At 37.2% G+C, this 144,179-nt stretch overlaps 10 protein-coding genes and 1 long non-coding RNA gene across 14 annotated transcripts; 7 read left to right on the forward strand and 4 right to left on the reverse strand.

Moving 5' to 3' along the window:
- The first annotated feature begins 9,716 nt into the window (after nucleotides 1-9,716).
- On the forward strand, nucleotides 9,717-34,345 carry LOC100889477. 2 transcript variants are annotated; one of them, XM_030977813.1, is made up of 5 exons: nucleotides 9,717-9,908; nucleotides 26,173-26,324; nucleotides 31,399-31,486; nucleotides 32,989-33,056; nucleotides 33,959-34,345. In XM_030977813.1, the coding sequence occupies exons 1-5, from the start codon at nucleotides 9,736-9,738 to the stop codon at nucleotides 34,303-34,305; spliced, it is 828 nt and encodes a 275-aa protein (XP_030833673.1). In that variant the 5' UTR covers nucleotides 9,717-9,735; the 3' UTR covers nucleotides 34,306-34,345. The 2 variants fall into 2 exon arrangements, with proteins under 2 accessions (XP_030833673.1, XP_030833672.1); XM_030977812.1 differs by lacking the exons at nucleotides 26,173-26,324; nucleotides 31,399-31,486; nucleotides 32,989-33,056; nucleotides 33,959-34,345 and adding exons at nucleotides 10,597-10,714; nucleotides 12,351-12,418; nucleotides 13,347-14,743 and having other exon boundaries at nucleotides 9,717-10,060.
- An 8,706-nt stretch (nucleotides 34,346-43,051) lies between these two features.
- LOC115921281 lies at nucleotides 43,052-45,636 on the forward strand. Its single transcript, XM_030978611.1, has 2 exons — nucleotides 43,052-43,389; nucleotides 45,482-45,636. Exons 1-2 carry the CDS (start codon nucleotides 43,071-43,073, stop codon nucleotides 45,634-45,636), a joined length of 474 nt encoding a protein of 157 aa, XP_030834471.1. The 5' UTR covers nucleotides 43,052-43,070.
- An 864-nt stretch (nucleotides 45,637-46,500) lies between these two features.
- LOC115918420 lies at nucleotides 46,501-49,537 on the forward strand. The gene is made up of 2 exons (XM_030977814.1): nucleotides 46,501-46,612; nucleotides 47,362-49,537. The coding sequence occupies exons 1-2, from the start codon at nucleotides 46,576-46,578 to the stop codon at nucleotides 47,997-47,999; spliced, it is 675 nt and encodes a 224-aa protein (XP_030833674.1). The 5' UTR covers nucleotides 46,501-46,575; the 3' UTR covers nucleotides 48,000-49,537.
- Nucleotides 49,538-53,440: 3,903 nt separating this feature from the next.
- LOC105446341 lies at nucleotides 53,441-66,833 on the forward strand. The gene is made up of 3 exons (XR_004062890.1): nucleotides 53,441-53,521; nucleotides 55,583-55,974; nucleotides 66,545-66,833. It is a non-coding gene; the product is annotated as an uncharacterized LOC105446341 (long non-coding RNA).
- An 11,322-nt stretch (nucleotides 66,834-78,155) lies between these two features.
- LOC575705 lies at nucleotides 78,156-82,592 on the forward strand. Its single transcript, XM_003725843.3, has 2 exons — nucleotides 78,156-78,574; nucleotides 81,720-82,592. Exon 2 carries the CDS (start codon nucleotides 82,133-82,135, stop codon nucleotides 82,400-82,402), a length of 270 nt encoding a protein of 89 aa, XP_003725891.2. The 5' UTR covers nucleotides 78,156-78,574; nucleotides 81,720-82,132; the 3' UTR covers nucleotides 82,403-82,592.
- An 11,363-nt stretch (nucleotides 82,593-93,955) lies between these two features.
- LOC100892146 (zinc finger protein 629) lies at nucleotides 93,956-99,842 on the forward strand. 2 transcript variants are annotated; one of them, XM_003725844.3, is made up of 4 exons: nucleotides 93,956-94,114; nucleotides 95,740-96,281; nucleotides 96,943-97,066; nucleotides 97,589-99,842. In XM_003725844.3, exons 1-4 carry the CDS (start codon nucleotides 94,099-94,101, stop codon nucleotides 98,881-98,883), a joined length of 1,977 nt encoding a protein of 658 aa, XP_003725892.2. In that variant the 5' UTR covers nucleotides 93,956-94,098; the 3' UTR covers nucleotides 98,884-99,842. The 2 variants fall into 2 exon arrangements, with proteins under 2 accessions (XP_003725892.2, XP_030833675.1); XM_030977815.1 differs by lacking the exon at nucleotides 93,956-94,114 and adding an exon at nucleotides 94,238-94,421.
- A 443-nt stretch (nucleotides 99,843-100,285) lies between these two features.
- On the reverse strand, nucleotides 100,286-132,380 carry LOC100892368 (coiled-coil domain-containing protein 153). 2 transcript variants are annotated; one of them, XM_030977819.1, is made up of 7 exons: nucleotides 132,215-132,380; nucleotides 130,617-130,688; nucleotides 129,712-129,831; nucleotides 128,688-128,780; nucleotides 128,041-128,171; nucleotides 126,231-126,368; nucleotides 100,286-100,333 (listed from the first exon to the last, which is right to left on the reverse strand). In XM_030977819.1, exons 1-6 carry the CDS (start codon nucleotides 132,273-132,275, stop codon nucleotides 126,240-126,242), a joined length of 606 nt encoding a protein of 201 aa, XP_030833679.1. In that variant the 5' UTR covers nucleotides 132,276-132,380; the 3' UTR covers nucleotides 100,286-100,333; nucleotides 126,231-126,239. The 2 variants fall into 2 exon arrangements, with proteins under 2 accessions (XP_030833679.1, XP_030833678.1); XM_030977818.1 differs by lacking the exon at nucleotides 100,286-100,333 and having other exon boundaries at nucleotides 126,115-126,368.
- On the reverse strand, nucleotides 107,524-109,990 carry LOC115918421 (zinc finger protein 624-like). The gene has a single exon (XM_030977816.1). The coding sequence runs from the start codon at nucleotides 109,871-109,873 to the stop codon at nucleotides 107,837-107,839; it is 2,037 nt and encodes a 678-aa protein (XP_030833676.1). The 5' UTR covers nucleotides 109,874-109,990; the 3' UTR covers nucleotides 107,524-107,836.
- On the reverse strand, nucleotides 109,863-111,945 carry LOC100892220 (zinc finger protein 84). The gene is made up of 2 exons (XM_003725845.3): nucleotides 111,416-111,945; nucleotides 109,863-110,606 (listed from the first exon to the last, which is right to left on the reverse strand). Exons 1-2 carry the CDS (start codon nucleotides 111,423-111,425, stop codon nucleotides 109,882-109,884), a joined length of 735 nt encoding a protein of 244 aa, XP_003725893.3. The 5' UTR covers nucleotides 111,426-111,945; the 3' UTR covers nucleotides 109,863-109,881.
- Nucleotides 114,085-122,576, forward strand: LOC587806 (BUD13 homolog). Its single transcript, XM_787514.5, has 7 exons — nucleotides 114,085-114,264; nucleotides 115,890-116,080; nucleotides 117,056-117,775; nucleotides 118,734-118,850; nucleotides 120,207-120,327; nucleotides 121,575-121,765; nucleotides 122,178-122,576. The coding sequence occupies exons 1-7, from the start codon at nucleotides 114,137-114,139 to the stop codon at nucleotides 122,351-122,353; spliced, it is 1,644 nt and encodes a 547-aa protein (XP_792607.3). The 5' UTR covers nucleotides 114,085-114,136; the 3' UTR covers nucleotides 122,354-122,576.
- An 866-nt stretch (nucleotides 132,381-133,246) lies between the features above and the next one.
- LOC580475 (electron transfer flavoprotein subunit beta) lies at nucleotides 133,247-143,727 on the reverse strand. Its single transcript, XM_003725847.3, has 6 exons — nucleotides 143,603-143,727; nucleotides 142,655-142,813; nucleotides 141,363-141,521; nucleotides 140,283-140,504; nucleotides 135,700-135,875; nucleotides 133,247-134,141 (listed from the first exon to the last, which is right to left on the reverse strand). Exons 1-5 carry the CDS (start codon nucleotides 143,654-143,656, stop codon nucleotides 135,705-135,707), a joined length of 765 nt encoding a protein of 254 aa, XP_003725895.1. The 5' UTR covers nucleotides 143,657-143,727; the 3' UTR covers nucleotides 133,247-134,141; nucleotides 135,700-135,704.
- Nucleotides 143,728-144,179: the final 452 nt, after the last annotated feature.

The raw sequence follows: 144,179 nt of genomic DNA on the forward strand, positions 1-144,179 counted from the left end.
AATTACATTTAGTTATCTTTGTTCATTACATTTTTTTTTAAATACCGGATTAAAAGTGTATTTGAGCTACAATTTAGCCTCATTGATATGGTATATATGCATTTACTAGCTCCGTATCCTAGTTACGTGGTTTTTCTTTAGTGTTATACAATTTTGATTATCAGCATATGTGTTCCAGAAGCGTATCTTGTGCCACTACATTTTGCTAAGCTACCTCGGTACCATCTTCTTGAATTGAAAGTCTTGACAAAAAGTTGCAGAGTCGCATTGTATTAATGTATACAAAACCATATTTAAATTACCATCACTAAATAGTGAACAAAATTATCATTACAGTTATGTATCCAAAAACGCTCGTTTTCAAATTAAGATGTCTTTTTTTTACAGTAAAATAACAGTTTAGTTTAATTCACACAAATTTACAAAGAGTATAACAGACATAAGATTCGACAACAATAATCGGCTTAAATTTAAAACAATTGGAAACAAGACGAATGTTATGGCTAGCACTATTTCGTTTTTATTTTATTGCATAGAGGTTAATTGACATATATACAGTGTAAATGTTATATTCATTGATTTTACAGCGTTTTTTTGTGTACACTATGTAAAGTTAAGAACGTGGCATATTAACAGTATCTATTTGCTTCATTTATTAACTCATTTTGCAAACATCCATTGATTGTTAATAAGACGAACTTTGTCATGACATCTTAGTTCTGGTGCCTGTGAATCTTTCATTCTAGAGAGGGTTAATGCAGTATATTTTATAGCTGATGGGTCTACTGGATTCTTCGCCAGACTGTTGAACATATTGTTCGGGCTTCGAGTCCCGCCGTGAAACAAATGTCCTTTTGCAAGGCATGTACCTAATTTTGCCACTCTCGACTCAGGCGAGGTGAGTGCGTTCCTGGCATGAATTTATTCATTGCAATGCTAAAGCGCCATAATGGCGGCTACGCTTAAGTGGAGGTAATAACTATGGGGCACCAGGAGTGTCAAGTTTGATAGACATGAGCGCTATACAAGAACCCACTATTTTAATTATAATTATTATGTTCATAAAAGTGTCGAGGTTAACACACAAGGAGTGGAAATCATTTATTGTCATCATTTCTCGTTACATCTCAGTTCATGCTTTTACCATTCTTTTTCCAAGAGGTATATTTAATCCATATATTGATGAAATAAATACCACCAATCTAAATTACCTTTATTCGTACATGTGCATTGTGTTTTCATTAAAATGCAGCATTTAGTCGTAGTTGAAATCTGTTTATATTTCATGCAACACAAATGCAAGAAGAGTGCAGATTTGTCCTAGGCAAAATGCAGCTAATACACAGACAATTTTAATTAAATTTCGTTTATAGACAGTTTATGAGTTAGGAAGTATTCCATGGCAACGCTATAGCATTGAAAGGGTAAGGTCATGTCTTTGTCGCCTAAAGTCTTGTACGCATCTTTTGATACCAAATTTATAAAATGTTGACCAACACGTACCGCGCAGCATCGCCACAAATCGTAAAATACACGGATATTTATGTGAATATAGTGACTATTAGTCAGCAATAAGCAAACAAAACTTTTTGATATACATATATACGATCTCATAGGCTTATTCTTGGTGAGATTCTTGATGAGATTCTCTATCTGTATGCCAAGTTTAGAAATTTTTCGTCACCCCATGGTAGAGATTATGGGTTTAGGGGAGGGGAGGTGGAATCCACACCTACACCCTTGGCTGAAAAAGCACCCCAAAAAACCCCAGACTTTTAAGGGTTAAACAGAACATTCATGTAATACCAGAATGCTTGTGATTATTTGCTGTTTTACTGTCAACCGGAGCTACAATGGCAAAAAATATGAATATATAGAGAGAAAGAAAGAAGGTTCAAAGTCAGAATTATGGCCTGCTCTGATTTGAATTGATTTGATTTGATGTGATATGGTTTTGGAGTATTAAAAAAAAAAATCATAAATACCTGAATTAATTGAGAATATGATGACTTAATTACATCATTGCATGGCAGTTGTCATGCAGCTAACATTATGGAAACAGGTAAAAGTAATTATTAAGGGACAAACCTCTTAAAGAAAGCAGAACACAAGAGAGAGGGAAGCAGAACGGTGGGATTTTTAATGAAATCGGACGAAAAAGAAAAAAAAATATTTGAATGGATTTATAATCACTAAAAATGTCAATACACAAAGGTGCTATATTATTGTATTCATATTATTACTCATAGGGGTCTTTTCTATTTAGAGGACCTATGATAACACGATATCCATAATATTTTTCGAGTAGTACCCCAAGGGAGAACGTTTTTATGATTTAAAAAACTGAATTTATTACAGTAGTATACATAACAAATGGCAAAGATGTACTCATACGTTACAATCAAATAACAAATTTGAGATTCGTATATGTTTTAGTATTGTTATAATTCAAGCATTCTGGACTCTTTTATTATATTAGTCCGATTCATTTCAAACATTACTCATTTTGTTTCTCTTATTTTTTGCTTTTTCTACAAATGAACTTTACACACAGGTTGAATCACCCGTTCATTTATAAATGTCACAATAATAAACTGAGTGATAAAAAAAAAATAAAGTCAAATCGATCAATAAAGACAACAAAGCCACTTCCTGCGATTTTCTTCATCGCTATCGTCCCTCATATTCGAATCTGGCGTTGGTTCATCTATTACCATTGTAAAATCCTTGTCTTTTGCGGCAGCCGAAGGTTCATATGATGCTATATATTCTTGGGCTGGGCAGATAGCAGTATCATTCTCCAAATGATCTGTTTGATCCATTGTTAGGATCGAAGCCGAAGGTGAATCTGATGCTATATACTCCTGAGGTGGGTAAAAAGCAGTGACGTCCTTCTCCCAATTATCTATTTGATCCATTGTTAGGTCGGTCTGCGTTTGTATATGATGATGATCTAAGGATTTGGTTTTGAGATACTTACGCAAGTTTTCTAGCTTTTCCTCCTCACCCTTTACATTTGATGTAAGTATTTGGTATTGAGATCTCAACATATCACATTTCTGACCAATATTGTTCTTCTCTTCTTCCAGTTGTTTGCATTCAGTAGTGTATGTTTCTCTAATTTCAGAGACTTGTGCCTTTTGAATAGCTATCGTTTCAGCAAGGTTTTCACTCTCTGCTTTCTTTTTGTCTAGACGTTTTTGGGATGCTTTTTCCCGCTCTTCATAATGCCCCGTTGCTTCATTTACTTTCTTCTCGATTTCCTGCAAAGTTGTTTGTTTATTCTGTATGTCTGAATTGAGTTGGGACCTTTCCAGTTCAAGTTGCGTAACAATGACCTTCGACACGTTGATTTTACAACCCCATTCAGAAATTTCCTCTTCTAATTCTCTTATTCCTGATCTAAGCTGACCCTTCAAAGCAACCTCTCGTTTGAATTCCCCTTCCATCTTATCTTTCAATGAAAGCATTTCAGTTTTGGGGTGATCTCTTTCGGAAGACTGTCCTTGGACTCTGGGTTGAATGCACACTATGTGAACGCCCTCGTCTGTGCAGGACACGGATATATCCAGTATTTCGTTCAGGCAAACATCATCTACCGCCCCTTGAATGGCAACCAAAACTGGCTCCATTTGAGTTTTGTCTGATAAAAAAGAAAAAAACAAGAAAGAGTCATACTCTTGAAAATGTATGAAAACAGTACCCTTTTACCAAAAAAAAAATGTCCTTTGAACCCAATTTAAAGGGGTAGTATTAGTAGTAAAGTAGTAGTAGTAGGTGTTAGAAGAAGAAGTAGTAGTAGTAGAAGTAGTAGTAGTAGTAGTAGTAGTAGTAGTAGTAGTAGTAGTAGTAGTAATAGTAGCCGTCGTCTAAAACTAATAATAACAATGACAATGATAACATTGATGATTATAACATAAACAATAATAACGACAACAAGAATAAATATAATGATGAAAATAATGATGATAATATTACCAATAAAAATGCTTGTAACAGCAACAATTTAAAAAAGGTGATGAAAATAACAATTAAAATGGTAATATTAATAATACATTACTGATAATAATACTAATGATAATGAGTGGTGTGTTGGCGCAGTCAGTAGAGCGTCCGCCTCACAACCGGCAGGTCGTGGGTTCGAACCCCGGCCGCGTCATACCAAAAGACGTTAAAAGACGGGAGTTGCTGCTACCTTGTTTGGCGTTCAACAATAAGGGGATAGAGCAACGTCGATCTGGCGCTGCTCAGTGGCTGCCGGGCTTGCGATCAATTGGGCAAAAAGAATTTCCATTTTCGGTTTAATAAAATTTGGAGTGGACTAAAAGATCATTATTATTGTTATTAAAAGATTATTATTATTATATGACTAATACATACATCTTGATTTTCAACCAGTTAGGAATACATATTTGGGACTTTACTGTTTATCTTTACTGTTTTTAGTTTTATGTTTAGCTATGTTCTCTCAAATTTACAAACATAGTACGTTTAAAATGATAATAGACTTATAATACTGCAAAATACCAAAAGTACATGTACATGTATGTAGGAAGTAATTATAAGTTTTATACTAACCAGTTACGATGTCTTTCAGCTCATCTAAAGTGTCGTCATTAAATTCTGTCGGGATTTTGTCCCTGCGTTACAAATACGACAAATAAAGAGGACAATGAATGAGTTCAAAGTGTTACAATTTATATAGACTTGAAGGAAACAATGCAATTTTATAAATATATTCATACTTGTTGTGAACTAACTTTAAGAACAGCTACGAAATAGTTTTAAAATTACGTAGTTTGATGGTAATAAAGCTGAATCAATTATGTCAAATTTCAATTTCTTTAGAATCTGTTTCGTTTGAATTGCCAATTTGGTAGGTGTATACGGGACGTTTGAAGGAGTTGACCTTCCTAACGGCCGGGTAGTTACAAGGCACGTCTTGTAGGTGGTTATGCATAAGGCGAAGATGGGTCATACGATCTGACCACGATCCAATTTTAAAATAAATTGGAGTGGCATTAGATATGAATATTCAAATATTTAACATGTCAATAATCGGGGAGTTATATAGTCATATGATTTATAAAATGTTAATTTCAAAAGCAATCCATGCTTCTTTTGAGGAAAAGCTAAATCGGCTCAGAATCGTGGTGACGTCAATCCTGCAATGCGACTGTTTACGATGTAAAGCCGACTCGACACTTTGTTAATTAAAATAATAAACACAAAGAAGCAATCCTTGTTGTAAGTATTATTATCATTCTATATAACCTAAATATGATCGCGGAAGGATCACTTAGATTGCGGTAGGCTTAAGATGTCATGAGAATTACTCAATAATTGTCAACAAGTATCATATTGAAGGCACACTAATGAGGCTAACACCAGACCGACAACATTCCATAAATTTACCCCGAAGAAGTCAATTTAGAGAAATAATAAAAACCGTTATTATAATTGTTATAATATTAATAGTAATGTTAACAATAATATCCATAATTTCATGCGCATAATGTTATCACAAACATGTCCTTATGCCTTTTAATGGAGAAAAGGAAGGAAAAACAATATTTTTAAAACATCACATAGTTGGTCAGACTTGCACAACATCAGAGACATAAATGCCCAGGACAAAACCAAATTATTTGCAGAGGAGGGGCTTTAAAAAAGACATTGGATAAAAAAAAAAAAAAAAAACATCATTATAAAGATCACAAACATAAGGAGTGAGATACGCTCAGCGCAATTTCCTATTAGTCAGCAGTTAACATTGTTTCTAACAGGAATTGAGGTATAATTACCTGTAAATGAAGATAGCAGAACGCATGCTAGCTAAAGAATCGTACTCGGGGTCGGTGCTTGAAGGGTCGCTGGTAATATGCTGCCATCCATCTTTAGATTAAAATACAGTGAAATTAATGTTAATTATAGTGGCCGGGTTTCTTGTATTCCCAGATGTTGTGAGTCCGGACACGTTGCGTATCCGGACAGTTTATGGTAAAACAACAATTTGAAGAAGTTTACAGGCAATATTTCACAAATATTCTAAGATTTATGTTGGAAGATGTTATAAAGGACAATATATTGATGATGATTGGTACTATTTGATGAATATTTTTCGTCAAATCCGAATTCAGAACAGAAGGCTTTATGTTTGTTAAGTTCCCTGACATCTCCACCCCCCCCCCCCTCTCATCACACAAAGCGCACACAAAGTCCCCAACTCTTTCCTGGGTATGGGAGGCAAATATCAATTAACTCCTTGTCAAAGGAAATTATTACTGTGTCTGGAATTGAACCCACAACCTTGCATTTTAAGGCAAGCGTTTGAACCACTCGACCACGACACCTCTAGACTTGCATTGAAAGGGGAAATTTAGCCTATTCACCTTGTGTTTGTTCAAAGCATAAACAGTTGATCATATTTTGCAAAGTCTCTGTCCTTAGAGTCTGCAAAAGAGAATCCCGAGTACACGCTTGTGTGCACATGACGAAGTCAATACTAGGTATATCAAGACTCCATCTCTCCCCTCTGTAAGTCACCTTTGTGGCTGTGATGTGTTCAACCTGAGGATGTCTTTGGCTCTCTTGAAGACTTCCTCCGGTCTCGGCTGGGGGTGTTGGCCAACCTGGAGCTGGTTTAGGGCTCTCCTGCACCTTGGACAAGAAGAGGTTCATCATGGATGTCACCTCCTCATCCTGAAGACTCTTGCAGAGTTTTACCCACGAGGAGCATCTCATGGTGGTTGGCTGCTTGTTGACAAAACTCTCCCTTGAAGCTTCAGGATCCGATAGTCCATGCACCAAGACTCCAATTCGAGAAGGACCTACATAAAAAGGGAATTGGCAAGAATATAAATTTAACGAAATATTGTTAATGATTTATATGCACATTTGCGAACAGTAGGGGCAGGGAATACGTGCCCCCCCCCCCCCCCTTTCCATCGAGTGGTAACAGCTATCAAGGGAAAGGAAGAAAAGTCCGAAAGGACCACGTCCTGCATCCTCTTCCTGATCAGTAGCCTCATAAATTCGCATTTCATATCCCAAATCAGACAAGTGGCCCTCCCCCTTTCGTTCCAGCGCCCCCCTAGGATCAGTGGGTATGATTGCGCTTCGCCTCTATTTACGAATACACTATCTTTTTCTTCTTTTTTCTTAATGTATTTAAATCTCACGAACAAATATGATACTACGATGAGATTGTCTCATGTGATAGAAGCAGAGACAAAGAACAGCAGAGGATTTGATGTTCAACAGCCCGCAAGAATATTTAATAAATAGTAACAAAACAACGTATGTACAGTGCGCCATCTATCTATAGAAAAGTAGGACAGAAAAAATAAAAAATTGATAACAAGATAATCAAGAAAGTTGTGTTACATTCAGGTACCTTAAATATTCTTTCGAAAAAGGTTAGACTTAAAGGTAGTCTGTCCCTTTTACAGGCTGAAAATATAAAATTAAAGAAATCCTATGGTAAACATCTTGAGATAATACCAACTAAAAACTCCTTAGAAATGGTAATTGTCTCTATGTGGAATTATCTCGAATGTTGCAAATATATAGGCCTACAAAATTGTGACGTGTAGTCGTACATTTTTGTGCTGAGTAAAGACTTGATAAGTTTAATTTCGGTCGTTATAAGAACCGGGTCATAGATGATAATGTACCCTTTAAATACAGCTAATTTTATCTATGTTATTAACAATTTTTTTTAAAATCGGTAAGTCACTCAAAAGTGTCTGAAAGTGTCTAGAAAGTAAATGGTTTCACTTGCATAACTAGGTCACTGCTAATGTTTACATTTCACATATGGGACATACGTGACATACTCATGATTCCTGAAAAGTTCTACAGAACTCGATGTTGGCTGCTAAAGGGATACACTATACCTTTAGTAGAATAGTTTTACCAAGAAATATTATATTTCTAATGAGGAATCCAAATCTGTCTTTCATTTCTAGAACTCGGATTCTCGGAAACAATATCAATCATCTGATGAGGTATCTTTATTAAACATCTGTTTGACGCGGTAAAACCGTGGTAGTTTTTCATGAAGACATACACTTCAGATCTTTCAACACAGAGCTGAGAATACGTGCAATACCTTTGTTGCGCTTTTGGAATCTATATGTTAAGAACCGCGACGTGCTTTTTTTACGTTGGCCAGTATAATTACGCGCAGTTGGAAATCATGTACACGTAAATAAGCACGACGGGCTTTTTTGCGGCGGTTTATAGAAACATTATTATTATGTGAGTAGCATAATTTTGTCGAAGAAAATCTTACACTACTATGGCATCAATATCATCAAAGAGAAAAATAACTCCGAGTCTAGAAAAACGTATGCTAGTTTTGTAAATGTAGTATCAAACAAAATAGTTCAACTAGTTCTTCAGTTTGTGTGGTATATCGATAGGAGTGAAGTACATTTAGACATGATTTTCTACAAAAATGGGGAAAAAGCCAAAATGTGGCAAAATATTCAAAACATCCACTATTTGGTTCGCCGATTATTTCACTCCACAAAAAAAATCAGAATTGATTGTAAACACGGGATTATTTGACCCTTTAAGCATTTGACAAAAAGTGCATAGCGTTTGGTCCCCCATAATAAAAAATATCATGACCGTTTTACTGCTAGGATAGTTTTCCAGATTATTTGTGTGTAATGTATTCTAGACCAGGCTAACTAGCGCTATACTCTCTTAAAAAAAGAGAGAATTTTCACTCTATTTTCACTTTCTTGGGAGTGACGTCCGTGATCACTTGTTTAGGAGTGAAAATTGATTGATTTTAGAGTGCTCTCTAAGAAGAAAAGAGTGAATGTTTACTCTATTTTCACTACATTTTCACTCTCCAGAGGAGTGACGTCCGTGATCACTCGATTTTCTTTAGAGAGTACTCCTACCTAGATACTCAAAGATGTCGATTTTACATTTGTTTTCAACCTTCAAGGTCGCTTAGTTCTTACTTTTTGATGAGGGATACATATCAAAGATACAATTCACTTTATTCGAGGCAGTAGTAAAAGTACATTTTTACTCTTCAATTTACCAACAATTAACCTATTTCTATGTAATGTGTTTTTATTCTATCGTTTCCTTCCAAATTCCTCGTTCCCCACCCCTTTTTTTGCCGAGGATGTACTTACCGAATTCTTTACTAAGATGAGGAAGGAACTCGTCGTACTGGGCATCCTGCACATCAGTAATAGACAATCTTCCCCTATCGATTGAATGAATCAAGATCACCGCATCATACTGACATAATACACGACGTACCCGTACAAGATCGGTTGCAATACAAACATAGGTTACATTAACATTGTCATGACTTTCCAATTTTGAAATGAATTCTCCATACTCGCTTCGGGATGGAGACATAGAACATACAGCCAAGGAAACCGGGTCGTCCATTTTCGTTTTAACAGTCAAGCTTAATGTAACTGCTCTAGAATCGCTGCCACACGTTTATATATCCCAACAGAGAGGAAGTGAAAAAGAAAGCAGGCGTGGTATATAACTTTCCTAACATGGGCAAGAATATGCAAGCAAGCAGATCACGAGACAGTGATGATGAAATATGTTATTTGTTGAAAGTTCTAGCAGCTTTTATTGCGTAATAATATTCTACATGTTCTACGTATAGAAATACAGTCGCATGATTTATTTAAATACAGCATAGTATACTCGACGAAGATCATTTGTGAACAAGGATTCAAGAAAATGGCAACTCCAATCGATGATGCCTATAGCCGGGTGGATGCTATCTGCGACCAGGAAAGTAAAACCACGGTCATGTTCGTCGGAGCTCCCGGAGCTGGAAAGTCGTCCTTAATCAACTCCTTAATCAACATCATCGACTACGACAAGGATTCTAGGCAGAAGGGTATCAACAGGTACATCCCCACTGCCCCTAAGGATATGATGGGTGGACACACCCTTATGCGGGAGCAGGTGGAATTGACCGAAGCTCTGACCATTGTGGATAACCGTGGGTGGCACGACTGGGGGAATGAAGTTGCTCTGAAAGAGCTAGTCGCTCAAATAAGTAAGGTTACATTAATATTACTTATCGTAGTGATGATAGTGATAGTAAGAACGATGATGATGATAATGATGATTATGATTATCATGATGATGAAAGTAAAAGTAAGAACAAATAGTAGTAGTAGTAATGATAATAGTAGAAATGATAATTATAATGATGATGATAATTATAATGATAATAATAATGATCACGATAATAATTTAATGATAATAATAATAATGATTTGGATAACAATAACATTAATAATAATACTACTTCTACTACTACCACTACCACTACTGTTGCTGCTGCTACTACTACTAGCTACTACTAGGCCTACTAATACTAACAGTAATGATAATAATAGTACATGTAGTAATAACAATAATAATGGTAAAGATAAAGGTATGATATTGCTGAGGAATGGATTAGTAATTATTATAAGAACGGTGATAATGAAGACAGTAATCATGATACCAATACAAATGTTATGATGATGCAATGGTTAAATAATGATTAACATCAGTTTGATATATCTTAATAATTTTTTTTTTCAGATGCTCAACGGGCCTTCGTTGATGATGTCGATTGGGAACATGAAGTAGAGGAAGAAGACATCCTGGAAATTCCTCTAGTTATTGCCGAGAAAATAAGCTGTGTAACCATCGTTATCAAGTGAGTCTCCCCCACAATATTCATCTACTTGTTGGTGTTTGGATGCTGCTTATAAGTATCGGCTTGCATGGCGATGTAGATATACAGTAGGCTTGAGATTGCACCATGTGTGAGAGAGAGGGATGATTGGGGAATCCTGAAAAGGACTCTCGGTAATCTTTCTTTCTTGAGTGTGTGTAGTCCTGAAAAGGACTGTTGGTGTAGTATTGAAAAAGACTGTTGGTTATCTTTATTAGTTTATAGTTCTAAGGAGAACTATAGCGCCGATTGGAGAGGATGGGAGGTAGGTAGGTGGTAGTTTGCTTTTAAAAGGCATCGTTTAACAATACTAAATCTGAGATGCATGGCCCTATGTGTTATCAGTGTCTGTGATATGATGTAATTTGTAGCCCTAAAAAGTTTGCGCTTCAAAATGATCATGAAGTGCTTCAAAAAAGCAAAAATCTTCGAGTGACCGGCTTCACCATCCTCATTTTCCCGTTGGGAAATGGTTTTCGAAATTTCGATTTCCAATCATGAATATCTTGACAATCAGACAGGCGATTTGGCTGTTAAAGTCATGGGATTCCTGACTGACCTGAATGTTTCAAATTATGATTGCAGCATGAGCTAATCCATGATTTTGTTTAAATATCAGGGGCCGATCTATGGAGGTTAGGGGGTTTAACCCCCCCCCCCCTGCGGCTACCAAGTGAAAATGTGATGTGCATAGAAAAATGCCATCATGTGTCCAGACCCACACAGTATCCGCAACGTCATTGGCTCTACCCCCCCCCCCCCCCGATCCGCCCCTGAATCTGATGCAAAGATATCCAATCCCTTTAAGACAATGTATTAAAGCAATGCCGCGCAAAATCCCTTATAGCGCTTTCCCATGTATGCTGTTGCATTGTGATCCCTGGACGTGCTGTTTCCCGAGCTGACCTGCGCTTATGATTTCATGAGTCTTCTGTCTGTGAATTTGGAATAGGTATTGGTTACGCACTGTGGCCAAGTTGACCGTGAGATGGCTCTGTACAATAACTGTATCAGTTCAGTATCGCTTTAATATATACTCAGCTTTTGTTAAGCATATCTTAACTACATACATAACTACATCTTATCTCCTTTTTGTAAGATTTGTTTTAGATTGTAAACGATGTGGGCAAAATTGCCATGTTCCTACCTAGCTCCTTATGAATCCTTATGAATCCAGTTTTCAAGTCGCTATTTCCATAGCTTAAGAATGTTGACTTAACATACTTTATCATGTTCAAGAACCATCTATCTGATTTACAAGCGATGATTAACAGTTACAATCCAGTTCCACGATGTGTTATAATCATACATGTATGAAGCAATATTTTCGACGCTCATTAATTAATTAATAGTAAGTAAAGGTTTTCGTCGCACCATCCCCTTTTCTTTTTTAACTCTCTCCCTTTCTCTTTTCTAATCTCTTCCCCTCCCCTCTCTCCCCTCTCCCTCCCTCCCTCTTTCCCTTTCTCTTTTATAATTTTTTCCCCTCCCCTCTCTCCCCCTCTCCCTCCCTCCCTCCCTCCCTCTTTCCATTTCTCTTTTATAATCTCTTCCCCTCCCCTCTCTCCTCTTTTCCCTTCCTCCCTCTCCCCTTCTTTCTCTAACTCTCTCGCTGAAGTGGGAAAGGTGGTATCGGTGCACTCAAAGGCATGCAGAATCTGGTCAAGACGTGTAATAAAGAGACTGGTAAGACTACATGTATTTTCTGGAATACTTTTGTGAGAAAAAGATGTGAACAGTCTGAGAATAAATCAGTAATTACATTTTCAGTTTGTCTTTTCAACAAATAATTTGAATTTAGATGTTCTACGGGAAGGTTGGGAAGGCTAGTACTCGATGTTACCCCCCCCCCCCCCACTAGATATTTTTTTGTAAAATGCTCTACATTACCAGTGACTTTATTTGTGTTAATTTTAACCATTTAAATTATTTAACTCAGATTAAGGAGTTTTTCTTTTGTTGTGTTGTATCATATATGTACATTTTGGGGTTCGTGTTTGGTTTCATTTGATGCCGTTGTTATTATCATCTACAAGTAATTTGTTTGTAATAATTTGTTTAAAGCCGACTCTTAGTGGGACTGCCCTGCTCACTCAATAAAGAAACATATAAAAGAACTAATAAAGAAAATATTTAAAAGTTAACAATAATATTTGATAGCATAGATAGATAGATAATATGGATAGATATTTGAGATAACAATGAAGGAATGACTAAATAAAGTATTAAATGAATGACCGGGGTAATAATATATCTGTAAAGCGCTTAGGCACATCGTTGGATCGATGTATTGAGCGCTTTATAAACACGGAATATTATTATTATTATTAATAGATAATTCAATAAATGAATAAATAGATAATTGAGAAAGAAAAAAATAGGTGTAACCGACTGGCTGCCCCCCCCCCCCCCCAGAAGAAAACTTGTGATATGAACTTATCTGTCCTATCGCTATGTAACCATTGTAACCACATTCCTTACAGCGAGGTAGAAACGAAATATTTAAAAGAAATTAAAATTTGTTCATTAATATTAAAGAAACCTACTTATTTGTTTCAAACTGACATTTAGTTTAGTTTATGTTCTATTGTTGTGTGTTTATTTTATTAATCAGGTCGCAAGCCATCGGTCGTTGTCACTCATAAAGATCATATGACTAAGGATCAGATTGAGAAGGTAAAATCTTTGCTGGAGAAAGAGCATGGGATCGGCAGAGAAAGAGTGTTCGTCATCCAAAACAAAATTGATATTGATACCTGTCTTGAAGCTGGCTCAAAATCACGTCTTCTCGATTTCCTTGAACGCTGTATTGCTGATGGTAAAGCCGGGGGTAGCTTCCATAGCCAGAAAGAAAAGAGACACGAGATCCGAGTAGAGTATAAGAAAAAGGTCGATGCGCATAAGGCCGCAGAAAGAAAGAAGCGGAATGGCGAAGCGATTGAAATCTCTGCTCAAGAATTAGAGCTTGTGCGATCCGTACAAGAGAAACTGAGGCTTGAAATAGTGACAAATAAAGAGAAAGCGTTGGTCGATATTGATGAAGCTATAAAGAATGATGAGCGAAAGCATTTGCAGAATATGCAAAAGGAGGAAGAAAAAAATTATGCGGCGTTACAAAAGCTTGAAAAAGAAAATGAGCTCAAGGCCATGAAATATGCTGCCGAAATGGCAATGAAGGAAGGTTCCAAAGTGTGTGAGAGATTAGCTAAAGAGGGCCGTTTCTTCAAATGAAAAGAAAATGAGAACATGGAATATGAGTAAACGAAATCTGTTTTATATTGTTCTAAATGATGGACCTATATTTGCTTCTTCGAAATGAATTCATATCATTCAAATTAATTTCAGTCAAATCAGGAATTTTCGGCTACACCTTATGCTTTGCTCATACCAACTAAAGTCAGTATGATACAATTATTAAAGTGTTAAAATTGAACTGTTATGACGATGGTGTACATAATTAATATCGAGTTTTTATTTTTTTATCATAACTACAGGAAAAAAGTATTAGATTATGATATCTGTATTTTAGATTGGCAGCAGTTTAAAGTAGATACAAATATCCTGTTTTGGGCAATACAATGTATTTAACGTTATGTGTGTGTACTGCGAAATATTACAGACTCATTAAGGCGGGATACATTTAAATTAATCTTGATGATGTTTTTTGTAAAGACATACGTAATATTATGCTAGCGAAGGATCCTTAGCCCTAATTGTCGTCTTATAAAGATAAGATTATATTATTAAACACTGTCAACAGCCCTATGTTTTCGTTATACCGGTATCAAGAAACTATAACTATGAGTTTAAATGTTTATTGTAATCAATTTTTATTCTCGAATAACTGAAAATGTTTGATAATGCGGGTTGCAGAAACTGATCTAACTATAATGGAAGCCCCTTTCCCCCTTCCAACCTCCCACCGAAAAAAGAAGAAGAGGTAAATTGATTTTCTAGATAGAGATGACCCGACATGGGTGTGCGTGTGTGTGTGTCCGTGTGTGTCCGTGTGTGTGTTTGTGTGTGTATTCGCCGTTTTCAAGGTTATAATAAAGGGGGTTATGAATGACTAATTTTGACTCGTTTGTAAAAAAAAAAAAAAAAAAAAAAGGGTAATGTGGATGAAAAGAGAATTGTACGGAGAAAAATCAATAAGAATGAAGCTATACTTTGATTTCTGCTTCAAGATGGTAGGACGTAGATTTATTTTGTTGTGTAACTATGATTCCAAGTTATCAAGTTTCAAAGTATCTATTTAGAAATGATAAAAGCATTGGAAGAGTTACAAGGTTGTAGGAATCTTGAAGAAAAGAATAATCTAAATATTTTTAACAATAAGAGACTCTTATCATGCCACAGGGCTTATCCCCATTGTGCCAAGCACCAAATCTCCCCGTGCCAGATAATCTGATTTAACGCGATGGTTCTATGAATAGCGCGTGCAAAACACGCAGTACACTACAATGAGCATGAACATTAACTTCTATTACGAATGCGTGCAAGCATGCAGAAAGCAGAGAAGCAGTGGCTTGCTCGCATGTACAAAGCACTATAACGGTAGCGTGCATGCAGCCTTATGGCAGGCTATGAGTTAAAAAAGAACATTATTTTTGATGAGAAGTTGTTTACACGCAATACAATTTCAGTTCAAGATATTTTGCTAAAAATGGCATGCGGTCAATATTTAATTTTCAACATTTGCGGTTAAAACTTAAAAGGAAGCGAAATTGTTAATGTATGGAATATTGAGGAAGCTGTTTTGAGAAGCGGAAAAGATAACTGGAGTTTAGTGGATGTAAAAGAGTACGATATTTTAATGCAGTGTAAAAGTACTGTGAAGTTCCTCAGAGATATATTATCGCGGATGGTTTATGAATATTTCATAGAGAAGTTGCAAAATGTATTTGTTTTGAACATTCACGATTGACGGGGATTTTCAGGTTTTTTAAATGAGGTATATTGGGAGATATTTAGTAGGTCTAGGAAAGTTACTCTCGTTAACAAACTAAGAGAAATTCAATATAAACTGCCTCGTGTAGCGATATATACTAGAGAACACTTATTGAGATTCGGCTTTGTTGAAGATAACTTGTGCTCATTCAGTAAGCAAAAGTTTGAAACATATTAGCACTTGTTTTGGGATTGTGTACAAGTTCAGAGGTGTATACAGAATGTAATAGCTTAGTTTGAGCTAATGTAATCAAGGTTTGTCGACTGTGTGGATATTCATTTAGGGTTGTCCGGTAAATTCCACGAATAAAGATATTTAGTACAATTAGTTTTGCAATGAAATATTGGATATATATATATATGCAGGGGAAAGTCCGTAATATTGCCTTTGGGTGATTTTCAAAAGGAACTGTTGGAATTTAGGGGAAATTAAAAGAATACTGCATGGAGGGCAGATAAATTAGCCTTACATTTACAGAAGTGAGAACAAGTGAAGTTTTCATGAACTTTTAATACTTGGTAATTGTAGCTTCGTTTTAATTATTTGTTTTAATATATTTTTTTTAATAGATATTTTCTGTTATACTGTCGCTCCAATTTTGGGCATTCTGAGGAGGCTAAGAACAGTGTGTGATACAAGTGTGGAGGTGTGGTCGTGTGTCGAATGGTGGGTGGTAGTAGTGTGTTTTTCATATTCTTGATCATCGTGAAAATGTTTTCTAAACAGTTTATTTTATTATTGCAATTTATGTTAAATCAAAAATATCAATGTACAATGTATCCAGTTTCGTTGATAATTATTTGTACAGTATGTATTTGATTTGAGAGAAAATCATTAAAAAAATATCTTTAAAAAAAATTAATGTGCATTCATATGTGGATTTGTATTAGCCTGCCAACAGCAAGGCAAATTAAATAACAGTGATCAAATATGTTTGAAAAATCTCGAAAATGCGAAACCAAAAATCTTTGCCCCGCTTATTGTTCAGTGCAGCTGTATTGCGCAATTTTGTTTTGTGTAATGATACATTTAGCACTCCTGCCTGAAAGTGCAATGTCTGTCCAAAAATTAGGAATAATAAAGAACAAAAGATCACTAAATATGATAAACTAAAATTTATTCATTGTTAACAAAACAAAACGCAGGGCCCTATTTCATATTCAAGAACATCAACTTCATGAAAAGTAATGCTCATGCATACAGCCATGCAGCAATTTCAGAAACTAAATTTGTTCCTCCTATTATGATTCTGATTATGATTCGCTCATAACATCCCCTCCCAAAGTTGGCATACCGATACACTATATGAATCATTTTTTACAATGGTGTATTTAATTTATTGTGAGATGTTATTCTTTCATCATATCTAAAGGGAGACAAAAACTGTTAAAAAATAATATCTGTATTTTAGATCGGCAGCGTTCAAGTTGTAGTGGAGGTTTTGTGGAGTCATTTTAGCTTGCACCTTGATCATAAGAACACGGAGCTCCGTTGAAACTGACTGAACTCCATAATCTGGAAATTGAAACTTAAATTAACAACATTAGATATTAGTATGAAATGCAAACGAAATTAATTAGTGACAGTTTGCACCATTGGCTACTGAGCTAAGTTAAGTTTTATAATTGATTGAAATGAGTGTTTATGCTCGAATAACTGAAATTTTGGCTGATTCGGGTGGCAGAAACTGTTCCAACTGTAATAATGCCCCCCCCCCCCCCCCACCCACCCACTTCCCACCCCACCCAAGATTTTTTAGATAGAGATGACCCGACGTGTGTGTGTGTGTGTGTTTTCGCCGCTTTTACGTGCATGAATATGTGGAGGTGAATTTTGCCTGTCAACAGCAAGGCAATTGAAATAACAGTGATCAAACAAGTTTTAAGAACAGGAAATTGCGAAAAAAAATCTTTGCCCACCCTATTGTTCAGTGCAGCTGTATTGTGCAATGTATAATTGCGCAATGATGTATTTGGCGCTCTTGCCTTATAGTGCAATGTCTGTTAATTAAACTAGGAATAATAGAGAACAAAAGATTACCGAATTTGATAAACTAAAAATTAATTCATTGTTAACAATAGAATACGCAGAATACGAAGAACATCTACATAATATAAGTAAAATTAATGTTCATACACACATGCATGCAGCAATTTCAGAAGCTAATGTAAACTATTATAATGTTGGAATTGATTCTAAATGTTATGAAACATGGCCCGGTAAATTAGGGCAGTCTCACATCCTAACTGCTGTAAAGCGCTATGTTTTTATTCCGCACTCTAATTAAGCAAGAGCACGGAGGTCGCATTAAATCGTTCCCTATCCATTTTTACCTCTCTTCATCTATATCTGGGCGTTTGTTTTTCAATAAAAACTTGTCGTCAATTACATAACACAATAAAACAAAATTATAAGCTAATGAAATCCTTACATGTGATTGGCTATAAACAAATTTCGCATAGGTCTGTATGAGTTGTTATTGGTGACAAGTTTAATTAAACAGGGCCCTTGTCGTTTGTGGCCCATTCCAGTCGACTCAGAACAACGTCCGATTATCAATGTTCTCTACACTTGAGAATTGAAAAGGATAATTTTCTTTTGATTTATAATGATGCTGATAATGTTTGGGTATACAGTATGTATATACACCGAGAACCATACATACAAACTTATAGCAATTGAACTGATGTCAATATGTGTGTCAGCAATCAGGGCATAGAGAGAGAAAAATCTTATCAAAATTTCCAACTATTTATGTGAAATGCTTTTTGTTCATTATCAGTTATGAGTCGAATGTGTTGCACAATGCGTATTCCTTTACATTGAATAATTTTATAAGTTTGTTTAGCGAAATCCAAATGATTTCAAAGATGTGTAGATTAGATCAAGCATATTTTTCATGAGCATTTTGAATGACACTGAAAAAACCCACTTGTTAGAAATGAGTCGAGGCTTGTTTTTGAGGAAGGAAGTTGCGGTATAACGATCATGTGCCGAAGAACATTGAACAATATCCTGAAAGTGTGATTTGTGTGATCCAAAATTAACATAAATTGTTATTTCTCCTATACAGGATGCTAAATTATCAAAACCTTGTAAAACATTGGCACGGCCGTTTATTATTTCAAGGGCTATCAAACCTTGGAAAGAAGTTCATCTATCTGAAAGTATAAAATGAGAGAAACAGAATGTTGACAACTTTGGATAAAAACCCAGATCGGCAAAATTAAAGGAATATTTGGAATATGTTATAATTATACGAAATCACTACATCTGAGCGAATGTCAAAATGAATATAATAATTACAACATAATTCGTTTAGAAATGCAGTCTTTACAACATATTTATTCTATCCTACTAAAAACTTAACAGGGTGAGCTGCTTACAAGTTTTCACTTCCACCCTTTATTTATCTATACCCAAGTACTTTTAGAGCCTATCTGCACTAGTTTGGCCAGGAGGGAGTAGACCTGCCTGCGTATTCACTGCCAGGTGGTTATCTCATCAAATCAGCTCTCAATTGACATAAGAAAAAGGGATCATGCACTATGAACAAAATATACAGTTCCTCAGGTAGACAAAGGAACATCCCTTCACTGCTATTATGTAAAAATGTGTAGAACAGGTGAATAAGCATGTGGCACCTGTTCTACACATTTTTACATAATAGCAGTGAAGGGATGTTCCTTTGTCTACCTGAGGAACTGTATATTTTGTCCGCTTTCTTTGTCAGTCATGTTCATAGTGATGGGAGATCAACGGGTTCCGCTAAAGGGGCTTTCACACCGGGCCTTGCGTAGAGTTGCGTAGAGTTGCGTAGAGTTGCGTAGCGACTACGCCGATCGTACGCAACCCTACGCCGATCGTACGCAACCCTACGCAACTGTACGCGGAGGGACGCGAATGGGTACGCGAGATGAACGCAAAAAATTAAACATGTTTAATTTTTTTCGCGTACCTTCGGCGTAGACTTTACTACGCAACTGTACGCCAAGCCTACGCAACTGTATGCCAAGCCTACGCAACTGTACGCCAAGCCTACGCAAATGTACGCCAAGCCTACGCAAGCCTACGCTACCCTACGCCATTCCGACGAAGCATTAAAAACGTATGGTATGAAGATTTGTTTGGTATATACCTGGATGTAAACTTGGCAGGTATTGATCATTGATAATTCTTTCTTGTAATTCTGTTTGTACTACTACAAGGTATTTCAGACTGACATGTTTTTTTTTGTTATGGTTTATTCAATTTGTGATAATTGACATCTCAGGCTGTTGATATAATAAACAGAGATAAGATTCATAAACTGATGCCTCATGCGAAATGTTATTATGTTTTGTGGAAATCTGTATGTATTTGTGTCGGTTTGTTTGCTTGTGTGTACGTTTGTGGTCCTGTTTGTATGTTTGTAATATAATTTTGTTTAATTGAAATGAGCAAAAAAATAATTTTGTCTCACTCTGTTAGTGAGACTGAGTGAGTGTGTATGTCAGAAGTATTTCTTTAAATCTAATAAATGACTAACATTTATATCATTACATTGTCACACACAAATACGCTACGGACCAAGGACAACAGATATCGTCTTCAAACTTTCAGGAAACTGTTATGGAATGATATTGTACAAATAGTCAACAAATATCAGACTTCTGTCCACATTTATTCACAAATCAAAATAAGCGCTCTCTTTTGTTGGCGTTTTGAGGTATCAAATCACATCACGTGACCTTGCAATGTTCATCAAAAGAAAGTTCATGTATTACCTTTTTGAATGATACATAGTACAATAATGTAGTACATCAACAAAAATGTCTGCATTTTTTGGAAAATAAAATCTTGAACAAATTAACATTACTGCAAAATAACCTCAGCAGTTGCTAAAACCTACTAAAAAAACTGAAAATTTAACGGTCAAAAACGTGTACCAAATGGCACTTTTTACTATTAAAACTTATGGCAGGTTTATAAATGTTATTTTCTACACTCACTATTTTACGCAAATTGGCCTTTCAGCCCTATTTCAAGCATGCAAAAGAGACCCACTGCCCCTTGGATGTCACAGTTTGTCAGAATGTTATTATTATACTAAGATCAAGTTATGTTCACATGTAATAACATGAACAATTATTTGTACACTGCACAGTTCATATTGAACTGTCTTTTTAACATATTTTTTTTATTATATATGTTTATAAAGGGCCAATGGCAATACTCGCAGCTCCTACAAGGCGTCTATTGCATTTTTACATGGCATTTTCGCACATAGTAAGCAACCGTACGCAACCGTAAGCAACCCTACGCCTGGCCTACGCAAGCGTACGTAACCCTACGCCAGGCCTACGCAAGCGTACGTAACCCTACGCCAATTGCCTACGCCGTAGGTACGCGGTGCCTACGCCGATCGTACGCAACCCTACGCCGATCGTACGCAAGCCTACGCAGGGACTACGCCGAAGCATCAATTTATTCATGAGTACGCAGCTTAACTTCGGCGTAGTCGGTACGCAACACTACGCAACTCTACGCAGATCCGGTGTGAAAGGGGCTTAAGGCAGTAGGGACTTTTAGATTCGAACGAAGACAATAGGTCTATGCAACGATCGACGTCCTGTTAATGCACTGCCGTGAATGGACGTCACACGTATTAGTCCACGCAAATCTAAAAGTCCCTATTGTTGGCTGTAGTGCAGTCCCGCTTAAATCACATATTGCCATATAACTTTAATGTTTGATAACACCTACATGTAAGAATAGTCCTGTGTGAAACATGTAAATAAACATATAACCCACATAGGAGAATGCTGGCAAGAATATTTATAGCAGAAGAAGTTACGAAATCGTTTGGTCTTAAAGGGATAGATGAGTTCAGTTTTCAGACCGCAAATGCCTTCAAAGTGCATGGTTATTGGTCTTATTCTAATATCTATGTCATTTCTAGTGCCCTTTTAGAAGTTAAAATTGCTATGAAGGTAATTTTAGACCCCAAAATTTGTGAAATTTAGCCAATGCGATCCTACCTATTCAGCTCCACTTTAACAATAAATACGGTGACCGTCTATTAAATATTTGATTAAAAAATAACAATACATGGGCCTGCTGGTTGAGCGTAATATAACCAACACGAAAATGTTTACATCGGCATTGGCTGAAATACGACGTAAAAGGCGCTATTTCGTTTTCCAACGGCTTTTTCAAATTATCTAATATTTGTGGTGGTACACAGGTATTACAAATCGTTATATTTATGGATATTTTAGCAGTCTCTGAACCGATTTTGATCAAACAAAGATGATTTTTGTATGTTCTTTCAAAGTTGACACTCAGTTTTTCATTATCTCACAAAATTATTATTTTGAGTAGCGCCTTCTCCCACAGAACTCAACTCTCCCTTTAATACCAACTTCGAGGAGAGTCGTGGACTGTTGTAAAGAGTTACGCTAATACCCCCTTCACATACACGGATTTTTCTTACGAGTCCTTACGGATCGCCAACTCGTAGTCAATCGCAAGCATCCGTAAATATCTCGCTGGTATCCGTATCGTCACAACTCGCAACAACTTGAACCACTCGACTACAGCACCTACAGCACCAGTTGAAACCAGTAGATGATTACCAGTTGAAAACCAATAGATAATTACCAGTTGAATTACCAGTTGATATCAATAGATGATTACCAGATGATTTGCCAGTTGAAAACCAATAGATGATTACCAGTTGAATTACCAGTTGAAACCAGTAAATGATTACCAGTTGATTTACCAGTTGAAACCAATAGATGATTACCAGTTGAATTACCAGTTGAAACCAGTAGATGATTGCCAAATGATTTACCAGTTGAAACCAGTAGAATACCAGTTGAAAACCAGTTTATTGTTTCTTGTGCATATTCATGCTTAATTTGCATATTTTCTCTGAAAATATAATTATCATGATCTGTCAAGCAATTGTGACAATGCACATCAATTTTGTGATTTATATTTTCTTAGTCAATTATTAACAAATATATTATTTATATATCTGATCATGTTTTACATCTAATTTAAGACGTACAAATAGATATAAAGATATATGTAATTAATAACCAGTAAAAACATGTATAATTTTATATATACGTATGTACGATCTCTAAATTCTTTAATTAACATTAGACTCAACTGCAATTTACTTCAAATGATCTTTGTGATGGCGCAATTGCAAGAGTCTATTAAAAAAAAAATGGTTTAGTTGGTGGCCAGATGCCATACAATATTGATTATTGATTATCAGTTGATTGATAGTCGCTACTGAAAAGTCAACAGGCAATCAACTGGTACCAGTACCAGTTGATTCCAACTGGTCCCCAACTGTTTTTTGACCTAGGAGGAAGTCAATAGTAGATATTCTAATACGCAATCTGTAAGTCACCTTTGTTGCTGTGATGTGTTCAACCTGAATATGCGTTTGGCTCTCTTGAAGGCTTTCTTTAGTCTTGGCTGGGGGTATTGGCCACTCTGCAGCTGGTTTAGAGCTCTGCCGCACCTTGGCCAAGAAGAGGTTCACCATGGATGTCACATCCTCATCCTGAAGACTCTTGCAGAGCTTTACCCACTGGGAGCATTTCATGGTGGTTGGCTGCTTGTTGACAAAACTCTCCATTGAAGCTTCAGGATCCGATAGTCCATGCACCAAGATTACGTTACGAGAAGGACCTACATAAAACGGGAATGGGCAAGAAGAAAAAAAAAGAATGATTGTTAAAGGTAAAGACCAGTTTTGGAAACGCCCCCTCTCAACAAAATGAAATGGAAACTCTTATTTCCAATTATGTGAAAGAATATGTTCAAAGTTTGATCATCTAGGATATAAGTATCGGCTTGTACTGCAAGGTTTTGGAATCATCAAAATGATAAGAAACTTGGCCCAGTCTTGGTAAAGTTACAAGCACTGTACACAGAAAGATTTATATGGGACTACGCGATATCTATCCAGGCTAAGATAGATATGATGATTTTCCTATTATATCAATTAGTAGGCGGTTTCCCGGCAAAATGTATATCATCACGTATTATTCAAAACATATTCTTTCACATGGTTGGTAATAAGAGCTTCCATTTCAATTTTGAGAGGGGTGCGTTTCCATAACTGGTCTATACCTTCAAATAACCAGAATAACAAAAGTTTCTGAACGTGATGTAATACGCTGGAAATACCCAGGTGTTATTGACAATTATATTGTCGGTTTAAACTACAGTTTTTAACCAATTCATTAACGTAATTTGTAAAATACAAACTAAAACTGAACTTAATATAAACTTGAACTAAAAATTTAAAAAAACACGGGATTATGTGACCATTTAAGGTGAGGAAGGAACTCGTCATACTGGGCATCCTGCACATCAGTAATGGACAATCTTCCCCTATCAATTGAATGAATCAAGATCACCGCATCATACTGACAGAATATACGACGTTCCTTTAGGAGATCAGTTGTAATACAAACATAAGTTACATTAACATCGCCATGGTTTTCCAATTTTGAGATGAATTCTCCATACTCGCTTCGGGATGGGGACATACACAGTTAGAACGGTGTTTAAAATATCACTGTTTAAAAGAATGTTGTTTAAAAACGTAAACAACGTTGTTCAAAATCGAAAAATCAGTGCTCAATTGGCTTAAACAACTATCTATTAAAAAACAAAAAGATTTAATTAAACAGAGTTGTTTAAAAAGTCCCGGGGGAAAAATCACGTGATAGATTTAACCAATCATGATTTCGCGTCGTTCTCGATACGCGACTGCAATTTGTGCGCACACATGCTATATGCACAAAGTACGTACATAGTACATGCATGCAAGCATGCAGTGCTAGTGTGCAGTGCAAGTACAATGCTAGTGCAGTGCAGTGCAAACGAAAATGGCGGAACAAGGGCAAGGCGACGACTTGGTTCTTCTCGGCTTCGCCGATGGGGTTTAGGTGAAGTTATAGAGACAAATAATAATGTTGTCTGTCACTGTTAAATGAATATGATGAACAAATGTTGAAGTACATTGGCAACAAGCTCTACATGTTACAGTGTAATCGTTGTGATTATTGCAGGAGTGGTTCCAGTAGGTCATTTCACAAATTCAAACCCCGGGATTTAAACAACAAGATAATAACCATTAAACAGTTCTGTTTAAAATTTAAGCAACTCCTTTTAAACAACCCAGTTGTGCAGTAATATTGAATAAACAACAGTTGCTTAGTAATTTAAACATTATTGTTTAAAGGTAATACAAAGTTTTGGGAAATTTTGAAAATTGGGTGGATAGTGATTCTTTACAATTTTGATATATTTGGATGCCCCGGTGGATGTGTTAAAAGCACTAAGAAATTTAGCTCCTAAAACACTTTTATTTTCGAGAAAAATTGAATATTAAAATTTACCGGTGCTCCCGGTAAATTTTGATAAATTTCAAAAAGCGCCTACGGCTGTTCAATGGTAGCTACGACCATGAAAATCTCACAATATGTAGTTGTGATATATAATTTTCAAACGGGAATAGCTAATCGGTCGATTTTAGTCAATAAACATTGTTTTATAACTTAATTAACATCTTGTCCTTGAGAGGGCGCTATACAAGTAAAGGGTTTATTATTTACAATTTCATACCTTAAAACTCGATTTCAACCGCGACAACGATCACTGAATATTGTAGGATCGCATAGGCTTCTAATATGTTCATTTGAACCAAATTCATGACCCCTTACCAAAACTTTGTAATACCTTTAACATTTACACAACTTGCTTTAAACAACCGAGTTGTGCAATTTTATTACTAAACAACTGTTGTTTAAAAGTTTTTCTAATTTTTAAACAACTAAGTGTTCAAAACGTAAACAATCTTAAGTTGTTTAATTTTTAAAGAACAGTTGAGTGATTCACCGGTTAACTTGTGGTTGTTTAAAATTGTAAACAACTTGTTTAATTTTTGTCTAACAGTGTAGAACATACAGCCAATGAAACCGAGTCTTCCATTTTCGTGCTCGAAAATCCCTGCCACACTTTTGTATTTTCCATAAGAGAGGAAGTGGATTAGAAGTGGGCGGGTGACTTTCCTAAAAAGGGCAAGAATATGCAATACAGCTGATCACGAGACAGTGATGATGAAATTTGTTATTCGTAGAAAATTCTAGCAGCTGTTATTGCGTAATAATATTCTACATGTTCTACGTATAGACAAACAGTTGCATGATTTATTTAAATACAACATAGTATACTCGACGAAGATCATTTGTGAGCAAGGATTGAAGAAAATGGCAACTCCAATCGAAGATGCCCATAGCCGGATAATTGCTATTTGTGACCAGGAAAGTAAAACCACGTTCATGTTCGTCGGAGCTCCCGGAGCTGGGAAGTCGTCCTTAATCAAGTCCTTGGTTAACATCGTCGAGGAGTCTAGGCAGGAGCGTATCTACAGGTACATCCCCACTGCCCCTTCGGACATGATGGGTGGACACAGGTACATCCCCACTGCCCCTTCGGACATGATGGGTGGACACACCCTTATGCGGGAGCTGGTGGAATTGACCGATGCTCTGACCATTGTGGATAATCGTGGGTGGCACGGCTGGGGGAATAAAGTGGCTCTGAAAGAGCTAGTCGCTCAAATAAGTAAGGTTACATTAATATTACTTATTGTAGTGATGATAGTGACAGTAAGAACGATGTTGATGACGATAATGATGATGATAATGATTTGTTCCCATATTTTTCCCTCCAAAAGGATTTTATTGATTTTCATTTGAAACACATACAAAAATATATTTTCAAGGTAATTTACATTTATAACATAAATGAAATTGGCTTTTCAAAATACAAGTATTGTTGAACTGTTGAGAAAACTAACAAATCAATAATTTATTTCTGACACTCATGGAAAGAAAAACAAATACAGAAAAAATATCATTTTAAGTAAACAAATTCCTGAATTGAAACCATTTTCTTGTGAATTTATTATTTCTACAATTCGAATTTGCAATATACTTTTCGTTTTTGAAGTAATTTATAATCGAAACTCTAATATTATCAAAGTCGGGCAATTGTTTCTTTATTTTGGAAGTAAACACCATCTGTCGCACCACAATCAGTATACAATTCAATGCATAATTATTTACCTTTTAAAACCAAATAATTTATCTTGTAATGAAAACGTTAATTTATTTCCGGTTCTAGTATTAATCCAGTGTTCTAACCTACCCCAAATATTTTTAACATGCGTACAATCACATAGCAGATGTATAACTGTTTCAATCTGTTCATTACAAAATGTACATTCTTTTCTTAGGACTAAATTCATTTTAAACAGTAGATCGTTCGTATATAATATGCGTTGCATGACTTTAAACTGAAACCATCGTAAGCCCACATCAATGGTACAATTAAATCCAATAGAACAATATGTTTCCCAACTCTTATCATTCAGGTCGAAAATGCATTTCCATTTAAGAAAACTTTTACATAGTCCTTTTCTTCTCTTTAATAAAATTGCATAAATATGTGAACATCCTTTAATACGTTTCATAACAAATGCCATTGTATATGGGAAAAGAGGTTGTGGCACCTTGTTAAAAATAGTACAATTGTTAAACCCTTGTCTAATTGCATCGCATAATCCACGATAAAAAAGAAAATTTATTTGAATATTATACTTTTCTTGGAAGTGTTCCAGAGAGAAAAAATCAGAGAGACGACAACCTCGCTCTATTGAAAATCTTGGAGACAGGTGTCCATTGATTAATACACAGGATTCAGCATTTTCATAGAATACATTAACCCATTTTACAATAGACGGACCAAACTTAAAAAAGTGCAATACTTTTCTAATAAAATCATGAGAAATAGAATCAAATGCTATTTCAAAATCTATAAGCAGCAATAAACCAGGAATGTCATTGATATCAGTATACAGTAATAAATCATATAACAAACGGATATTCTCTCCAATGAAGCGCCCTGACATAAAGCCTTTCTGATTTTCATGTATAAGAAAAGGAAGTACGTTCTTTAATCTGTTTGCTATACAAGCGGAACCTAATTTATACACCACGTTCAATAAAGATATGGGTCTCCAATTTTCAAATAATGTCTTTCTTTTTTTCCTTTGGGAATTAAAGAGATGACTCCTAATTTCTGTGTATAGGACATTCCTGATGAATATGCAGAATTCAAATATCTCACTAAAAATATGTGTAATTCTTTCCAAAAATGTTTGAAAAATTCGACGGTGTATCCATCTAAACCAGGTGATTTATTTTTTTTTCATATTTATAAGTGCTTGATGAACTTCATCAATAGAGAGTTCTCCTTCGAGCTTCTGTGACATTGAAGCGGTTAATTTACTTATATCTGGATTATCTAATATTGTATTTAAGTCTACATCAACAACAGGATTATTTGCATACATTTTAGAGTAGAATAATACAATTTCTGATATAATATCATCATGCGATGTTATCTCCTTGTTTTCAGTAGTGACCAATTTGCATATACGTTTATTCACAGCATTTCTTTTTTCTGAATTCAAAAAATATTTCGATGGTTTCTCGCCATATTCCATCGATTAAATTTTAGACCTCATCTTTATTCCTTCTATTTTTTCTTTTCTTAATGATTCTAATTGAACTTTCTTTTCATTTAATATAACTAAAGCTCTATTTTTGTCCGTTTTTTATATCAATGCTTTCTCCAAATCTATAATTTCTTTCTCTAAATCATATTCTAAATTTATCAATCTTGTTTTCTTTCTGGCTGCGTATGAAATTGTTTCACCTCAGATTATGGTCAACAACGTATCAAAAAATAACTGATCATTTACAATAAATTCATATTGTGTATCTTGTCCTTCTACCTCAAATCTACGGACTGAATAGGTCTCAATCGTTTGTTGAATTACACCTTTATTTTTTCTACATAACTATCATCCCTTAAAGGTAAAGACCAGTATTGGTAACGCCCCAATTTCAAAAAATGAAATGGAAGCTCTCATTACCAATCATGTGAAAGAATATGTTTTGACTAATACATGATGATAAAAAATTTGCCGGGAAACCGCCTACTAATTCATATATTTGGTACATTTGTTTCTCTCATGGTCCTGTGAGAGATATAGGGTAGTCCCATATACATCTTTCTGTGTATAGTGCTTGTAACTTTACGAAGAATGGGCCAAATTTCTTATCATTTTGATGATTCCAGAACCTTGCATATGCTAGATGCTAGATGATCAACCTTTTCTGATCGATTCCACAACGTTTCTTTCACAATTCAATCGCATGACCATAACTGGTCTTTACCTTTAACAACGAATTATTGAATTTCCAGTAACCTCGACCTACCCTACAATGATTTAAATTCAAAGATAACTTGACCAGGGAATGATCGGATCTGTACCCAGGTAAAATCTCTATTTTATTAACGAGTGACAGTAGTTCGGTGGAGACCAAAAAATAATCCAATCTAGCCGCCTTAAACGGAGTAGGTTGACGCCATGTAAACATTTTTTCCAGGACACGTAATTCTCTCCATGGGTCTATCAAATCTAAATCATTCTTCATTTGATCGACTTTTTTATTGGCATTAGGATTATTAAGACGAATATAATTATATGTATCTTTATCAAAATCTTGAACCAAGTTCCAATCTCCGCATAAAATTGTTAATGGATTATCAAAATCCAAAGTAAGTCTTTCAATATCTGCATAAAAACTTACACTATCGTCATTAGGACCATACAAGGATATTAATGTTATGTCATAGCTATATATCTGTAGGTCTAACGCAACAAAATTCCCTTCTTTTGATCGCTCAATCTTATTTACATTAAATTGCACCCCTTCCCCAAACAAAATAGCAACACCTCTGGCATTTGACGCTTTATGGCTGAAAAATCTCCCCAAAATCGTTTTATAGAAACTTCTTCTTTAGCTACAAAATGTGTATCTTGCAAGCAACATATTTGGAACTTTTTTAACTCAACAAATTCTAAAACATCATTTCTTTTTTCGCTATTTCCCAAACCTCGACATTTCAAAGAAATGATACTGAAATTAGCCATTGAATATCAAATTTACCGCGGTACTATGAAAATCAAATCCTGTGGAGTTGTTCTTTTGTAACATCAAACAAATAACATTGACTACACTATGCGCTAGTCCACCGAAACAACTTATACTGCAACACCTATGACAATTACAGCGATGTCTAGCACAAACGAAACTACAAAACAAAAACACATATGTCTCTGTTAGCGAGACAAGACGCAATACCAAGAAAGCCACAGGTGACCACATATTTGCTGTGGATCCCCGAAACCCCACCAATCCAAACTATGTATCAAACGTTTCTCCCTTGAAAAGAAGCCACACCGGCTTAAATCACACACAATCCTGCTGTTTGTATGATGTCATGTCCGGGAAATGTATACACTTAATTATTTTACATATTTACAAATGTGCGACCTCCGATGATTCACACGGGTAACCTAAACACACACTCCCCTTTCACAGAAGAGGTCAAATATAATTAAAAGATCGATAGCTTGACCGTAGTACTTTTGCGGAAACGACTAGCCCTTGATCATAGTCTTAATTTGTATCATACATGTATATACATTGCTCCTGGCTTCGGATAATAAGATATAAAAACAAAGATATTCAAATATTAACCTCCATATTCGGATTTATAATGATTATCAACGTATTTAAAATTATACAGTGGAACTGCTTCTTAGAATTAAAGAACAAGAAAACTGTATGATCTCTTTCATTTTATAAGTCTCACATTAATAATCTGATATCCTCAACAAAAAAGAATTAATCTATGTAGAACACGTTGCTTTCATATGATTAAAACTATTGATTAAATAACGTCTTCTCTTTGAAAGAGACAGCAATTTTTTTTTTTTTAAAGAACCAATTTCTCTTCGTACCTTCTTCCCGGAGATAAAAGAAAACAAAACATTCAGCTTCGTTCAAGAAGATTTGTCATATTTCTTATATGCATCCGCAATAACAAGGAAAAAGATCATTAAAACTGCTCTTATATCTATTCTTATTACATGTAAGTCTTTAGCAGATTATGTAATAGACATACACTAGTACTCAACACCAGTTTTTAGGCATCCAGCCAAAAGCAACATCAATAAGTACGAAACACATAAGTTGTATAATATAACACGAGCAAACGATGGGTAATCTTTTATGATCTTGATCTTGATGATGATAATGATGATTATGATTATCATGATTATGAAAGTAAAAGTAATTACAAATAGTAGTAGTACTAGTAGTAGTACATGTAGTAGTAATGATAATTATAATGATGATAATTATAATGATAATAATAATGATCACGATAACAACTTAATGATAATAATAGTAATGATCTGGATAACAATAACATTAATAATAATACTACTTCTACTACTACCACTACCACTACTGCTGCTGCTACTGCTACTAGGCCTACTAATACTAACAATAATGATAATAATAGTACATGTAGTAATAACAATAATAATGGTAAAGATAACGGTATAATATTGCTTAGGAATGGATAAGTAATTTTTATAAGAACGGTGATAATGAAGACAGTAATCATGATACCAATACAAATGTTATGATGATGCAATGGTTAAATAATGATTAACATCAGTTTGATATATCTAAATAATTATTCATTTTTTCAGATGCTGAACGGGCCTTGTATGATGATTTCGATTGGGTAACTGGAAAAAAGGAAGAAGAGATAATAAGCTGTGTTACCATCGTTATCAAGTGAGTCTCCCCAACAAGATTCATCTACTTGTTTGTGTTTGGATGCTGCTTATAAAAGTATCGGCTTACATGGTGATGTAGATATACAGTTGGCTTGCGGTTGCATCATGTGAGAGAGAGGGAGGATTGGGGAATCCTGAAAAGGACTCTCGGTAATCTTTCTTTCTTGAGTGCGTGTAGTCCTGAAAAGGACTGTTGGTGTAGACTTGAAAAAGACTGTTGGTTATCTTTCCTAGCTTATAGTTCTAAGGAGAACTATAGCGCCGGTTGGAGAGGATGGGTGGTAGGTAGGTGGTAGTTTGCTTTTAAAGCCATCGTTTAACCAGGGACTTGCTAGATGCATGGCCCTATGTGTTATCAGTGTCTGTGATATGATGTTATATTGTAGCCCTAAAAAGTTTGCGCTTCAAAATGATCATGAAGTGCTTCAAAAAAGCAAAAAACTTCGAGTGACCGGTTTTACCATCCTCATTTTCCCCAGTAGACTGTAGAGTTATAAAAACCGTTGGGAAAACGGTTTTCGAAATTTCGATTTCCTATCATAAATATCTTGATAATCAGACAGGCGATTTGGCTGTAAAAGTCATGGGATTCCTGACTGACCTGAAGGTTTCAAATTATGATTGCAGCATGAGCTAAATCCAGGATTTTTTTTTAAATATCAGGGGGTTAGGGGGTTTAACCCCCCCCCCCTCCCTGCGGCTACCAAGTGAAAATGTGATGTGCATAGAAAATGCCATCATGTGTCCAGACCCACACAGTATCCGAATCATCATTGGCTTCCCCCCCCCCCCCCCCCGATCCGCCTCTGAATCTGATGCAAAGATATCCAATCCCTTTAAGCCAATACTGTATTCAAAGCAATGCCGCGCAAAATCCCTTGTAGCGCTTTCTCATGTATGCTCTTGCATTATGAGCTGACCTGCGCTCATGATTTCATGAGTATTCTGTCTGCGAAGTTGGAATTAGGTATTGGGTTACGCACAGTGGCCAAGTTGACCATGAGATAGCTCTATACAATAAATGTATCAGTTCAGTATCGCTTTAATATATACTCAGCTTTTGTTAAGCATATCTTAACTACATACATAACTACATCTTATCTCCTTTTTGTCAGATGATTTGTTTTAGTTTGTAAACGATGTGGGCAAAACTGCCATGTTCCTACCTAGCTCCTTATAAATCCTCAGTTTTCAAGTCGCTATTTCCATATCTTAAGAATGTTGACTTCACTTAGTTCATCATGTTCAAGAACCATCTATCTGATTTGCCAGCGGTCATTAAAAGTTACGATCCAGTTTCATGATGTGTAATAATCATACATGTATGAATCAATATTTTCGACGCTCATTAATTAATTAATAGTAAGCAAAGTTTTTCGTCGTACCATCCCCTTTTCTTTTTTTAACTCTCTCCCTTTCTCTTTTCTAATCTCTTTCCCCTGCCCTCTCTCCCTCTCCCTTCCTCCCTCTCCCCCTCTTTCTCTAACTCTTTCACTGAAGTGGGAAAGGTGGTATCGGTGCACTCAAGGGCATGCAGACTCTGGTCAAGACGTGTAATAAAGTGACTGGTGAGACTACATGTAGTTTCTGGAGTACTTTTGTGAGAAAAAGATGTGAACAGTCTGAGAATAAATCAGTAATTACATTTTCAGTTTGTCTTTTCAATAAATTACTTTGAATTTAGTTGTTCTACGGGTAGGTTGGGAAGGCTGATACTCGATGTTACCCCCCCCCCCCCCCCAACTAGATATTTTGTTGTAATATGCTATACATTACCAGTGACTTGATTTATGTTAATTTAAACTATTAAATTATTTAACTCAGATTAAGGAGTTTTTCTTTTGTTGTGTTGTATCATATATGTACATTTTTGGTTTGTGTTTGGTTTCATTTCATGTCGTTGTTATTATCATCTACAAGTTATTTGTTTGTAATAATTTGTTTAAAGCCGACTCTTAGTGGGACTGCCCTGCTCATTTAAGAAACATATAAATGAACGAATAAAGAAAATATTTAAAAGTTAACAATAATAATTGATTGCATAGATAGATAGATAATATAGATATATATTTGAGTTAACATTGAAGGAATGACTAAATAAAGTATTAAATGAATGTCCGGGGTAATAATATATCTGTAAATCGCATGGCACATCGTTGGATCGATGTATTGAGCGCTATATAAACACGGAATAATATTATTATTATTAATAGATAAATAAATAGATAATTGAGAATACAAAAAAAATAGGTGAAGCCGACCAGCTGCCCCCCCCCCCCCCAGAAAAAAAATTGTGATATGAACTCATCTGTCCTATGGCAATGTAACCATTGTAACAACGTTTTTTTACAACGATGTAGAAAAGAAATTTAAATGTTTTCATTAATATTAAAGAAACCTACTTATTTGTGTCAAACTGACATTTAGTTTAGTTTATGTTCTGTTGTTGTGTGTTTGTTTTATTAATCAGGTCGCAAGCCATCGGTCGTTGTCACTCATAAAGATCAGATGACTAAGGATCAGATTGAGAAGGTAAAGTCTTTGCTGGAGAAAGAGCATGGGATTGGCAGAGAAAGAGTGTTCGTCATCCAAAACAAAATTGATATTGATACCTGTCTTGAAGCTGGCTCAAAATCACGTCTTCTCGATTTCCTTGAACGCTGTATTGCTGATGGTAAAGCCGGGGGTAGCTTCCATAACCAGAAAGACAAGAGACACAAGATCCGAGTACAGTATAAGAAAAAGGTCGATGCGCATAAGGCCCCAGAAGGAAAGTATACATTAGCTTTAGGATGGAAATTTTCGGTACAAATCTGATTTTTTTCAGGATAGGTCCAGGAATATGTCTAGATTAACATACTAAAAGTCCTCATAAATCCTCCTTGAGCGTTTTCCGCAATCCAAGATGGCGTCCAAAATGGCCGCCATTTCCTGAATTTCTTATAGCTTTGCAACTAAATTACCCAAATACAAAATGTAAATGTCTAAATATATGTTTTTTAGCATTAGGAACTCAATAAAATACATGTTGATAAATTCTGAAATACACAAGTAGCTATAAACCACTGTAGCCCATCCCGAAATCCAAAATGGCGCCCAAAATTGCTGCCATTTCCTGTATTTCTTATAACTTCGCAACTAGATAACCCAAATACCAAATTTAAATTTCTATATGTATGTTTCTCAGCATAAGAAACTCAACCAAATACTTATTAACGAATTTTGAAACACACAAGCAGCAGTAAAACCACTTGAGCCCTTCCAGAAATCCAAAATGGCACCCGAAATGGCACCCAAAATGGCGCCCAAAATGGCCATTATTTCCAATTTGATCTCATTGTAGAAGCGGAATGCCGAAGCGATTGAAATCTCTGCTCAAGAATTAGAGCTTGTGCGCTCCGTACAAGAGAAACTGAGGCTTGAAATAGTGACAAATAAAGAGAAAGCGTTGGTCGATATTGATGAAGCTATGAAGAATGATGAGCGAAAGCATTTGCATAATATGCAAAAGGAGGAAGAAAAAAATTATGCGGCGTTACAAAAGCTTGAAAAAGAAAATGAGCTCAAGGCTATGAAATATGCTGCCGAAATGGCAATGAAGGAAGGTTCCAAAGTGTGTGAGAGATTAGCTAAAGAGGGCCGTTTCTTTAAGTGAAAAGAAAATGAGAGATTTGGAATATGAGTGAACGAAATCTGTATTTATATTGTTGTAAATGAGGACCTATATTTGATTTTTTCGAAATGAATTCATATCATTCAAATTAATTTCAGTCAAATCAGGAATTTTCGGCTACACCTTATGCTTTGCTCATACCAACTAAAGTCAGTATGATACAATTATTAAAGTGTTAAAATTGAACTGTTATGACGATGGTGTACATAATTAATATCGAGTTTTTATTTTTTTATCATAACTACAGGAAAAAAGTATTAGATTATGATATCTGTATTTTAGATTGGCAGCAGTTTAAAATAGATACAAATATCCTGTTTTGGGCAATACAATGTATTTAAAGTTATGTGTGTGTACTGTGAAATATTACAGACTCATTAAGGCGGGATACATTTAAATTAATCTTGATTATGTTTTTTGTAAAGACATATGTAATATTCTGCTAGCGAAGGGTCCTTAGCCCTAATTGTCGTCTTATAAATATTAGATTATTTTATTAAACACTGTCAACAGCCCTATGTTAATGGTTATACCGGTATCAAGAAACTATAACTATGAGTTTAAATGTTTATTGTAATCAATTTTTATTCTCGAATAACTGAAAATGTTTGATAATGCGGGTGGCAGAAACTGATCTAACTATAATGGAAGCCCCTTTCCCCCCTTCCAACCTCCCACCGAACAAAGAAGAAGAGGTAAATTGATTTTCTAGATAGAGATGACCCGACATGGGTGTGCGTGTGTGTGTGTTTGTGTGTGCATTCGCCGTTTTCAAGGTTATAATAAAGGGAGTTATGAATGACTAATTTTGACTCGTTTGTAAAAAAAAAAAAAACAACGGGTAATGTGGATGAAAAGAGAATTGTACGGAGAAAAATCAATGAGAATGAAGCTATACTTTGATTTCTGCTTCAAGATGGTAGGACGTAGATTTATTTTGTTGTGTAACTATGATTCCAAGTTATCAAGTTTCAAAGTATCTATTTAGAAATGATAAAAGCATTAGAAGAGTTACAAGGTTGTAGGAATCTTGAAGAAAAGAATAATCCAAATAGTTTTAACAATAACAGACTCTTATCATGCCACAGGGCTAATCCTCATTGCGCCAAGCACCAAATCCCCGCCTTGCCACATTTATTTTCAGATAATATGATTTAACGCGATGGTTCTATGAAAAGCGCGTACAAAACACACAGTACACTACAATGAGCATGAACAATAACTGCTATTACGAATGCGTGTTAGCATGCAGAAGGCGGAGAAGCAATGGCTCGCTCGCATGTATAAAGCACTGTAACGGTAGCATGCATGCAGCCTCAAGGTACGCTATGTGTTAAAAAAAAATTATTTTCGATGAGAAGTTGTTTACATGCAATACAATTTCAGTTCAAGATATTTTGCTAAAAATGGCATGCGGTCAATATTAAATTTTCAACATTTGGGGTTAAAACTGTTGATGTATAGAATATTAGGGAAGCTATTTTGAGAAGCGGAAAAAATAACTGGAGTTTAGTGGATGTAAAAGAGTCTGATATTTTAATGCAGTGTAACATTATTGCGAAGCTCCTCAGAGATTTATTATCGCGGAAGGTTTATGAGTATTTCATATAGAAGTTACAAAATGTATTTGTTTTAAAGATTCACGATGGACGGGGATTTCCAGGTTTTTCAAATGAGGTATATTGGGAGATATTTAGTAGGGCTAGGAAAGTTACTCTCGTTAGCAGACTAAGAGAAATTTAATATAAACTGCCTCGTGTAGCGATATATACTAGAGAACACTTAATGAGATTCGGCTTTGTTGAAGATAACTTGTGCTCATTCAGTAAGCAAACGATAGAAACATATTTACACTTGTTCTGGAAGTGTGTACATGTTCGAAAATTATGGCAAAATGTAATAGCTAAGTTTGAGCTAATGTAATTAAGGTCTGTCGACTGGGTGGATATTCTTTTAGGGTTGTCCGGTAAATTCCACGAATAAAGATATTTAGTACAATTAGTTTTGCAATGAAATATTAGATATATAGATGCAGGGGAAAGTCAGTAAGTAAATTAGTAATATTGCCTTTGGGTGATTTTCAAAAGGAACTGTTGGAATTTAGGGAAAATGAAAAGAATACTGCATGGAAGGCAGGTAAATTAGCCTTACATTTACAGAAGTGGGAACAAGTGAAGTTTTCATGAACTTTTAATACCGGGTAATTGTAGCCTCGTTTTAATATATATATTTGTTTGTTTAATAGCGTAGTAGAATATATACTTAATGTTGAATAGTTTCTGCGCTCTATAAATGTACTATTATTATTATTATTATTATAATTTTTATTATACTGTCGCTCAAATTTTGTGTATTCTGAGGAGGCTAGGAACAGTGTGTGATACATGTGTGGAAGTGTGGTCGGGTCGTGCATCGTATGGTCGGGTCGTGTGTCGAATGGTGGGTGGTAGTTGTGTGTGGATGAGAGTGTTAATAGTATGTTTAACGGGGGAGGGAATTGGGGAATAGACAACAAATCTTTCTAAAGTTTACTTTCATATTCTTGATCATCATGAAAATGTTTCCTAAACAGTTTATTTTATTATTGCAATTTATGTTGAATCCAAAATATCAATGTACAATGCATCCAATATAGTTGAGAATTATTTGTACAAATTGTATTTGATTTGAGAGAAAATCATTAAAAAAATATCTTTAAAAAAAATACGTGCATTCATATGTGGATTTGTATTAGCCTGGCGACAAATTAAATAACAGTGATCAAATATATTTGAAAAATGTCGAAAATGCGAAACCAATAATCTTTGCCCCGCTTTTTGTTCAGTGCACCTGTATTGCGCAACTCTGTTTTGTGTAATGATTTATTTGGCACGCCTGCCTAAAAGTGCAATGTCTGTCAAAAAATAAGAATAATAAAGAAGAAAAGATCACAAAATATGATGAACTAAAAATTATTCATTGTTAACAATACAAAACGCAGGGCCCTTTTTCATAATCAAGAACATCAACTTCATGAAAAGTAATGCTCATGCACACAGCCATGCAGCAATTTCAGAAACTAATTTCAGCTATTTTAAAGTTGATATTGATTCGAGATTTTATGAAACATATTATTATATTATTTATTATTATACGCCAATGAAATTCTTATATGTAATTGGCTATGAAAACATTTGTCATAGATTTGTGTAAGTTGTTATAGACGATATTGATGCTTTTGGCACATTCATTAGGTGGCACATCTTCCTACATCTTCCACCCCTTTCCACAGTGTAGGCTATCAACAATAAGACGACTCACAAACATGTCCAATTATTAAATGTTCGCTACACTTGAGGATTGAAAAGGATTAATAACTTTCAATTTATAATTATGAAGATTATGATGATGATCTTTGGGTAAACTATATTTGTATGCACAGATAATCACTCACACAAAATGATGGCAATGGAACTGATGTCAATCTGTATGTCAGCAATCATGGCATAGAGAGAGGAAAAATCTCATAAAAATGTCAAATTATTTATATGAAATGCTTTTTGTTCGTTATCGGTTGTGTGTGTTGCGCAGTGCATGTTCGTTTACAATGAATATTTCATAATCTGGCGAAATCCAAATGATTTCAAAGATGCTTACAGAGAAAGTATATTTGTATTGATGGGTCAAGCCTGTTTTAATGGAGAACGTTGCTGTATAATGATCATTTGCCGAAGAACATTGAGCAATATCCTGAAAGTCAGTTCTGAAATGCGTGATCCCAGGGTAACATTTTGGTGAACTATTATTTCTTCCATTAAAAGAGGAGGCTTGAATATCAAACTATTGCAAAAAATTGGCACGACTGATTATGGTTTAAAAGGCAATCTAACCTTGGTAAGAATTTCATCTATCTGAAAGTAATAAAATAAGGGAAACAGAGTAGTGGAAAGGTTTAAAGAAAAAAAACAGATAGCCAAAATTTAAAAAAACATTCGAAATATTTTATAATTATAAGAAATCAATACTTCTGTGCGGATCTCAAAATGGCTATTTTGGCAGTGGATTGGGACTTAGTAGTGGAAAACTCTCACATTTTTCTAAAATATCATCAACTTGTTTTTCCTCCTGATATGATGCTGATTATTATTCGCTCATAACATGCACTCGCAAAGTTGGCATACCGATACACTGTATAGATCAATTTTTATAATTGTGCATTGAATATATTGTGAAATCTTATGCTTTTATCATAACTAAAAGGAGACAAAAAGTGTTTAAAATAATATCTGTATTTTAGATTGGCAGTGTTTTAAAATGGATGAGAATATCATGTTTGTGTAAGACAGTGTATATTAAGTTATATGTGTGTATTTTGAAATATAACAGAATCATATAGATGGCATACATCTAAATGAATCTGGTCAAGTCAGAAATTTCCTGTATTTTTGTTTGTGGAGACATATGTATTATTGATGGTAGCGAAGAACCTTCATCCCTCATTTGATGTATTATGAAGATAGCATATTAAAAAAATTGTACTGGTATGGAAAACGTTATAATCACATGGAATCCTGTATGTTTTCTTTATATTTAGTTTGTGAAAAACATCCATTCACTTTGAGCTAGTATATTGTGCAAAGCATTGGAAATGTTTCGCAGGTGTTGCAGAGTAGGATCGAGTTCAAGTTGTAGTGGAGGTTTTGTGGAGTCATTTTAGCTTGCACCTTGATCACGAGAACACGGAGCTCCGCTAAAACTGACTGAACTCCATAATCTGGAAATTGAAACTGAAATTAACATTAGATATTAGCATGAAATGCAAACAAAATTAATTAGTGACAGTTTGCACCATTGGCTACTGAGCTAAGTTAAGTTTTATAATTGATTGAAATGAGTGTTTATGCTCGAATAACTGAAATTTTGGCTGATTCGGGTGGCAGAAACTATTCCAACTGTAATAATGCCCCCCCCCCTCCCTCCCACTTCCCACCCCACCCCAGATTTTTTAGATACAGATGACCCGACGTGTGCGTGTGTGTGTTTTCGCCGCTTTTACGTGCATGAGAATGTGGAGGTGTATTTTGCCTGTCAACAGCAAGGCAAATGAAATAACAGTGATCAAACAAGTTTTAAGAACAGGAAATTGCGAAAAACAAATTGTTGCCCACCCTATTGTTCAGTGCAGCTGTATTGTGCAATGTATAATTGCGCAATGATATATTTGGCGCTCTTGCCTTATAGTGCAATGTCTGTTAATGAAACTAGGAATAATAGAGAACAAAAGATTACCGAAATTGATAAACTAAAAATTAATTCATTGTTAACAATAGAATACGCAGGGCCATATTCCATAGCCAAGAACATCTACATAATATAAGTAAAATTAATGTTCATACACACATGCATGCAGCAATTTCAGAAGCTAATGTAAACTATTATAAAGTTGGAATTGATTCTAAATGTTATGAAACGTAAATCAGTGCAGTCTCACATCCTAACTGCTGTAAAGCGCAATGTTTTTATTCCGCACTCTAATTAAGCAAGAGCACGGGGGTCACATTTAATCGATCACTACCCCTTTTCACCCCTCTACATCTATATCTGGGCGTTTGTTTTTCATTAAAAACCTGTTGTCAATTACAATACACAATAATGAAAACAAAACATATAAGCTAATGAAATCCTTACATGTGATTTGCTATGAACAAATTTCGCATAGGTCTGTATGAGTTGTTATTGGTGACAAGTTTTATTAAACAGGGCCTTTATCGTTTGTGGCCCATTCGAGTCGACTCAGAATAACGTCCGATTCTCTACACTTGATAATTGAAAAGGATAATTTAGTTTTGACTAATAATGATGATGATAATGTTTTGGTATACAGTATGTACACGTGTATGCACAGATAACCATACACACACAAATAACAGCAATGGAACTGATGTCAAATATGTGTGTGAGCAATTAGGGCATAGAGAGAGGAAAATCTTATCAAAATTTCCAACTATTTATGTGAAATGCTTTTTATTCATTATCAGTTATGAGTCGAATGTGTTGCACAATGCGTATTCGTTTACATTGAATATTTTATAATTTTTTAGCAAAATCCAAATGATTTCAAAGATGTGTAGATTAGATCAAGCATATTTTTCATGAGCATTTTGAATGACACTGAAAAAACCCACCTGTCAGTAATTAGTCAAGGCTTGTTTTTGTAGGAAGGAGGTTGCGGTATAACGATCATGTGCCGAAGAACATTGAGCAATTTCCTGAAAGTGTGATTTGTGTTATCCAAAATTAACATAAACTGTTATTTCTCCTATATAGGATGCTAAATAATCAAAACATTGGCATGGCCGATTATTTTTTCAAGGGCAATCTAACCTTGGAAAGAAGATCATCTATATGAAAGTATACAAAATAGGAGAAACAGGATGTTGACAAGTTTGGATAAAAACCCAGATCGGCAAAATTAAAAGAATATTTGGAATATTTTATAATTATACGAAATCACTACATCTGTGCGAATGTCAAAATAAATATGATAATTACAACATAATTCGTCTTGAAATGCAGTCTTTGCAACGTATTTATTCTATCCTATGAAACTTAACAGGAAGAGCTGCTTACAAGTTTTCACTTCTACCCTTTATTTATCTATACTCAAGTACACGTATTCTTTATTTAAATGTTTTGCAATTTTGTTTAGGAATTAAAGCCTATCTGCACTAGTTTGGCCAGGAGGGAGTAGACCTGCCTGCGTGTTCACTGGCAGGTGGTTATCTCATCAAATTTCATCAAATCGAAACCAACGTAAAGATTCATTGCTGAAACAGATATGATAATATTTTATAGCACACATTTCCACCCTGCAAGGTGCTCAAGGCGCTCCAATATTATCCCGGCTCTGCTAGGCCACCGATTTCGGTGTTCGATACTAATTACCGTCTCAAACGCCTTCTGAAAACTATTCCCAACGTCATCGGATTCATTCACGCACAATGTGCATCATCTGCACTCCCTGGGAGGTATTCCTAACATATGATAATCGTGAGGTCATTATGGTAGTTACTTACGCAAATTATTTCGTTTTCCTGCCAGGTCCCCATATCTCTCTTGGGTATGGAGTGACAAATGTAGACTAATGCCTTGCCAAAGTACAAAGAATATGGTCAAAGGTTGATCATCTAGGATATAAGTATCGGTGTGTACTGCAAGGTTTGGGAATCATCAAAATGATAAGAAACTTTGCCCAGTCTTCGTAAAGTTAGAAACACTGTACACAGAAAGATTTATATGGGACTACGCGATATCTATCCAGGCCAAGATATATATGATGATTTTCCTATTATATCAATAATTAATAGGCGGTTTCCCGGCAAAATTGGAATCATCACGTATTATCCAAAACACATTCTTTCACATGATTTGTAATAAGAGCTTCCATTTCTTTTTCGAGAGGGGTGCGTTTCCAAAACTGGTCTTTACCTTCAAATAACCAGAATAACAAAAGCTTCTAAACGTGATGTTTGCAATACAAAGAAAGGCTACATTAACATTGGCATGATTTTCCGATTTTAAGATGAATTCTCCATACTCTCTTCGGGATGGAGACATAGAACATACAGCCAATGAAACCAGGTCGTCCATTTTCGTGCTCGAAGATCCCTGCCACACTTTTGCATTTTCCATAAAAGAGGAAGTGGAACATAAAGTAGGCGTGGTGACTTTCCTAAAGTGGGCAGGAATATGCAATAAAGCAGATCACGAGACAGTGATGATGAAATTTGTTATTTGTTAAAAGTTCTAGCTGCTTTTATTGCGTAATAATATTCCATATGTTGTATGCATAGAAATACAGTCGCTTGATTACTTTAAATAGTACACGGTATACTCGACGAAGATCATTTGTGAACGAGGATTGCAGAAAATGGCAACTCCAATCGAAGATGCCCATAGCCGGGTGGATACTATCTGCGACCAGGAAAGTAAAACTACGGTCATGTTCGTCGGAGCTCCCGGAGCTGGGAAGTCGTCCTTAATCAACTCCTTGATAAACATCATCGACAAGGATTCTAGGCAGAAGGGTATCAACAGGTACATCCCCACCGCCCCTTCGGACATGATGGGGGGACACACCCTTATGCGGGAGCAGGTGGAATTGACCGATGCTCTGACCATTGTGGATAATCGTGGGTGGCACGACTGGGAGAAAGAGGTGGCTCTGAAAGAGCTAGTCGCTCAGATAAGTAAGGTTAAAAGCAATATTACTTATCGTAGAGATGATGATAGTGATAATAATAATGATGATAATGATGATGATGACAATGATCATGATTTTTATGATGATGACGGTAAAAGAAAGTATTAGTAGTAGGGGCAGCAGGATTAGAAGTAGTAATGATGATAGTAATGACATGAAAGGGATAGTGGAGTTCAGTTGCAAAGGCCCTACACAAAAAACAAATTGTGAGATAATGAAAAGTTGAGTGTCAAATTTGAAAGAGCATACAATTTAAATGACAAAATCATCTTTATTTCATCACAGTCGGTTTAGAGACGGCTGAAATATCCATAAATATAACCATTGGTAATATTTGTGTACCACCACAGATATTACATAATTTGAACCAGCCGTTAAAGAAACAAAATAGCGCCTTATACGTTTTATTCCAGCCAAAGCCGAGGTTGGTTTTTTTGTGCGGCTTTTTCACTTTGGTTATAATACGGACAACCAGCCGGCCCATGAACTGTCATTATTAATTACTTAATTAATTAACGGCCATCGTATTTTTGCATAAGGTAGAGCTGAATTGGTATAATCGTATTGGCTAAATTTCACACATTTTGTCTAAAATTACCTTCATTTGTTATGTTCTAAAAGGGCAGTAGAATATTCAATGTCGCAAATAAGAATAAGAGCAATAACCATGCACTTTGAAGGCATTTGCGGTCTAAAACAAGAACTAAACTTTCCCTGATGATAATAGTAATGATAACGATATTGATAACGAAAACATGAATGATTACAATAATTATAGGAGTAATGATACTACTTCTACTACTACTACTACTACTTCTACTACTACCACTACTACTACTACTACTACTACTACTACTACTACTACTACTCCAGCTTCTACTACTACTACTACTACTACTACTACTACTATACAAATATACACTGCCTTGAGAGGTTCTGGTTAAAACTATGTGCAAGAGGTGACTCCAATAGTACTATTTGCTGAGGGGTGCAGCCCCGAAGCAAATGGTAGTTTTGGAGTCACCGAGGCCCATAGTTTAACCAGTACCTCGAATAGAAGGCATTATATATTTGTTTTATATCCTGCATCACAAAATTATTATAAAAAAAAAAAAAAAACCTTTTTGGGGAAGAAAAAAATTAGAACAAAAAAATGTCAATTTTTATCTAAAAAGATTTAAAATATTTTGTTTTCATTAAATTAAGATTTGAAAAAAAAAATTGATTCAATTCAAAACAAAAAAAAATCACTTTTTTTTCAACTCCCAAATAGTAAACCAAAATAGTACTCTCATATAGTACTTTCTAAAAATAGGTCAAATATTTCTGGTCATGTGACAAGCTCTCAATCAAAAGCCAACAAATTTTTGATGCAGGATATAATACAAACTAGGCCTACTACTACAAACAATAATTAAAATGATAGTAATAACAATAATAATTGTAAAAATTACGGTATAATATGACTGAGAATTGGATAAGTAATGATAATAAGAACGATGATAATGAAGGCAGTAGGCCTAATCATAATAATAAGAATTGTTATGATGATGCACCATTTGACTGGAATTAACACCAATGAATCGAGAATTGAGAATATATTTCAAAGCCTGGTCGAATGTCATATTTTTCAAACACTACATGTTTAATGGTTAAAGGGATCGCGTAATTTTGTCTCAGATTCTGAAAGAAATTCCTGGATTTATCTCATGCTGCAATAATAATTACAAACCTTCAGATCAATCAGGAACCCCATGTTATTCACAAGCCGATAGCCTGCAGATATTTATGATTGGAAATCAAAACCAAATTTTGCGTTTTCCTAACGGTTGTCATAACACTACAGTCTATTTGGGAAAACGAGTATGGTAAAACCGGTCATTCAAATATTGTTACCTTTTTTGAGGCACGTCTTGATCATTTTAAAGCGCAATTTTGTTAGCGCTTCAACATTACACCATATCACAGACACTGATAACACGTAGGGCCGTGCATCTCAGATTTAATACTGTTAAACGATGCCTTTAAATAATGGTTAAGATCGGTTTGATATACCTGAATAATTATTCTTCTTTCAGATGCTCAACGGGCCTTCGTTGATGATGTCGATTGGGAACATGGAGAAGAGGAAGAAGACATCCTGGAAATTCCTCTAGTTATTGCAGAGAAAATAAGCTGTGTAACCATCGTTTTCCCCCACAAGCTTCATCTATTTGATTGTGTTTGCTTTTAAAGCCATACTGTATACTACAATTACTGTCGCGCCGCGCAAAGTCCCCTCTAGAGCTATCTCATGTCAGCCGTAGCAGTATGGTCCCGGGAGCGTTGTTTTTTACTGCGGCACAGATTGGGGTTAGGTGCGTGTTGAGCCTATGGGAAAGTTTAGGGTTAGGGTTAGGGTTTGGGTTAAATCAAGACCTCTTATTTTTTGTTTAAGCCCCAATCTGTGCCGCAGAAGAAAATAACGCGTCCCGGGACGTGCTGTTTCCCGAGCTGAGCTGCGCTCACGATTCCTTGAGTCCTCTCTCTGCGAAGTGGGAATTACTTGTATTGGGTTACCCACTGTAGCCAAGTTGACCATGGGATGGCGCTGTACAATAGACAGTATACGCTAGGGCAGAAAATTCATCAGTTCAGTATCGCTTTAATATAGACAGAAATTTTTAAAAGCATATCAACTACATCTTATATCCATTTGTCAGATTTGTGTTAGTTTGTAGATAACGTGGGTAAATTACCCTGTTCCTAGGTAGCTCATTATGAATCCTCAGTTTTCAAGTTGTTTTTTCCATATCTTAAAAAATGTTGACTTCTTTCAAAGATTAACAACAAATATATATTGACTTCACTTACTTCATCATGTTCAAGAACCATCTATCTAATTTGCGGGCGGTGATTAAAAGTTACGATCCAGTTACGAGGAGCAGAAAAGAATGACATGATGTATGATAATCCTATATACATGTATGAAGCAATATTTTCAAAGCTCATTAATTGATTAATAGTAAATGATTTTTTTTTTCGTCGTTCCATCCCCTTTTCTTTTTTAACTCTCTCCCTTTCTCTTTTCTAATCTTTTCCCCCTCCCCTCTCACCCTCCCTCTCCCTCCCTCCCCTCTTTCTCTAACTCTCTCGCTGAAGTGGGAAAGGTGGTATCGGTGCACTCAAAGGCATGCAGAATCTGGTCAAGACGTGTAATAAAGAGACTGGTAAGATTACATGTAGTATCTGGAGTACTGTTCTGAGAAAAAGATGTGAACAGTCTGCGAATGAATCAAATTTTCAGTTTGTCTTTTCAACTTAGAATGTTATGGATAAATTTGAATGTAGCCGTTCTAATGGTAGGTTTGGAAGTTTAATACTCGCTGTTACCTCAACTAGAACATTTGTTGTAATATTATATACATTACCAGTGACTTCATTTATGTGACTTGTAACCATTAAAATTATTCAACTCTGTTTTAGGTGTTTTTCTTTGTTTGTCTTGTATCATAATGTACCTGTATCTTTTGAGTGTGTATTTCGTTTCATTTCATGTCGTTGTTATTGTCATCACTAAGTAATGTGTATGTTCTTAATTTGTGTACAGCTCAGTCTAAGAGGGACTGCCCTGCTTAATAAATAGAATATTAATGAACATGTAGTAAAAAAAAAATGAATAGATAACACTAAGTATTGAGTACATAGATAGATAGATAATTGAATTGATAATGAAGGAATGACTTAATAAGTACATACACGAATGAAGTCCATCGGCCACCCCTCCCCCAAAAAAATAATTGATGTGAACTTGTCCTGTCGCAATTTGACCAATGTATAAACAACATTGTTTACAAAAAAATGGTAGAAAATTATTTACAATATAGTTTTGATTTTACAAGAATCCTACTTATTGGTATCAAACTGACATTCAGTTTCTGTTTATGTTCTGTTGTTGTGTGTTTGATTTATTAATCAGGTCGGAAGCCATCGGTCGTTGTCACTCATAAAGATCAGATGACTAAGGATCAGATTGAGAAGATCAAGTCTCAGCTGGAGAAAGAGCATGGGATCGGCAGAGAAAGAGTGTTCGTCATCCGAAACAAAACTGATATTGATACCTGTCTTGAAGCTGGCTCAAAATCACGTCTTCTCGATTTCCTTGAACGCTGTATTGCTGATGGTAAAGCCGGATGTAGCTTCCATAACCAGAAAGAAAAGAGACACGAGATCCGAGTAGAGTATAAGAAGAAGGTCGATGCGCATAAGGCCGCAGCAAAAAAGAAGAGAAATGCCGAAGCGATAGAAGTAGCTGCGCAAGAATTAGAGCTCGTGCGATCCGTACAAGAGAAACTAAACCTTGAAATAGCGACAAATAAAGAAAAAGCGTTGGTCGATATAGAGGAAGCTGTGAAAAATGATGAGCGAAAGCATTTGCAGAATATGCAAAAGGAGGAACAAAAAAATTATGCGGCGTTACAAAAGCTTGAGAAAGAAAATGAGCTCAAGCTCATGAAGCATGCTGCCGAAATGGAAGCGCAAGAAATTGCCAAAGTGGTTGAGAGATTAGCTAAAAAGGGCGGACCGTTCATGCATGTACAAATGAAAAGAAAATGAGAACATTTCCCTAAAATCTGTGGTCTTGCAAAGAACATAAAGTTACCTACAATCTCTTGTTTCATTCTTCTTGTTCTCTTTTCCTCAAAAGGTTTGATGTTTTGGGGAAACGAATTATCGAGGAATGCTATTATTTTATGGTCATTTTTAAGTACTTGCACGAGAAAGTTAGTGCCTATTTTTGCAAATGAATGACAACTTCCCCAATGTATTTTTGTTTTGTTTTTGGAGGAAAAGTGCATTGAAATCAATTGTGTACCTGAAAAACTTATTAGAAAATGGGTCCCATGGATTTCTAAATAAGAAATTGATACCCTTGACAATTTCCTTTTTCCTCCTCTTTATCATATCTGCTTGATTCATGTCATTTTCAATCACCCCTACAGACGCAAAGCTAGATTGGATATAAATCCTTTTCAATGCATTATTATGATGCTTTTGAGTTAATCCATGAAGCTGTGCATATTCGCTTTTTGTTTATTTTCAACTAAGATATTATGGTAATTAGCCTTATGTTTCTTATATGAGGAAAACCATAACAAGTTCGGAAAATATAAAAGTGAGTAATTTTGTTCTGTGTGAAAACACGAGCATGCATTTAAATGATGGACCTATCCTTGCTTCTTCGAAATGAATTCATTTCATTCAATTTAATTTCAGTCAATCCGTATTGGGACGTGACTTTTCGACTCGCCTTCTGCTCTACTTATGCCAATTTAAGCCTGTATGTTACAATTGTGTAAGGGGTACAATAACTGTTTAAGGGTGTATTGCATGTATAGTGAGTTGTTAGTATTTTTTCATAAGTAAAGGAACACAATTGTGAAGAAAAAAAAAATATCTGTATTTAAGATGAGCAACGCTTTAGAATAGATACAAAATATTATTCATGTAAGACAATGAAATTCAAGTTGATTTTGTTTACTTTGAAATATGACAGTAATAGGCCTACATGTCTATGAATCTTGTCAATCAAGAAATTTCCTGTATGTTTTTTGTAAAAACATAGCATGTTTTATTGGTGGTTGCGAAACCGCCTTGATTTAAAAAAGGATTAGCATATTTTGCATGAGAATTTCGATTGACATTCAAAAACCTAAATCTGTAATAGACTGGCGAAGGCCTGTTTTTGACGGAGGAAGTTGCGGTATAATAATCATGTGCCGAAGAACATTGAGCAATATCCTGAAAGTCAGTTCTGAAATGTGTGATCCCAGGGTAACATTCTGGTGAACTTTTATTTCCTCTATAAAGAGGAAGTTAAGATATCAAAACATTGTAAAACAATGGCACGACCGATTATTATTTAAATTTAATACATTTTTTTTTGGAGACATATACATTATTGATGGTAGCGACTAGCGAAGGACCTTCAGCCCTCATCTGTCGTATTATTTAAGAAGAAAGAATTATATTAGTAAACACTGTCAACAGCCGTATATTAAAGTTTGTTTCGGTATCAAGAAATGTTTACTGGTATGAAAAACGTTGTACACGAAATTTCTCGCACAGTTTTGTGAATAAATTTGATTTGTTAAACTTTGATAAACTAATTACTTTTGTGCGACTTTCTTTAATATGCGCTTTGTGTCTAATGAAAACGTGCTTTATAAATGTAAGATTATTAATCTTTTGTTTTTGTGTGAGTTAACGGTGATGCCTACAATATAAGTGAGACATGAATGATAACACCAAGCAGCTTACTGAAATAACTGAAATTATATTTTTCCTGTGTGAAAGGAAACCTCACCCCCAAAGAATAAATGTAGGTATTCTAATATATGAGATGTATTCCTGCCCTTTGATTTACAATACTCCTTACGAAAATGTACGAGGGATATATAAATGAAAATATTCTTGGCATGATGTGATGCCTTTTAGCATGACATTGGCGCAGCCATTTTCTAAAAAATGTGACGTACTAGTTGAGGTTGTACATGAAAGATTTCTTTAATCAATAACAAAATCTTTACTTTTGTATTAGAAAACAGGGGAACAATAAATTGTAACTGGTTCATTTAAAAATACTAAAATAGAGTAGTTGACAAACTTATTTATTCATGAGAAACTTTTACCCCCAGAAGAGCACTAATTTAATTATGATTTGTGTTCTTGAAATTGTAGTACAAAGAGTAATAGCAGGTGAATAAAATGATTCTTCACCTCACACACCTGGGAAGGAAGTATCCATATATTTGAATACATTTACTTGATAAATGACTTCACATAGGTCTTAGCTTAATCAGAAAATGCCCATGCCCATGCCGTGCTGAGAAACTGTACATTATTCTTGCTTTATGCCTCTCTCATACAATCTCATACATCTCATAAAAAAAATGGAATGATTTTCATGCATAAATCCTGCTGTACAGCACAGTACCGGCGAAAGAGAGGGAGAGAGAGAAAGAGACCAAACAGGATTTAAATGAACCTGCATGATATGTTGTGTGTGTTTCGGAATTAATAAGACTATGATCACGATGATCCTCTGAACAAAAGGCCCTCTGTACCCCCATCCCCCCCCCCCCGCCCTCGAAGTACAAAGTTGCTTACAATAATACAAAAGAGTTGTCCAAGTGCAGGTATAATTATGATGAACAATTATCATTTTTTACATGCGAGTGTATGCCAAGAGTATTATCAAGAGCTAGATAGTGGCAGTGAGCCGATGTGATATTTGAGCTCGGCAAATCTTCTGACGTGCTATATTTAGGTCGATCCAATTTTTTACCGGAACATGTGGAGCGCGGAGAGATCCTTTTAGTACCGTTTCATCGTTCATACTCGCTATTGAAAAATAATAAGTATATAGTTTTATTTGATGAGGTAAATCTCATTTACCCGAAATAATAATCACGGCGGCAGGGGGTGGTGGTGTTTTAAAGAGGGGGAGAGGAAAACCATTCTGGAAACTAACATTTTTAATTTACCAATTAAAGGGGGAGGAGTGACCATTTTTCAAATTAGTAGATTAACACTTTAAACATGCTGGATTCAGCACTATAAATAGGTATAGCACACCAAAAATTAGTATAAAAAAACACATGTTATTTGATGATTGCAAATGATCAAGTTTTATGAAAACCTTAAAAAACAAAAAAACAGAATTGAAATAGGTCAACGCGTTGTGATTTTATACCATTTTTTTAAAAATCGCAAAATTACCGAAAAACCTGCCAGAAATGGTCAAATTGGCAAAAAAGGCAAAATTCGACAAAGTTGACAACTTAATTCATCACTTTCTTGGACACAAATAATAAATTAAAGTATCAGACACTAAAATACCATCTCTGGGTAAAAAATACAAAAAAGAAAATTCATATACCTATTACCGTTTTGAAAAAAGAAGCCAACAAAATAAGTAATTTTTGTCATTTTTGCGAATCTGCAGATATGAAAAAGTTGTGAAAATAACCGCCTAATTAATATGCGCATATTTAATTAAATCAAAACCGAACATGATACATCAGTAAAACCTATGTATATCAGACAGGTATGGAAATATATTTAATTTCAAACATAAACAAATCATGAATATTCATAAAATATGCAAATAAGGTCAATTCAGCTAATTATATATATAAACAGGAAAGTCAAACTGTCCATTTTGTTGGCATTTTTTAAATCATATATTTATAGATCATATTTACACCAAATATTAACATTAAATTCCAAATATTTTAGCAATGCCAATAAAATATGGCGATGGAAATTACTTGGATCACCGTCACAGCAATTTCCTTATGTGTTTCACAAATTATTCAGAAAAACCGATCAAATGATAAGAATTTGCAGATTTTCAGCTACATTACAGTGTATTTGGCTTTTAAAAGATGTCAGATTTGAGGGTTTATGACGTTTTTCTGAGAAACCATTGAACAGGCCATAACATTCCACAGAGACTGAATTTCAAAGTAAAACAATATTTGAGGACACCAATTTAACTGTGGCTATCCTGAGTGTAAACAACAAATTGATTCAATGAGTGAAACATATAAGGATATTGCATTTTTTGAAGGGGAGTTTCAAAATGGAAAAAGAGAGACGACATATTTCAATCAAGTAATAGATTACAAGGGGAAAGACTGCTTTTTAGAGATTACAAGTGGATGGAAATATAACTGACAATGAAAAGGGTATCGTACAAGAAATCAGGAAGTTTTATTCTAATTCGCATGCTGTATCAAAAGCTGGATCATGTGAAAATGTTAATCTTTTCCCTACAAACTTACCCAAATAAACAGAATATCAGAGATTGTATTGAAATGTTAAAAAGAAATGCAGTTAATAAATCTCCGGGAGATTTTAGAATTTAAAACTACATTCTGGCAGGTAGTTGGTGATTTATTTTTTAATGTATTCAATGATTTCATGAAATTGAAGAAATTATCTCCTTCTCAAAAACAAGCAATCATTACACTTACACAAAGGGATGGTAAAGATCCCAAATTTGTGCAGAAGGTTCATTTCCTCCTCAGGGTAGGCTTTCTGTCGGCACTGCGACTACGTTTCCATTTGGAAAGAAAGTAAACATTTTAAATATGTAGGGTATATATTTCACATTAGATCCCTACGTTGCTAAAAAGATAAATTATAAAGAGATTTTGAGCAAATTAAAGACATTGTTAAATCATTGGAAACAAAGAGATATTCAATTAATTAGAAGAATCCACTTATTAAAAACATACGCCTTTTCTAAACTAATGTATGCTCTTTAAATCCTGTACCTTAATGTGTTTTAGCAGAAATTGATCAAATTTGCTTTAATTTTCCTTAGCGATGTAAAGAAAAAAGAAAAAGAAGCACGTTGTATTTTGGTTACACGCCAGGAGGATTAAAAATGCTTAATTTTTAACTTTTGTGAATGTGCAACAAGCGAAGTGGATTAAAAGAGTTATACTAGGCTAACTGGAGATCAGAAAAGTCAAATGTAAAAAAAAAAATGTTGTTGTTGTAAATATTTGCCTAACATGATCGATATTCAAATACCAAAATACTATCACTTATTGTTACAAATTTGGCTCGATATGAATCAGTTTATTAAAAACGTTACAACTAATACAAGAAATCTAATCATTTAAATAATAGGCTTATTCATAATAAGAGAGTAAAAAAATATAGATGTAAAAGTATCATTATCATTATCTTGATAAGTTACTAACGGAAGAAGAAATATCACCTCTCAAAGAAATCTACGCTAATACACCTAAATAATGGAAAAAGACCTGTCTGATCTTACCCCCCCCCCCCCCAAAAAAAAAAACTGATCGAAATATCGGTCAGCCCCCCCCCCCCCCCCCCCCGGGGAGTGCCGCCTCATACAGAAGAAGATTTTCGATAACAAACACTTCATATTTCACATCATTGTTTTATACACATTGTGTATGTAGCGGCGTGAAACTTGTATAGCGCCATCTGTAGCGATAAGAAAATTTGTGCAACAGAAAGCCTGGTAAAAGGCGTCAGACTTGATGTTTGTGACCACAGAGTTCTTGATTTTGCTCCGGATGAACATAAAGTTGGTAAGTTATGATACATAATTCCTGTAGATAATTGATTTACCGTCAATTATAGGAAACTAGTTGTTTCATGCGATTTGTTTGTTTACTGTAAATTATGTGCAAATCAGTGAACTGATTTGGATGGTTAAGGTAACGTTTTCTATATGATGCAATCAGTTTACAGTGCACTGTATTACCAGGGTTACAATACAAATGTGTGCTATTAAGCAGAGGGGGTTGAACCAGGAAGCTGTGATAAATGGAGATCCCGTCCAAGAGGCCCCTATATACCAAATTGAACCAATTGATTGGCATTTACTTGCAGGCCCTACTCTGCAAATTTATATTTATTTCACCTTATGAAAATGTTTGTTCTTCTTTTTTCTAAATCACCGATTAAAATGCTCTGAATGCTGCAACTCTAAACACATTATATTTACCAGTAATTTTACCAGGTACATACTCTATAACAAATATATGAACTTTGACCTACATTCAGATCAAAGTAAACCACATGTCCATGCGCAGCTTAAAAAGCCGAACTGTCTTTTACCTCTCTACAGTTTAAAGTTCTACATTATTGACCTTTCTTGCAGGTTTATAACTGACCCTTTGATAGAACATAAATTCACATTCTGATACATCTTGTGCCAAATTGTCTTAAAAACTCATATTTATAGCACCAAAATGTATATTTTGTTTAAAGAGTATTTTCTTATCGGTGAATTTAAAAACACCTTATATTTTTCATTTTGTCTTCAAGGACACCATGAATTTCCTCCAAGTCCTTGTAGCTATGATTTTTTGACGACGACATAAGATATTTAAAGTTGTTGGGACCAAAACTTTCCAAATTTGTCTGATGTTGCAAGTTAATATCTCCCAAAGAGTAAATAATATGAAAATTAGATATTTGAATTCCATGTATATCCGAAAAAGAAGGATTTTTGATAAATTTGTATTAACATGTTGTGAGATAAAAGTTTGGTGTCGAAGTATTCGCTTCACTGTATGAGTTATTGGTGAGTGTTAATTTCATAACAAAATACTTAAACTGCGTATTTGGTTAAATGATATTATCATAAGGAAAGTATAGAAATGCTGGTGCTATAGATCTGAAGTTTTTAAGATAATCTGGCACAAGGTGTAGTACAACGTGAATTTATGTTCTGTCAAAGATTCAGTTTTAAAACTGAAAAGTCAATAATGTAGAACCTTAAACTTTAAAGAGGTTTATCATATAAAAAGTATTTCGGCTATTCAAGCTGTGAATGGATAATGGGTTTACTTTGTTCATTTATTACAGAATATGTACCTGATAAAACTAGTGGTACATGTAATTTTTACGTTTTAGAGCTTTATTATTCAAAGCATTTTAATTTGGGGATTCAGAAAAAGGAAAAACAAACATTTTCATAAGGTTAAAATAATTGTTAATTTAAAGAGATTTCAGGGAATATTGGATTCAAGTTGTACTTTAGGAAGCTTGTATTGAGTAATGGTCAATTTGTTGTCGTGGTTTAAATAGCAAGACAGGAGTGCATCTATTTGAGTTCAGTTATAGTAATTTTATTTAGATATGAATATTCATGAGAAACCATACTCTATTGATTATTCAGAGATATTAATGCAAGATTTGCTTTAAAGAGCTGAATTTGATCAGATGAGCATTAGCACATGGGATTGTTTACTACAAATGAATTTGTTAGGCCTATCTTTGTGACATTAATTTGTCAACTTATGTATTTTTTCTGACATTGGAGGTTACTACTGAACCAAAGGAAGTTGAATGTTAGATTCTTAAACATGTTGATATCTGTGTCATCAGAATAGAGAAGATTTACAATAAATCTGGAGAACTAATAGCAAACTAAGTTTTCCAAGCAAAAGTATTTAAAGTGAATGTAGTACTTTTGCATATTCACTATGGCAGTTGATTATTCAGATAATATATTTTGGCATGATCACTAGTTATGAAAAGAAAACACATCAAACAAATGTCTTTTATTTATAACAGATCATCGTTAATTGTGAAGATCACTTCACTTAACAATGTGTATTTTCTTTCTGTTTCCATTACAGATTAACTAACTTGGAAAGGAGTGTGACATTAAAACTCTAAACCTTTATGCAATAAGCGATGTTGCGATTTTTAAACTTCTGAGTCCGCTATATCTTCACTCATCCAGTCGCCATTTATGTCAGTTCTAGGTACTGTGTAGTTTACCTGTCTGACCAGTTTTTGTTAATCAGTTCACGCGACAGTCTGAATAAGAGAGACATTGAGCGATCGGGACTCGGATACAAGCCCATTCAGTCATATACAATAGTTCTCCACCCACCTAATAAAGAGATGGCCGAGCTAGTGGAAATCCCCCGGTTCTTGAATGTGTAATAGTTTGGATAACAATACACATTTCGCAAAGGGAACATATTGTATGCCTCTTACCAAGAGGCATTGGGCAGTGACGTAGGTAAGTGGCCTAGTTAGCTAGTTATCTTCTAGAAAACATGTTTACAGTCTATACAGGGGCTATTGTGATAAAGTCATGAATTAGGTTTTAAGAATGATCATCATCAAGATCTCAATATTTTTCATATTTTCAACGCTCTCCATTTAACAGGACTTTTAGAGCGTGCTTAAAACTGTTCAAAAATAGGTGACATTTTGACAGGACTTTTAAGTTGGTTCCATACTCTAATTCCAGAAATTAGAGGACTATTTTTTATAAGTGTCCTAAATTTGGGTACACACAATGCATCCCTTACAGCATGTCTTGTGTTGTGATCATGGAGTGAATTAACATGATGTAAACCTTTAATACACAATGTTGTAGGTCTGAGCCTGTTCATCGATCCAGGATTCTTCCATGGTTACTGCTATTTGTGGATGTCCGTTCAACAAAAGTGTGCCAATATTTTGTATAAAATCTAGAGAAAAATAAAATTGAAAACAGCTAAAAATGTGTTAATTAAGGTAACGAAACAATCCACAACCAAACAGAAATCATATTAAGTATGATTATATTAATTTGTCATCACCAAAATGTATCAATATTTTGTATCCTGATTAAGTTCTTTGTAAACCACGTCTGAGCCTTCATTTCACATGTGACCGAACAAAATGTCCATGTTGAACAGTGGACAAGTAAATACACTAAATTTGAATTGAATCAAGGTTCCCAATTACTGTTATTTCTGTTAGAATATTTGCATAGGTTGAAAATGAATCTGGGTCACACATACCTAAACACACGCCCACCCAATTCTCTAATTTATGAAATGCACAGTGTTTGCATGAATGACAAAGTAGGCATATATTTGCAATTATAACAACTTCCCGTATTCGTCCAGTAGTTTTTTTCACCTCGGTGCCAAAATGGCCATCATTTTTAAGCAATAGGTATGATAAAACTATGTGGAAAAGGTGTTCATAATTGTGTAAAAGCTCACACGAATACCCAATCAGGAAATCATGCAAAGTTTAATTGATTGTTAGAAAGGGACGAGGCCTGCATGCCAAGGACAGATTTTAAGGGTGTAGATGGGCCAACTTTTCGTATGAATGGTGGCAAGGGTACCATCACCGAGACAAGCCCAGGGTAAAATATACCCTACACTGAATATTGCTTTATCTGGCCTTACAGAAGACTCTATGCTCTTGATGAATATTGAACTCTTACCCACAGGGAGAGTATGGGATTATGTTGAACATGAATCATGATTCGAGACTTTGTAATTTAGAACTCTGTAGATATTTACTGTAGCCTCTCTATTTTTATATACGGTGTGTAATACACATACTATGCTAGATATAAGATATTGCCTCTACCTTACGGGTTTTGATGCAACTAATCATATAAAAACAGGTCTTAAACTGGGAGAAGTCTTGGAACATATGGATTTTGTGGTGTTTGAGGGCATGTACTCTGTACCAGGAAAGTGAACCTAAACAAATTGATGCAAAGTCTTGAAATGCTACATCTTGACTTCCCTTGTGTATGGAGTCGAAACATGGACCCTATGCATGGAGACAGACCGATGAATGTATGGTAAAGTAAATCTGCGCCTTGTGACAAACGGAAAATTTCAGTCCAATTATTTATACTACCGTTATGCTACGCCAGTTGAACACAAAGCGGGCTACTAAATTACCACCCCCCCCCCCCCCCCAAAAAAAAAAAAAAAAATTATAAACACAATGCTGTTCAGACATGTCTGTACTTTGCCCATGCTGTGTTATTCAGTATATTGAGGAGAAGGACAATAGGTAGGGTTCGAAAGAGGTAAGCTACGCCAGTCAAACACAATGCAATTTTCACACAAAAAAAAGATAATCGGATGATATGATTTTCAAGGACTATCTGTTTACTACTTTATCGCAGTGAGTAGATACCCATAACATGCTCCAATATACTGTATTAGATGTTATACTCACCATTCTAATTCATTTTCCTTGAAACCTGTTACTGAGGAGGACATTTTCGAGATTGTTCGTAGTTTTAAAGCAAATAAAAGTGCCGAACATGATGATATTGAACCGAAGATTGTGAAAAAACTATACATGTTTATACCAAGCACTTTTGTCATATTTTCATAAGTATTTTTTTTTCAGGACAACTTCCAGATCAATTCAAGTTAGCAAAAGAAATACTCCTTCATAAGATTTTTTTTGTAAAGAAATAGTACAAGAGTAGAGACCTATTTCTATGGTGCACCCGCAAGCCTACTGTATATTTCTATCTTGCCAATGCTTGCCAACGTTTTAGAAAAATCGTTCTACAAACGTTTTATTAACTACTTGAATACGAATAATATTTTATGTACTAAATAATTTAGATTTCGTGAAAAACATTCAACATCCATTGCTCTAATTGAATCGTTAAATCTTGTAACTCAGGCATTTGAAAATAAGATTATTCCTGTTGGTATATTCCTTGATTTATCTAAAGCATTTGACTAAATTAACCATTCCATATTGTCACACAAGCTATCTTTTCATGGCATACGGGGTAATCCGCTCGAATGGTTCAAAAATAACCTTTTGAGTAGTTGTTAAATGTAATAGTGTTTGTTGTCAACCTCAGATCCTTACAACATGAGTACCCTAAGGCATTGTTCTTGGCCCTTTATTGCTGTTGTTGTTTATAAATGATTTTCACTTTGTGTCAGACCAGCTAAATGTTATTTTATTTGCTGATAACACCAATATATTATTATCAAGAAAAAATGTGCAATATTTAAATGAGAAATAAAACCAACAACTGAGTAAAGTTTGCAAATGGTTCACTGCTGCTAAACTGTGTACTAATATGAAAAAGACTAATTATATGGTATTCAGTAGAATAAAGGTTAGAGGTGACCTTATTGAATTGGATGTAAAATTTGATAATATGTTTGCACAGCAGAGTTAATTCAACTATGTTTTAGGAGCATATAGATAAGTCCCTTTCTTGGAAAAGTCATGTCAAAATATGAAGACAGACAGATTTTGTTAAATACTCAGTTTCACATTCACATTGTACGGTAGTATATCAGGACAAATATGTTTTGCATATAAAATTGCAATATGGGAGAAATACAAACAAAATGATTTTCTCGGAATGGTCTTAAGTGGCTCTTACCCCTCTTGCAAACGAACTAAAATGAATCTAATCCCTTTTTGAGAAATAAAAAATGTTAACTTTGTGATGTGAATTTCAATTTTTCTTTGGTATCCTTTTATAGAGCTACTAAAAATCAATACATTAAGACAAAAAATATTGATGAAAAAAGGACCTAACCTCTTTTGGAAATGAGCTCTTCATTTATCGTATTTGGTATTATTCGAAAGTGCATTTCCTTGCGGTCAGTTTGACACCATTGTGATATGCGCGCAATGTACACACTAAGAAATAGGAGTACATTTGGGTGCAGACCGCTGCTACAATAGGGAATTTTAGATTGAATGGACGAGAACACGACGAACGCCGACTGATCATACGTGTCAACGTACTCAACTGCCCATGTTGACTACAATTAGAAATCTTTTAGATTTCACCCGAGGATATACATGAATGCAGGAAGTAACACTATGAACATGACGGCCTAAGAAAGAGGACAAAATTTACAGTTCCTCATTCTACCCTCAACAATTGCTGTGGTAGGTAGACAAAAGAACATCCCTTCACTGCTATTATGTAAAAATGTGTAGAACAGGTGAATATGCATGTGACACCTGTTCTACACATTTGTACATAATAGCAGGGAAGGGATGTTCCTTTGTCTAGGTGAGGAACTGTATACATTTTAAGCGCACGCGGCATACTATAGATTAAGGAAAATCAAGGTTGACGCATTCTCGATCGCCGATTGAGACGACGTGACGCGTGCGCAGTGCCTTAAAATGACGTCACACGTTGCAGTCAAAGCTGTCGACGTGCAAATCTAAAAGTCCCTATTAGCAGCCACCTATAGGGTGCAAGTCTGCAATAGGTGGCTGCTATTGTAGCAGCGGTCTGCACATCTAAGGGTGCAAGTCTGCAAAAATTGCACCCTATAGGTGGCTGCTATTGTAGCAGCGGTCTACACCCGATAGGGTGCAAATTTGTACCATTATTTGTTAGTGTGTACTGCAAGGTTTGAACGGGCTTTTCATTACATTTTATTTGTCGATGTATCAACAAGCAGCAATGGCCAACGACTGTCGTTAAAATTGTCAGAAGTTGTTGCTAAGATTGTTTTTCCCTAAAAAAAATATGACCATTATACATCAAGCTACATACAATTATGATCGACAAACATGATATTGTCTTGAAAGCAGTCAGAAAACATTGGAACTATTTATGATTGTATTATCTACTTACTTCTTCTATATATTTTGGTTTAATATAAAATATGCATTATCATGTTTCTTCTATTCTCTTGATAATATTTAGTAACGAATCGACAGTTTAAGTAGACATGTTGGATGTATTAAAGCAATAAATCCTGGGCACATGACGTACTACGAAAGATTATTATAAGAAGAAGAAGCATACACATAGTCATAATAATAATAATAACAATATCACGAATAATAATAATAATGAAAATAAAAACGATATCAACTATCATAGTAACAAAACCATTGGTAATAAATATTACAATGAAAACAGTAATGATTATTATGATACTGATGCTATTACTACTACTACCTGCATTAGAAAAAAGAAGATGAAGAAAAAGGGTAAGGAGAAAAATAATTTTCAGGATATTAGTAATTCTATTCCGTATGATTGAGGCATACACATACACATTACAAACTGGTTAGGAGGAAGTAAGCGAGGTAAAAGGAAGGCAATGACAATAGAGAGAGAGAGAGAATATGGCCCCGTTTCAAATTCAGTTTTCTTTAGATTATTCGACCCAGAACTAATGAATATTTAGTTGCCATGTGATTGCCATGTGACGCTACATAAAAGAGGTGCCATAGTGTCATCTTTTATCATCAAGTGTTTTTCAAATAGCATAGAAACGGCGGACCAATACGAATAATAATACAAGGTTGTTAGTCATGTGAATATTCACTTCTATTTTTCTCTGCTAAATAGTCCAAACAACAGAATCAACAGAACGGAATCAAGTTTTAAACGAATTTTACATGAGTCCTGAAATATCAGTTTGATACCGCTTGAAATCGTAATAATGGAAGGGAACTAGATAGGGTTCGCAAGCACTGCGTGGAAAACAAATGGGATCTTGGTGGATGAAGAACACGTGATGACGCGTGTTGTTGCACTAACAGCCGTCCAAACTAACATATTCATGCAAAGTATAAAATGGCGTCAAAAATGTCTCCCTTGACAAATTTTGTAAATTCGACTTCGGGATGCTCTGTGTTTTGCCCCCAGGATATTATTGCAAAATTTCAAGGAACAAAAAAGACGGAAAGGGGGCGAAAAGCAGTCTGTGAAAATGACGTCATCGCCGATACGTGTTATAATTGGGCGGAAAGTCAGCGGAATTTGTATAGTGACCCTTGTTAAAATGCGATTCATTTAACATTTAATAGTGTTAACATATATCGTATTTGGTAACGTTTGAAAAAGGGCATTTCATTGCGGTCAGTTTAACACCATTGTCATATGCGCGCAAAGTGAAGTAAACTCATCATTTTTGAAGAAAAAAATAATTTCAGAAAAATACTTAATGTACTTTGTATTATTATTAAAAAAAAAACTGTGTACTTACATGAATGCAGAAGAAAAAAAAAAAAAAAATATATGTTTTGCAAAATCGTTTAGCGTTAGTTCATATATTTGTCTATTCGGCATATCTTGAGGTATCTCAATCCTAAAAGGGTACTGGTTTGGTCAGGCACTATGGAGCTACGGCCACAGAAAAAAAAGCCATTTTCAGATCCTTAGAGGGCGCTAATTATATCATGCGTGACCATTGGAGCATGCAATTCGACAGGGATGTGTGCTATGACACAATCAACATACTGTGCAGATTAAAGAAGAATGGAATTCGTATGGAAGGCACTGGAATTTACGTTTTTTAAGGGGTCAATTTTTAAAGAATTTTTGTGATTTTTGACGGAGTCGATTTCGGATTTGAATTTCGAGTATGAAGATATCATTTTTGATGAGCGAATTACCATCGCTGATGAAAGAACATCTTTTAGACTATCTAGAGCAATTTATTAGAAGTCTGTAGCATCAAGGATAGTAGAGATACGAATGAAGAAGGAAAGGCCTTAAAACTGACCAGAAACGGAAAAATTGGCGCATGGACGGTTACTTTTGAGTGATGTCGGAAAACGAAGAGTCAGGTGACCTAGATTGGATGACGGAGATTATGCCAATATATTCAAAAGGAATCGGGCAAAATAAAAGGACCTAGATATGAATAACAATCACTGCATGCAAAACAAATGAGATAGATAGAACGCGAACAAGAACAAGACATCGGCGAAAGTCGTCAAAGTAAAGAACAAAGCAGTGACGAAAGTCGTCAATGCAATAAGAAGGAATAGAAAATGGCTCAGTTCAATGTTTGGGGGTTCAAACAGATCAAGGCCCCGTCTTACAAAGAGTTGATATTAATCGCACCGTATTTGCGATTGATATCGATTGCAAATGTACATAAAAGCTGGGAGACTGCAAATTTGCGATTGATTGGTGGACTTGCGATTGATTTGGATCAATCGCAACTCTTTGTAAGACGGGGCCCTGATCCAAGCAGTTAGTAGCTCCCCATTTATGGTAGACAAATCTGGCTTGCATTCAATTTGTTATCTGTTTAAAGGAAAAAAGAATGCAGCTGTCAGGTTCATGAAGTTTTCCCTTTATTTTCCACCTGTGCACAAGTTGTAAGTGATTAACTTCGGCTTTTTGTTTTGACTCTGCTTTGATCATTACAACTCGCACAAGTAAGCAGCAGACAATGCCTCAAAAAGTAAACTCACTTAGCTTAACTATGGCTGGTTGTGAAGTTTGAGTTGACCAGAATAGTCCGGCAGCCAAATCCAGATTATTGGCCTAACCTTGTTTTAGGGTCTACAAATTATTTTTTCTTTAATGGATTATGATTGCCTAAACCTTATATATGAATAATCCGATTGCTGACACTCTCTATTGATTCATACAAAGCGACCGCCAAAGTACATGAATTTTTTTCTCCAAAAAAAGTGTAAAATAGATAATTATATAGTAATATTTTTTCTACATTTTGGGGCAGCCAAATGTTAGCATCTCTTGAGGACCATCATTGAAAATTGTTTCGGGATATAATTGTATGGCCATAAATGACAAGCAACCTAGCATAATGATGTTGAAATAGCACCCTCTATATATAAACATGTTATTTTGCTCAAAATATTTGTGCCAGCCAAATGCCAATGTCTTAGATCTACGTCGAGTTAAATACAAATGTTATTCTTTGTATGGAACATTTACGATTGTGCTGCATTCATCTTCCATCCTTTTTGGTCGAAATTTAGTTACAGTTATGAAAGAAATAAGAAGTCCTATAAAATAATATATTTTCCCGTCAAATCAGTGTGAAGTGGTTTTACGGCTCACATTAGTGTTCCATTGGTAGGCTTTATCAGCATTGCTCTGTCATCAGTGAATGTGGATATAGCACTTGACATCGGTACCAGACAGATGCATGAGTTTTAACAGAAATTACGTGGTGGATTCTATGATACAATTTCCGAGAAAGTTGAAACCATGAAGAAGTCAATTGATTTTGGGGTTACTTAAGTCTATGACACTGAGTTGATCTACTCCAGAGTAATATGTAAATGATAAAAACCTAGCTTCAATAGCGCTTTTCATCTTCAGAGAAAATATGAATTCGCTTTACAGTAATAACACTACAATATAACAGATATGACTTCTAATTCATGAAGTAAAGAAATATCAAAATAAGGGCAAAATTATTCATAATCAATCATTATCAACATCAATTACAGAGAAATGAAACCAAATTATGACAAGTACAGTAATGTTGTTCCATTTTGATGAAATACAATACTAGTAAGCGGGTCAATAATACAGTTTGAATAAGATTAGAAAGCGTTTTTGAACAAGTAAAGTTTCAGATGAGAATCGGGAGAACCTTCTGGATTCGTATGACTTTGTCCTGTTGTTCGAGGTGTTGAGATACAGAGCGGATGTATCGAATGGGTACGTAAGGTGTAACACGTTCAGATATGTACCTGGGACAGAGTTGATGAAGTGCTCTGAAAGTTAGAATATGACGTTGTACTGGATTCCCTGGGATACGGGCAGTCAATGTAGTTCCTGTAGAGTGGGAATTATGCGCTAGATCTTGATTTGGTAATTTAGAAACTAGTCTGGCAGCTGAATATTGAACTCGCTGAAGGTTGGCGATGTCTTTATTGAATTACAAAATAAAAAATAAATCACACCAAAATGTGGAGCCAGTTTTCACTCATTGTATCCCGTGCATCTGACTAATGGAAAATGCTAATTTTTATGTTAGAAATTATCAGTTGGCCATCCTTTTGAATTATGCAAGTTAACTTGTCTATATAAGGCGCCATTCCAAATTATGCACATTTGCATATCATTTGTGATCATACAACAACGCCTATTTGTATTATGTGATGATCCTAGACGAAAATCAAGATATTTGACTCCGATTTAATGTAGACAAACGTTGCAAGCACTTTTTTCTCACTCTGTCTATCTGTCTAAGTATCTTCTCCCGGCTTGAAGGTTGATTGCAAAATCTCTCCATTATTTTCATTCTATCTTCTGTCATTCTGGTGCATTCTTGCAGTTTTCGTCCACTCCAGCCCTTGACATTCTTCTACCAGTTGATTATGGGTTTCCCTCTCGGTCTAGCTCCTTCTACTCTTCCCTCCAAGATATCTTTTAAGAGGTATTTGGTGCCTTTTAACATGACCGAAGTATTTATATTTTCTCTCCTTAACTTATCCAGTGCAGTTTGTTTACGCCCTGCCATGTGCAATATCTCTCTGTTGGTTTTATTTTGGTTCCTGGATATGTTCATCATTCTTCTGTAAATCCACATTTGAAAATATGTTAATCTATTTTCCATGGCCCTGTTTATTTGCCATGTTTCTGCTCCATACAATAGGATAGACCATACATACCACTTTTGTAGTCTTAACCTAAGCTCAAAGTTCACCTTTCTATCTGTGACTAAGTATTTCATTGCCAGAAATGTATTCCGTGCCATTTATTTTCTTCTTTTTATTTCTGCTTCGCTTCTGTCATATTCTGTAATATTTTTCCTAAGTAGATGTAAGTATTGGCCTGCTCAATGATATGTCCATTTAGTTTCAAACAGTTTCTAGGCTTATTCTCTGTTCCACTAAAAAATAATAGACTGGGTTGTCTTGACATTAATGCATATGCCAAACTCTTCACTTTTGAATTGTACAACATCCAATACATGTTGTAAATCTGCTTCATTCTCTACGCAAATAACAGTGCCATCAGTATAACGTAAATAATTAATATTTACATCCCACTACCAACACCTTTTATATCTGAATTTTCCCCGAATATCAGCCCTGTGCACAAGTTGAACAGAGATGGGGACATTACGCATCCCTGGCCTACTCCTCTTTAGACTGTTGTGTAACCTGTAATTTCTTTGTTTTTAATGGCAGCTGTCTGCTCCCGATACAGTTTAGATATGAGAGGTTTGTTCTAACCATCCAGATTAATTTGTTGTAAGCTTTCAATCTCTTTATCGTGGTAAATGTTGTCGAATGCTTTAGATTAGTCAATAAGGCACACATGTATCTCTTTGTTTACTGCAATATACCTTTATGTCATCATTCCCATACAAAATATGGCTTCTCTAGTTCCACTTTGAGGTCTGAAACCAAACATTTCCTTTCTAACTTCATTATCAATTTGAATTTGTTTTCACTAATTTTGGATAAAAAGGGAATGTTGGCCGTCATTTTGTGTGACGTCACATATCTCAAATTGCTAAATGCTGACAGAGTGTCAGCAATAGGATTCTTCAAATCGTTGCGGTCTGACTGATCAGCTCCTCATGATTATCATTTGGTTTCCATTGATTTCCATGCAGACATAGTAATTCTTTGAGGTTCCCTGTCTCCGATTTAAACGGCTGGTCTAATGTCCTATCATGGTCACCTGTAATGGGAAATATTTATTAAAAAGTATCAAATAAAATCAGCAAATAATTCCACCCCCCCCCCCCTTCACTAGAGGGCGACCAAGAGCAAGAAAGACACCCCCGAAATATATCTAGTCTACAAAGACGGCATATATTCGAAAAAACAACATATGATTTCAAAAAGTTATCTTTTGTTGCGGCAGATTCAAGACAATATCCATGATCGTCCACCTTATATTCTGTCTGAATTTTGTATTAACGGATAAGGTTGATAATCCGTTGATAAATATAAACAAACATATAATATAATTAGGAATTCCAATTTAAGAAGAGCATACACAAAGAACAAAATAATAACCATTGCTAATAATCATATTAAAATCAAGTAAACGTGTTTTGTTAATGTTGTTTTTTTAAATTAATTTACAGCATAATACTATACTCCGATGGCAAAATGAGTTCCAACACCAACGATGTTTTCGAAGGTATTTTGATGAAGATAGCTAAGCAAATATACGGGAAGGAAGTCGTCAATGAGTTAGGAAAGAAACTAGGATTCAATCCTGCAGATATCGCTCGCTTCAATGAAGCAAACGCCCAACAAGGGTGCTCATACATGGGCACTCTGGATATGCTTCGAACTTGGCATCAAGGGCAAACAAGGGCTGAGCGAAGGGAAAATTTGAAAGCTGCATTGGAAGGAGCCGGCTATCGCCTCTTGGCAGACACATACTTTTCTGATGATGATTTAGGTATGTAACACTGTTAAATTGTCAATTGATACAATTTTGTATATGAATACGGATCGATTAATTTACTCACTTTAGTACTGTTAAAGGTACTATGTCCCATTTGTAGGCCAACAAATGAAAAGCTTAAATTCCAACGGCATTTCAAAGATAATACTAATTTAGAACTTCCCTAAAACAAAGGGGGCTTGGAAATGTCTTTAAGTGGGAAAATAACGACTATTAGTTGTCGAATCGACTTAAGAGCTATAGAGCTAGCAAGTAATAGTCTGATTTTCAGACCATTGTACCGAATATTCGTACGTTTTATGCTGCGCAATGATTCAATCAGTATAATTTTGACCATTACAAGAAGTGGGTTATTGATGTAGACAATTACTCATGTACCCTTTACAGCTCACTTTATGTATGTCATTGCGTATGTCATTATGTATGTCATTACCAAAGAAGAATTTAAAAAAGATACTCAGTAACTCAATAGTGTCTGACAGTGAAGTCTAGCAAGTAGAAGGGATTACCCTGCATAATTTGAATATTATGACACTGCTAACGTTTACATTTCACAGGTAGGACATACATGACATATTCATAATTCCTGCAAAGTTCTATATAATTTGATGTTGGCTGCAAAAGGGACATAGTATCTTCAAAGAGTGAGAACAAAAAATCGTATGTACAATTATGAGACTTGCAGGTATGGAGAATTTGCCATTGATAATTATGTTAATTCATCGATTAAATGGCAGCATATAAAGAGGGCGCCCCCTGGAGTCATAATGAAAGTCAATAATGGCCGCCATTTGAGCTACTGGATTAATACAATAAAGAGCTTCCTATGATTGTGGGATTAACAGGTCAGGATAATCATATTGTTACGTTATTCTTTTGAATATAAATCAGGTATAATTACCCCCTCGAAAAACTACCCCCAAAGAAAATTACCCCTCCCCGGAAAATTACCCCCCGAGGACAATTACCCCCCGATGACAACTACCCCCGAGGATAATTACCCCCCGCGCCCCCAGGACAACTAACCCCCGTAGACAATTATGATTCAATAGCAAAAGACGATCCGCTACATTACGAGATGGCTACGAGCTCAAAAGATTCCATCTGCAGGAACCCCTATTTGTTCAAATACTATAGTCCGTTATTTCCCTCATTACTACACATTTCCCTCTAGTTATAAATTATGCAACGCTAGTGCGGTTGCTGATTTCCATGAGGGATGTGAGTTGTAGGTAATTGTCCACCACTTCTCAAAATGCATAGAAATACATTTCTCTGGAGTAGCGTTATTTCAACTTTTTGTAAGTCACGGGACCCTCTAAAGATTGAAACTTTCTCCCAAATCCCAAAGTTTTCATTGACTATTTTTTTTTGCATGACTCTCGCACTCGTCAAGTGCTATGTACACACGTATGGGCACATTTAAAAATAAAAAATAAGAAGATATTTTCAAACTGGTAAAAAAAATTAGTTCGTAATCAACACACTAGAAACATTTTAAAGTACTGTATGCGGGCACCTTGCCGCCGAATGCACATGAATAAAGAGTGATGTATTCGGTCATGACCTACGAATATGAAGATATTCGGGCTTCTCGTTGACCTTGTTTATCATGTTTTTAAATGTAATGAGTGTGGTAACAAAGTAATCTCGAAATAAAAGATTTAATATATATTCGGGCGCGGCCTAGCTGTCAAAATATTGTCAGTGAGCGAGGAAGAAAAACACTTTATTATTTTTAAAATTTTATTTTCTCATATAATTACATACTCTAACCTTTTCTGATATTTAATATTTAAAAAAATCAACGTTTTCCAAGTGAACTAACATTCTCTTGCGACACCCTGTTTGAAAAACGCTCATATGGAAACGTTGCATCATCCGCTCAATCTGACTTGCGTGCATAGAACAAATAAGCATTTTTCCATGAAAAAGTGAAGTTTTCTAAAATGTGCGTTTCTTTCCAGCATTGGGGCGCCCGGAAGTCACTCGGGTAACATTTCATAAAGTATAATATAAAAAGACCATATGCAAATTTCCTGTACTTTTGTCGGAAAAAATACATTTATCCAGCACAATGTCGTCTCTTTTTGCATTGGAGAAGAGCATATAGCGAGCTTCAATCACACTTTGGCCGCTCTCGCCAGCTCTCACTCGTTTCACTGTGGTCAAGAGACTTTGGGGCAAGCGGTTAATGAAAATACTAATCGTTAGCTTTTTTCTGGTATCAAACTTGTTTTGATTGATTGTATAATTTTGTCGGAATAAAGGAAACAAAAAGGCTCGACAAATAACTTATCAGCGTCTGAATTGACGTTTTTACCTTGAATTCCCTGATGCAAGCGCACTAATGACGTCATCTTCGCTAAATCGGTGTCTTTTATCGTAAAATGCGACACTTTCACAATGTTTAAACATCTTTTTTAATTATTAGTAAGATATAACATATTTTTTCTGATATCACTGAAGTTTTGGGTTTTATTTAATGAGTAATTTTAAAATAAGAGCCATTTTACTGTTTTAATTTACTGGATCGTACCATTAAAGTCGCAGGGTAGAAAGATGCATTTTCCAACCTTGCCAAATTTAATTTACGTTCCGACATTCTGTTAAATGGGTACGTGTTGTTAAGAATCCACTGCTTTCTGCTCCAACAAACGTCCACATGCGGAGTCGTTTATCAACTAAATTATTCAAATTTATGGATGCTTCCTAGCTTTCCAGGTGTTTGTGTTGCTGTTGAAGCATTTCATTCACCTGCTATCATTCTTTGTACTGCAATTGTCAGAACGCAAAATGCATTTTGGTTTTATAGTTTCATGCAATAAGTAAGTCAATAAAAGAGTATGTTCTGCACAATAAAAACAATGTGTGTCCCTATTGTACAATGTAATGTGTCCCCTCATTTTGTAATAGTTAATTTACCCATTCACATAATGGAACTACCTGCCCGATGAAGCCAGTGGCCTGTGACCCCTGAGCACTCAACACCGTGTGGGAGTCAGTTCGTGGTCAAATTCTTTTATGAGACAAATACAAGCAAACGTTTCCATATGGCGCAGGAGTTAAAAATCAAAAGAGATGAATTATCAGAGAGCGGATATTTATTTTCTTAGAACACGGCACCGTACATATAACTTGAAAGCAATTTCTATTTCAAAATAATTTACCGTACAATGGCATATTATACTTCAGCATGACAACAGTAATATATAGATAACGTGAAGGAAACCTTAATTTTGGATCATGGATGAGGGCCCATTATACATACGAAGACAAATACACGATCAGCTGATTTAAAAAGTTGCAGAGGATGCATCAATGATATCTTACATCCTAATTTCTTTGTTGTGCAATATATTGTCAAATTTCAAAGAAATGTAATTTCTGTTCTTTACCGGTGGCAAACCTACGGGGGATTTAGGCAACCTTCACCCCCCCCCCCCCCCAAAAAAAAAAAAATATATATATATAATAAATAAAAAAATGAATTGAATAATTTGAAAAGACTGAAATGAACTTCATAAATAACGAAGAAAGTAAAATTTTATGCAATTTTCTGTAAATAGCAATTTGGAAAGAAGCTCGCATTATTTGTCACAGTGTTACAAATTCCTCGGAGTGATTGTCCTGGGAGTTAGTTGTCCTCGGGGGTAGTTATCCTCGGGGTGGTTGTCCTCGGTAGGTAATTGTCCTCGGGAGTAGTTGTCCTCGGGGGGTAATTGTCCTCAGTGTTAGTTGTCCTCGGGGTAGTTTTCCGGGAGGTGATTTTCCGGGGGGGGTGATTGCCCAGGGGGCAATTTTCCTGATAACCTAGAAAAATAACAGTGCTCATAATTGTTGAGTTCTCAGGTAAAGGATTGACGAAAGGCGTCGTTTGTTGCATACTAATTTCTAGAAAGTTAAACAGCCATCATCTCGGAGGCCATCTTAGATTTCTGAATGAGAAATAAAAACTGATTACATTATTCTGACGTTTCTTAGTCAGCAAAACAGTGTGGAAAGAACGTTTCCCTCAAAACGGTGCTTCCTGTCACCATTTTACTTTTATTTCTTTATTTTATTTTTCCGAAATTTGTATTTCCCACATTTATTCGCACAAAGTAGACTCTTTAGCCAGTAAACAAAAAGTAGGAGTTAATATTTCTTAGAAATTATCTCACTGTAATTTCGGATTAGGAAAGTAGTGATTTCGTCAAAATAAAATCCCCGTTGTTTTGCCTTACGCAAATCCCCTTGGTCCCGCGTAAACTGAGATGCCTAGCTGAACCTTAGGTTTTGTCAATGCCCTATACCAGCTAATGATCATTAGGCCTTCACTGCCGATGTTTAAGTATACCAAACGAAAACTGTTAGTGTCCACATTGTACTTATGACCCATTATACTTTACGTTGTATAGTGCATCGTTAAACACACGTTTCACAATAAATTGAATCACGTTTCTGGCCCATATCAAAACGGCGTTTCTAAAGACATATGAAACTGTGTTTGCGTTTATCAACTTGCAAATTTGCCTGAATAAATGATTGAATTTGCTTACGAGCATATACTAATGAAATAGGCTCATAAATTATTTCCCTCTTGAAAAGATTATTAGAGAGACTTTTTTCAAGGTAGTTAACGTCTACTATCATATCATTAACCGATATGGCTGAAACACAAAACTTAAAAATTGTATCATCAAAATCTTTATTTAACACTTTCTAAATTTACGCCAATTTGAAAAGTGTAGAGTTAAAAAGTGTGTGACGTGACATGTGCTGACCTTGGAGATTTCCTTCTTCCTTCTTTCTCAGCCTATGTTGACTATATACTCTGAATCATACTGGAATAGGACACTATAAAGCTTCCACCCCACATTTGAATTACATTATGTTAAAAGTTTACATCTATTTAATCGACTATTTTTTCCCTGCAGGTACCAGTCTGATAATATAATCAATGCAAACTTTATTTTGTGTCCACGTTCAGAACGGACAAACACAACAACCTATCAGCTGCGGCAAAATATTGTCACGGTTTCTCCGGGGGATGACAAAGTTGCAAGCTTTCTCTCACGGAATCCAACGGATGAAAATACACCAAAGGAGGCAGAAAAAGAGAATAACATATGGCAAAAAATTAAAAAATCATTGCTTTGGTTTTTTCGAAGAATCATAACAGTATTAAAGAACTGTTGTTCAAAATCTTGTTTATGTTCTTTTGAAATGTCTGCAAATGTACATGTGTCAGGAGCTTGTGCAGTGCAGTAGAATATATACTTAATGTGGGATTCTTTCTACGCTCTATAAATGTGTCATTATTATTAATATTCTACTTCGTATCAAAACGTTATGGTCATTGTCCTTCCAAACCCTATCGCCCGAATTCACAAAGCAAGGTTTAGCTCAGACCAAGGTTTAAGTTTAAACCTCCTTTTGTTTCGCCAAACCTCCTTTTGTTATTTACAAACCAGGTTTATAAATAACAAAAGGAGGTTTGGCGAAACAAAAGGAGGTTTAAACTTAAACCTTGGTCTGAGCTAAACCTTGCTTTGTGAATTCGGGCCTCGATGACTCGTTTTGCCTGATCAAGGTTACCCCCCGCGTCTCCAAGAGTTAAGACCATCACATCTTTGCCGAGCTAAAGTTTTTGGTGAGATGAATCAGTTTGAGAACTGTGTAGCCTAAAGTCTCTGTCACGGTCGACGCACTTAATACAATGGTAGAACGATACCATGTGCAAAGAGATACGGGATATGTAATCTTTTGAGTGCACAGAGCATGTCTGATGCATTTTCTTCAATTCCAGTAGGGTCCATTTATTTCCAATCTATCATAATGAATTGAGTATCATTGTGACGTGCTCATAGCCTCATACTACATGTTTATATATTTATAATTTCTATTTTATGCAGGATTTTTCGAGGGGGAGGGGGGGATTAACAAATTTGAAAATCGCTCCGATAATTTCGCAACGACTCAGCCACCCGCTGAATAAGCGGGGGGGGGGGGGGGGGGTAAGAGCACTTATTTGTTGGGTCCCTGAAATTTGAAAATTTAGCCTACCGATATTTCGGTCAGTTAGGGGGGGGGGGGTGAGTAGTCGATTAAACATGTAATACCGGACATGTGCTAATAGAATTATCGCAGCAAAACAATTCTTCATCCAGGGCAAAAATATCCTTCAGGAAACCTAAGGACTAGCTAAATGCCAGATACATAATGCCGTCTGTCAGCAAATATCTGACTCTTGGAAAAAGTTCAGACCGTGGATAATCATGATCATCAGGACCGATACTGACCCTTGACCAATGTAATAATCCGATTTTGTAATGACCTCGGGGACGATCCTAGCCTAACTTGATGTGGAAAAGGCAGTGCCTACGTTGTCATGTTGTTGCTCTGACAATGGATTCGTATTTCGGAGAGAAACATGTTTGACGTTCGCGCAAGCTAGTTTTTGTCGAATTATCTAAATCGACCCTTTTGCTGCCAAACGTGAAATATTACTCCATGACTTTTTTATCAAAAGAAATAGAGATACATACTATTCATGTACATATATGAAATACGACCAAATTGAAATCTCACTATTAAAGCAATTATGTGGGGTGGAGTGGACCACACTGTTGAGGGGGGGGGGCACCACGAAGGGATTTGGGGCAAATTGACCTCCAAAGTGTAGCTATGCTTTCTGGTAAACAGCCCCCCCATGAAACAATAACGTTATGCATATACATTGATATTTCGAAAGATGTATATAGAAAGCTCTGCTTATTAGCTGATGGGGTCGAGGTTCTGCTTTCCAAAGAAGGGAAATCATGAATTTAATAGACTGAAATTTAGCGCATTGTAGAATTATAAATAGAATGTCACTGCTTATACAGTGCGACCCAAACGAGAGAATAGGATCTAAGCTTTACAAATATGTGTCATTTATTAATTATAATTGTGATTAAGTTATGATAAAACATCGATAATATTTGGTTTCGTTTTTTTCTGGGTCGCACTGTAGTTTGTGGTAATTAGAAACAAGTTTGGGGACGAAATAATATATTTCAAGGTAAAATTATCGGATAACTTAAATAACTTTACATGAATGTGTCAAGAAATGTATCAATCAATAATGTTTACAACAACCTTCTTTTACTTGTCGTTGTACAACTAGCGTTAACAAGCAGTAATAATATTTGATATATATCTGTATATAGCACAGCTTCAATTTAAATGATAAAATGTACATTGATAATTTCATATCCAAAATTATGTTATGATTCATATGCTTGACTGAACATACAAAATGTATTATTATATTACAAACAAAGAATACTTCCTTTGTTTCACCGCATACTTATTTATGTATTATTTTGATTAACAGAAAATATGAAATTACTTCTATTAATTACAGTTACATGATTATCTGTCTCATACGCCTTCTTACGTTATGGAGTTCATGCAAACACGCTATTTGTAGTATAAGCAAAAGTAGCAGGTAATGGTATCTTTTTAGTAATATTTACTTTACTACGTTGTCAGACTTTTTGTTTATGTTATTTTTTTTGTTTACATCATACTTTGGGGTTATTATTTTTCCTTCTGTATATTATATATTGCTTATAACGGCGACCTTCTGCTTTCTTTCTTTATACACGCAATGGCCCAACGTATAAGTTTACTCTTACTCATGTATTATACATTTGTTTCTATATTTTGTATATTGTTTGCATACCTTATGTTTTATATAATTATCCATATTTGTTGTATAACTGATTTGTTTGATTGCAGAAAATAAAGTCTTTGAAATGAAATGAATGAAAATATATACCTTATTCTCACCTGACATTATATATATATATATATATATATATATATATATATATAATTTTAACAAGAGCATTGATCTTTCTAAATGCAGTATAAATCATTCCTTTCGAATTAAGAAAAACAATTCTCAATCATATGAGTAACAATATCAAACAATAGGAACTCGCGGTTCTCCTTCATTATAATTATAATCAAAATGTGTTCAAGATTTGCTTACTCTTATTAATTCTGAAGTTCTTCATGATGAATTTGTGTGAGTTTTTATCTATGGGTGTATTTTTTTAATGTACAATTTAGCTGTTGTCAAAATCCAAAGAATATATTTTTAAAGTCATCTTATCTATTTTTGGATGGGCAGTGTTGTAAATAAATATCATGTTTTTGCTTGTGGTATGCTATGTAATTCGGTTATTTGTTTCTTCTGTACCACGTGTGCCGTGCATCTTAATAATGATGTCATAATGAATATTTTAGCAGGTTTCTTGCAACAATTATTTTGAGATATGTGTACTATAGATGGTAATGATCATGGTTCTTCGATCAATGTTTGTCTATAATGAACGTAGGTTTATACTTTCAAAAGCTAGATAGCTAAATATAAATGAAATATTACAAGTTAAATCGGTATGTATAATCACCTTTCCGCAAATACCGATGAATTTGAAGGAACTTAGGAACGTGAACATGCTAGACGGAATAAATTTGAATTTCCGATATACGCTAAATTGAACGACCAGAGTATAAAAAGAGCACCTTCTTTTTTGTGTGTGTACCGAAAAAATTGAGAGGTGGGGGTTCCTCCAAAACACACACACAAAACAAATTTGAGGGGTGGTTCGACCCTCAACCCCCCCCCCCCCCTGCGTACGCGCCTGCTGGTATTATACTATTTGTTGACATAATACATGTTCATGTGTTTTATGATTCGATTTAAAGGCATCGTGAGATGCATGGCCTTACTACAGTGTTTGTGATATGGTGAAATATTGGAGCCCTATAAAAATCGCCCTTCAAAATGATCATGAAGTGCCTCCGAAAAAATTTTAATAAATAAATAAATCTTTGAGTGACCGGTTTTTACCATGCTCATTTCCCCAAATAGACTGTAGCGTTATAAAAACCGTTAGGAAAATAGTTTTTGAAATTTCGATTTCCAATCATGAATATCTTGATAATCAGACAGGCGATGGGCTTGTAAAAGTCATGGGATTCCTGACTGACATAAAGGTTTATTATTATGATTGAAGAATGAGCTAAATCCACGATTTTGTTTAGAATCTGAGGCAAATATTCCCAATCCCTTTAAACAGATAGTTCCAATGTAAACATAAACAAAACTATTCGTTACCCCTCCCCCCCCCCCTCCCCTGCATACAATATGCAGGTGCCGTATATTAGGGGGTAGGTATGTGCCCTAGGTGACACTTGCAGTGTGTATGGGGGGCATAAACACGAAAATAGAGAATGAGAAAGGTTGGCGATCTTTAAACTGTGGCTGTGGAAGAAGATGGGAAAGATAAGTTGGATGAATAGACTGACAAAAGACAAAACGATGACGTTTTACAGAGAGTGCGGGAAAGGAGCGGAAGTTAGTAATATCATGGAAGGAGAGACAGAAGAAATAATGGGCTGGGAAGATTCTACGGCATGATGGACTCCTGATAAATATCAGCGAGGGAAGGATGGAAGAAATAGTACAAGGGGAAGGAAAAGAATTATGATGTTGGATGTTATCCAAACAAATGATGCATACTAAGAAGAAGAAAGAAAAGGCTCAAGACAGAAAAAATGGAAAGATTTTCATGCATAAATCCTGCTGTACAGCACACTCCCGGCGAAAGAGAGAGAGAGGAAAGAGAGACCAAACAGGATTTAAATGAACCTGCATGATATGTTTTGTGTGTTTCGGAATTAATATGACTTTGATCACGATGATCCTCTGAACAAAAGGCTCTCTGTACCCCCCCCCCCCCCCTCGAAGTACAAAATGGCTTGCAATGAGACAAAAGAGTTGTCTAAGTGCTGTGAGATGATGAACAATTATCATTATTTACCTGCGAGTGTATGCCAAGAGTATTATCAAGAGCTAGATAGTGGCAGTGAGCCGATGTGATGTTTGAGCTCGGTAAATCTTCTGACGTGCTATATTTAGGTCAATCCAATTTTTTATCGGAACATCTGGAGCGCGAAGAGATGCTTTTAGTACCGTTACATCGTTCATACTCGCTATTGAAAATTAAAAGTAATTTCCTTTACTCGAAATAGTTATCAAGGCGGGTGGGGAGCTAGGGGCGGTGGTGTTTTAAAGAGCGGGAGAGGTAGGATACATTAAAACTTAAATGTTAATTCATCAATTAAAAGGGAGAGGAGTGACCACTTTTTCAAATTGGTAAATTAACACTTTGAACGTACTGGATCCAACACTAATACAGAGGTTATATCTAGCATAACAATTTAGTGTTAAGCTGACATCTTGAAATGTCGGTCACTCCTTGGCAGCAAGGGAGCAACATGTTAAGAATATGACTATGATGAGTAACGTGGTAATGAAAAGAAAGCAGGAAATGCAAAGGAAACGACAATAATTTAGAAATGTTCTTCAATGATAATATATGGTTGATTGATTGATATTGGAGCTTTGATTTTTTTTTTTGTTTAGCGAGCAGATAATGCTTTTGGTGACAATTGGGGAGGAGGGGGGGGGGGGGGTGACGGGAGGCTACAGCAGTATACGTCATTTAGGGGGACCCGGCCACTCAGTGGTTTCGAACCAGGGATGATCCGGTTATGAGACTACTCGCACAACTAAGCCATCACCCCTTCTGCTTTATTTCTCACTCCGTAATTCTATTGGGTTAGCCTGCGCAGAAAATATGAAATAAATGAAAATATGAACATTATATGAAAGATGAGATATAAAGTGCACGTTATAAATTAAAGAAGGTTAGGAGAAGGTGGCATTCACGTGAAAATAAATCGCAAGATGAGTAGAGGATGACGTTTAATAATTATGATGACTGGTTGGATTGTCTGTATTGTCGATTTATATGGCACCGAGAGAGAGAAGAAGAAGAAAAAAGAGAGGGAGATAGAGAAAGAGAGAGGTGAGAATGAGAGAGAAGGAGAGAGAGAGAGAGAGAGAGAGAATGAGGAATAAAGAGAAGGGGGCGAGGAGTGAGGGTGCAACTGGTGAAAGGGATTTATACCTATAGAGACAGACAGAGAGAGAGCGTGAGGGGAGAGAAGAGAGATAGGGAGAGAGAGAGAGAGAGAGAGAAGAGACACGTACAGAAAAACACAATGGGAGAAGGGAAACAGCGAGAGAGGGAGAGAGAGAGAGAGAGAGAGAGGGGGGGGGGGGGGGGGGGGGGAGAGGAGGACTTGAACATAATAGGTAACCCCAAACCTCAGTTTGAGCGTTGTGATAAAAGTATAGCCTTCGAGTCATTGATCGCTGGGGCATAGTTCAGGCTATAGATCGCGTTGCTAGGGATTTAGCTTACCCTGACGACACACGCTACATTGAATAGGACTCGTACCCCTTCTCAATCGCTCCGATGTCTGACAATAGTACTACCGACGCCTATGGGACAGTGCAAGGGGCTGTACAGTGTGATGACTTGGATTATAGAGAATAATAACTGTTGTATTTAATACGCGAGCACTGATACAAACGGAGTAATACAGGACTGGCTCACGGAGAATATTATCGAGTCATGATACATGATTTGGAGGGGAAAAGATAGGAACATGGAGCTGAGCACATTCATCCTCAGTTATGTTTGACTCATCGGACGGACCATAGCAAAAAAAAAAAACTAAACAAATATTCGACTGCAAAAGTTTTGTTACGAAAGGACCTGCATGGCTTATTCTCACCTTGAATTTATCGACGGTAAGTAGTATATTGGTCTATGATTACAACGTAGCATATAATAATAATGTGTATGACAGGTATAGTATGATTCATGATTTGAATGCTACATGCGATTAAAAAAATAATGACAAAAATGATTACATAATAATAACATCAGTAAAAGCATCTATTACAATGTAAGACTAACAATTCAGTGTTTTGTAGAGTCGTAAAAAGATGATAGATAATTGCATTGGTGCTAAAGTTTTGCAGTAGCATTAGTGACATGTCCCTGGTAACACTTTATTCTTGTAAAGTTGCATGAATTATAGAAAGCTAAAACCATCAAATGAATATATTATAAAAGGTATAAGAAGGATAGAGAAGTCTGAGTAGTATCATGAATATGTAACTAGTATGTGAGACTTTTAAATATCCAGCACTTTCATGTACATTCAGCTATATTAAGTACATTCACTGTTGACCATGAAATGGTTGTGACAATTTGATTTATTCTTGACGGGTAAAGTTTCTTTTCATAACCTTATAAATCAATCCCTATGACTCTTTAAATGGATCAATAGAGTTCTAAGATGATTCGATTTGATATCTATTTGTTCCATATACGTCAACATAATTTACATCAAAATACAATCGTACAACTTTTGATGTATGGAATGACAATGTATACAGAAGATGAAGCATGAGCTTGAATTGACGCCCTCTCGAAAACGAAAATAAGAATGCAGACAACAAAAAGCTTTATTGAATGTATGCATCGAAATAAATCATAAGTACTGATAATATCATTTCACAAAATTAGGTAAGAAAGCTATATTCCAGCTTCAAGATTGAAAGTGTATTACATCGAACAAATACATTATATAAATGAAGGGAGGTAAAGGCATTGGATTCCTGTATCAAGTATTGGGGATAGCTACCTGAGATGAGGAGTGATTAGTATGTGGAATTCGAGATTCAGGTGAAAGGTTTAATTTCTGATCTCCTAAAAATAAGCACAGGCTCAAAGTTGCCCACAGGTCATCACCTTCATTGAGTGATGAATGTAGTATCGTATTCTAACCGAAACCGGATACTGTTTATTGATGTCTTGTAAGGATATGATGATGATACGGCGCTAATATTCTCAAATACAGGAGTATTGAATTGGGGTATATGATACAGAATTTATATCATTCTAACAGCAATCAATTCTTTCGCAACACTTCAGGTAATCTCACCTTGCAAAAGCAGGTGAAACTCAACCATTCCTCTGTTGAATGATCACGTTGCGAATTTAATTTAAATTGATAAGCGAAATCTCATTCTGTGTAAGACAAGTTAAATCTTATTTTAATACATTTTTACATTTTCCTGAATTTTTATTTTTATTTCCCGAATGATTTAAATAAAATTAGATATCATGCTCAGTGAACAATCAAATTTCATTCTCCTGCCAATACTTGTGTGTTTTAAGCAAATTGTCTTTTAACAAGTTCTATTAATAACAGTTGCAAATAATAAAATATAAACATTGCTAGAGGTAGCGGTAAAGAAACTGAAAGGAAAGCAACGTTGTTCTTAATAGAAAATATGATTGTATCCCTGAACTATTTCGAATTAAAGTTTTTCTCCACACTCCCTCCATATTTTCTGAAATTAGCCTGTATAAACGTGGTATCAAAAGTATTTGTTTTGATCAATCATGACGTAACAAAAGGCACGAAACAAAAGCCGTGTTGCCTTAGTTTAATGTAATTCTATAGTACTCTCCGTTTAAATTGTCCAAAATGTACAGCCTATAGGCTGTGCATTCTGCAAATATAAAGGCGAGAAGATGTAAGATTCATTTGTCAATGACAGATTATGATGATATTGATTCACTGCAAAATTTGTGTGTTTGCATACAAGAGAATAAATATTTGTTAGTAACCTGCCGTAGCCTTTATCATCGTTAAGACTCGTTTGTGCTACTGATTGTCATTCACTGCAGTTATGATCAGACAATAAGCTGCCAAGTCTAATGGGGGAAGAGGTGGGGACCACAATAAATTCATCCCTTTCTATGGAAAAGACGACGTGGCTTCCATCAGGCGCGGATCCAAGGGCCGATTCCACCGTCCCGCACCCCCCCCCCCCCTCCCATCCCCCCTAAACTGTAAAACAGGATAGTAACGAAAATGTTACCTGTTTTTTAACAAACAAAAAACAAAAGCGGGCCCCCAAAAAGAAGGGAAAAAATGAAAAAAGTTCTCTAATATATATATATATATATATAGGCCTATATTTGAATTTTGGCCCCCTCCCCCCCAAAAAAAAGTATCCTCCTCTCCCGCACCCCCCCCCCCCCCCCACCCCCACCCCCCCCCCCATCCCCGAAAAATAAAAATGTCACAACTCAAAAAAAAAAAAAAAAAAAAAAAAAAAAAAATCGGAATGCTCGTTTCGTCATCAAAATATACCAGACAAAAAGAACTTGTGAATAGACAATCTCACTTCCCACAAATGAAGTGGGATTTATTTTTTATTGTGGGGGAGGGAGAGGGGTGGTGGGAAATGCAGCTCCCTCCGTCATTTTCCTGTGGTTATAGCTATAGCATTGGATTGTCCAACTACTAGCAGCAAACATGAATGTATTTTGTTTAAACAAATAAAATAAACATTCACATCAACGGAGGGGGGGGGGGGAGGGGTGCTCTTCTAGAATGTTAGGAGCCCAAAAGTTTGATGGCAAAATTATACTTTAATTGTATAATAATGGTGTAAAAGGATGTTATTCAAGACTCATATGGATTTTAAAACAAATGTGTTTTAAGTCGAATAATGATGAAAGGATACATTATTTATGTTTCTGCATACAACAGAAAACCCAAATAATGTATTCGTTGATCAGTATTTGCCTTCAGACACAATTGGGGGAAATCTTTGCAGAGTTTAGTCTTAAATGACAAACTTTTTCACGTCTGGTCATTATGATTATTAAGTGAAATTTTGCCATAAAATATTTGGTGAATCTGGGGCTGACGCCTCTGTAATTTGTAATGAATTACTTTGTTACAACGTCATTGTTCATGGGGTTTGTGGAAGATTTAACAGTCAATTATTATTCCTTCTTATGCCCGGTCGTTATGAAAATGTTTTAATTAAATATGTTTCTTTTTCTTCTGTTTTGTTTATACTTCAGATCGTGAGGGTGATGAACATGCCTGTATAATCAAGTGAATCTTTGGTCGTCGCATATGAGTACCACCTGATGCAGCTAGAGCTCCACTGGCCTAATTTTTGTTATTCGAGAACAAATTGATTGATACAACTAAGCAGTCATGTCTCGCATGGAGAGGATCATGGGGATTCCACAGAACACCAACAAGCCTTCTTCGCTGAAGAACCCCCGTGATAAACCAGGGCCTCGATACATCAACAGCAGGGCGCTATCGACATCGCACGCAAGCTCAAGCTGACGACTATCGGGAAGGTTGGGCTGAGGATCACCAACTCGACTAACAGCGATTCTGGGATGATGTCCACGTACAACAATCAAGGACAAACCAAGGAAGTGTCTCAGAAGTCAATCATAGATCGCAGGAAGGCTTGGAGATGGCTAGGAACATCGTAGAGAGTCGTGTTGGGAAGTGCATCATGGAGACGAATGATTACGAGGTGAGACGATTCAATCGCGAGTTTGAGAAGCTCCTGGAAGATGAGGATCAGACGAAGCGACAGATGAAGCAGAAGAAGCGAGAGTTCGTCCATCACAAGCAGAAGGTCGATCAGGCAAAGAACCTGACTAGACGCGATGGCAGTAGATCACCCATGATTCCAACAAGCGATACTGACCGTTCACATCTTCCAACATCTATCCAGTAGGGGCTCTGCATCAACAGACAAGGGATTCCTTCTCGAGAGATGACGCAAGGGCAGAGTCCAGAGGGAAGTCCCCGGGGTATATGCGTCCTTTGAGCTGTACCAGAGACAAGTCGCATGATTCCGCAGTTGGTGAGACTGAACGATTCTTGAACAGTCCTTACATGAGAGCGTGTATCAGCAATATCAACGAGAGGAAGAAACGAATCGTATCCTGGAAGGATCCAGAAGCAAATGAGGTAGCATCGCGAGTAGCTTCGGCAAGGATGAAGGAAAAGGTCAGAAGGGGTCGGGTCAGGTGCCTATGGATAACCCTAATACCCCTGGTGAGAGTAGACGACCAACCAGTCAAAATATGTCTATCAGTAAAAATTTACTGACCAAACAGCTAAATGAAATTAGGCAAACATCTGAGAGCAAACCACCATCTAGACTTAATTCGCCAGATCATGCAGATGCAATGAACGGAACCAATCATGGAGATGCCGAGCAAAAGCCTGCCAGCCGTGGAAAGTTTTTAGTGGAGCTCATCAGATCTGAGTCTTTTCGCAAATCCTGAAAGCCCCGCAATATTGGTCGAGCGCTTTAGAACAGAAGGCGATGGAAGTGCAACTCCCGGTGGCACCAAAAAGATCAACTTTGCCTCTATTGCCAAGAGACTCAACGCTGGAAAAGAGGACGGTGCAGACTCTTCCGATGACGGCAGTAAGAAGTCGAAGAAGCAATCTGACAATTTCGTTGACGGTCGTAGCTCAGATCGCGCTTCTGAGATCACGCACGACCTCGCGAAATAAGAAACGGCGAGCCAAGAAGATTGCAAATAATAATGCTCGCGCCTTGCAGCTATCGGATAGGACAGAGTTGATGGAGGATCCTCGTTTTACACGTCTAGCCAACTCACTCATCCCAGATTCTAGCGGATCGACAGATCTATACCACTCCAAAGGAAAGTTTAGCGTACCAGATCATGTAGCCAAGGGTTTCAAATCGAATGCATCGAGAACAAAAGACAGCCAGTTCAGACAATCGAGAAACTTACAGAATTTGACGAGATTTGAAGAACTGTTAAATTCTATTTGATGGCTTTTCGTCAGATCAGAGCCAGAGGCTTAGTGTGGGCCCTGAGATTAATGGATCATAATAGCGGCACTGGTGTAAAAGCGTATCAGGACAATTACCCCCTGGGCAATCACCCCCCGGAAAATTACCCCCCTGAAACTACCCCCGAAGGACAATTACCCCCTGGAAATTTACCCCCCGGAGAATTACCCCCCGAGGACAATTACCCCCCAAGGACAATTACCCCCCGGAAAATTACCCCCCGGAGAATTACCCCCCGAGGACAATTACCCCCCAAGGACAATTACCCCCCGAAAATTACCCCCCCGGAGAATTACCCCCGAGGACACTACCCCCGAGGACAATTACCCCCCGAGGACATTTACCCCCGAGGACAACTACCCCCAGACAATTACCCCCCGAGGACAACTACCCCAGAGGACAATTACCACCCGAGGACAATTACCCCCCCCCCCCCCCCCCTCGAAACACCATTACCGCGGCCCGAGGACAATCACACCCAGGGAATTTGTAACACTGTGACGTATAATGCGAGCTCCTCTTCAAATTGCTATTTAGAGAAAATGTCATGAACTTTCATTTTCTTAGTTATTTATGACGGAATAGATTTGTTTCGTACAGGGGTTGTGTATAAATTATATTTATATTCGTAGCTCACATTCAAAGCCCTCGTAACCATCTGCCAAATCTTTTGCTTGACGTACATGTATCCTCCTAGGAGGAGATTTCACCCACCCCTCACTCTGTATCCATTCCACCTTTGTGAAGTATGACTTAATATGCCACGTGTATTGAATCAAATTCAATTGCCAGAAGACGCATGTATCAAATCGAATTCAATTGCCATAAGACGCATGTATCAAATCAAAGTATGGGATTTACATTTCTTAGAAATTGAACAATACATTGCGCGCAGATGAGTACGCGTTAATACAGCTATCTCCCCCAAAATGGCCCGACAAAGAAATTAGGATGTAAGATATCATTATTTATGCATCCTCTGTAACTTTTCTAATCAGCTGATCGTATATTTGTCTTTGTATGTATAATGGGCCCTCATCAATGATCTATTCCAAAATTAAGGTTCTCTTCATGTTTATAAATGTAATGTAATATATATATATATATATATATATATCTTTCTGTTGTCATGGTGAACTAAAATATGTTTTCTTGTACTGTAATTTATTTTGAAATAAAAATTGCCTTCAAGTTAAATATATGGTGTACGGTGCCATATTAAAAGAAAATAAGTATCCGCACTTGGGTACATTCATCTCATGATTTTGTAATTCCAGAGCAGCGTTTTTTTCAACTGGGGTGCCGCAAGAGAATGTTAGTTACATGACAATTTTTTTTGGCAAACGTTGATTTTGTGAAAAACAAATATCAGAAACGGGTAGAGTATTTATTTTCATGAGATAATAAAATGTAAACAAATAATAAAATGTCTTTCTTCCTCGCTCGCTGACAATATTTTGCGAATATATATCTTTTATTTCGACATTACATTGTTTACCACACTCATCACAATTATAAAACATGATGAATCAAGGCAACGAGAGGCCCGAATATCCTCATATTAGTGTATCAAGGTCATGACCGAATATTTCACTTTATATTCGTGTACATTCGGCGATGAGGCGCCCGCATACCTTAAATCTGTGCTAGTGTGTTGATTACAACATTATGTTTTACCATTTTGAAAATGTCTTGTCCTTGTTTTTTTCTTGCTCGTTCACTAAATCAAGAAACAAATGTGCCCATACGTGTGTACATAGCACTTGACGAGTGCCAAGTGATGCAAAATAAATAGTTTTGTGAAGAATTTAAGATTGGGCGAAACTTTCATTTCTTAAGAGGGCATCGTGTCGAACAAAAAGTTGAAATAACGGCACAAGAGAAATCCTTCGTAGAAAACAGCAACCACAGTGTTGTTGCATACATTATAGTTAAAGAAAAATGTGAAGTAATGAGGAAGATCACGCGCAAGTATTTGAACGAATGTGGGTTCATGCACCGTTTTATGGCTCGTAGCCTTCACAACATCTCTCAACGTGTCAGATCGTCTTTTGCTATTGAATCCTGATTGTCCCCGGGGGGGGGGGGGGAATTGTCCTCGGGGCGGGTAATTGTCCTCGTGGGGTAATTCCTCAAGGGGTAGTTTTCCGGGGGTAATCGTCCTTGGGGGGTAATTGTCCTCGGGGTAGTTGTCCCTCGGGGGGTAATTGTCCTCGGGGTAGTTGTCCTCGGGGGGTAATTGTCCCTCGGGGGTAGTTGTCCTCGGGGGGTAATTTTCCGGGGTAATTTTCCGGGGGGGTAATTGTCCTTGGGGGTAATTGTCCTCGGGGGTAATTCTCCGGGGGGTAATTTTCCGGGGGGTAATTGTCCTTAGGGGTTATTGTCCTCGGGGGGTAATTCTCCGGGGGGTAATTGTCCTTGGGGGGTAGTTTTCCGGGGGGTAACTTTCCGGGGGTGATTGCCCAGGGGGTAATTGTCCTAGAACCGTGTAAAAGCGTTCTTGAAGCGCAAATTAACAGGGCACCAGGTTTAATGGGTATGAGTGTGGGAGGGGTGCACCTATCGTAATTGTTCATACCCCTTAATTCCCTCTCCCTTCTCCTTTCTCCTCTTTCGGTCAGTTTGATGTGGGCACAAGTCCCCGCCGTTACTCCCCCCCCCCCCCCCCCCCCCCCAAACACATGGAGCCACTGTCACTGATGAAGCTACACATTAGTACGGAGAGCTTTAAGAGTACTGGATGTGTTGGGATTGTACGTTGTAAGTGGGGCGTCGCAAGCACAGTTTGAGTAAGAGAAGGGTGTCTAGCATGATTGGCAACAAGTTTTTTTATTATGATGATAGGAACAACAAAAATTGGCAACCAAAGAACATATATTTTTAAAGTTTTGACATCACGGGCTATTCATGATTTTTTTTTTCAGCTGGCACACAGTGAAAAGATCCTACTTTGGTCTATTTGAAAGGGGTGGGGAGGGGGGGGGGGGTGAAAGTACAACTGAAAGCAGAATACCTCAAATAATGTATTAAACAAATATGTTATTGGTCCGGGTCGGGGAGAGAAAGAGAGAGGGGTGCATGTAGGAAATTCGGAAGGATACTCTGTAATGGCATGTACTATATTGATGATAATGTGGCTTTTGTTTTGGTTGGAATGAAAACAAATGTTTATAACAGACTTTGTGTCCAATAGACCGGTTTTACTAACATATTCAATTTATGTATACATACTGTTTGAAGGAAGGTTGTTCATGACACCCCGTAAGCTTTCTCGAGGCTTGCCCGTCATATCATTCAAGTAATGTTTGTAGACTGGATTCAAAGTATTGTATATGGTTTATTCATTGAAAACAGGATAATGGAATAACTCGTCACTAGGTCCCCAGGAATTAAAAAAACAATAACATCTGTTACATTTTTTCAGCTTTACTTTATAATTTGTACTATATGATAATCATATTAAGGCATGGAGGTTTAACAATGTCTTTGATAATCTGTATCATTTGAGTAATCATGATCTAAGTGTTTGTTTCTCAATAAAGTTTGAAGAGGAGCTGTGAAAAATGGAACCTGTCAATCGCTTTAATATTATGCAGGAAACAGAAAGAAAGTGTACCACTAAAAATGGATGAGAGAGATAGAGAAAGAGAGAAAAAGAGAGAGGGAGAGAGAAAGAGAGAGGCAGGTGGTGGAGAGAGAGATAGAGAGAGAGAGAGAGAGGAGGGGGGGGGAGAGAGAGAGAGGGCGCGTAGTAATACCAATAATACTACATGCAGCTACATTTATGTTGGACACATGAAACGCGCCTACAAACCATAAGTATAACATTACTGTGGCGTTAGCCCAGTTGCCCTCGGGAGCTAAAAGCATCAGATGAATAAATTCCTACCAGGCATCCACTTACTACACCTGAGCGGAGAGTGGCGAATGTAGATGTATGTCTTGCCTATAGAATAATATACCGCGGCGGGATTCGAACCGCGAACCATCAGTCCGGTGAGGCATCCACTAGACCACAACAGAGAACGAGATAAAAAAAAAAGGGGTTTTGAGAGATTCAGACAAACAGGCTAATAGAAAGAGAGAGAGCGAGAGAGAGAGGGGGAGAGGGAGGAGAGAGAGAGAGAGAAGAGAGGAGGAGAGGAGAGAGAGAGAGAGAGAGAGAGAGAGAGAGGAGGTGTGTGGGGGGGGGGGTTGTGGTTGAAGACGAGGATTTTTTTTTTCTATGAAAGAGTGATGGGGCCTTCTTTGATTGAAAATAAATTTAACACTTGTCTTGATGAAATGAAATTAATTTTCTTGTATGAAAGTGATATAATAATTATGTAGGCATAAATTAGGCCTTATTATACTCATGACATAATACATCAGACCAAAAATAACCAACACGCTAAAGAGTTGCGATTAATTCGAGTAAATCGCAAGACCTCCAATCAATCGCTGAAAATGGGCACATTCAATAAAACGAAAACCCAAAAGATATCTTTAGTGCTATTGATTATATAGGAGAATTTGACAAACCCGGTTTGAGTTGATCTCACTCTGAGAATTATTGCCTAATCATGTACATTGGGCAAGCACAACACAAAAGAGCAAACGCATACCGTGTGATCTTCTGAAACCAGATTGACCATACGTTGTAGAGTTGTTGATGTTTTTTCTAGTAGTATTTGGGCGTAATTCATTAAGAATATCATATTTTGTATAACTTGAATACCTTTTCTGTTTAAAACAAATGTATTGACATTGCAAATTGAGATGAAACTAAAATAAATGACTGTTCCGTTTTTTTTTCTCTCTCTGGAAATAAAAAGAAACAGACACAAATATTATATTTACGCTTTTAACTTTGTATAAGTTGTTTGAAACAATAAATTGATGTTCATTCTCTTTGCAATTTTGTTGTTTTGGGCTTTTATACTTTTTGGAATATTTTGGGGGAGAATAAAAAAGGGAGCGATATCTAAGATCGATGGTCAGGGCAGGGCAGGCCAGGGAAGTGTTTCACAAAGACTATGATCGACTTTAAGTTAGACTTAACTATGGCAGGTCGCGCATGTCACATGACTGTTTGCTCTTACCATTATGATCTTTAGATAATATTTTTTTTTACTTCAAAAATGAATTACAAAAAAAGAAATTCTGTAGATTTATGACCATAATTATTGTGTATGTCCCTTCACAGACTATTGCCAGTTAATGGTGAGGAGCCAACAGTGACATGAATAGCCTGCCATAGCCAGGCTCGTAGCCATGGGTGGGGGGGGGGGGGGGGGGGGGGGGGGGGGGGGGGGGGGGGGGGGGGCACGTGCCCCCCCCCCCCCACCCCCCCACCCAAAAAAAAAAAAAAAAAAAATCCAAGATCAGTTGAACTTTTTTAGACCCCTCCTCAGGACGTCGATCAATTTACATTACATGTATGTTCCCCCATCCCCCCCCCCCCAACATCAAACTCTGACTACGGCCCTGGCCATAGCATAGTTAAGTCAACTTAAAGTCAAGATTTAAGTCTTTGTAAAACACTCCCCCGGCCCCCCCCCCCCCCCCCACTCAGTGTTATTTGGGGTACGCATATGCTCGTACCCTCTTTTTGAAAGCACCCCCTATCTGAGGACTGCCAACATTTCCGAACCCCCCTTTCGCGGGCTTTTCGCGGGCTTTTCCTGCCTTGGAGACCCCCTAAATCAGGTAAAATGCTCAATGTACCCCCTTAAATTCGGAATAATTTCTCAGGAATCCAAAGAGATGAGAGAGAAAAAAGGAAAAAACACCCCCTTTTTAAAGAATCTTTAAAAGTCAAATATACCCTTTTATTACAATTCTCGGGCCGGACTTTGTAGCACGAAAAGTACCCCTTTATCGGACATTAATTTTTGGCAACACGCATGCGGTCATTCCGACCTCTGAGTGGGGGGGGGGGGGCCGGGAACACTCCCCAGATCACTGGGAGTCGTACACACTTTCTTGTCAGACCCACGCGTTACGTTGCACAGCCTTGTGCTTGATGGCTCCGGATAACTTATCGTGATAGCGCCCTCTTTACAACAGCCGTTTGAAAGTATAGACCACTTCATAATAGGCATGATTCATAATAATTATGTAGCCTGCAAAATCCAAGTTGGGAAATGCTTTCATAATAAAGGCAGTTGTAAAGAACATGTAATAGAAAACGAAAAAGGTCATACTACATGGTTTGACAGGGGACCCGGAACTAGCTTATATTATAAGGATAACAACTTTTCTAAAGAGAGGGGGTCCGAGCATTGGCACTAGCCTGACAAGAGGGTCACTTATCGACTGCTGCGGCCTCCTAAAGAAAAGGAGAAGAAGAAAAGAAAGAAGAAGAAGAAGAAGAAGAAGAAGAAGAAGAAGAAGAAGAAGAAAAAAAAAAGAAGAAGAAAAGAAAGAAGAAGAAGAAGACAAGACGAAGAAGAAGAAGAAGAAAAGACGAATTAAGAAGAAGAGAAGAAGAAGAAGAAGAGAAGAAAGAAGAAAGAAGAAGAAGAAGAAAAAGAAGAAGAAAAGAAGAAGAAAAGAAGAAAAAGAAGAAGAAAAAGAAGAAAAGAAGAGGAGGAGAAAGAAGAAGAAGAAGAAGAAGAAGAAGAAGTAGAAGAAGAAGGAGAAGAAGTAGAAGAAGGTGAAGAAACTGGAAACCGTGAGGGTATATCACTTCCCTGGAAAGAAGAAATCAATGCCCGGAAAAGTTACGCCCCCCCCCCCCCCAACGACCAGGCACGATCCTTCCCATGATGGTAAGAACAGACTGTGTATATAAAAATGAGCGACAAGGGAGAAAAGTGCCCCCCCCCCCCATTCCCAGTTGAACGATGAAGAGAAAAAAAGGGGGAGAAGTCTAAAGAAGATGGTAGATCCCCGTTTCACTCCCCCCCCCCCCCCCAATCGTTGGTCTTTTGAAATTAATATCAACCATGTAACACCACCGAGTGTCCCCAAAATGATGCCAGTCCATCAATGGGCTGGACACGCGTTATACGCCACTGCGTTTGTCGCGTGACTATGTACTACGTCTGGTTTCCTGAACATATTATTTTAATTAATCAGAAGTTTTTATATAGGTATAATGGCTTGCAATGGCTGATTTTGGGGCTATAGTTTCCTGTCCCCCTTGAAACCCAAATGTTATCCTTATAGTTCACAACCCCCAAAACGGGCCGACCTCTTCCAAATTTGTTTTTAGAAAAAATTAGGACTAAACAATGCGCTTTGGCGCTTTTCATTCTTTTAATATTTCTTTCTTGTCAAAGGATTGTTTCATTCAGAATTGTGCCACCCAGCCCCCCCCCCCCCCCCTCCCCTCATCCAGCCCCGTCCTCTTGAAAATCCTGTAACCACCCCACTGCCTAGTTTATAATAATCATTATGTACTCGTTTTTTTTACTAACGGATATATGAGTCTGCATGGGAAAAGCATGCATGGACTATGACAAATCAATTAGGTCGAACTCTTCAAAAGCTTGTCATATTTGAAAAACTTTTTCAGGGGTTATATAAAGGGCACAAGACAGGGTCATGCCGACGAGTACTTTTTTTTTGCAGTTTGAAGCAGATTCTCAGTACATGGATAATATTACTATATATGTGTGTTCTTTATTTTTATACCAGTTTATTTGTGTAAATATGAATCATAATTTAGAGGCTCTTTATTAAGGGCGCATTTTGCGGAATATCAAACTATTCTTCGCGCACTGCATGTTCATTCAATGACAAGTTGGTAGGCCAAATTATGGGGGGGGGGGGGGGGGGGGCTTTATTGGCCAGTCGATAATCAATGGATATTTTTATTTTCTGCAACAAATTATCATGCAGCCTAGTACGAATGTTCTCTCAACTTTACAAAATTATACTTTCTTTTCTGTAAAGATTCAAAATGGGCAAAAAGAATTGCTTAGTCTGAGCAAATGAAATGACACGGCCATCACATGCATGCTTGGGACGCATAATTGCAATTTAACCCGTTGGCTACTGGATCATCTTATTCCCATGGGCTTAATACAGGGACTAGCAGAGTCCAGCAGGCAATGGGTTAAAGTGACAGCATTAAACAAATCTTAAACATTATTAAGCCTGTGATTACGGACTACACGAATACCTATTGTGGAAGCCACTGCTTATTCTTTTCATGTAAAATCATTGAATCATAGAATATTTCACCAAATTCTTTTAATTTTATAATTTATGGTATATAATTAATTTATAATTTGTCTTTAAGAGCTTAAAATTGCATTTATAAGTGTTTTAATGATGAAATCTCTCAAAATTATTACCTACAAGAATGTCTAAACAATACAACAGCATGAAAACAAAGACTACATGCCAGTTGTCCTCAATATTTAGGTCATAATCGATTATGGATAGTCAAGCGCCGATTGTTGTCTATTTTGTTCACGTGCACATGACATGCGGTAATTTTCCATCACGCACATGTTGATAGTTGTTAATCAAGACTTTTTGTAAACAATAATTTGCATTTGTTATACAAAATTCGATCGCTAAAGCTTCAAAAATCACCTGTAGTATAACATTGAGAGACAATTTTTACAAAAGAAAATACATTTTACGAAATGATACTCGTTACATCTCAAAAACCTAAAAAAAATGTACATAAGTTAAATACAATAATTGTATACGTCTTTGAAATAACTAGTTCGGTTTCCGAGCTGATTAGTGGAGTAAACATTGACTGTTCCCATAGTCTACGTATCAGGCAATAGTTATTACTGATATGAGCGGATTTATGTGGCAATACACGCAGTCGTACCTCTGTGTTGAAAGGTAAAATTGCTTATTCGTCGCATTTTGTCTTGAAGAGCAAATAATACCCAATGTGCTTTCAATAAACAAGACTGACGTAGAATTTGACGAACCAATGAAAATGAAGATTGGCCTGTAGTAAAACTATATAGCAGGATTATCGAGGTCAACTACACGATATAGAACATTTCAGAGACCCCCCCCCCCGAAAGATAGGTGAGTGGCTATAAGTGCACCCCCCCTCCCCCCCCCCCCCACCCCCCCCCCCCCCCCCCCCCCCCCCCCCCCCCCCGCGATAAACCCATTAACCCTGGACATTGCTGACGGCTAAGATAATAATTATGCATGATCCTCAGTCGAAATGGTGACGATATTGAATCATAGGGCTTATTACATGCATTCTTGACAGATTTACTAATTTGATCATATATCCAGGGATGTACTTATAATTGTCACCTCCCTGAAGTATCTAACATAATTTACACAAGGTGTTCTTTCAACTAAGTTTGGTATAACAAGGAGCCCGATGTGAATGAAATAAATGAATTCATGATAATTATGATGAAATGTCATGCCCGTATAATATTATGCCTAGCATAAAACGAAATACTTTAATTATTATACACAGTTAAAACAATATCTAGGGAACAGGGTTTATAAGCGTGAAAAGCCAGGCATACGGGGCTTCTATTAATGACTCATAAGAGCTTTTTTTAAACGTTCAGTGCTAAAACGTGAATGTAATTGTAACATGATCAGACAAAATAATCTATCGGTTAATAATTGCCGAAGGAAAATAGAAATCACAAAATTGATGTGCATATATAGTCATAATTTGCTTAACAAATCATGATAAATTTATTTTTCTGTGACACATGTAAAGTGATAATGAATATTCATGAGATGACTAGATTTGTTGGTTTCTGTTGGTTTCTATTGGGCCTAGTGGTCATATTGTTTTTTAGTTGGTTTCAATTGGTTTCAATTGGATTTTCGTCTTGGGAATTCAAACAATAGTACTGGAAATAAGCTCTCGAGCTTTCGTGGGTTATATCCTGTTCAAGCTGACTTATTTTTGATCTGTTATTATTGTATACTGTTGTATGTTGGAAGCTTGTCGAATAAAAATCAATCAATCAATTTTACGTATATTTGGACAAAATGTTAATACTATAAAAGTAACTATTATTATAATAAACAACAAATAAAAATTTCTCCATTCTTTATTCGTATTTTAAAGTTCCCCTTTCCGCTAATGAATATATAGAAAACATTTTGTTCAACTTTTATACAAGCCTTGTAACAGCGAGATATGTTTAAAACTGGATGACAAAATTCAAGAACCGGTCGCGTCTGGGTTGTGTAAGGCTCACGCCGTTGATCCAGTACTAACCGGTTATGAGCCTGCGCCTGCCAAAAAATTTCCACAGATATATAGTCTCAACTCTCGCTAATAATGTCACATAGTATCTGGACTGCTACTCGTATTTTATTCTTGTAATAGGTAATTTCAATCCTTTTTAGCATATTAGAAGTACTGTAAGTGCGTTTACAAATAATTAATTGCACACAATTTGTAGTTTGGGTTATTTTTTGGGTGAAAATTATAATGCGCTTGTGGCGTAATCGATAGCAACATATTCATTCAAGCGTACAAGCAATAATGACGTAGGGGCCAGCTGAAAAGTTTGGGAAATTTCCGTCAGTCAGCTGTTTACGTGCAAATTCACATAGAGAATGTGATATCATTTGCGTGAAGAGAATTGTTTTCCATGTTTATGGTAATGAAGAATGGATTCCGGTGAATTTGGCCATCTTCTTTTGTTATGGATGTTGAAAATCGTGAGTCACCTATCTTGATATTGTTGGGATTATTTTAGTAAAAGGATTTAATTCGTGATGTTTCTGAATTGCGGGAAAGGAGATCAAAGTGTTCGGTGAGAATTGTGAGTTGAGCGGACGTGAGCGTGACCCCTGCCCGGCCGAGCGGGCTAGGCCTAGGGGCGTTCGGCGAGGGGCGAGCCGCGTTTGTCCCGGATCCGGATTGAGTCTGAGATGTGTTTTATTTTATAGTTATGACAAATCTAGAGATTGGTTTGAGCTGAATCGTGGGAGGGTATGTTAGATAAGTTATATTGCAGAATTACAGGTACATAACATTGTGTATAGCTGCACGAGCAGGCCGAGGCCTAGACCGAATTTTCCGTCTCTTTCGTTCGTTAGCCTCTTATTGGGGTAGGGTCGGCTCTCTCTTTAGAGACGGAAGCCGTTTATACACATGTCCTTGCTAACGCCACGGCCAGTTCTGGTCGTAGCGTTTTGCCCCCAAAATCCCCCAAAATGTCATTTTACCTCGAGCATGTTATAGACTCTATTGTAAATTAGGCCTAGGCTATAATAAATCAGTTCCACTTACCAACTTGACTGAAATAATCAGTTTAATAGTCCCTTTTTAGGAAATTATGGGTCAAAATCGAAATCCATTTTGAAAATCTTTTTCAACATGGATTCCGATTTTGACCCATAATTTCCTAAAAAGGGACTATTAAACTGATTATTTCAGTCAAGTTGGTAAGTGGAACTGATTTATTATAGCCTAGGCCTAATTTACAATATAACATGCTCGAGGTAAAATGACATTTTGGGGGATTTTGGGGGCAAAACGCTACGACCAGAACTGGCCGTGGCGTTAGCAAGGACATGTGTATAAACGGCTTCCGTCTCTAAAGAGAGAGCCGACCCTACCCCAATAAGAGGCTAACGAACGAAAGAGACGGAAAATTCGGTCTAGCCGAGGCCTAGATCTAGGCTAGATTCTATATTTTGGTGATTATTTTATTGTTTGCGATAACGTCAACAGCAACAGTGATCATTCATAATCAAAGTTCATATTCATCATGATCATGCATTTTTTGCTTGACTCGTAGTCGTACAACCTCTACACTTTATTGAAGATTGTATAGGCCTAATGCAAGTAGACTAGCATTCATTCGGTGGTAAAAAGTAAAATTTTACGCTGTTTTGTGCGTCATTGCAGCGCTGAATTTGCATATTTGGTGTGTTCGTTGCTAATTTGTGAAAAATTTAGATGGCTTTCCGAAATTTCATGCAAAGTTTGTGTTGTATTATTAAGCACCGATTCTTGGCCTACCCCTTGCCGACATAGTTCTTGCTTGCGCTTGTTATGGTCATAGTGAATTTTCAGTCAGTGCAGAGTCAGAGACAGAGAGGCACTGGGAAAGAAGCCCTTTTTGCTGGTTGATGTTTCATAATGTCCTTTTGTAACAAATGTAAGCTAGATTCTACTAAATCATCCATAGGTCTATACTGAGAATCTAGGAAACAGTTTTACAAATGGAACATAGTGTAGTCCTATATTGAGTTCTAGAAATCTATGCCTCTGGTTCTACTGTTGATTTGAATGTTTACCGGTACTTTTTACTGTTCTTTTTCTCTTGTTCTTGCAGTAAATGATCACACGCAGTCATCAGAGATTTCATCCTCAAGTAGCTCAAGTGACACCGACTCTAATTCTCCTTGCCCCGTGGAGAACCTCCCCAAGTTAGACCACCCAACAGACAAGACTCCAGAGCTTCAATCCTTGGACGTTGCTAGCACACAAACCGTCCAAGACAAAGGAGCCCTCTGTAAAGGGAGCTCTCTTAGCCCCGACAGAGGGAATTCCCCTACCCCTTGCAGTAACGCAACTAAAGCTTGCGAGTCATCACCCAACGACTCATCGAAAGTTCCAGCGCCAGCTCCATCAGAGTCAGAAACTCCCTCTGCGGAGGAACCCACAGATCCAGTTCCCGAAGCTCGAGAGTCGAAGGATTCACCGTCTGGTGAGAAAATGGTGCAGGGACAGGCCACAGCCCACTTTGGGAGGAGGACCGTTACATCAGAGGATGTGGCAAAGTACTTTGCCATGCCCTCTGTGAATAACATGAAGGTGACTCTCGGCCTTGGTGGCACTTTCAGCCTGGGAGGCTCACCAGTCTTGTCCAAGAAGGTGAGAGAAATTACCGTTGGAAATGTGTGGGATCACCCTGTTTCATAACACTTGATATCAATAACAAGTTACAGGCTACTGTTATAAGCTACTGAAATCAAGGCATCTGATCGGATGAGAGCAAATTTATCATAGAAATCAAGCATTTGTTATAGATAAAAAGTTTTATAAAACAGGCCCCTGATCTGTAAGCAATCTAGTTCTTGGAAGTACTGAAGAAAAGCTGTGGGGAAAATGACCCCCCCCCCCCCCCCAAAAAAAAAAAAAACAAACAACAACAACAACAACAACATATGCTGTGGAACTAGAGACTGAAGTGAATCTTACCCTAAGAATGACAAACTAAAATACCCATAGCGAACTGGGAGTCCTTCTTACACTGGAAGTTACCTTATTTTTTATTTATTTTTAATATAAGAAAAATCGTTTTACAATGGCCTAGAAATGAAATCTCAGAAGTGTTCTTACATGTATATCATGAAAACATTAAATCTCTTTAAAAATATTGAAATGAAATGGTAGTGGAAAACTGGAAACACACGGTATGGATGGAAGTCCATTTCTCAGCTGATTTATTAAAAGATTATGCTTTTCTTGTTCTGAATAAATGCTTTGTTACAACTGAATATTAACAATATCCTTTGTTTTTGTTTTGTAATAGGGGAATGCCTTTGAAAGGGATTATAGCTGCGAGAATCACAATACACCCTCTGACAACTCAGACGATGAAGACGTTGAGATCGTAGATGAATCGGACCAAGCAGACTGGAGCTTCGATGAAGAGGGTAAGAATAAAGAGATTGTTTAGTAATCCAGTAGGTGTATTGTCCAGGGCCCCGTCTTACAAAGATTTGATATCAATCGCAACTTTTTTGTGATTGATATCAATCGCAACTATGTACATAAGAGATAGGAGACTGCAAATTTACGATTGGCCCTGATTGGAGGACTTGCGATTGATTTGATCAATTACAACCCTTTGTAAGATGGGGCCCTGAACTCTTTTGAATGTTGGAACACAGATACAAACTTGATGCATGTTTTTTTAGGAAGACTTGAAACGGCTTGTAATATAGCCTGTACACATGAATGGTTGGCCCAGTAAAGGGGGAAGGATGATCTACAAGTAGGAATATGTAATGTAACAGGATAGGGTTAGAGTGTATTTCATGATTGGGAAAGAATGTAACCTGATAGATTCAGATCAGTTGCCTCAAGGATTGACTTGCATTATAGTTATGTCAGATTATCTACATCCTCATGAGTTAAATTTTTAATTGGCTGTATTCTTTTCAATCTTGCTATAGATGATGGTGTGAAGCCGGGAAAGCAGTGTCCTTGTGTCTTCAAGTCTCCTGCAGGCAGTGAGAACGGTAACAAGACACCCCTTCAGCGCCAGGACAGCAACCTCGATTCTCCCGGCCCTTCCTCACCTCTCCTCTCCAATCCGTTCTTCACCGTGTCGTCCCATGTCCTGCACTGCCCGGACTGTGAACAAACCTTCAATTGCCTGGTGGACCTCAACCGCCACCGCCTGAAACACATCAAGGAGAAATCCTTCAAGTGCTCCCACTGTGACAAGTCATTCGCCTTCAGTTTCAACCTGAAGAGCCACGAAAGACAACACACCGGAGAAAAGCCATACGTCTGCAACAAGTGCGGGCTTTCTTTCGTCCATGCCTTCAACTTTCACGAACACCAGAGGGCGCATGACGGCCGCGGCCACTTTGTGTGCAGCGTTTGCCTGAAGTGGTTTAGCCACGAGTCCAAGTTCTTGCTTCACATCCGAAGACACAGCAGCATTAAGCCTTTCAAGTGTAACATGTGCGGGAAGTCGTTCCACCGAGCCGCTGGGCTACGCGCCCATGAACTCCTGCACTCCGTCCAGAAGGAAGACCAGCAGCTTTTTCCTTGCCAGTTCTGCGAGCGCGCGTTCGTCCGTTTGAGCCATAAACAGATGCATGAAAGAATCCACATTGGAGAGAAAGTGTTCCCCTGCCTGCACTGTGGCAAGACCTTCACAGACTTGCCAACGCTGAAAGGACATGCTTGCACTCAAACAAACGGAAACCAGTTTCAATGCAACACTTGTAAAGAGGAGTTCCCTTCTCTTCCGCTCCTGGCATCCCACACAAAAATCCATGCAGCTCAGAAGGCATTAACATCCAGAAACGTGCAGGTTCTGTCTTCAAAGTTCAACACTTTTAAGCGGAAGGGTCTCCTGGTCGATGCCAAGAAGCGATTTCCTTGCAAAGTCTGCAGCAGGGTCTTTTCCACCAAGCGCCTGGTGGACGACCACGGGAAGATCCATCAGCGAGAGCACACACCCTACATGTGTAAGGAGTGCTGTCTGACCTTTACGCATGCGAACTATCTCAAGCTTCACATGACCATGCATGCTGACCAGGAGTCCAAGAGCGAGGTCCAGTCTGCTGCAGAGAAAGCTCACCTGAACGGGAACCCCTTGCCCTCGTTGGATCTGAAAGCCGGAAATGCTTCTCCCCTCAATGTGCGATCAAGGCAAAGTAGTGGAGAGCAGTCGGCTAGCCCCTCTCCCACTTCCAAATGCTCCCCAATTCGGATCAAAGCAGAACCGCAGTGACTTATGAGCTTCTTGTGCTTGTAAATGTCTCTGAATTTTATAAATTACTGTAATTGGTGCATACAGTACACGTACAGTACGTGTACATTGGAGAAGGTGTGTGCACAGTGCTGTTTTTATTTTTAATTTGTTCATGACATTATTGTCCCAAAAGCGTTGTCATGTGGAGATAACTGAAGTAAGTGTGCAGGTGATGATATTTAGTTATCTCACTTCTTTTGTGAAGGAAGGAAGAAATATTTTCATTCTAATTACGATTATACAAATTACAATAACAGTTAGATTGGGTTTTGAATGAACTTGTAATAGTCATGTGTTGGGGTCTAAAATCAGCCAGTTACATTTATATGTCCATTGTACCGGTGATGTTGTACATGTATGTACATGTACATTGTATGTGTATTTTCGTACTTGATTGTGCGTTGCAAATATGAAAATTGTATTAAAACAGTATTATTCTTACTTTTATTCTGACACCTGCAATGACATGACATTTTCTCCTGGGGGGGGGGGGGGGGGATGAAGTACATTAACCTGTGCAACAGACACTACATAGAATAATTCTGCTCTTGATCCAAGCTTGCATTGCATTGAACTCTTGTGCTAAGGGCCGAGGTGTAGTTCCCATAAATGTACATAAAGTTCTAAACATATGCTTGAAAGTCAAAATATGATGGGAAAAAGCATTATTTTATATATTTTTCAATCCTAATCTATTAATCAATCCTCTTGGTTTATGCCTTCACTATGGCGTAACAAGAGGCAATAATGACTCGTTTTGTTCCATTCATTTTGCATCAACTTTTGACGAGGAATTTCTTAACATTGTACTTGATTTTCTTTGTAATTTTGTATTTCCACTAAATGCATCTAATATTTTATACTGATTAAATACAGTACATGTCTTTTATATTCTGTAACACTTAAAGCAACTCGCAACTAATGACGAGGCTTCATCGAAGATGGCTTTAAGTATTTATGTGCTACTTACAGTTGTATGTATGCTGCCTTTTGCACCTATTTGATACTGCTATGTTACTATTTCATGTTAAATTTGAGAGTCACAGGGTTAAGCTTCATTTACGGAATGTGCATACACTTGTTCATTCATACATTTTGCTGCTTATAAATACTTTTCAGCTTTATATTCTTATATAGATGTATGGCTTTGTATGCTTGTCATTTTATTTAAGCTGCTGGTCAGCTTATATTGTATACTGGACTTAACATGTACAGTGTAACCAGAGGGCGAGTTTCCTGGTATTAAAGCCCCACTGTCCTACTTGTAGCTTCTTGCTCCCTCTATATAGAAAACTTCCCCAATCGGTGCCTGTTGATCCCCCATGATCCTCTTTCTTATGTTAGTTGAGAGCTGAGTTAATGAGATAGCCACCTGTCAGTGACCTCGCTGTGTGGTCTAATCCCTTCTGGCCCAGTAGTATTGACGGTCTTTAAAGGGGAAGAAATAAGTCCTTGATGTTATTCAGATTGATCAAACACAAATTGGCAACTCTGTGATTATTGTTCGAGCTCTCCAGTCATTTTTTAAAAGTAATCATACAGTTTTTAAAAAAATGTTTATTTCTGATTAACATTTCTTTTTCATAATTTGCAATATATACAAAACTTTGTTTAGTAGATGCATGGTTTACTTACTGGTACATGAACATACCCCTCTCTCCTCTCAAAAATTGTAATCTTTTCCATTATTAGGAACCAAGAGGGAAGATATTGTACGATTCTGTAATACCCTGAAAATGTACAACTAATCTAGAGCTGCTACCAAAGTAACCAACGGAAATCATAGAGTTGTCAATGGAGCTGTTTATCACCTTGCCAGATTTCACTCGTGAATCCACTGATCAGTTTCTCATGTGTTTTTGACATCATCATGACACATTTTGCATGTGGACTTCCCTTTGCTAAGGTCATTCAAAAAGAAAATAACTGACTTGGGAAGGCAAATAGGGGAAATGGGAAAGCTTATTTGGTCTTTATGTTCAAAACATACTTCAAATTTCATTTACACATGGAAGTAAAACGTCTGTTGATTTGTGTTACTGCAATATACAGTGCAAGACAAAGAAGATAGAAATGAGAGGCTGATAAAAAAATGAAGCAATGTTTGTCTCAATTATTTAACATTCACGCAATAAACTGTATTGCCAAAGAATGCACAAAAGTAATTTTGTTGGTTGCCTGCAAGAAGGCCTTTTAATACTGATATTGACAATACATGGATTGTACAGCCTTCTGTACATCACTTGGATAATTCAGTGAATAAATGTTTGGCTGTAATATTTGAAAATGTTGGCAAGTTCTGAAGTCTGGTATTATGGCTATTCTGTATCCGTCTCTTGCTTATCAGGACCCCGCTGCAAAGAACTTACCGTTGATGGTTACATCAATGTCAACTGCCATAGCAACATCACTAAACAGCCTATCAAATCGAGGTTTCCATGGCATTTACCATTAATTGCAAAGTTTAACCATCAATTGTAAGTTTAATGCAACCTGGCCCAGTTCTTGAAATATTTTATACTTTTTTAATTTATATAATGTGCAGCATATATATGTTCATTTCAATATGTCTAACCGTTATTACATAACATTTTGTATTACGAAAAGTTCAAAAACTACTTGGGAAAGGACGAGTTTGTGAATAAAAATGAAAAAAAACTAGAAATACTTTAAATGTGATTTTTCTGTCAAAGCTGTGCTGTCCTCGTGTGTGTAAGAGACAGAGAGACAGAGAGAGATTGATTGGGGAGAGAGAGAGAGAGAGAGAGATTGGGAAGGGGAGAGAGAGAGGGAGAGAGAGATATCGGGGAGGGGAGAGAGAGAGATTAGGGGGGGGGAGAGAGAGAGAGATTGATTGGGGAGGGGGAGAGAGAGAGAGATTGGGGAGGGGAGAGAGAGAAATTGGGGAGGGGGAGAGAGAGAATGATTGGGGAGGGGGAGAGAGAGAGAGAGAGAGAGATTGGGGAGGGGAGAGGGGGTAGAAATAAGTTTAGGGATACGCGTAGACAATTGTTATAGGGAAGAAAATGAAGATTAAAAAATAACCTAGTAGAGATGAGCTAGAAAGAAAGGTTGGTAGAATACAGATCCGATGGGAGAGTAGAGATTCAAGGGGAAAAAATTACAAAAAAATATATATCTTGGAAACCGCAGTAACACTGAGTAAAAAATGGTAGATGAAATGTGAAGGAAATATGACGTTTGCAGTGAAAACTACGGACACGTTGGAATCACGCTAGCCCCGATGCTCTTAAAACGGTCTGATTTCACGACTACTGTCCCCATGACGTCATCATTGGCAATACGAACATTGGACCATTGTCAAGTTATACTGAATAGCAGCCCACTTCGTTGTATAGCTATAGTTCAAAAGAGCGAACTTTTAATTTCACCAAAGAGATTACCGAGGAGTTTTTGTATTTTCTTGACCATCTTTTGAAAGGGCTTTCACAAATTTCTACTGAAGATCCTGCCTCTGCTCAGCAATTTTTGATTAGGCCCTCGTAGTTCCTATTGAAAGAGTGGGCACTGTCAAGGTGACAAAGGAGACAGTCTAATCCCTGGATGGATGGCTGCATGGCTTTCAAGTCACTTTCAGACGGTATTTCGCAACCATGGCTCGTTTGCTTTTAACGTTGTTGGATCAAAGCGGTTTCGAAACAACCATTATGAATAAACAAACAAACAAAAGAATGTACATACGAAGAATTAAACAAACGGACAAACAATTATTCCCGGCCCCCCCACTCAGAGGTCGGAATGACCGCATGCGTGTTGCCAAAATGTCCGGTAAAGGGGTACTTTTCGTGCGACAAAGTCCGGCCCGAGAATTTAAAAAAAAGGGGTGTATTTGACTTTTCACCCGGAGATTTCTTTAAAAAGGGGGTGTTTTTCTTTTTTGTTCTCATCTCTTTGGACTCCTGAGAAATTATTCCGAATTTAGGGGGGTACATTGAGCATTTTTCCTGATTTAGGGGGGTCTCCAAGGCAGGAAAAGCCCGCGAAAAGCCCGCGAAAGGGGGGTTCGGAAATGTTGGCAGTCCTCAGATAGGGGGTGCTTTCAAAAAGAGGGTACGAGCATATGCGTACCCTAAATAACACTGAGTGGGGGGGGGCCGGGCAATTATTAAGGCAAACAAACTAGAAACAAACAAAAAAACTTCGACCTCATCCCCGGCTCTATCTATCTCTCTCTCTCTCCCTCCCTCTCTCTCTCTCTCTCTCTCTCTCTATTTTTTCTCTCTCTCTCCCTCTCTCTCTCTCTCCCTCTCTCTCTCTCTCTCTCTCTCTCTCTCTCTCTCCACTGCACTCCAACAGAAAGGGGAAAACAATTTGGGAGAAGTAAAACAAAAAAAGGTGATAAAAACATAGGAAGAAAAGCAAAAAAACAATCTCCTTGAGCAAGCAAGCGAGCAATACCAAAGAAAATTATAATTTGTAACAATAATATTCTTTAGTTCGCTTTTGCCTGAGCCGGGGGGGGGGGGGGGGGAGGGGGAGAGGCTGTTTGGAACAGAATGCTCAAGCTCTACGTTGGGACCACCCCAGACTCCTTCTGCGATATTATACGCCCCTCTAGTATTAGCCCATTATAATAGTTCTCTCTCTCTCTCTCTCTCTCTCTCTCTCTCTCTCTCTCTCTCTCTCTTTCTCTCTTTCTCTCTCTCTCTCTCTCTCTCTCTATTATCCATTATTTGAACTAGATCATCAATTTCAGTGAACAATAAATCTGCTGATGAATGACAAATAAATATGTGAGTGTGAATCGAAGGTGGGCAGAATTAATGAACCTCGGTCGAGGTGACTATCACCATTAGTATCTGTATCCAGTGATGAACTTGAAAAGCAAGGTCACATGTATATGAAAGCTTAGGTGCACGTATATAGGCACTGAATGAACATTCAAAATACGAGGTCGTCAAATTGTTCACACAAGAGAGAGAGAGAGAGAGAGAGAGAGAGAGAGAGAGAGAGAGAGAGAGAGAGAGAGAGGATGGGGTGGTGCTAGCTTTTGCGAGGAACTTGGGCGGGGGCTGCCCCACAGTAAGATTCCTTTTCTATTTCGGATGTTAAAATCGAGATTTTAATGTACTATTTTAAAGATTATAACCACCCCCCCCCCCCCCCTTCGACAATAGGCACGTATTGCAAAAAGCGGATACGGGAAGGGGGGGGGGATACAGAAAAGAGAGAGAGGGGCCGTGGCGGAGGATACAGAAGAGAAAGAGAGGGCCCGTGGCGGAGTGGTAGGGAGGGAGGGAGGGAGAATGAGAGAGAGACATTATATTGAAAAGAAAGAGAAATTAAGTGGGAGAAGGGGGGGGGGGGGTGTAGATGCTCGATGTGCAGCGGACGCAATTAATCAGGATGGACTTTCCCAGTTTGCCACCATATACATCCGCCCTGTGCCAATATTTTCAGCCGTGTAACTCGTTTCCTTTGGCAATCTGTACAGAGAAGTGATGCATTACAAAAGTGCATTTGATTGGCATGTGATGCCACACACATGACACGAGGCCAGCTATAGGAGACAAAACAAACAAGGACCTTGGACGAGGGTCCATCTGGAAAGGGACTAATGCCAAACAAAAATCCAGCTCACAATAAGCAAAAATTACTACGTCATTACAACGTCTAGGAGTGCAGTTCATAAGTCGATCAAAACGGAGAAGGGCAAAGTCGACGGAATATCATGATTGTGTCAAATTATTGTCTTCAAGTGATGAGGGAGCTCTATAGAGCAGGAGAGATGATTGCAGTGGCGTACGCAGAATTTTTTTCAAGGGGGGGGGGGGGGGGGTAAGAGCACTTTTGTTTGTGTGTGTTCCAAAATTTGAAAATTTGGCCGATCGATATTTTGTTTCTTTCGTTGGGGGGGGGGGGGGGTCCTCCAAAACACACACATAACAAAAGTTTAAGGGGGGTTCACCCCCCCCCCCCCCCCCCCCCCCCCCCCCCCTGCGTACGCGCCTAGATGATTGTGACATGAAAGGAAAAAAAAACGTGTTGCAGCCATTGAATCACTGTTGCGCAAACATTACATTATAGTAAATCAATAAATAATTTGTTTCCCCCTTTTTTTTTATAAGCCTTTTTCGTTTGGGACTGGCATATCTTGCCCGATTTCTAGAACCAGTTGCTAAAAATAATGCAGGAAAAAAACTACACACATTTGATATATCAACAAACCCTGAATTATGTATCCCAAAACACATAACAAAAGTCTTGCCTGGTAAAAGTTTGATTAAAATCAAACGAAAGTATAAGAAAATTATGATTTTTCAAAAGCTGCTAAATCACTAAACGTAAATGTATAGGGCCTACATAGGGGGCATATAATGACCCGTGAGATAACTTCAGAAAGATGTAGGCCTAAGGCCTGCCTGGCGAAATAAATACCTGCAAATACATGTAGTTTTACATGTAATGTACGAACTCATCGTCATTTAACAAAATATGTTTGACATCAACGATGACTTAATTATTATGAGTCCACTAGACAAAACAGCCTATAACATCGCACCATTATGTTATGAAACTTGATGAAATCCAATTACTTATACACAGTTCAAGTAGAAACAGTTAGTCTTTATTATGATACGTCATCTAAAATAATGTCAGATGGAAAGTAGTAGTATGAAACAAATACAATACATAATTATCATGGCAACGGTGGAAATGCAGCACAGATTTTATTTCGATGGTTGTTGTGGGAGGGGGCAGCTTGTTTAAGATTCGTTGTCTCCAGATTTTTACGGTGCATATCTATTCGTTTTCTTTTTACTTCCCCCATTTATTTTTTTTGGTGGTATTTTCTAAGGAAAATACAAAAATGGTAAAGCGGACAAGTACCAATAATTTATTGAAGAAGTCGGGAAAAGATCAACTCGGGGTAAAAGAGAGGAACAACAGAAGAAGAAAAGGGGCGACAGTTAAAGACTGGATGAAACTTGAAATGGGCTTTGAGGGATCTGGGGATGGGGCGCGTGAACACTGATGTAAGCCTCATTGCCTTCTTTCCCCATTCCTGGCCGAAATAGTTGTGTAACACAATTATTTTGCTTGTCACAGAGTGAGAGATAATACTGTTTCGGAAAATGCAACAACCCATTTTTCTCTGTCATAAAAAGGCCTAATCCCAGAAAAAGTGCTACCTTTTTAACATACTTCGCCAGTGCATGATTATGCAAAATGACATTCACAATGTTTCATAATTATATGAGAGAGAGAGAGAGAGAGAGAGAGAGAGAGAGTATGTGTGTGTGTGTGGGGGGGGGGGGGTACACAATTCTGGGACCCACGCAGGGGACTGAAGACAACGAGAATTTATACATGGACGGGGAAATATGGGGAGGGGTAGTCGGATCCCACACCATTTCAAGAAGTAATTCATGTTCGAGGGTCGGACAAGTGCGACATAATTAACCCGATGCGCATACTATTCCTCTTTAATAATATAATATTGCTAGACAAACTTTTAGGCCCGACTGCTGATGACTGATATTCTGCAACATCCTTTCAATAGAGGGCGCTATACCAAAACTGGAGTGGACTTAAACTGCAAGAGTGCACCAGATTGGCAGAAGATAGAGTGAAATGGAGAGATGTTGCAATCAACCTCCGAACCGGGAGAAGATACTTAGATAGATACCAAAACACTCGTAGAAGAACAACAATTGCAGGAATTTGCCCTCACAGCCACTACAGCCTTCTAAATGTCACAAATCTCTCACTTCATCTATCTAGATTTCTCAATCTCCATACCAGAAGAAGAAAACAAATCATACAATATATAAATTTAACCAAAAAATCAATAAGCTCATGCCCAATTAGCAGCCGATTACGGCGGACTAGTTTTGATGGGTTAAATTTCTTCCCAAAAATAAGCAATTAGTCTCATATTATGATTATTTTACCTTGAAGCGAGCAACAATACCATCCTTTGTTCCTCTATAACAATTTGTAATGTTTTTGTAACTTGTAATAATTGTCTAGTATTCCATACTTCACTAGATGCTTCAATTCTCTATCATTCTCAGCCTCGTAATTCCTCTTTCTTCTTTCTTCATAACTATCTCTTTCCCTTTGACTCTGTCTCCTTCTTTAACTCACATATACTTATGCTAATGACTTTTTTTTCTACCAGCAGGGCCTTTGCTTACCAGCATCGATTCTGTAAGGATGCTTCCATTTGCAAACTTCCTATTTTGTTGCACAGCAATGTAGCATTCGTAATAGCAGTTATTGTTCATGCTTATTAGACTGTGTAATGTTGTGTATTTTGCACTCGCTATTCATTGAACCATCGCATTAATCAGAATATATCCAAAAGAACCTGGCACGGGGGGATTTGGGGCTTGGCACAATGGGGATTAGCCCTGTGGCATGATAAGAGTTAAGACCTGTCAATGTGTATACAATATTCTGATATGCCTATGTAACGAACATTATGTTAGCTTGTGCAGAAAAACCTAACTGAACTGAAAACTCATTCGGTACAAACATTATAAATATGACTGGGGAAAGTAAGCATATCAATATATAATTTATTATATTCTCCATTATTCTCTTGTAAAATCAGAGCAAAATAAGAAACAAAAACAAAACAAAACAATTTAAAAAAAAGTATAATGACATTGAACCCTAGTCATATAGAGAACAAAATGTTTATTGTTCGTTGATTTGTACATATTCAGGTACCAAAGTAGGGACAAATTAAATCAAAGTCAGAAGCCGAAATCATCAAAACAAACAAAAGTAACATTCTTTTCTTTATCAATTTATTTCCATTCATTTTTAAACATAAGTGGCCAATGATCTCATGTTTACTTTGGTTCCGGACTGTCTCTGAGTTGAGTGAGTTCAGCCTAGAATTTGACAACTTGCCTTGATTAAAAGCCAGCAAATCATTGTCTAAATCTGTAACATTTCCTCAGTGCTCTCTAATATGATTTACAGTTTTTCCCACTCCATTAAAGCTCTTCCCACAATGCCCACAAGCAAATCCTGAGTCAATGATTAGAAACTTATGCTCCTCGAGTTCATGCTGGCGTCTCCTGCATTCATTCACGAGACCAACGCTACACACCCTGCATTTCCTGGCACTCTTCTTGGTGCAAGCCTGATGAAGACTGAAGCTGATCTGACGCTTGAATGTCAACCCACACTGAGAGCATCTTGATTCCTTGGCAGCTCTGTGTAGGATGCTGTGACTCTGTAAGTCTGCTTTCAAAGCAAAGGATTTGGTACAGTGCTGACACTGGTAATTTTTCTCTCCCTGATGCCTGGCTAGGTGACGCTGAAGGGCGGGCTTCTCAGAGAACAACCTCCCACACTGAAGACACTTGTGTGTTCGCAGCCCCTTGTGACTGCGCTCATGACGCCTCAGGTTGCTGGAGTCTGTAAACCCCTTCTGACACACTGCACATTTGAAGGGCTTATCTTGTGTGTGGATACGGACATGCAGATCTAACCTGGTTGCATTTGGGAAAGATTTCTCGCAGAAGGTGCACTGATGAGCCCTGTGCTCCCCACTGTGGGCAAATTGAATGTGCTCTCGTAAGAGTGGTCCTCGGCTGTAAGACTTGTCACAGAAATGGCAGTTGTGCGGTTTGGAGATCAGGTGACTCTGCTTGTGCCGCAGAAGACTTGAATTTGAGCTGTACATTCGTCCACAGAGTTCACAAACAAATGGTTTCACTGCAGGAGAATTTTGTATACCAAGGGATTGCTTTGGTGATTTCTCATTTGCATCTTTCACTAAGTTTCTATTATCAACCTCTGGAGTTGCCTGACCTAAAGGAATATCTTCAATCTGAATCGGACTTTCTTGGACATCTCTTTGGGAAATCTGAGCCAGTTGCATGACATGGTCCAGAACGTTCATGGTGGTGTGGACGCATTCCTCGTTGATCGGCACATCACAAACATCCTGGAATGACACTATCACACCAGTCCCTTCAATGGTCTGTGGACTTGGGTCCTGTGGGGTAGTCAGACTCTCCACCAGTTTACTTTGTTCTCTGTTACTGTCCAATCCCTGCTTCAACGTGAAATCCTCTAACTTACTTGTGTCATCGGTAGAGTTCACTTCACCTTCAGACCGACTATCTTTCGCACCTGTACTACTCGTTACCATGGGATTATCAAATTCTATCTCACTGCCACCAAATGACTCCAATGATAAAACGCTATCAGAATCTTCATTCCATATCTTCTCATTTTGTTTCACTGTAGTCAGGCAACCTGTAGCTCTTGAACTCTCTTTATTACTGCAGCCCTTCTCTCTGTTTTCGTGGTCTAAGTTGGAGTGAGGCTTAGCAATATGCCACTTAAGGTAGGACTTCTTCGTGAATGATCTCCCACAAATATCACAATGATACTTCTTTGTCCCTTTGTGAATCAAAGCATGTCTCTTGTTCGATGCTAAATGTCTGAATTTTTTCCCACACACCTCGCATTCGAATGGCTTTTCACCTGTATGCCTCCTGTAGTGTGTTTGGAGCACTATCTTTTGGGTGAATGCTTCTCCACAGCGATCACATTCAAATCGTCTAGTCTCTGGGGATTCCTTGACAGGATTCCCAGCAAAGTCAACTCTTTGTTGTTGGGTAGCCACCCAATGCTTCTTCTCATGCCTCCTGAGTTCTTTCAATGTGCCAAAGTGTTCCTCACATTTGCTGCATCTGTGAACCTTCTCACGCTTGTGTATCTTCTCGTGCCCCCAGAGTGTGGAACGCTGACGGAAACCTTTTCCACAGTAGCTACACTTATATGCTCTGGTATCCTCATGCAATCTCATGTGCTCAATAAGGGTTAGTTTCTGAGCAAACGCCTTCTCACATTTGCCACAGAAGAACAGCTTCTTGCCGGAATGGGTCTTGATATGTGCTTTAAGGCTATGAACTGTCAAGAACGATTGTTGACACTGGGGACATGTATGGGCCTTTACAGCAGCATGTGAAAGCATGTGTCGTTTTAATCCACTTTTGTAGAGGAAGGTTCGTTGACACTGATCACACTTGTAGGTTTTTTCCAGGGATGCGAACGGAAGTGAATACTTAATCTGAGTTTACCGGGGAAAGTTTTGTGGCAATACTGACATCTGTACCTGCACCCATGATCACTTTTCTTACTCTTTTCGGGCAAATGAATTTTTTCATGTTTCTTCAGGCTCTCTTTATATCTAAAGCCTTTTTTGCAGTGGCTACAGAAATAGAGAACACCTGTGTGGGTGCGACAATGCTTGTTCAAATTTGATGTTGTGGTGTACGTCCTGCCACATATTTCACAACAGAAGTCTTTCTTTCCCTTGCTGACAACAGCATTGGATTCTGAAGGCTTGACAGACTTAGGGATTTCCTTTGAGCTCTCTGGAGCTAGGGTTTGGATGTGTCCTTGATGGGAGATCTCTGAATCTAATTTCTCTTCATACGCACCATGCCTCATGGTACACTCTTCAAAAGAGATGTGCTGGTTGGTAGCAGTTATGCCATCGCTATCCTTGACGACATCACTTACATTGTTGGACATGGACCTGGTTAGGGCAAAGGGTGATGTCTGCAGGAGCTGGTAGATAGGTGCTTCCTGTTCTATGCGGTCTTCCTGGTGCTGGTCTTGCCAGTGTTGGGCCATTTGAATACTGGATGAGAACACCGCTTCGCAGAACTGGCACTGGAAAGGGTGCACTGCCATTGGAGTATCTGCAATGGGAAGAAAACAATTCATTCAGAAGGAACCATAATAATCAATGCAAGTCAGGTTTGCTTTGGACTGGAATGTTTGTTGCAGCCTCCAAAGTCCAAACCCATACTCAGTCACAAGGGTCACCAATTGACTTTGGATGAAAAAGCAAAATGATTTTTGCATGTGGGATTTTTACTTTTCAATAGCAATAATATGGATGAGATATTATTCTGAAAATTTTGCCCATGTTTATGCAGGCAAAGATCTCAAAAGGGAGCCATCTTAAGGGATTTCCAACACAAATATTATAAATCGAAGCCCATGTTTAGTTTTTTGCAAAAAATTGATCTACTAGAGCAGCACAATTAGGGAGGGGTACTCCCAATACTATAGACAAGAACCCCCCCCCCCCCCATCGTCATCATTATCATCATTATTATCAGAGTTAGGGCTAGAGGGTAGGGATACAGTGTAGGGCCACTCCAGCAAAGCATAGAGAGTCAATGCTAATCGGTTAGATTTAGAGTTACACTGTAGGATAAGGTTTAATGTTACCAAGTGTTTCCTTTCCTTTCCTTTCAACTGTTCAATCCTGATATATTATAGGCCCTATGTCCTCAGCCTCCTCAAGTCTGTATTTTTTTTTCTTTTTCATTACTATGAATATGATTGATATGAATTAGATCATCATCTAAATTCTAATTCTAATACTTCTAAGCATGATTATATTTGGACTTGCCATATGTAATCCCTCATCCCAAATGGCTCCACCTAATCATCCTATGCTCTCCCGCTAGAAAAGTGAAGTTGATTTAAATTTACTTACCCGATTCCATAGTCACTAGACAATGACAGTCTGTAACTTCTAAGTCTAACTAGCCGACCCGACTATCGGCAGCAAAATTCCACTCATCAAGACAGCAGCCAGTTAGCCACCGGGCTGGTACGGGGAATCAAAACGACGCTGTCCCGTAGACGTTGATCTAGAAGTAGAAGCCGGTGTTTTTAATAAGAAGGTATGTATGCATATCCAAAGGCACAGCTATATTTGCACAAACATTGAGAAAATACAGGGGTGTAATGTGAAATCAACTCAAAGCTCAGCATTTTCCCACACCGATTCAAGGTGTAAAATAATAGAGTTTGACATTTTGAAAAAAATATTATTTTCAACCTCGGCCCAGTCAACTCACAGCAGTAGACGTAAATGAATGGAAGTTGGAGTGCTACTCAGCTCGCCTGGCATCAACTCAAACAAATAACTTCGCTCCCTAACAAAATACGACACGTCGTGTGGTTGTTTTTTGTTGTAATGGCAATCGGTCAAGAACTGACTATCACCAACGCCTTTCTTTTTAAATTTAATTTCCTTCTTTCTATTTTTTCTCTCTTTTTTCAATATAAATGTATAATATGATCAACAGTATAAATTGAAAAATATAATATAGGCTTCTCTCTATCTTTTTTTGGTCCCCTTAAAATGAAAAGTATAGGATATAGAGAGTTTGAATACATTACGGTTTCTAAAAAAAATTAAAAATGCATCCTCATCTTTAAAGAGTGGACACTGCATGGGACAATAATTAAGTAATATGGAACACGTCCCCCGGCTCGTTCCAAACCTGAGCTAAAGATTGTAATGTTGCCAGATTCTGTGAATCGACAAAAGAAAAAGGCTCCTGTCCTACTTTGCACCACAGTGAGTTAGAATTCACCTTAATATACCCGATCTTCATTATAACATCAAACAACGTCTATGTTATATGATTATCTTGAAATTGATTGGTATATACTCTCTGCTGCTTATATTATCCCAAATATAATTAGTAAAACACAAATTATCGAGAAGCTCTTTTATCTTCAGAATCGGTACAGCATGAATTCCATATAAGTAAATAATGACAAATAGTGATAGGGGTAGAGTGAGCACTAACAACATTTAATATATAAATATATGAAGAGTTTCATTCCAAAAGGATCCACTTTGGGTACTTCTCAGAGTAAATTGCCTTTTTTAAAGTTTCTCCATTTTCCCTTTAGCCATGTACCTTCATGTTGTTATATATGATAAGGTGTCAGGCCCTGGACCAATTATATATGATAAGAAAAATCTACCCTTCTTTTCTGAATTTTACTAAATTGTTTAGATTTTTTATTTTCGTGGATTTAGCTCCTTTTGGAATGAAACATGTTATTGTACCTAAAAAAAAAAAATATTTTCTCAATAAAGTCACTGACATTTTATTCAAATTTAGCAGCAAATTAACCTTTCCTTTTAAATAATAATAGTGATATCACACCTACAAAAAACTTTCAAAAAGAAAGTAAACAACATATCGCAGTTTCATTCCAAAATGAGCTAAATCCATTAAATTCCAAAAGGAGCTAAATCCATGTTTCATTTCAAAAGGAGCTAAATCCACTAAATCTTTAAAAAAATGATTTAAAAAAAATCAGGAATAACTGATAGATTTTTTGTCCTTATCATATGGCGAGACCTTTAACATATATAACAACATGAAGGTACATGGCTAACTGAGGGAAAGAGGATAAATAAAAAAAAGGTCATAGAGTACCGAAGCTGTAACGTCATAAAAATCTAATTTTAGAATTTCTCAATTTTTTCTTCATTTCCGAAAGAGCATCAAAAATAATGTCCAAATGTCGAAAAACAATGAATATGTTAAGTATTGGCTGAGATATGACCATCTGAATAAATATATTTCATATAGGAACTCAGTGTTATATGCTCTGGCTCCTAACCATTCGGATGGTCATATCTCAGCCAATACTTAACATCATTTTGGTTTCGACATTTGGACTTTAATCATTTGATGCTCTTTCGGAAAATGAAGAAAAAAATTGAGAAATTCTAAAATTAGATTTTTGATAACGTCACACTTCACCACTCTATTTACTCAGAAGTACCCAAAGTGGATTCAGCTCCTTTTGGAATGAAACCGATTTGATTTTAGCTCCTTTGGAATGAAACATGATATTGTACCTAATTTTTTTCATACTTCCTGGTAAAATTTTAGAATGTGACATAGTGCATTTTGTCCTCATGTAGGAAATCATTATTTTAAGACAAAAAACTCAATTTGATAAAATATAGATCAAGTTAGCTCTTTTTGGAATCATGCAAGCTCTTCATATATACTCAACACCCCCCCCCCCCCCCCGGCCCCTTGAGGCCCCTTGAGCAAAACCAAAAAAGAGATAAAATTGCGGTGGTTACCGTCTTTTTTTTTTAGCAAGGGTTAGGGGACGGCACCCCCCCCCCCCGCGCCTCCCCTCCCCCACCCTCTGGTTCCGCCACTGTAGGTATATTCTCAAAATTAAGTTATGTTTAGTTTTGATTATTATAAAACTGAATATGGCGTATACAATGCTGAATGAACGCCATTAAACTATTACCAACAACAACTTGGACGAAGGGAGCACCTGAATAATCTAAGGACGAGTTGTAGAGGGATTTCGGAGAATGAGCTGAGAATTAAAACGCAGCGACGTTGAATTTGTGTTCATAAGAAATTGAAAAAAAATCATGTCAGTTATTGATCAAAAAGAATACCTGAAGAGATATCTTTCCGGAGGTGATGCTGAAGAGAAAAATAAGAAAAAGAGAAAGAAGAAACCGGGAGGACATCAGGGTGTAGCTGTGAAAGCTGCAAGGTAAGAACTAAGATCTTGACTTTCAACCGACCAGGCGGAAGGAGCGCATGTTTCCTCGAGTCACTCGCCCGACCGTCCGGCAATACAAGTCGGTACCTGTAGGGTCTGTGCTGTCGGCTCGGCTCCGCATTGTTTAAACCGAAAATTTCTAGCCCACAAATAAGAGGCTAACGAACGAAAGAGACAGAAATGTTCTGTTTAGGCATTGTTTATTCTGCATAACCTGATAACCACATCACTGCATTGTGATTGAATTAACTTACGACTGAATGATTTCTCTTTTCTTCTTCTTCATTTTTGTTGATCAGTGCAGAGCTGCAAACCTTCTACCGCCGGTTTCTGTCGAAATAGTATCTTAAGTTGTTAGTTTTTGGAATTGTACAGATTTTCAGCAATCAGGCGATCAATTTCTTTCATATTTTATTAATCTATCTAGATGTAGGTCTAGTCTAGACAGAAATAACCATCTGATTTGGGTCATTTCTTTAATAAAACTGACATTTGTTGACATTTCCCAATACAGATGGTAACCCAGAGATCTCGTACCGTGGGGGTAGCTAGAGCCAACAATGTACATCTTTTCGTTCAAAACATTTTCTCCCCGATTTTCTTTATTTACATTAGATCTAATTTTCTGATTTCTAAATCAGATGTAAATTAGGTCGGTATGTCATTTGTCCTAATTGCAGTTATCCAAATTTGATAACTTAATATTGAATGTATAATTTACGGACTTACTTATATGAATTATCCAATTTGTATCTCAGAACTGTGAAACGGTACGTTCATGCACGTACTCGAACATAGGGCCAAAATATTTCCGGGTCAACCTACCAAAACATAGCCAAATAGCCAATCAGAGCACTCGTTTCGTGGGAGTTCGTTGGTCAAGCCGGGCTGACTCGTATGTAGCTAAGCTACAGTAGCTATTGGACGTTCAAAAAGAAAAAATGAATATTCATCAACTAAAACCAAGACGGATAATGTTGACGACGAGACTTTCTCGATTTAATCATTAATTTAGGATCTAAATGAGCAAGCTATCGTAAGTCAAATAAGCTATATATATGTTACTTTTAATTTTTATTATAATTGCAGCAGTTATGAGGATATAAAGAGTGAAAATCTTGTTGCATATCTCATTCATCGCGGTCCGGTCGAACTGAACCATTTGTTCCGTACAGTCCCGTACAGTCCCGATAGGCCATACTTCAGTCTCTATAATCGGAGGTCTAGTGGAGCCAGACGTAGTCTCAGTGGAACAACCGACGACTAGAGAGACTGAAGTTTTCGGTCTAGGTCTAGTCTAGATCTAGGCTATAAATGTCTCAGTTTCAGCAATTTTTCATTGAGTGATATTCCACAAAACTTCCACTTCCAACATGACCAGAAGAGTCTACGGTAATTTAGTTATTTAGTTCGAGGTTAAAACTTGGTTAACCATTCTGATGTAAATTCAACTCAGCTTTTTAAGCCTGGGCTGGAGGTAATGAGAGATCATGTTGGTACAATGGTCACTGGAGTCTGGAGTGTAAAATCTGAGTGGCGATGTACAATGTACATGTACAAACACAAGATTTGATCAGCTGATAGAGTTGTTTAATTGGATAATCTTTTTCCCTCAGTGTTCGGGTATTAGATGACGATGTAGACTTCCGGACCCTCGCCCGATCCGATGCTGGAGATGACAAGTCAACCTTACTCGAAGAAGCGGATGAGGCTCCGTTGGTAGCAGATTTTATTGATGAGAGGCCAGAAGATGAAGTGAAGCTAGAGCAGTACAGGAAGAGCGATAAATGGAAGGTCATGACACACGGTAGGTTATACTGCCATTACCATAACATACTCCTTTTTAAATATGACACATGGTTTAGTGGATACATCACTGGACTGTGGATCACAAGCCAGGTCTGCGATTCAAGTCCCGCCATGGCACTAATTTCCTTTGGCAAGATATTAATCTACATTTGCCACACTCTACCCAGGTGACGTAAATGAGTACCTGGCAGGAATTAATTCCTTGAAATGCTAGAGCCCCGTAATTGGAGCCAGGGTAATAATTGTGAATCGCCAGGAGTGTCAAGTCTGACAGACATGAGCGCTATACAAGAACCCATTGTTATGAAAGAAACTACACAAGTGCATACATTTGTCGGATTGTTTAACTTTTCCCCAGTAGATCAACCAGTAGTCAGTAGACCTAGTCACAGGCAAGAGATCTGTTCTGTTTGGTGCAAATGTTCATGAAAATGAACTTGTTCTGAACCTTAATCATATTAATCATTTGAAAAAGGGCCTAAGTTGAAAAGTGACACACCAGACCGTGGACTGTACTTTTCCTGGAAGAAGAAGAAGAAGAAGAAGAAAGTCTTTTCCTAACTTTGTTTTGGGAGGAAGATATGTGCATGACCTGCTTACATGTACTTCACATGGGTAGCATACTGCATACCACAAACTCTCAAAATATTGTATAATTATACTTTAATACATGTACATGTATATCCAGTTATAGAAATGACTCAAAACAGAAACAAAATTCTCTGCATTTATAGTTCCAATAGAGTAATGTGCAGGCCAATCGTCTGCCAATATTTTCACATACTATTTAGTTCATCATTTTATTTTTTATTTTTATTTATTTATTCTCCACTCATAGGATGGATTGCCCTTGTCAGCTATAAGCTGTTTTTCAAAGGGGTCCAAGACAATTATAAGACAATTTTTCTATAGTGTGTCATTTCGTATGAGTTGAACAGCAGCTCTGAACTTTACTTTTACTGTTTGGTTTCAGATGAAGAGGAAGAGGAAGAACTGCCACAGAGTTCATCAATAGGAGGTCAAAGGCCACGCCACGATTCCTCATCAGATGCTTCACCGCCCCGCAGGAGACCTCGTCATGACTCTGGTTCTGACCTCTCCCCTCCAAGAGGCAGACCAGGACCAGGACAGATGTCCAGGACCAGACATGATTCAGACTCTGACGTGTCTCCACCCAGGAGAAGGAACGGCGAGGCCAAGCAGATCCCGAAGGGTCGCCACGATTCGGATCCAGGTTTATCCCCCCCAAGAGCTAAGGTCAAAGGATCAAGGAGGAACCGTCATGATTCTGACTCTGATATTTCGCCTGTGAGGACGAAACGAAAACAGGGAGCAAGACATGACTCGGACTCTGACATTTCCCCGCCGAGGCTAAGAAGACCTAGTCCTAGTGGTGGTAGCAGGAACTCCAACAGTAGAACGAGACACGACTCTGATTCTGATCTATCACCTCCAAGGATATCGAATTCCAAGAGGAGAGACCAAGGTCCGTCCAAATCTGGTAGGTCCAATCGAGACTTGTCTCCAGCCAGAAGGAAAGGGCGTGGCTCGGATGTCGACCTCTCTCCACCCAGGAGAGGGGGAGGAGGGAGCAGGAGGAGGATGGACTCAGATTCAGACCTTTCATCCGATAGAGGGAGACCAAGCAAAGCTGAAGATGGGATGAAGGGGAAACCAAAGAAAACGCTGTCAGGTATAGCCATTTTTTGCCATCACGAATGTCTGAATATTGTAATTCTCGCAGAATTTGTGTTATTCAATATACAACTGTACCACACAAAACTTTGGTGACGTGAAACTTATATGCTATTTCTAAATGAAGACAAATTGCAAATATTTTATTTTGCGGCATGAAACTGTGAATCTGAACTACTCACTTGAATAATTCATGAACATTTGATGTGAACAGAATTGTCTGGTTTACAACTTTACTAGTTACCTTAAAGGTATAGACCAGTTTTGGAAATGCCCCCCTCTCAAAAAATGAAATGGAAGCTCTTATTACCAATCATGTGAAAGAATATGTTTTGACTAATACATGATGATACAAATTTACCAGAGAAACTGCTTACTAATTGATATATTTGGAAAAGATATCGCGCATGTGTCGTGTAGTCCTATAGATGTATACATCTTCCTGTGTACAGTGCTTGTAACTTTACCAAGACAGGGCCAAATTTCTTATCATTTTGATGATTCCAGAACCTTGCAGTACACACCAATACTTATATGTAGTGCTGTAAGTCAGACGCCATGTTCGTTTTCGGTTTGGTTTGGCAGAATTCTGCAATTTTTCACCCAAACTTAGTTTGGTTCGGGGTTCGGTAATATAATAGCAAGCAGCGTTATAGCTACGGTGGTCGGCACTAGGCGGGCTGGCCGGCCTGGCCCAACCAGCACAGAGGACTTCTGCCCACTCATGATGAAAAACAATGCTTCCGATCAGCATGAAATTTACATTAAAAAACTGCTCTAAACGTAACTATTTGTGAAGAAAAGTGCTACATACATTCGTATTTCCGTCTTGAATCGTGTTTTATTTGCAATTTTAAAAGTATCAAGTTTTCAATTTGTCAATAGATGATATTTTTCATATTTCATTGCTCACAACCTCACTGTCTATGTGCTATTTCATTTGTCATCATTGGTAGGAGCTAAGGCTGGTCTATCAGATGCAGCAGCCTTACGGAGAGAAAATGAAGCGACCAGGCGTAGAACCAACGAGGCTTACTCCAGACTTGATGATGACGTCAGTGGCAAAAATGCAGGTCAGTGTAAAATTTGCTAACACTTTTATATGTATTTATTTATTTTCATTTATTTCGGTTTAAAAAGACATATACATGATTCAAAGGTCCAAAGACCAAAACTGATCATGTTTACAAATTATACAATACAGTTATGAATACAGTAAATAAACAATAGTGAGCCAAACAAAAAGGTATGACAAGTACAATATGTTAAAAAAGATGACAAAAATAATACATTTCCATCAATGCAATACCAAAATAAACTAAGAGAAACACTAGTGAAAGACCTGAGATCTTTGCCCTTTTTTGTATAATGACACAATTTTGTTAACCAATTCTCGCTACCACATGTACAGTGTAGCAATATACATTCTCATAATGCATTGCGCCTCTGATACCTCTGCGATTTTGCAGACACATTCACTTTTGATGATTCTAAAACACGTATTCTACTATACCATGATATGCTAATAATTTGTTTTTGCCATTCTAAATCTTGCTCCATAGATATAAATTTGGAAAAAAACACAAGCAGTAACCATATTTACTAATTAAAAGTAATATACCAGCATTGGCAAACGACAGCGCTTGAAGAAAATCTCTCTAAAAAAAATTTGGCACTCTGCAACGCCTTTATACAGAGACTACATGTATTCAGGGATAAGACCAGGGCCGGTATTCAATTCAATACTTAGCATAAGTAAGAAATTTACTAAGTAAATGGCTAAGTTAAGTAATTGACTTACAGGTATCTCGTATTCAAATCGCATTTTAGACTTATACTTACGTAAGACAAAATCTAAGTAAAATACTTACTGATAAGCATTGTGACGTCACACGGTCAATCAAAAGGAATGCGCAACTGATGCATTGCAATAAATGCGCGCTGATATAATTGTGCGCAGGATATAATACTGCGTAAGAAAACCATATGCCTGCCAATCAAGGCCACCAAATAATTGGCTTAAGTCTGGTATGCAGTTGGCTTAGATTTAGAGTAAAATACTTAGCCAAAATTGTGAATTGAATACCATAAATTGCTAAGTATTTTATCCAAGTCAAATACTAAGTAAAAAGCTTAAATTTTGTACTTGAGTATTAAATTGAATACGGGCCCAGGTCCTCACAGTGCTCATGGGTTAGAGAGAGTGGTGATCAGGTTTTCATGTCATTCTATCTTTGCCTTCATACAGAAACAGTGCTTTTTAATATGGAATCGAGAGAGTGGTGATCAGAGTTTCATACATCATTCTATCTTTGCCTTCATACAGAGACTATATTCAGGGATAAGACCGGATCCTCACAGTGCTCATGGGTTAGAGAGAGAGTGGTGATCAGATTTTCATACATCATTCTTTCTTTGCCTTCATACAGATACGATATTCAGGGATAAGACTGGTAGGAGGAGAGACCTGAAGGAGGAGAAACGTCTCAAGAAAGAAGAAGAGGCTAAAAAAGCTGAAGAAGATGAGAAATTCTTGGAGTGGGGTAAAGGGTAAGTTGTGTTTAACCAAGTCGCAACAATTATTCCCTTTTTTTTTAATAGTGGCAGACGATTACACATCTACATGTATGTGTACGTATACCGGTAGTGACACGAGTGCATGTTGCAATTATTGAATTATGATAAACAAATGATAACATAAAGTATGGAATGTATTAGATTGCATCCTATTGGCTGCGAAGCTATCAAGTGAAATTCAACGTTTTGTTGCTTGTGCACAACCCTTTTCTTGCACAATATGTCACAACCAAAGTAAAATAGAATGCGCATCACTCTTCTCTGTGCATACCTATCATTGCATTGTCTAAGCCATGCAGTCACAAAATGTAAGGCTACATGAAACTCACCGAGAAGGCTGTCAACTCAACACAAAAACGTGGCAGGATATCTCACATGCCCTTGAATTTTATTTATCAAATATTGCATGCATATCATTGTTCAATATAACATATGTCCTCTTTTAGATTCATAATTTCCCTCACAAGATGATATTTCAACCTTTGTTAGATATAACACCCCTCAGGGAAATTCTGAAATTGTCGTTTCATACATTTTAATCCATTGAAGTCCAGAGCATTCAATGTTTGTGCGGTCAAACCACCTGTCTATAACGACCAAATGTTTAGTTTCCCTTGGAAATGGTTTCTCATTGAAACATGTACTAAAGGAACCTGTCTACAAAGACCACTTTTTGTGTTTCCTAGGGCGGTGGCTATATACAGGTTTGACTGTATAGTAGGATGGTGGCTATATACAGGTTTGACTGTATAATATATTTTTGTGTAGCAAATATAATTTTTGTTGATACAAATACAATGTCTTTATGAAGTTTGAAGTTTATTTATTCCACATTTTACATAGAAAAACAGTTTATATTCTTTCTTTTTTATACAAGCGTATATTATTATAAGAATAGATTTCACATAAGAAGGAAAAAAAGAAAAAAATAAAGATTTCAAATCAAATATAATGTACGAAAATAAGTACGAAATTTAGAAATATGTATATATAACAGGCTAGGTAGAACAATATAGAATGTGGGGAGAAACGAAAAATAGAAATAAAGAGTAAAGAGAATAATAAAATGGTGATAAGAAGGAGAAGGTGAAGAAGGGAAGAGAGAGGAAGAAGAGGAAGACGAAAAAGAAGTGGAAGAAGAAGAAGCAGAAGAAGAATAAGAGAAAGCAAATTAATGAAATCAATGGCATTGTGGCATTTTGCGTTGTGCTCTTTTGCAGCGTGGCCCAGGTCAAGAATCAGAAGAGCAGTATAGAGGACACAATGAGAGAGATGGCCAAGCCTTTAGCCCGGTACAAAGACGACCAGGACCTGGACCAGATGCTAAAGGAACAGGACCGGGCAGGAGACCCCATGCTGGCGTTCCTAAAGAAGAAGGAATCAAACGCAATGGCAAAAGCTGGTATTAAAGGTACGCATTGCAAGAACTCTTAGTGACCCATGTTTGGCAGGGCTTTGAGGTTCATCAGGGGTCGTTTGGGTCATTCTCAGGGTCAATGGAGGTCACTTAAAGAAGAAGTAATCAACGCCATGCAAAAGCTGGTATTAAAGGTACGCATTACAAGAACTTTTAGTCACCCATGTTTGGCAGGGCTTTGAGGGTCATCAGGGGTCATTCAGGGTCAAAGGAAGGTCACTTCTAGGGCCAGGGCGGGGGGGGGGGGGGGGGGGGGGGGGGGGGGCGTTGTGAACCATCTGTTGGAGTAAGATATACAAGTGATGGTCCTAGTAAGATGGCGTGATCATAATATTTACATTACTAGATTATGCTGAGAAAAATTTGATCGCATAATTTAATTATCTCTTCATTTGTTGTTGTACAGTGAAACCCAAATATCGAGGACCGAAGCCTCCACCAACCCGATTCAACATCCAACCTGGATACCGATGGGATGGGGTCGATAGATCCAGCGGATTTGAGAAGAAATACTTCCAGAGGATGTCGGACAAAAAGGCTACTTCAGAAATTGCTTATAAATGGAGCATTGAAGACATGTGAATAAGCATCACCAAGATTGGCAAAGATATTTCATGCCTAGTTATGTCATTGGGAGTGTCGTGGCCGAGTGGTTTAAGGCGCTGGACTGGAGATGCGAAGGTCGAGGGTTTGAATCCAGACACGGCACTATTATCCTTTGGCAAGATATTAACCTGCACTTGCTACTCTCCACCCAGGTGTTAAATGGGTACCCAGTAGGATGCGACCGTCACTGTTGGTCAAACAGTTTTTTGAGCGTCAAGTAATGCCTGGCTGGAATGCTCCCCAGGGAGTGGAGATTGTGCACACATTGTGTGCGGGCAAGCACTGAATCCAATGACCGGGGTAATAGTATATCTGTAAAGCGCTTCGAGACCTTGTATTAAGCGTTATATAAGAGCTAAATATTATTATTAATACTATTATTGTTTTGTTTGAAGAAGAAAACAAAATTTAGTCACTGAATTTATTTGAGATGCTAATTAAATTCATGTACAAACTGAATCTTTGACGCTCATCAAGTGTTTATGAATTTTTGCTTGTGGTTCACGTTTGCAAAAGCTTCAAGCACCAAGATAATTGAATCACAACTGACGTGATACTGGATTTTTGCAAGTTTTGAGATTTCCCCTGCATAAAAGTCATTTTTCTTTACAAGTCCTATCACAACAGGTCCTTGTTATAGGCCTACAATATAAAAATGACAGTTTTTTGTTTATAAATTACTGTAAAAGAACAGCAATCCATGACCAGAGCTGCCAACATTTGATTTGGGTAATCAGGGAGATTTCTGAGAGAGCAGCATCGAACGACTTCATTGTTGGCGGGAACCAAGAATGGCCTTTTAGTGCCCCTGGTGGGGGGGGGGGGGGGGGGGGGGGGGGGGGGCAGGGGGCAGGCCCCCAAAAGCTCTTGGTTTTAAGCCTCTTTGAAACCCTTTTAGAACACATTTTTTCAATGATTTCTCAAAATGGAAGGCTTTGATATGGCACATTTTATTTGCATACAATTGATAACATATGAACTTCACATCATATTTCAGACTATGAACTCCTGTTACCTCTATTGTGAAATGGGGGATGTACTTGTGGAAGGCAAGGACTGGGGTGTGCTTGAGGGTTTTCCTTGAAGTGACTGGTAGGTTGCTTGCTTGAGTTTGCTAAGGAGGTCCTTGCTATACTCCCTTTGGTAGCATGGGACATCTGACCATTGCATATTGTTTTAAAAGATTCAAAAGTTTCATGAATAATTTGGAATCCTGTAATAACATTCTGTTCATAACAATAAGGATATTATTGCTTTCTTGGTCTTTCATTATCTCACAATCCAATAATGATGTAATTTCCATTGACATCCATTGATGCCAAACTTTTTGCTCTCCATAAATTTTTTGCGGGCTCTTAGAATATATTTTGAATCCAAGATATTGTGCAGCAATAAGCCAGAACATCCCCTAGCACAAAACTGTTGAATGTTTCTCCTCCAATCAAATACAAGCCCTCCAGCTCCAAAGAAGGTTCTGATTGTTTGAATGGATTTTATCTGTAAAATGTTGATAAATCATAATTTCTCTTTTAATGCCAATGGTTGTCAACATTTGTATAGTATCACTTCAAGTTGTTTTATAGTAAATACTATTTCTAAAGAAAAAAAAAAGTATTTTTTTAAGGTATTTATGTATTCGTAGAAGGTCTGTGGAAGAGAACAGGATGCAAGAATTAACGAGAAGGGATGTCGTTAGAGCCAGACAAAAGTTTTGGCAGAGAGAGAGAGAGAGACATAGAGATACAGACAGTTGGAAAGGGCAAGAAAATGTGGGAGAAGTTGAGAATGGAAAGAAGAGGGAGCTAAAGAGAAAAGAAGAATGTGATAGAGAGTATATTAAGAAGTAAATATAAAGTACAACATAGTATAGTAATAATGACTGCTATGAGAGACATAGTTGTTTGTATACACTCAAGCCGAGAGCCTATAAAAACAACTATGCCTCGAATATTAAAGCAGTCATTATAACTTGAATATACCGAAAAGGGTCCTAGAATACATGTGCGACCTACCAATCATTGGTAATCAAGTTTGTTTACGCTATCGAGACCTAGTTTTAATAGGATGTCTGATCACGCACCACTCAAGTTTGTGTGCTAAAATCCTTCCCATTGAAATTACTGTGTTGTCCCTATCAGCATTGTCAAATATATTCATATCACATTTTCTGATAAACTCTTAAGCACTTTGTACGACTACATTAGATTGTGAAAATTTTCATTGGAAATAACTTGAGACAGAATGAACACCAGAAAAGATGAAGATATTTCATGTTTAGATTTTAATATAAATATTTACAATCTACATAAATACAAATCAGTTTGAATATTTTCATCTATAATATATAACAAATGGCCGAAAAAATACCTACTGTACACATCAAAAACATCAATTAAATAACTATACGTTACTTGATTTGTCAAACTGGCATGTTGGTAGTCGGTTGTAAACAATATAACACACTCGTAAGATATTACAATGTAAACGAATCGTGATTCGTGACCCTAAGGTTGCATGTTAAACAGTTTGCTTACAACTTGAGAAAAAGAGCAGAAACCATTGTCCATCTGTCCCACTAAATCCAACTTTTGCTTCACCTTTCATAGTAAACCTAATCCTGAGAAAACAAGGACTGCTAAAAATGACATGATTGAAGAAACCTAATACAAACATTTAGTTGTTCGCGATGTAATGCTGCATACAATTTTGCATATCTTTATTTTATTAGTAATTTGAAAATATATCTTTCATAAAAATAAACTCCATATTTTGAAACTGATTATTCTCATAGAACTGACAATTTATATACACAGCAGAGATTGTTTGCATAATAATGACAATTACTATACATAACAGTGCTTGCTCGCATACTAATGACAATAAATATACATACGAGCCTCTTTTCCAAAGAATAAAATCTGGTATTTGATTCCCTTTTTTGATTGAGTTCAATATTTTGTTTTCTCTGTAAATTGATATAGAATTAGGATGCATGCTAAGAGGGATTTTCTCAGGATATTTAACTCTGTGCATGCACAGGAGCATTTATTCATAAGCAGTGCTGACTGCTGGCTTAAACGGCTTGCACTCATGTAAATTTCACTGTCGAAATATTTCATTGAATGTAAATGTATAATAATAATATCGGCTTTCTTTCGTGTTATATCAGACATATTGCATTCGGCTAGCATGAAATAAAAAATTTTTGAGAAGAATGCAATGTATCTGATATACCACTATAAAGGGCAGCCAATATTATATAATTCAGCTAATCAATATAATGGCACATAAAAACATATTTTTTCCACAAAGGACTACTGTACATCCCGTCTGCAATCCGTTCCCACAATCAAAAACTTTCTACCCAGGTAAATTGGATTTCTTTTGGCGTTTTTTGTAACTGAAGAATAAAATGTGGACTGGTTTATAAATTAGGGCTCTTGTTCAATACTTTTAGATATCTTTCATTTAAGTGTATACATACTTAAACAACAAGGGTAAACATGAATAATTTATTTGTGAACTGTATTAAATAAATCTAATACAATGGCATTCTTTGGGTTACAGGTAAAGGAATGTTAGGAAAATAAAGAATAACATAAGAACGCTGCCCACAGCTAGAACCCAAGTCTGCTTTGGGTTCCGTGCCAGCCTTTTAATACGCGAGCACGTACGGGTGCATCAATTAGTGTAATCCAACGTCTCTTTTTATGTTAGTCGAGAGTGCTTTTTTACCATAGCTTGTAATATCTCTTTATATACAAATAGTATTTGCAGCTCGTTTCTCTTTTTTTGAAGAGCAAAGTGGAACCTGTACCATACAGAGAGAAAAAAATGTTGATGATTGGTACACTTTAAACATCTAAATATCTAGAGGATTTAAACCGAATTCTAATAACTTTTGTTTGTGTTGCATGTGAATGGTCCTGGATTCATCTAGCCATTGTATCTTGGCATTGTTTAACTTGTCAACCATGTTATCCATTGCTTCCTGTATGCAAAAAAACAAACAAAGAAAAAGAAAACAAAATAGATAAACAATGAGATATGAATCAAGTGAAATATGGTCCTATAACATTACTAGGAAGGCAATTTCAGTTGCAGAGGTGTCGGACTGTAGGTAATTTTGGATTCAGCAGCGTTACGCCGCCACGTCATATTCTTGTGTGCGCTCTAATTGCCACATTCCCTGACGGATTTCTTTCAAATTTTGTATAGGGGTGTACCTTGGAATAATGATACACACCTATAATTTTTGTTGATGCTGCCTCTAGTGTTCTGACTTCTATAGGGTAAAAGGCCATATTTTTGTGGATGGTTTGTGTGCGCTCTATATAGGCCACATTTCTCAGCTAGTGGGTCTTGTTCAAATTTTGAACGACGGTGTATCTTGGTTTAGTCTACAAGCCTATACATTTTGGTGATGCTGCCTCCAGTGTTCCGTCTTTTATAGGGTCAAAGCCGTAAAAAACATACTACTTGGCAGCTCTGCAAAGGTCATATTTTGGTGGCTGTCTGTTGTGCGCTGTAACTATCACATTTCTTGACAGATTTTTCTATAGAGATATCTACACACATATTGTTTTTGGCGATGCTGCTCCTAGTCTTAACAATAGTCTGAGTCACTGGTGGCGATCTCTACGTCATCCTTTTGTTTCAGGGAGGGGAAGAGGGGATCTTTGCCCCTCCTTAAAACATAAGGATGACACAAATTCAATGTTGCTGCCACTGCCGGGGATACATTCACATTGCGCGGCAATATAGATTGCAATATTTCCAGTTATTATTATTATTATTATTCATGGCTGAAAGTATGCACTGACATTACTTATCACCTTTTTTGGTAGTCTTGTCAAGGAGAAATTGCCCTGAAACACATTATTTCAGCCCCCCTCCCCCCCCCCCCCCATGATAGGGATTGGATCAAGGGTGTTATGCACTTCATATACAAAAAAGGAAGACACTTTAATAGATGCAAGGGAAAATTCTTGTTGAAATATGAAGGACAAAAATCAAAGACACACATTGGCAGTGCCAAATACCAAAAGTGAATAAATGAGTAATAAATTTAAAATAAATTATTTTTGCCTCTATCCAAAAAAAAAAGAAGAAAAGATCAATTTTCCTCAAATATTAATTACAAAGAAAAAATATGATAATTAATCATAATATTGAATACTTTTATAATAGCATCCATATCCACCATGCAAGGTGCTGAAGGCGCTCATACAGAGATGCCAACCAGTACGATTAAATTTTTTTATTAACCCATAAAAACAGCGGAATCGCTTAAAACATGTACAAGTAAAACCCCACAACCCCAACAAAAACTTTGCTTTACAAATTTTTCATTAAATTTCAATGAAAGAGCAAACCGGGCCAGTGGAAGTGTCGAGTTTTCGTGAAAATCTGATTTTTCTCTCGAAAACTGATTTTTTTTTTTTTAAGATACTCGGTCTGTTTTTTTGTGTCAAGAGGTTGGCATCTCTGCTCATACATGTATATTACTCTGGCTTTGATAAGCTACAAAAAAATACCACCACTAACAACAAAACATCCATGTACGTGTGTATAATGCCCAAAGGGTAATTAGGAACAAACTTTACATGGAAATTGTTATCAACATTTCTTCATTATTGTGATTGCTGTCCATGGGTACTCACCTCCAGCATATTCTCGTACGAATATTCCATCGTCTTTATCTTCTCCTCCAACTCTCCGATCGTCTCGTTTTTCTCCTTTGTTATCTTCTCTTTCTCTGCTGTGGTTGCCTTTAGGTTTTCACTAGTTTTTGCTGTAGGACAAAGTTAACAGAATACAGTAATGAAATTCTTTGAAAAATCTGGCAATTTTGTGTACAACCAAAACCTAATGCAATTATCATAGATACAGAGAGAGACGGACAGATACAATGGAAGAGCGACAGAAAAAGAGAAAGAGAGAGAGAGAGAGAGAGAGAGACAGATACAGAGAGATATTTAAAGGGAGAGAGAAAGATATATAGAGAGAAAGATACCCAGAGAAAGAGAAAAAAAAAGAAAGAGAGAGTGAGAGTGAGAGAACAAGACACAGATACAGAGAGAGAGAGAACAAGTTGTTTCTTCTCAGAGAACATTCATGTACACTGTACAGTACATGCATTTTTAGCCTAATATGTTATCATCACCTTTTAAAACTGACTAAAACAAAACAAGCCGTCGAAAAATATTCTTGTAATTTATAACTGTTTGCCTGAAATAAGTACTTCCCATTGGTATCAACTACGGTCCTTCATACGTACTACCAATTTTTCAATGTCAAAACCACTTACTCAATGCACTTGTGACCTTTTGCAGCTCAACCTCTAGCCTTCTCACATGAGCGTCCATTTCAGTTTGCTTTGTCTTATACTGACGAGTCATATCTGAAGATAAAAGGGTCATAAATATTAAAGTAGTCAGTAACATTACCAAACATTTACAGATACCATTACCAACTTTTCTATCTTTTTAAGTATGTGGATAAATGATTTGTGCTAATCTACATTTCTTGGGAAAGTGACATGATTATATTTACATCTAAAATTATTCATCAAAGGCCCTAATTCAACCAGTCCATCTTTCATTCTTGACTTACAAGAAACACAAACAACTTGAAATTTACAAGGAGTATTATGAATATTCTAGCTGTTAACTGTACATTATACATTTTCTCTCAAATATAAAGAATGTTTTAGAAATTCCACAATAAATTCTACAGGTTTATCTTTTCTTTCCTGCTTTCACAAACATGCTAAAAAGCATGTAAGTCTGCAAAAACTTATTCCATAAATTAAATGTGTTTGTGTTACTCTCTTTAATGTTAGCTTTACAGATCATACTTATTAGTTCCCCTTTTCGTGTAAGGACATTGCTTCACTTAATGGCCGCTGGGACAACAGCACCACTGCCCCTAGAAACAATGTATTAGGCGCGTTATAAATGCGATCTATTATTATTATTATTATCAAAATGGTCAACAGCCAATCCAATGCCACGATTTCAGTAGCTTATAACAATTATCCTATCTGTTATTGATGACAAGTTTTATGAAACAGAGTCCAGGATGGACTTTCTCATTTAGAATCCATTGTGGACCTCCCTGGTCTTATGGTGTAAATGTTTTTGGATTTCATATCAACCTTGCCAACTTCTGGGACCCATTTCACGAAGCCTTTTTTCAATGACAAATGACAAATATCATTTACAAATCTGCTGATAACCAATCATAACCAAGGATTTCTGTAGCTTGTAACAACAACTGTCATTTGTCACTGATGACAAGTTTTGTGAAACACCCCCCTGGATACCACTTACCAGCCATTACATCTTTTTGGTCTGATTTTTGCTGCTCCACATCTCCCTCTGCAGCCTTCATGCGTGTCTTCCATTCTTCAGATTGGGCCTGGGAGCGGCGCGAAATATCCCTCCTGTTATCTACACAGTCACACAGAAAGATGAATATACAACACTTTTGTGAGTGAATTATCTGTGTATCAGTCCTCTACTTCACATGTATTTTAAAGGTTAAGACCAGTTATGGTCATGCGATTGCATTGTGAAAGAAACGTTGTGGAATCGATCAGAAAAGGTTGATCATCTAGCATCTAGCATCTGCAAGGTTCTGGAATCATGAAAATGATAAGAAATTTGGCCCATTCTTCGTAAAGTTACAAGCACTATACACAGAAAGATGTATATGGGACTACCCTATATCTCTCACAGACCATGAGAGAAACAAATTTACCAAATATATGAATTAGTAGGCGGTTTCCCGGCAAATTTTTTATCACCATGTATTAGTCAAAACATATTCTTTCACATGATTGGTAATGAGAGCTTCCATTTAATTTTTTGAAATTGGGGCGTTTCCAATACTGGTCTTTACCTTTAAAACCATTTCGACTAGTAAAAGCACAAAAATCCACAGTTGTTGCTGTCCCCCAAAGAATAAAGAATTTAATACACATTTATCAAGAAAAGATTATCATAACAATAAACTGGTATTGAAGAGTATTTTTTTTTTACAAGGACGTTTCAATACTGTCCCTGTTATATATATCTTTCTATACCTTCAAAAAATATTTTAAAAATATTTAAAAACTCACCTCTTTAGTTAACAACATAATCATAAAGCACATTTGAACATGTACAGGGCGTATATGGAAAATGCGCTAGATATAAATACTTTATTATTATTATATATATTGTCATGTGCTTACCTAAATGGTCTTTCAAAGCATCTATCTCCAGCAATGTCTTCTTGTATTTATCCTCAACGGTCAGCTCACCATCTGCAACAGAGATAAACAAGATTGAAAGAGTGTGAGGACATGTGGAAGCGGAGGTATCATGGTATAGTGGTTCATTCACTTGACTCTCAAGCCAAGGGTTGAGGGTTCAAACACTCCAGCAAAGCATAGAGAGTCAATGCTAATGTGTATTGCACCTCTATAGCACTGCACTACGTGTTAATAGGCAGCATTTGAATACATGTGTAGTCAATACACTCACAACACGCAAATGCACACAATCATGCCAATGCGGCTGCTCGGCAAAGTTGACAGTAGACTCACAATTTGAATTATTAAATTATTCGTTCTAACATCGGAAAGTTGAAAAATTGTATGTTATACTGCTATTTAGGTGTCATCAATTGTCACTAAAGTACCTATTTTGAGTGAAGATAGATCTAGTGGTGTTTGAAATGTTGAGAGTCAAAAGCACAGCTTTTAAATCACAGCCAGGATAGTAATGCACCTATGTGTATGTGTGGGTTCGAACCACAGCCCAGCTGTTTCGTCCTTTAATTGGCAAGCCCTTAACCCGGCCTCCATCAACTTCAGAGAACTATACTGTAGACTAGATCTAGACCTATGTCAAATTAAAGGAAAATCTAACTGTGTTGGACAACTACTCTGAAAGAAAGAAGAAATATCACAGAACCAGACTGGTGAAAGTTTGAGGGAAATCAGAGAAAATTACAGGAAAATTACACCTTCGGAGGTCTAGTGGAGCCAGACGTTGATACCTTCTTTGAACACTCGACTAGCAACACAAGAGGCCACAGTCTAAAGATCGTAAAACAAAGATGCTCAACGAAGATTAGACAGGATGCATTCAACCAACGTGTCATCAATGACTGGAACACACTTCCTGAAGAGGTAGTCACTGCTACCACGGTGAATTTAAAGCCAGACTGGATCGAGTATGGAAGGACAAGCGTTTCTGCTCCCCATATGCATGAGTAGAATACCCGACGCAGAACTGAGCCAGACAAACTACTAAGAAGACACCCAACTACGAGAAGGAAGAAAATGAAATTGAACTGGAAGCCCGACTGCTGAGAACACAGCATTCTCCCAGAATCTCGGGTAAAGGTAAAGGTAATGGAGACTGAAGCTTTCGGTCTAACTTTGAAGTTGCATGATATAGGTCTAGAATCATGTGTGGCACTTCAAATCGGTTGAAAATGTATTGTCACTGTGATGTAGCCCAAGACAACTTTCCTATTTGTTTCAACATGCAACCAAACACAATTCACAATTCACTAACACATTTTCTAGGTATAACCTCGACATCAATTTAAAAAATCACATCAAATGTTATTATCGTCGCTACGCCTACGGAAGCGGAACAAGGACAGCGACTCACGGAGGAGCGGCGGGGCACAAACCCACTGCAAGACGCAATTATTCTCTTCGCTCTCTCGGGCACTCTCTCGCTACATAAATATTAATTGTCTTCAGACTTGCATGCAGAGCACGCCAGCACGTAAGCATTTGTCATGGAAATAATTGTAATTCAAAAACGTACTTACCATTCTTCTTCTTCCCTTTCTTCTTGCCCTTCTTTCCCTTTCCCTTCTTCTTTGGAGGCATTTTGTTTAGATGATAAACTCGTTTGGCGGATAAATTAGAACTTCTCGAGCACAGACAGGGTTACGGCAAGCTACTCAGTTAGCAACGAATTCTCCACTAATGCGCATGCGCATTCCAATTAGATAATTGCCCGTCTAACAGGTGCATCATTTATGAATGAGTGTTCATGTGATTAATACCCCCCCCCCCCCCCCCCCCCCCCATGTAATGGTACAAGATATCATTTGTGGAGATTTTTATGAGCATTATTGGTACAGTATTATTAACCACTATACATGTATACACGCCTTGATGAATATTATTCTTTTCTTTAGCTCTCTCTCTCTCTCTCTCCCTCTATATTATATAGCTTCCTCCTGAATGCTTGAATTTGCTCCACTTGTTTTGTTTCCTGTGTTAATTTCTCTCTGTCACTGTGTCCATCATACATTTTATCTCTCTTTAAAACAAAATAATACACTTTTTCTCTCATTTTCCTCCCTTTTCTCAAGTTCATTTTCCAGGGACGTCGATCCTGTCATATAGCTGCCATTTATTCGTTCAATTCTCAACTCCCTCTATTTCTTGAAACTCTCGATATATGTCTCCAGTCAATTCTATACATTCTCATCAAACATGTGCATATGAGTGTATGTAGTTACATTACACTATATATTGCGACCCTTCAACCTAAGATTGTGGATGAGCCACAAAGGATAGCTCCAAAGCTCATCAATATTTGAATGGCCATGCAGATGCCCCATTTTTGCATTTTTTCTTTCACTAATTCATGAATCGTATCCAATTGCATATCATCTTAATGGAGATGAACTCAAGATTCATTTTGTTTCATATTAACGAGGCCAGTTTGTCTAGAGGTGTCATACAGGCACATACAATCACAGCAATTTAACAAAATACTGCACTCACATACTCACATATTAATTACAACTTACACTATGTATGCAAGAAAACTAATGTAACAATCCTTGTTTTTCATTTCAATACATTTATTCAACAATTTTCATGAACATAACAGAACATTTGCCAACAAATTTGGAACAAGAGGAGCCATGAATATTGAAACGATTACATGCATGTGTATAATCATATTCTATATGTTTAGGAAATCTATCATTTTCCAATTAAATACAGTAATCTGTCTCAATATTCATGCTGCTAGAATTCAATATCATGGAGAAGCAAACACCAAGGGATAGCTCAACATATTACTTCAAATCATCATTAATGTTTTTTTTATTTTTTTATTTCTAGCCATCAATTGACGATTTGACACCACTTCATTATATATTACATCTTCCTTTTATGATGTGAATAAAAAGCTACACTTCACTTAGGTATGAAACAATGTTTGGCTCATTTTTTTTATGATGAATTGGTTCATCATTTTCAAAATAAGTCAGCCATTTTGAACACCGGTAGTAGACATTCTTAAAAGGGACACCTCTACAAATTTTCTCCACAGGTGCATGAAGGGTGAGCAGTAGCTGAGGATTGAAGCCCAAAGGTTCAAAACAGAATATGTAAACAAAAATGATCAAAATAAGAGAGAGTAAGAGAGAGAGAGACAGAGAGAGAGAGACAGAGAGATCATAGGTATATAGTGAAAGATACATAACAGGAATATCCTGACAAAGCAAATCCCCTTCATAGATGCAACCGTCACACACATTTCATTATATCTCAAATACTGCTATATATATATCTGGGGTCTTGGTTTATTGGGGAATCAACAAGCAAATTATTCAACTGGTGGGGCTGGCCAAACTCCTCATATTGCTATCATGTCTCTCTTGTATACTTCAACTTGGGTTTCAGCAGAGCAGGAAGATGTGTGGTTCTTCAGTGTCTGATGATATATCAAGCCTGGAAGGAAGGGGAAAAAAAAGGAAAAAGAAAAAGAAGATGAGATAACTTTTGTAACAAGTTGAGTTCTGGGAAAGTAGGAAAATTAGAGAATAATAATAATAATAATAGGCATTTCTATAACGCTGTCTATCTAGAAATTCTATTCCGAGGCGCATTTATTATTACCCTGGCTTTAGCCTAGCTGCCATTACAGCGCTCCAGCAATTCAGGGAATTAATTCCTGCCAGGTACCCATTCACCTCACCAGGGTCGAGCGTGGCAAATGAAAATGATTGCCTTGCCAAAGGACATTAGTGCCGGGTCGGGGATCGAACCACGACCTTCGAATTACAAGTCAAGTGCTTAAACTACTCGACTATGACACTTCTCCAAGAAACATGCAAAGGAAAGTTTATAAGTAGGTAGACCAAGAAGGAGAAAATTATGAATGCTTAAAGGTAATACAAAGTTTGGGAAATTTGAAATTGGGTGGAAAGTGATTCTTTACAATTTTGATATATTTAGATGCCCCTGTAGATGTATTATAAGCACAAGAAAAATTAGCCCCTAAAACACTTCTGCTTTCGATAAAAATTGAATATAAAAATTTACCGGTGCTCCCCGTTAATTTTGATAAATTTCAAATAGCGCCTACAGCCGTAAAATGGTAGCTGTGACCGTGAAAATCTCAGAACATGTGGTTGTGATATATAATTTCCAAACGGGAATAGCTTATTGGTCGATTTTAGTCAAGAAACATTGTTTTATAGCTTAATTAATATCTTGACCTTGAGAGGGAGCTATATAACATAAAGAGTTTATTATTTACAATTTCATAACTTTAGACTCGATTTCAACCACAACAACGATCCCTGAATATGCTTCCAATATGTTCATTTGAACCAAATTCAAGACCCCATCCCAAAAGTTTGTATTACCTTTAAACAAATTCAACCACTGCATTTGTACAAAATAAATCACTAAAACATGTCAGTCACTTCAGTTTACAAGGAAGGTGAACTTGGGAGTAGGTTCTGAAAGCTGCTTCTGAGAAATTTGACAATGTTCATCAGCCCAAGTGAATCCAATGACCGGGTAATAATTACAATGTAAAGCACTTAGAAACGTAGTCTAAGCGCTACACAAATGAGGTTAATGTTATGAATTATTATAATCATTATAATCCAACAAAGTGTTGAGTGCTCCAACTGCTCCAATAGACTCAGTAGGCCTGTTTTCATCAGCTCGAGTTTGCCAAATAACCCGCTTTTTTCAGACTCAGGATATTATCCTGAAGCTCGAAATTGCGTCCTCACCAGACCTATACGCTCATCACAAATAAGCTTGGACGGGCGCAAATTAGTCCGCTATTTTCCGAATAGCGGGATATTTTGGAAACAAGATTAAGATTTCTCTGGATATTTTCTCAACCCAATATCCCGCTAATTGCAACTGGGGGCTGATGGAGACTCAAATTAACTGGCTAATTTGCGATCGGGATAGTTAAAATAGCGGGTTATTTGGCAAACTCGAGCTGATGAGGACAGGCCTAATGCAACCTTTAACAAAGACTTACCAGTGTTAGCAGAATCCTGCTTCTTTGAGTTTGCTGACCAGTTCCTCCACATTCTCAACCTTCTGTCCAGCGTCTCTGACCGGTGGATCCTCCACTCTGACCGTCTCTACCCTCGGGCTCACATCAACTCCTAGGTCACTTGGTGTCTTCTTTGCAATAGGCTTCTTCTTGGCTTTCTGAAGGGGTGAAACAAGCCAAAGAAAAGCCCAAAACAAATTAGACTCTCTTTTGGTGGATTGGGGTCACATCAACCCTTAGATTAGCTGGTTTCTCTATTAGATTAGATTGTCTCTTGGGTGAAACTAGCAAATTTAAAGAAGATTCAACCTTAGATCTAGTTCTCCCAGGCTTTCTGAAGGGGTAAAAACAGACCAAAGAAATACATGGAAGGATTCGATTGTCTATTGGGTGAAACTAGCAAGTCAAATATGGATTCAACATTAGATCGGCTTCTCCTCAGCATTCTGAAGGGGTAAAACAAGACAAAGAAAAACCAAAAACAAGAGTTTTAGACTCTATTTTGGTAGATTGGGGTCACATCAACTCTTACATTAGCTTGTTTATTTACAATAATAATAATAATACACAAGATTTATATAGCGCCATTATTCATTTTAATTAAATAGACTTTGTCTTGGTTTTCAGAAAGGGTAAAACAAACCAAAGAAAACATGGAAGGATAAGATTGTCTATTGGTGAAACTACACCCCTAAATCAACCTTTGATCAGCTCATTTCTCACTTTCTGAGATGGGAAACAAGCAAAGGAAAAGAAAAAAAAAAGGAAGAAAAAAAAAAAGGAAGAAAAACAAGATTTTCTTAAAGAGTCCTCTACTAGACATATCTATCCTTGGTGATTACATCAATCTTCTTGGCTTTCTAACGAGGTTAAAACAAGTCAACACAATTTTTTTTTTTAGGAATCCCCTCCAGGTAAAAATACCAACAAGTATAAAATGTAAATGATCTGAGATCTGGCTTCTCCATTGCTTTCTTACAGGGTAAAACAAGCCAAAAACCCACAAAGACCCGACTGTCTGTACCCGTGGGGTGACATGAACTCCTACATGTACATGTAGGTCATCTGCAGACCTGCCAACCTCTGGAGTTCAAAAACTTGATTCTTTAATCCCAAAAGTTGTATTCTTAAAAATAAACACGGACTGTTACATGGATCAATGCCTCTTACAGTTCCTACATACAGGAAAAATTTTGTTCATGGATCATTGGTTGAATATACTATATGCATGATTTCGTCACGACTGTTGTGTTCGATGAACCAATGAACATCCCCAAATTGCTGATGTAAGATGCTTGCAAGATACTTTACAGGACAGAATGGGCATTTTGCCATTGAAAATGGCACGAACACACAACGCAAAATGTATTTATTTAAAAAAATAAAAATAAAAAATTAAATCACATTTTATTGAGGAAAATCGTCCTGCCGTATTTGCTTTGAAAAGTTGTATGGAATACGACTAAATAGTAGTGGTTGGCAGGTCTGCATCTGGTTTCTTCTTTAAAATACGCTTTTTCTTAGCTTTCTGAGGTGGCAAAAAAAGCAAATACAAATAGACCAGAATGCCTCTTTTGTGCAACATATATTTTTAAATACTTTAATACCTTTAAAAGTAAAACCAGAATAACGATTGGACTGATCTCCTAATAACATTTTAATAAAAGATGAAATAAAATTTTCCTGTAAAATGGCTTGACCTCATTACCAAATGAGAGGAAAGACAACAATCACAATTAAAGCAACTAATAATAATATTAATAATACATGAGATTTATATAGCGATATTAAAAGGCCCATTTTCCATTCTTATTAATGCTCAAATGCTAATGTACATGTAGTTTCATGGTGGTCATGTTTGCAGTCATGATATGTGTAGTTTCACTGGAAACCCTTTGTAGACTGAGGAACCAGTTTGCTTTTACATTTCAAGCAAAACAACTACATTAAAGGCATTGTTTAACAATGTTTCCAGTCAGATGCATGGCCCTAAAGTGCTATCAGTGTCTGTGATATAGTGTAATATTGAAGCCCTAAAAAAAAAATTGCTTCAAAATGTATGTTTAGAATCCGAGGCAAGGATACCCAGTCCCTATGAAAGATCAGACACATTCCTATGCCATTGCTAGAGAATTGAATTTCCACACATCAACTGCCTCACACAGGCAGAACAACGAGCAGTGAATTAACTTGTAACTACAGGTACAGTATATGGTTTTCAAACTCTTCCAAACTTCATCTGCGTTGGTTTAGTGTTGAATATGCTGAGTAAGCAATTTCAATTGACACTGGTTATTTACTAGGTAAACAATCAGAGGTCGTGATTCAGGTGATAAGGATTGTACTTCTTTCTAGCTTTTTATATGGGTGACTTTGACAAACACAAAGTCCTGTATACACATGTAAAGTAGAACTGGGGGGCGTTTCACAAAACTTGTGACAGTTTTTGTTATAAGCTACGGAAATCCTTGCTTCTGATTGGTTATCAGCAGATTTGTCACTGAATTTTGTCATTTGTCAATGAAAAAAGGCTTTGTGAAACGGGCCCCTGGTATTGAATAATAATTTAATCAAGCTTGGACTCTCAATACTGTGGGCAATGTTCCACACTTACTTTTTTTACAAGGGGTTTGATTGGCATTGTGAAGGACTGCAGCCCCCCCCCCCCCCCCCCCCCTTGTTTAAATATATTCGTTGTGGGTTTCACAGTTAAAATTTGGAGATCTTTATACAGACCTCATACTGTTTCAAGGGCTCTGCTATGGGAGTGTATCACTATGAACATGACGGACAAAGAAAGCATACAAAATATACAGTTCCTCATTCTACTGAATATGCATGTGACACCTGTTCTACACATGTTTACATTATAACAGTGAAAGGATGTTCCTTTGTCCACCACAGCAATTGTTGAGGGTAGAATGAGGAACTGTTTATTTTCTCCGCTTTCTTTGTCAGTCATGTTCATAGTGTATAAACATAACTCCCAAGCACTGAACCAACCAAAGTCTGTATCTCTCTACACTAATCTCCCCCAAAATAACACAATTTCCAACGTTCAAATTGTGTAATTGGTTATAAAATCTCACTCAATCTCTAAACAAATCTTGCTAATTAATTGTATAATACTTGCTATGGTAAAAATTTCTCATTGGGTGATATACTAACCCAAATTCTAACCCTAATTCTAATCTGAACGGCCTTTGCAACCCTTGTCCCTACCCTATATCATTGATGAAATAAAGCCTGGAGGAAATATCTGTTTATTATTGCCTGATCGAATCCCCCATTGATTAGCATCAATTTAAAATGTTAGTAATAGGTAATTAAATCCTAATTTAATTAACATTTCAACAAGACATGTTCCAAAAATTGCTCTGTGTTCATATCCTTTACTTGTTAAATTCCTAACTGCAACCCTAAACATATGCTAAAGTAAAGTAAAGGAAAGAAAACTAGATGGAACTTTGACTGCTTCGAAAATTATGCCTCCGTCATAGAGCAATTTTACAAACCTAAACAGAAGCAATTTTTCAAATTCAAGTTTGATTGTGATCCACTTACAGGTTCTCAGAACATCATGATTACAAGCTATTTCTCGTATGACCCATTGATCTTTGACCTCATGACCCTAAAATCTAATCAGTAGAGGCGCGATAGCTCAGTCGGTAGAGCAGTGGTCTCGTTATCCGGTGATGATCCGGGTTCGAAACCAAGTCGATGCGCTAGTGCCCTTTGGTAAAGCATTAATCCTCATTACCAGGTCCCTCGGAGAGGACCTTAAGCCATCAGGCTCCTGGTTGCTTACTAACAAGCATTTATTGCTTTCTTAGCTGTCAGGTAAAATAACCACCACTATCACAGTCCATTGGCTTTGCAAGATATAATGTACATGTCCTACATGTAAGTTTCATTGTAATCCATCCATCAGTTCTAATGAGAATGTGTTCACAAGCTATTTTTGTATGCATAATGAGCCTCATGAGTCATGACCTTTTATTAAAGCCTGGAGCGATTTTTGTTGTCAGGGCGAATGTTGGGTCACTCTCATCCAATCAAATCCTCACCTGTAATAATCATGTTAATAAGCGAGTTTGTAACTAGGATTTGCGCATGGGCGGATAAAGGTCATTCGTACCTAAATTGTAAAACCATTGAGACGAATACTCGGATCGTGCTCATGAAAGTTATGTAATCAGTATTCATTTATGCACCAACAGTATATGTATCTGATACACACGTGGAAGTATTCTTCTCAAGAGGCAAACAAAAGGTATTTATGAAGCACCTCCATCACTTTGGCAGTGATTATTCTAAAATGCACAGGTGGGAAGTATCCATCGTGTCTAAGATCTGTGGATATTTTGGGGTCATGCGTTCCAGAGCTATTTACGAACTCGCTTATTGGGTCTTGATATCTACCTAAATAAAATGTCCATTTACATGTACATAGCGTAGCTACTACATGTGTGTGTGAATATACTCTACTGCGCTCATTAATCAACATTTTTACCCCAGCTAAAGCTGAGCCAGAACAAAGGCTGTATCATCTACAAACCACTTACCATAATGTTAGGTAGTGTAGCATACCGTGGCTCATTTAACCTTAGATCTGCAGTGAGGACCGCTGGTAGGGAAACCTGGATCGTTTCTAGTCCACCGTCGACCTCCCTCGTCACTTCCATCTTGCTGTCTTCAACTTTGACCTCGGATGCAAAGGTCGCTTGAGGCCAGTCCAGAAGGGCTGCGGTCATTTGACCGGTCTGATTGCAGTCATCGTCAATTGCCTGTGAGGGAGACGGAGAGAGACGGAGAGAATGTGTGTGTGTGTGTGTGTGTGTGTGAGAGAGAGAGGGGGGAGGAGGGACAGAGAGAGAGAGAGGGAGAGAAAGAGGGAGAGAAAGAGAGATAGAGGCAGAGAAAGAGGGAGAGAAAGAGAGAAAGAGGGAGAGAAAGAGAGGGGGAAAGGGAGAGAAAGAGAGGGGGAAAGGGAGAGAAAGAGAGGGGGAAGGGCGAGAAGGAGACGATAGAGAGGGAAGGGATTAAAGAAGAGAAGGAGAAAGGGAGGGAGAGAAAGAGAGGTGGGAAGGAGAGGAGAGAGAGAGAGAGAGAGAGAGGGAGGGAGTGAGTAGAGAGAGGGAGGGATGGAGGGAAAGAAGGAGAGAAGGGAGGGAGGGAAGGAGAAAAGGGAGGGACGGACAGGAGAAGAGGGAGGGAGTGAGTAGAGAGAGAGAGGGTGGTTCCCAAAGATATACATTGTACATGTACCCTCTCCAAATTAAGTACTTCCTCTGAAATGCTGCTGGTAGCTATAAAGTAAATGTATGCGGATGCGCCACTAAAGTATTTTAATGTACAGTGTACATGTATTCTAGTTAGATTAACTAAAATATTTAGGCAAAATACTATTCCTACCTAATACTACTATCACCACTACAACTTATACTATTTTCTTTGCTCGCCTCACATTATGGGGGTTAAAAATTCCATAAAATCATTTTCACAAATCACAATAACATTTTTTTTTTAAATTTGACCACAGGTATAATGTCTTTCTGAAGTGACCTCAGATTTCTGACCATCTCATTCTCAACTTCATTTCACAACCAAAACTGAGTACAGTAATTAAAGTTCACACTTCTTACCTGTTTGCCCAGAATGACTAAGTTAACATCCTCTTCTTGAGCTAGTTTTGCAATGATCTTGGAAACATGGAATGGAGCGAGGCCCTCATACTCTGCTCCGCTCACTTCAACGTGAATACCTCTGTCTACACCCATGGCTAGTGCTGTCCGTAATGTTTCCTGCATGGATTAATGGAGCAACAATGCTAGAGATAGAGGTCTGTATTATAATACTTAAAGGCCCACTGCACTACTTGTAACTACTTGCGCCCTCTATATAACAAACAATGCCTAATCGGTGACCATTGGTCCCCCATGATCCTCTTTTTCTTATGTTAACGGAGAGCTGAGTTGATGAGATAACCACCTGTCCGGTGACCTTGTAGGGCTGTATAATCCCTCCTGTAAACTACGGCAGATAAGCTTTAAATTACATGCTGGGTTTGTGATTCCGTTTAAAATCAGGTGCAACAAAGGAATCGAGTCAGAGGTCTAAGAATTCCTTTTGTAAAACACGATTTTACTCCAAGTACTCAGACACAGGGTTGGTTTTAACTGAATAACAAGAATACAGACCAAAGTGTGCTTTCTAATGTTTTGAAAACATGATCATACTGTCAGTCAAAATCCAGAATGGGATTATCATCATCATCAACATTTATTAAAGTCAGCATTTACGTGGGGTAACCGGTATTTCACACCATGTACAGATTCCTTCCTCCACTTATTCTTGTCTCAATAATCCTCCTCATTGAACACAAACCTTGCTGCTATCTTTCTTTACCATATATTTCAATAAAGTCTTTGGTTTTCCTTTCCTTCTCATGCCATCTGCTTCCAGATCACATGGTCTTTTCAACACAGAAATATCAAAGTGTTTGAGAGCATAATTTGTATAATGTTACAAAACAATCCTAACTTCTATTTTCCATACTTACATGAAATGAAACAATCATTCATGAGTCGGATTATGGTTTTGAAGAAACCCGTATTTCTTTGTTGGTGTTCCCCGCCCAAGCTTTGTTTTTGAGTTTCACCTTATTTTATTTTTGAAACAGGAGTGCTATAAACACAAATTACCACTGTGCTTACAGAATTAAAGGAAAGTGAAGAAGAAACATGAAATACGTAATCTATAAAAAATATGGTAAGTAAATCACATTTAATTACTGAGGGAAGATGAATTCTCAAGCGACTTTTTACAAGTGGCAAGACAGGTCAATTCTCTGAAGGTATATATCATACTGTTTAATTGAAAAAAAGTTTAAGTCCTATTTCAATAGAGGACTCTCTTGTCTAGAGCGTACATGTACCTGAGATTGTTTTGGTCCACAGCTGACTGCAATGATTTCCTTGACAAGCTTCTTTTCTCTCAGCCTTACAGCTTCTTCTACAGCAATCTCATCAAATGGGTTCATACTGTGTTTCACCCCCTCCGTCACCACCCCCATGTTGTCCGGTTTGACGCGGATCTGAAAAAAAAACAGAAGAAGAAAATGATGCAACTGGATGTCTTATATCCAGTCGAGGAGTCCATGGATATGCCACCGGGCTGTGGATCACATCATGGTTTGCGGTTCAAATCCCACCGCCGCACACTTTGTCTTTGTCAAGACATTAACATCTGACCTCATAAACCAAACTTTATTTCTTAAATTAATCTGTTCATGCTTGTGAAACTTTGGTCACCATCTTACACCTTTGACCTCATACACCCAACATCTATTCAGTCCACTCTTGCATGCTCATACATAATCTAGGGTCTAAGTTTGGTTTGAATTGCTTGAATGCTTTGATTTTGAATTGCTTTAATATTATTATGAATGCTTTTCAAGTTTAATATCGTGGTAGGCCCAACATTTAACAAGCTATTTTCTGGTAGTTTTTTAATAATTTCAATGACCCTGCAATGCCCTTTAACCACTTCCACTGACCAGTTAATTTTCCTATTTTATACCAATATCATTTTTCATAATATCACGGCCCTCAATCTGACAATAGACGTGCCCTACGCCGGATAGTCACCGAGGGCAATATTGGCAAGCACACTCCAGCTCCAAGCTCCAGCGGTGGGAGTCGGCTGGGGACGGCTCGGCACGACCACGGCCTGTGACTGTGTGAGTGACCGCGGGTGTGTGTCGTGCAATTATTGCATCCAATAAATTGATTCAGATAGTGAATAAATTCAAATTAAAATATATTTTTAGCAATATTGAGTGTAACTGAGACTAATGTAACGTTTTAGAAGGTTGTAATTTTACCTTAACTGCATAATCTATCACTCTTTTTACGCCAACAAGAACACGAAGAGCCATCTTGATTTTTTGGGGGTGAAGTTTAGGTAACAATTCGTGATGCGCGCCCTCTATGGTTCTAGCTGTGCGATCATTATTGTGCAGTTACAAAATCCATAGAAATTTGTTATGAATATTTCTGTACCCCACCCCCATTGAACCCGCCGATGACGATAGAAAACTGAAATACATTTACACTAATTATATTTTTACAAGGGTATGCAACAGTTATTTACCGTATTACTAATCATTTTATTTACACAGTAGGCTAATTCAGTTTAACGAAACATACTGGAGGTCGATCCTGTTTTCATTTTATAAATGTTTATCTTGTTGATTTTCTCAGGTCTTTATACCGTAATGTTAAAAAGATATTTATTTGTTTGACTTGTCAAATTACATTAGAGGGCTCTCTTCAATAGTGATGTAGTAAATATTCACAGTAGCAGATTCGTGAGGGCACGTGCCCCCCCCCCCCCCCCCCCCCCACCGGCTAAAACCAAGTTTGAATACCATAAGAACATCTAACGCGCAAAAAGTGTCT

This window comes from Strongylocentrotus purpuratus, unplaced genomic scaffold (genome assembly GCF_000002235.5).
Source record: "Strongylocentrotus purpuratus isolate Spur 01 unplaced genomic scaffold, Spur_5.0 spur5_scaffold_1, whole genome shotgun sequence".
In the NCBI taxonomy this organism is placed as follows: domain Eukaryota; kingdom Metazoa; phylum Echinodermata; class Echinoidea; order Camarodonta; family Strongylocentrotidae; genus Strongylocentrotus; species Strongylocentrotus purpuratus.

Coding starts and splice junctions, on each gene's coding strand:
- LOC100889477 (XM_030977812.1), top strand. CDS start 9,736: ATGGCAACTCCAATCGATGATGCCTATAGCCGGGTGGATGCTATCTGC. Junction 10,715..12,350: donor TGTGTAACCATCGTTATCAA/GTGAGTCTCCCC, acceptor CTCTCGCTGAAG/TGGGAAAGGTGGTATCGGTG. Junction 12,419..13,346: donor GACGTGTAATAAAGAGACTG/GTAAGACTACAT, acceptor TTTATTAATCAG/GTCGCAAGCCATCGGTCGTT.
- LOC100892146 (XM_030977815.1), top strand. CDS start 94,391: ATGTTAGATAAGTTATATTGCAGAATTACAG. Junction 94,422..95,739: donor GTTATATTGCAGAATTACAG/GTACATAACATT, acceptor TTGTTCTTGCAG/TAAATGATCACACGCAGTCA. Junction 97,067..97,588: donor CTGGAGCTTCGATGAAGAGG/GTAAGAATAAAG, acceptor ATCTTGCTATAG/ATGATGGTGTGAAGCCGGGA.
- LOC100892368 (XM_030977819.1), bottom strand. CDS start 132,275: ATGCCTCCAAAGAAGAAGGGAAAGGGAAAGAAGGGCAAGAAGAAAGGG. Junction 129,832..130,616: donor TGCTTTGAAAGACCATTTAG/GTAAGCACATGA, acceptor GTGACTGTGTAG/ATAACAGGAGGGATATTTCG. Junction 126,369..128,040: donor CGTACGAGAATATGCTGGAG/GTGAGTACCCAT, acceptor TTTTGCATACAG/GAAGCAATGGATAACATGGT.
- LOC575705 (XM_003725843.3), top strand. CDS start 82,133: ATGGCTAGGAACATCGTAGAGAGTCGTGTTGGGAAGTGCATCATGGAG.
- LOC580475 (XM_003725847.3), bottom strand. CDS start 143,656: ATGGCTCTTCGTGTTCTTGTTGGCGTAAAAAGAGTGATAGATTATGCA. Junction 141,522..142,654: donor GTGGACCAAAACAATCTCAG/GTACATGTACGC, acceptor TAATCCATGCAG/GAAACATTACGGACAGCACT. Junction 135,876..140,282: donor CTACACTACCTAACATTATG/GTAAGTGGTTTG, acceptor TCACCCCTTCAG/AAAGCCAAGAAGAAGCCTAT.
- LOC115918420 (XM_030977814.1), top strand. CDS start 46,576: ATGCAGAATCTGGTCAAGACGTGTAATAAAGAGACTG. Junction 46,613..47,361: donor GACGTGTAATAAAGAGACTG/GTAAGATTACAT, acceptor TTTATTAATCAG/GTCGGAAGCCATCGGTCGTT.
- LOC587806 (XM_787514.5), top strand. CDS start 114,137: ATGTCAGTTATTGATCAAAAAGAATACCTGAAGAGATATCTTTCCGGA. Junction 118,851..120,206: donor CGTCAGTGGCAAAAATGCAG/GTCAGTGTAAAA, acceptor GCCTTCATACAG/ATACGATATTCAGGGATAAG. Junction 120,328..121,574: donor TTCTTGGAGTGGGGTAAAGG/GTAAGTTGTGTT, acceptor GCTCTTTTGCAG/CGTGGCCCAGGTCAAGAATC.
- LOC115921281 (XM_030978611.1), top strand. CDS start 43,071: ATGGCAACTCCAATCGAAGATGCCCATAGCCGGGTGGATACTATCTGC. Junction 43,390..45,481: donor AGAGCTAGTCGCTCAGATAA/GTAAGGTTAAAA, acceptor TTCTTCTTTCAG/ATGCTCAACGGGCCTTCGTT.
- LOC115918421 (XM_030977816.1), bottom strand. CDS start 109,873: ATGCTTTCACATGCTGCTGTAAAGGCCCATACATGTCCCCAGTGTCAA.